We start from the raw sequence: 144,179 nt of genomic DNA, 5'->3' as shown, positions 1-144,179 counted from the left end.
AAGGGGTAACGAGACGAGGAACAGCTGGGTAACACAGGTGGATGCAGATTGCAGGATACACTGGGAAAACACACACAGGTGAGAGCAATGGGTAATCACAGGGACAAGTCACACTAGGAGAAACCAACACAAAACCTAACACAAGCAAGTGGGACCTGACACCATCAGGAACTGCAGGACAGCGGTGAAGCTGCTGGGGGAGGAAGGGGATCCTGAAATGGCAAAAACTTGGTACTGTTAACACGAATTAAAAAAAAAAAAAAAAAAAAAAAAAAAAACTGGAGACAGAATGATAGACGAGACTCAGGCGTCTCCGGCGTGATAAAGTCGAAATAACGTCGTAACCCAGAGACTACCTACAGTCAATACATTCTCATATTTCAACTGGATATCGATTAATCATTTGATCGTGGCAGCCCTTACGAACACACATGGAAACTACTACTAAATTTGGAAAGCATTAGCAACCAAGTTAAGCAATAAAACATATGATTGTCATCTTTTTACAAAAGGTTTCCAAAGGCATGCTGGGATTAATGAATGCTTATAACGGATGTCATTTAGTGTTATCCGGCAAATTATTTCACTTTTGAATGGATTAAAAGGTCCAATTTGGGCATAAATGGAGTTAATAACATAATTTGCCGGATGACACTTTATGACATAAGCATTCAGCAATGCCCATGATAGTGTCATGCCATAATTATTATGGTCTTATGACAGTCTTATGACGCTGCTATCAAATTAAGTGTTACCAAATACCATAACAAGCAATTAATGAAACAACTGGAACAGTAACTAAAAAAATAATTAGCTCAGAACATGAATTTTGATTGTCATTTACATCTGTAACTGCAATGCATGCTAGGAGGCATGTGTTGAATATTAACCCAAATAAATCAACAAAAGAGCTGCTCTGGACTGTAAACTGCAGGATTCAAATTGAAGGAAAAAAGTAGCGGCTTATAGTCCGAAAATTACAGTATATGGAATGATTCAAATGTGTTTGGCTGTTGTTTTATTCCTGTTTTACCCCAATTATAAAATTTAATGTGGTGTTCCAGTAGCGCTTAGAACGGATTAGGGCATTTACATGGAAAAAGTGTGTCTACCTACGGAATTTTCAGGTTACTAGACTACTTCCAGCACCAAATAATTTTGTAAGTAGACTGTAATGTGATAGATTTTGTTTTCCATTACAGAGGGGAAATGGGAGGAATCAATTAAGGAGTATCATGCTGTTTCACACATAACAACATATCATGGGAGAAGAACAGCTATCATCAGCAATCTGACTGGACGCCCGCTGAAATTTTAAGGATAAACATGTAGTCCAGTTTGAGAGGCTCCACTGATTTTTTTTTTTTTTTTTTAATCATTAAATGCCAGACCTCCCAATCCAAGTGGATTGGACATCTATTGCCATCAATGGCAGCAAATAAGATAAAAGGCAGAATTGTTGACACAGCTCTCGTACACCTTCACGAATGAAGTAGCAGAAACCCCTTGCTGGTTAGCTTTGCTCGGCATAATGACTGAAAACAGATGGAAGCGCTTGTCAAAAACCTCCTATAAAACAAATAAAGCTCACAAGAGTACACGCCAAAACGTAGTGATGGCGCACATCCTGACATTAAGCTCCCAAATACATTAAGCCCCCTTCATAATTTACAGCCATGTGAACTCACCAAAGATTGGCAGGCAATCAGTGAGCAATTAAGCCAATCAGGGCCGCGAACAAGCAAAAACAAACAGCGGGGAAGTGAGCGATGGTGAGACGTTGCTCAGCCCCACCTGACCCCATACACGGCGGACCCCCATGATAAATAAGCACAATCACACTCAGCACACTTCCTACATCTAATTCCTTAACAAACGCTTCCATTCTCTCTCTCACCAGCTTTCATTTTTCTCTCTCTCTCTCTCTCTCTCTCTCTCTCCATCAGACCCCCCTTTCAGTCCATCTGCCCGGGCAGGCGGGAGGCATCGTGGGAGTTTTAATTGCCTTGCATTTCCACGAAGCCAACTTCATTACATTACGTTCTGCAGCCTACACTGCATTCTTGTAACCTCCTGCAATGTGTTGTCTTGATTTACACACTGAACTGGAGGGCAGGCAGAGAGAATCCTGGAGCCAATGTGAACCAAAAGGTCAAATGGAGCATAAATGTCCATTGTCAGGGTGGGCACTATAGAATTTAAACTCTCATCCTTGCACTGCACAAAGCAATGATTAGGCAGAGCTCGAAAGTGGCAGTCAGAACATTTTAAAATCACGTAAAGGACAGTAGAAACTGCATACTATACTGAATCACTTCAAAAACTGTCATTTTAAGCAGCCATGTTGTCAGGTGAATGTCAAATTACACTCAATTTTGAGAAAATTCAACATGCAAATCAGTGTTGTTCTCGTCGGCGATGATAACGAAAATTTTGTCAACGAACAATTTTTTCTTGACGATGACGCCACCACGACGCGCTGAAAACCTGTCTTGGGAGACTAAAACATAACGAGATGAATGCCAGTTGTCGTCTGACGACACGAGAAAGAGATGAAAATCCGCTATAGTTTCCATCACAAATTCACAATGTGTGATATTTTCTTATTGTATGTGTAGTTAGCACAAATTTTGCAGTGTTTGGTAGTGTCACTCATGTGACGTGCTGCCCCTCCCCCACGACCTCCCAGACCCACACACACGCTTACTCACCGGCCGGTAAGAAAGACTGTGCCCATTCCAGGTTCCTTTTGTGAAACATATGTGTCAGGTGCTGGAATCGAAATTTAAAAAATCGAACGGTTCCGGGAGAACCTGAGTGTTAGTCCCGGATCTCATTGATGCTCGATGCCCAACCCTACCTTAGACACAACTTTATTTTTCTGTGTCGCCGCATGATTATAGTCCCTTTGTCTCACTGAGTAAATGTATTAATCAAATCAATCAATGGATTTGCCAAATTTTTCTCCAGCTAAATGTGTGGTAGACAGAGGTGATCAATTTTGGGCCAAAAAAACAGAAAGGTCATAAATCAGCACACACATCGGTACAATATCACTTACAGCTACAAATCAAGTCAGAAATCTTGGCGCAATTATTGAATCAGACCTAAAATTTCACAACCATTCCAAATTTCGTCACTAAATCTGCTTATTTCCACGTAAAAAATATTGCCATAATTAAGCGGCTTATGATTAAACAAGACATGGAAAAACTTAGGCATGCATTCATTTTCAGTAGATTGGACTACTGCAACGGTATATTTACAAGTCTTGATAAAAAATCAGTCAGGAAGCTGCAGCTAGTACGGAATGCTGCAGCCAGAGTCCTCACAAATACAAGGAAAATGGACCACATCACACCGGTTTTGAAATCGTTACACTGGCTTCCAGTGAGTCAAAGGATAAACTATAAAATACTACTGCTCGTCTACAAAACGCTTAATGGCCTTGGACCAAAATCCATGCTTGATTTGTTTGACCCCTATGAAGCATCGAGACCCCTAAGGTCGTCTGAAACCGGTCTGCTCTAAAATCAAAGAACAAGAACCAAGCAGGGCGAGGCAGCATTTAGTTACTATGCTCTTCACCTCTGGAACAAGTTACCTGAAGGTCTGAAGTGTGCTCAAACTGTTGGCTCCTTTAATTCAGAGCTAAAAATGTTTTTGTTTACCACAGAATATTCATAACTGTCTATGTATTTCAAATTTCAAGCCATTTGCTTTTTATTCATTTTCTACTTTATTTCTATTTCTGATTTCAATTATCATTTTTTAAAATTCTATCGATGATTTATATGTATAATTTTATTTCCTGTTTCACTTGTCTTTGTTTAAACTTTCTTTTGTTTTGTACAAATCATTTTATCTCTGCTCGTGGAACTTCTTGTGATGTAAAGCACTTTGAATTGCCTTGTGTTGAATTGTGCAATACAAATAAATTTGCCTTGCCTTGCCATGCCTTGGCTCTCCTTGCCTTGCCTTGTCTAGCCTAGGACAGATCATCTAATCATCAAGAATCTGAGTGTCAGGGCAAGCCGAGCCCTGCCCACTTCCCACAGGCACACAGAGACACTGAGCGTCTGATGGGCGGGAAAAGCCCAGCATTTATCTAATGATTCGTCTCGTTTCGCTGCAGGGGAACAATGCAATCTCAACTTTTTAAACGCTCAGCGTCCACACTGTTTAAAGCACTGTGAAACTGCGTCAATGGATGAAAAGAAAGTTGTGTTGTAACCAGTGATAAAAAGCTGATTCTGAACAAAAGTTGAGTATTGTATATTTCGTCAATGGCCTGTACACACAAAAGTATACAATTGATGACTTATTTCTTTGCATTTTAGGGGACGCTGAGCTCCAGTTGCAGTCTTAGCGCAATCACCTCTGCTTTGAAAATAACTCCAGTTATATATCAAATCATCTTTTCCCACTTCAATGAACGGAAATTCCATTTATCTATAAAAAGAGAAAAATGTAATGTGTGTTATACTAACTTATCGCGTGTTATTGACAGCGATAGACGTTCAATCCATTTGAACTGGAAGCAGTGGCAGCCAATGAGTAAAGAAAAATAGGACTCCAAAATATGGACAGTACAAGCACATACAATAAGGTCATGGCAGAATTTAAATTTCAGTTCAATGAACATAAGGGGTGGGCTGGGAGGGACGGAGTGGCACGGGAGTCCATGAAAGACCCACTTCATGGAACTTCGTGATGGAAGCTATCCAGCCAGCTACACAGAGAGGTCCACTAATAATATTCAGTAACTTTGGCCAGAACTTATTCAGAACTGTGGATTTACAGTTCCACAAAAATGAGAACTGTAACTTGACCAAAGTATGCATGAAGGACTTTTATTTCAAATTTTCTAAATTTTGGTACAGTAAAAATGCATAGTTTTGAGTATGTGAGTAGTCAGAGGGATCCACTACTAATATTCACCAACCTTGGCCAAAACCTATTCAAAATTGTAGATTTACATACCTGTCAAGTTGTACGGTTTTGACGTAATTTGTACAAGTGAGCACTGATTTTCAAATGTGCACGCCGTACGTTCAAAATCTGTACGTTTTTCATGCATTACGTTTTGATACCTCCGTTCGGATTTTGTCACTGTTTCGGCAACGAGACAATGTGCGTTACTATGCTTTACTATGTTGGTTTAATGACGCGAGGGAAGTTAGAGACACGGAGAGAGAAGTGGGAAGGAGGGAAGAGTGTTGTGACGCTGTTGCAAACGTGATGCTAGGCTAGGTGGCTCCATTATTTCCTGACTGTAGCCGACAGCTTACAATCTACACCCACTTGATGCTACAATAGATATCACATGCATATAGAACTACATGCGAAATGACAGACTCGGCGGCGTTCAGAAACAGCCGCCATTTTAAAGCAGTAGACTTCTCAGAAAGGCTCGCCTAGCGAACCTAAATACTTTTTACCGAAAATACTACTAAATCGGCAAAATCTTTACTTGTATCTATCTTTAAATGATGAAATGGTTTTCAAACTTTCACATGTCGAAAGTAGACAGAAGGGTACTAATGCAAAAACGGGAGCAATTTTATCAACTTTAACGGTTGATTCACAAAATTAAATGACTTCCAAACATAGCAAAGGTTACTATGTTCTTTTTGTTTTGTTTTTTAAAAAATGAAATAAAAGAGAAAGGTAACACCAGTTACTTTGCCAAGTAACTAATTACTCTTACATTCAGTTAACTGAGATACTAACTCAATTACTTTTGAGAGAAGTAATTTGTAACTAAATAATTACTTTTTTAAAGTAAGATTAACAACACTGGTCATAAAGATGAAGTCTGCAGAATGAAAAGTGACGAAAGCAGAGATTTTATTCTGCCAATTTGTTGCCGAACACAATTTTCCCGCAACTATTGCTGATCACTTCTCAGACCTAACAAAAGAAATGTTCCCTGACTCAAAGACTGCATCGGTAAGTTAATTTTATCAACTGACCTTTTTAATTTATAATTGGACACACTAACGAACTACCTTCAAGTCAAACTGAATTTTGAGCTGAAGTGCCAGGAAGTGCAGCCATCAAAAGACATGATAGAAATGGCCAAAAGTACTACATACAATTATAACAAAAGTCACTGTTAAATTTTAGTAATCATGATGTAGCTGAAGATATTGATTGTTCTTTGATTGCACCAGGTTATAAATTAGAATGTTACCAATAAATTCATATTATTTTAAAAATTGAGTTTTATTTTTGTTTCATTATGCACGCTATATACAACGTGAGATTAGCCACCAATTTGTAAGGGCATACTTCATTATTTATCAGATAACCAACGGCCTCAGGTTGACAGGTATGGATTTACAGTACCACAAAAATGAGACCTGTAACCTGATAAAATTATACATGTAGGACTCTTAATTCATCTTTCTAAATATTGGTACAGTTTTAATGCATAGTTTTGAGTATGGAAGTGGTCATAGAGGTTTACTACTAATATTCGCCATCCTTTCCCCATCTTATTCAAAATTGTGGATTTACAGTACCACGTAAATAAGAATTATAACCTGATTAAAGTTCACATGGAAGTATTTTATTCATTTTTCCAAATACTGATACAGTAAAAATGCATAGTTTTGACTGTATGAGTAGTCAGAGAGGTCTACTACTAATATTCACCAACCTTAGCCACTACCTATTAAGATTTTTGGATTTGCTGTGCCACAAAAATTAAACTGTAACCTACCATCTACTATAACAACCCGTTGCTCAGGGGAATCGCAAAATATAGCACTGACATGACAGAACTTGGAGATTAAGCGGTTTTATGATGTGGTGACTTTATTTAATTTGTAAATGATGACAATGGTTGCGTTATATATTTTAGAGTGTTCTAAAGAGTTGGAAAGAACGGCCCATCGGGGAAATCCCCGGTGACCCCGTATGCCAGTCCGCCCTTGATGAACATAATGCTGTTCTTCTGATGTGAAGATCTTGGTTACTGTAATTTGTGTCAGTAAGTACAGTATGAGTACTTCCCATGGGACTAGATCATGGGTTGTGAATTTTTTGACTATAAGAGAGCCAAACAAAGTCACTTATTTTTAATATGTGATTCCACGAGAGCCATACAGTGTGTTTTTATATGTGCAGTGGTTCTGGCTCTCTTGTTGTGCACTTTTATGAGCAGAACCCTCACGCATGTCATGAATCTACCAACTATGTACAGTCACGGTGCTACATGGAAGGTGTACCCACCGGACTTTGCGCATTTCACACTATTGGCGCTGTAAAGCAGGCTGGGAGACAGGCAATTTCTCTAGCAATGATGCACAGCCAAATGTCGGAAAGACTTGTGGGTCCATCTTTTGAGTGGAGGCGCGGTGGTAGCGGCAAGTTAACTTTTGTTCATTCGCCTCCTCCCTGTCAAAATGAGTTGGACGTCTTGCGCCGTCAATGGCAGCCAATGAATTAAATAAGTGCCTTATAAGAGTAAAAAAAGAAGGTTATTTAAAAAAATATATATGTATATCAGGGGTCGCGTTAACTGAATATTTTCCGTCGTTGACCAGTTTTTTAAAACGGTGACAGAAAAAACTGAAGTCCATCCGTCATTTTGACAGGTTGCAATTCACACCCCAGACCACAGGATGGCGAGTGAGCATATTAATTAGCTATTGTCTCTCTTGATGCATGACGTCGTTGGCCTCACTCGGAAAAATGTCCGAACTAGCATTCAGGTGTAGCAAACACGGAAACGTTAGGAAGCTTTGGAGAGCATTGTCTAAGGCTACGTTCATTCTACAGGTCTTAATGCACGAATCCAATTTTTTCGTGTTTTTCCGACTCGAATCAGGCATTAACTTGACGGTCTGAACAGGACAAGTCGCATAGAAGTGGACCATTTCAAATCCGATCTGGGTCATTTTTGTATGTGGTTCAAATCCGATCTTGGCCACATTTTTCCAGACTGTCGCGGCGGTCTGTACCGTCCAGTGTCCCAAATCCGATTTCAGCTGTGCGTTATCAGCGCCTAGCTTGCAGTGAACACGGCTTTTGGGGAAGGGCCGGGCTTGACAACAGTCATAAAAGAATAAAAATGGGTTGAGGATAAGCATGAGAATGATCGGTTTTCTCTCTGCTCTATGTGAGCTATATTTCAACATTTCCTACACGGCCGAGAGTCGGGAGAGGGGTCTGGCTGCAGCCCGTCTTGGAGAGTCGGGGCAAACTGCCCGTATGTGTGTGTGACACGCACGGACAGTGCGTGCATGCTATCGATCCATATAAACTGTGAATATAAGCCTAAACGGGAATTATTTATGTCTGTTATTTGTCTCCTCCTTTTGAAAAGCAAAATATGATATCCCTGGAATGACGGATGACTTGTCATTTGTTTTGATGCTTCTGCGCACCAGCGCGTGTCGGACTGCGAATTAGAGCGCATGCGTAATACTTGAATGGTCTCAATGGACAAAAGTAGTCTGAACGGCCACGCCAAAAAAACAGATATGACAAAAAAATCGGATTTGTGCATTAAGACCCGTAGTATGAACGTAGCCTAATTGAATGAGCAGGGACAAACAGCTTTGAGTCAGAAGTACGTGCGCTATTCTCAAACCTGAACGCACCCCGAGTCTTGGATGACAAATCAACAGAGCAGAGAGTAGACACAACATGGCTGGTAGTTTCTTCAATTTATTCAGAGTTGAGTAAGTAACACACCGCTTTTGACCAACACTGCTATTGAATAAGTCATTATTATCATTTAAAAAATTTAAGTGACGGGTAAAAATAGATTATGACCGGATTTTTATGACCCTGTCAGTCAAAATGACAGACAACGAAAAAGTCTAGCGCAACCTCTGATGTATATATATACGATTCTTCAAAAATATTCATCCAGTTAAGTTGGTTAAATACAAAATTTGAGTCATTTGCTATTACTGTATGTACAAACTGAACTTGCATTTAGATTATTTTTATAAACTACATATTTTCTATGAGGACACATAGCAGAGGAAGTGGGGAGATGTATATTTCTTCTACTCAAGGACTTAACTGCATTTAGTTAATGAGCAAATGAATAGAAGTCAACAACAAAAAGTTGTTCTGTAAATATAAATAATTGAGCTTTACTGCTGATCTTAATAGGGACATTAAAAGTGATAAGTTAAGCATATTTTAAATCATGGCACTCTATTTGAAAGTCCTATGAATTGGAACCTATACATAATCGTCAATATTTTACTTAGTTAAGGGTGCGGAATCTGTTGATTAGAAGAAAAAGTCATGTTGAGTCTTGTTTTCAACTGTTGGCCCAATGTAGTCCATAAAGGCATGCTTGGATGAGTTTCATATGGGAAAAAAAAGTCATCAAACGCCTTTGAGTACAATCAAGATTTGGAATCAGGTAAAAATTCCATCGTTCAAATAAAAATTCCATCACTTAAAAATGCTGTAAAAAGTCTAAACAGAAGAGTAGGAGCTTGCTAAAGGATGCAAGTATTTCTTCCTTCAGGTATATAGTCCAGGTGTCCCATCACCAGAGGTCATTTGTGACATACTACTGATTTACGGTTATTGTACCTAAGTACAGTATCTGTCAAGATAAATAGCTCTTGTCAAAGTCCTTTGTATTGTGTTAGAAATCTGCTCACATTTTTGCCAATGATCAAATTTGCTCTGTGAGCTTGAAAATCCTAAACTTTTGCAGTACAGTTGTACCTGTACATACGAATTTAATTCGTTCCAGGACCTGGTTTACAAGTCAAAATGGTCGTAATTAAATTCATTCGTTCCATAGCCCAAAAACTTATGCTAAATCCTTAATAATGTAACAAATCGGGTTCTATTATGGAAGTTGTGTTTTGCATGATGTTCCTGAATGCACCGTGTGACGACAGAGTGAGAGAGCAGTTTTCACTTTCTCTTTTCATGTTGTTGGCGTCGGCTACGGCAGACAGTAGCCGGGTTGTGTTGCACAAGTTCTGAAATAAATGATCAAAATCTGATAAAGTTGGTGACTTCCTTGCCGATCTTACAATAATAATAATAATAACAAATCAGAAATTTAAAAAAGGATGTCGGAGGAGACTGGACACATTGTCGAGCCAGTTCACTCACATACATACCACGCTCATATTTTTCATTAATTTCCTTCCTAATGTCAATGGTAGGCGTCATCTTTTTCCTTTTTTTTTCACCTGCCCTAACCTTCTTGGGACCTATGTTGATTTCTCCAACAAGAAAATCCGCCATGCGTCTCTCTTGCAGGAAAACAATGAAATTGCGATGCTGTCATAAACTGTCATCTTTCGAGCATGTCGTCATATGTCGAAACAAATTTTACGTCGGATGTTGAAAGGATCGTACAGTGGTACCTCTACTTACGAATGTTTCTACATACAGAATTTTCAGGTTAAGGGCAAAAATGGCTGATACTCGCAGCAACCAGAGTTTACTGAACGTAACATAGTTATTGCTGCTCTGCCATTGGCTATTGCCTGGCATCCTCCTGGCATCCAATTGGCTAAGAGGGACCTCTACTGTATGCGTATTACCCAGCGTCTTCATTTTCCCCTCGTGTTTCGACAGCTTTGCATGTGTTAATAAACTTTTATTCTTTACTCTATTCTTTGTTTTTTACATGATTAAAAACTCTTATTTTATTTTTACTGTGCAATAATCTAATTGTAACACATATTTGTTACATGTTTTGTTGCATTTTTATGCTTTATGAAATATCTACAGTATGTCTGAATTTTGGCAGTCTTGGTACAGATTAGGGCATTTGCATGGAAAAAGCGGCTCTACTCACAGAATTTTCAGGTTAAAAAACTACTTTCAGAACCCATTAATTTCGTAAGTAGCGGTACCACTGTATGTCGATGTGATCGTATGTCGAGGTACCACTGTACAGGTAATCCCAACACAAACCAGTTCCGTGCCTATGCTGGCAACGTAACCCGAATTACCGCGTAAATAGGAACCTTTTAAGTACTCCTAAATACCCCCTAAATCTCAAAATAACTATCCAAAGGACATACAGTGGTACCTCAACATACGATTGTCTCGACGCACGATCTTTTCGACATCCGACGTCAAATTTGACTCGCCATTTGTGTATACATCTGACGACATGCTCAAAATACGATTTTTAACAGCGCCGCAGTTTCTTTGTTATACCGGAAGACAGACGCACAGCTGATTTTCTTGTGTGAGAAATCAACACTGGATCCAAAAAGATTAGTCCAGGTGGATAAAAAAATGAAAAAGGTGAGGCTTACCATTCAAATGAAGATGTAAATGATAGCAAAATATAAGCATGGTGTGTGCATCCATGAATTGATTCGGCAATAGGGTCGTAGAATGTCGATCACAGCCAGCGGTCCTCCTCCGTTCACCAGTCTTTATAAGTTAAAGTGACAATTCTTATTGTGGTAACATCTTATTGTAGAAATCGCCAGCTTTGTCAGGTTTCTAATCATTTATTCCATCAACTTGTGCAACACTGACGCCATCATCAAAACAGAAAGCAAAATAGAACCGTGCTCTCTTGCTCAGCGTCACGTCAGCTGTGGTGGACAGCAAAAAAGTCCACCACTTTAGAACACAATTCGTTACATTGTTACAGGTATTATCATTATTATTACTATTTTTATATTATTATTTATATTATTATTCTTCATATTTTTTCATTCATTATTTGTTTTGCTCTTTGTAATTGCTATTTGCAATAGTAACAGCAGTATTTATTAGGGATTTAACGTAGGTTTTTGGGCTGTGGAACAAATTAATGGAATTATAATGTATTCCTATGGGAAAATTCTGCTAGACATACAACCATTTCAACTTACAAACAAGGTCCTGGAACGAATTAACTTCGTATGTAGAGGTACCACTGTATATTACTGTGCTATAATCTAATTGTAACATGTAATTGTTACATGTTTTAATGCATTATGAATAATTGATGTCGAATTTTAGGGGTCTTGGAATGAATTAGGGCATTTACACTGCTGGCCAAAAGTATTGGCACCCATGCAATTCTGTCATATAATGCTCAATTTCTCACAGAAAATTAATTAAGCAATTACAAATGCTTTGGTAATAATATCCTCATTTATTTTGCTTGCAATGAAAAAACACAAAAGAGAATGGGAAAAAAAAAAAATCATTATCATTTTACACAAAACTCCAAATACGGGGCAGACAAAAGTATGGGCACCCTTTGAAAAATCATGTGATGCTTCTCTAATTTGTGTTATTAACAGCACCTATTACTTACCTGTGGCACATAACAGGTGCGGACAATAACTAAATCGCAGTTGCAGCCAGTTAAAAGGGATTAAAGTTGACTACCTCTGTCCTGTGTCCTTGTGTGTGTCCATTGAGCATGGAGAAAAGAAAGAAGACCAAAGAACTGTCTGAGGACTTGAGAAGCAAAATTGTGTGAAAGCATGGGCAATCTCAAGGCTACAAGTCAGTCTCCAAAGACCTGAATGTTCCTGTGTCTACCATGCGCAGTGTCATCAATAAGTGTAAATCCCATGGCACTCTGTCTAACGTCCGTTGACCTGGATGGAAAAGAAAAATTGAAGAGAGATTTCAACTAAAGATTATGCAGATGGTGGATAAAGAACCTCGACTAACTAAGTTCAAGCTGTCCTGCAGTCCGAGGGTACAACAGTGTCAACCCGTAGTATCCGTTGGTGTCTGAATGAAAAGGCACTCTATGGTAGGATACCCAGGAAGACCCCACTTCTGACCCAGAGACATAAAAAAGCCAGGCTGGAGTTTGCCAAAACTTACCTGAGAAAGCCAAAAACGTTTTGGAAGAATGTTCTCGGGTCAGATGAGACAAAAGTAGAGCTTTTTGGGACAAGGCATCAACATAGAGTTTACAGAGAAAAAAACAAGGCCTTCAAAGAAAAGAACACGGTCCCCACAATCAAACAGGGTGGAAGTTCCCTGATGTTTTGGGGTTGCTTTGCTGCCTCTGGCACTAGAATGCTTGACCGTGTGCTTGGCATTATGAAGTCTGAAGACTACCAACAACATTTGGAGCATAATGTAGGGCCTCGTGTGAGAAAGCTGGGTCTCCCTCAGAAGCCACAGGTCTTCCAGCAGGACAATTATCAAAAACGCACTTCAGAAAGCACTAGAAAATGGTTTAAGAGAAAGCACTGGAGACTTCTAAAGTGGTCAGCAATTAGTTCAGAGCTGAATCCCATGGAAATCTCAGAAATAAGAATGGTCTAAAATTCAAGCAGAGCATTGTATGAAACTCATTGATGGATACCGGAAGCGGTTGTTCGCAGTTATTTTGTCTAAAAGTTGTTCTACCAAGTATTAGGCTGAGGGTGCCAATACTTTTGTCCGGCCCATTTTTGGAGTTTTGTGTAAAATAATAATGATTTCCATTCTCTTTGTGTTTTTTAATTGCAAGCAAAATAAATGAAGATATTACTACCAAAGCATTTGTAATTGCAATCATTTTCTGCGAGAAATTGAGCATTATCTGACAGAATTTGTCACGGGCGGGGCACACACGGCTGGACTCAAATCCAAGAGACAACGAAAGATGCAGTTCTCAATGACTTTTATTTCACTGGCATTTAACAAGCCAGCTTCAAGGTCCAAATGAAATCAAATTAACAACATAAAATCTTCGGCAATGTAGACTTGAAACAAAACATGACAAGAACAAAACTTACTGGAGATGGAGTCTTAGCTTCTTACAGATTCTCTAACAAGAAAAGCGCACTGGCACAAGACAAGGCAAAAGAGGGGAATTTAAAGCCTAGGGCTAATGATACACTGGGCACTCAGGTGATTAAGGGGAAGGCAAGACAAGACGGACAAAGGTAATACTGAGCAACAAAAGGGAACCCACCAAAATAAAACAGGATATGAAGTGACATGAATCAACGCCGCCTATGGCGGCGTGTAACAGTACCCCCCCCCCCCCCCCCCCCCCACTAGGTCCGGCTCCTGACGGACCAGGCTTTGACGAGGTGGCACGATCGAAGTCGTCAATGAGAGTCTTGTCCACGATGAAACTCGCCGGCACCCGTGATCTTTCCTCAGGGCCATACCCCTCCCAGTCCACCAAGAACTGCCGCCCTCTGCCGCGGTTCCGGGCAGCCAGGAGTTTTTTCACAGTGTAGACTGGACCGCCATCTACCATCCTTGGCGGTGGCGGAGGTTCGAACGGCGGCACCGGGGGCTCTCACACACCGGCTTGAGTCGGCTAACGTGGAAGGTCGGATGTACCCGAAGAGACCTGGGAAGGCGAAGGCGGACAGAGACCGGGTTAATGACCTTGGAGATGGGAAATGGGCCCACAAACCTCGGTGCAAGCTTCTTGGAGTCTGCTCGCAGTGGAAGATCCCTGGTAGAGAGCCACACACGCTGCCCTGGTCTGTAATCAGGTGCCAGACGCCGCCGGCGATCTGCTGCGGCCTTCATACGGGTGACACCCCGCAGCAAGACCTTGGACGCAGCGGCCCACACCTGTTGGCACATCCTGATCATTGCGTGCACCGACGGCACCCGCACCTCCCCCTCACAGCTGGGGAAAACTGGAGGCTGGAACCCTCGGACACAGTGGAAAGGCGACAGACCAGTGGCAGCTGTCGGGAGAGAGTTATGGGCGTACTCGACCCACAACAAGTGTTCACTCCAGGATGACGGGTTCTGCGATACCAGGCAGCGGAGACAGGTTTCCAGTTCCTGGTTGATTCGCTCAGTCTGACCATTTGACTCCGGGTGGTAGCCTGATGTTAGGCTGACTGAGGCTCCCAGGAGGGAACAGAACTCTTTTCAGAACTTGGAAGTGAATTTGGGACACCTGTCTGACACAATGTCCCTTGGGATGCCGTGAATACGCACCACCTGACAGAGAATCGCATGGGCTGTCTCCTTGGCCGTTGGTAACTTTGGCAAAGGCACAAAATGCACCATTATGGAGAACCGGTCTACAACAGTCATTACTACCGTGTTCCCTTTAGATGGTGGCAAACCAGTAACGAAGTCGATGGAGATGTGCGACCATGGCCTGCTAGGCACCGGAAGAGGTTGAAGTAGTCCGCAGGGGTGCTTGTTAGATGTTTTGTTGCGTGCGCACACGGTGCAAGCCGCGACATATTCCTTAATGTCACGCTGCAGCCCAGGCCACCAAAAACGCTGCTTAATGACATAAGCAGTTCTGTGGGATCCGGGGTGACAAGTAAGTAGCGAGGTGAGAGCCCAATGAATGACCTGCGACCTCATACCATTGGGTACATACACTCATCCAAGGGGGCAGCCCCTGGGTGCCGGGCTCACACCAAGTTCGCGTTTTACCTGGTCTTCTATAGGCCAAGACACCGCCTCAACCACACGGGAAGGTGGAAGGATAGGTTCAGGGTCCTTGGCCCGGGGTGTCGGGTCATGGAGGTGGGAGAGGGCATCCGCCTTCCCGTTCTTTGAGCCGGGTCTGTAAGACAAAACAAAGTTGAAACGACTGAAGAATAATGACCACCTGGCCTGCCTCGGATTGAGTCTCTTGGCTTTCCGTATGTACTCCAGGTTTTTGTGATCAATCCAAACGACGAAGGGAAGCGAAGCCCCCTCCAACCAATGCCTCCATTCCTCCAGTGCCACTTCGACCGCTAGTAGTTCCTTGTCACCTTTGTCGTAGTTTCTTTCAGCTGGCGTAATTTTCGAGACAGGAAGGCACACGGGTGGAAGCGGTTGTCCCGCTCAGACCTTTGGGAAAGGATTGCCCCAATGCCCACATCGACCTCCACCATGAATTGACGCCGGGATTGTAAGCACCAGGGCTGAGACAAAGGCCTCTTTCAAACGGCAGAAGGCCTCGGCGGCCTTAGGGACCCATTTGAAAGGCGCAGATGGAGATGTAAGGGCGTGCAAGGGAGCTGCTATGGTGCTGAAATTGCGGAGAAACTTTCTATAGAAATTTGCAAATCCTAGGAACTGCTGTACCTTTTTTCTGTTGATGGGCACAGGCCAATCCCGTACGGCGCTCACCTTGGAAGGATCCATTTCAATCCTGTCAGGTGCGATTATGTGACCGAGGAAACCAACTGTTTGAACATGGAATTCGCTTTTTTCAGCCTTAACATACAACTTGTTCTCCAACAGGGTTTGGAGAACCTGAGTAACATGGTGCACATGAGTTTCGAGAGTGGGGGAATAAATCAATATATCATCCAAATATACAAAAACAAAGCGGTTTAGATATGCATGTAGAACTGTGTTTATCATATTCTGAAAAACTGCTGGAGCATTTGCAAGTCCAAATGGCATTACCAAGTATTTAAAATGACCAGAAGGGGTGTTGAACCCAGTCTTCTACTCATCACCCTCCCGAATTCTGACCAGATGGTAGGCATTACGCAGGTCGAGTTTGGTAAAAAACCGTGCCCCTTGGAGGTGTTCAAAGGCGGTTGACAAAAATGGGAGAGGATGGCGGTTCTTTATTGTTATGGCATTTAGCGGACTATAGTCAATGCATGGACGCAGAGAACCGTCCTTCTTACCAACAAAGAAGAACCCTGCGCCCACTGGCGATGGCCGAACTATTCCAGATTTCAATGAGTCTTTGATATAAGTGTTCATAGCTTCTGTCTCTTTTTGTGAAATCGAGTACAAGCGGCCTTTAGGGATAGGTGAACCTGGAACAAGGTCTATAGGGCAGTCAAAGTCCCGGTGAGGCGGTAGCGACATAGCTTTTGTTTTACTGAACACGTCGCGCAGGTGATGGTAACATGATGGGACATTGTGCAAACACTCACTATCGCCTAGCCTGTTCAACATTTCAGGTCTTGGTTCAGGACTAACCAGGCACCCCTTCTCGCACTCTTTTCCCCACGCCGTAACCTTCACCAGTTCAAACTTGGACTGTGTTTCTTGAGCCATGGGAAACTGAGAACCAACGGATGCATTGGGGAACTGATTACATGGAATACCACCCTTTCTACATGATTGTCAATAGTCATGGTTAGTCATACCACCTGCTCCACGCTTCTACGCCAAAATAAAAGCATGCATCACAATATAAAAGTCAACAATATTAAAAAAAAAACAAAAAAAAAACTAATGAAAGTCAGGTACGTCGTAACCCAGGGACTACTTGTATAGTGTTTTCGGTTAAGGGTTAATTAAAGTTGTGGATTCTGAATCTACTCCATAAAGATTTGAGTTTTGAACGGCATTATGGGGTGAAAAAAAAACTTTTCCATATTTTAATTTTTTGAAATTGGTCTATACATACTTACATATTAGTATTGTACGATATGACAAAACACTGTATGTATTTAATGTATCTTATTTAACAAATGAAAGTTTAAGGATTTCAAGTTGGCTCTCGCATTCTTCATTTTTACTGAAAGCAGCGAAAAAAGTTTGGAAAATCCTTGGTCTAAATAGCGAACTTCTTATTTTTCTGTTCGCTGTGACTCAACATGTCAAAAAGCTTTCTCATCTCAGCAAGGCTTTTGTCTTCCTATCATACCATTGCTCCATATGTACCGGTACTATCAACACACTCAAATGTCCCCATTCATGAATTTTCTTTATGTTCCACCCACTGAATGTACAGTTCACAAGACAGTCTTAGCAGCCAGTGATTACATGTGCACCTCTTTCTCAAGTTCCCGCTCGGCCTTGCACAAATTTGCATGCCATTGATATCAGGAACAATACAGTATGTACTCGAACTTGTGCAATGAAATAAAGAGTGGTGAGAAAGCAATACGTCCGAAGGGGGAAGCTATTCTGAAATGTAATAGCAGTTGGGACAAGACAATAGGGGAAGAGAGAGAACGCGAGAGATGTAGAAAAGCACTGGCCGTAATGAGCGAGTGTCTCTGGAAGTGAATATGAAGGCAGATCAAGCACACCAACCTCTTCAGAGCATATTAACAAAACCTAATGGAAGAACTGGCTCCAAGAGGCCTCGCCATCCATTATCTGACTGTTGCCCCGTGCAACCAGATAGCCTTTCGCTTTTCCTTATGCAATATTCACTTCTTCTCCTTGTCTTATTTCCACTGGCATTGCTGTAATGAATCGCTAAATCAATGGGCCGCTTTATGTAAAAAGGACCCTCCTGCGGGCCCCAGGACACATATCAAGGTAAAAAGATGAGCAGAGATTTCTGTAAGTGAAAAGCGGTCATCATCTCAACCAGAAAAACATCATCCATCCTTGTTAGCTCATGACCGTAAATCACATCAATTCAGTAAAATGTGATTTTTCTGTTTATGGCGCTAAATCAATTAAACACAGAGAGACAGGTAGGAAAAGGAAGGCTTTATTCATCCATGAAGCAGTCTTCTGATCGATTTTGAACAGTGGTTAAATGTCACGCAAAGAGGAGTTCAGTGGAATGATGGAACCAAAGGAACTGGCATTAAACCTTCATTTATAACTCACAGTAATATTTATTTCAATTTTTAATCCTGTGATATGAAAATATTTAAACATGTTTTTCTCAAGTTTCCAGTTGAAGCATGTGCAGCAGTAGTATTTCCATGCTCAGTTGGCAAATATGGCTTCATGTCCTGAAAAGCATAACATACACAAGAACATATAACTGTGGCATGTGACATGCGTTGACATGTGTTGTTTTGAAAGTCAATATAATTTTTTTTTTTTTTTGCTGTTTCATTAACTAAATGACAGTAATTGATGGCGATAGATGTCCAATCTATTTGAATAAAGGGAATGGCAAAGCATGATCACTTCACAGGGTTGTATCCCATTTTAGAAATATGACATGTATTATTAAGATGTACAATATAGGGCGGAAAACACAGACAAGACTGAAAAAGCAGTTTCTGCTTTTGCACTCCTCTTTAAAAGAAGCTGCTGTATTTTAAGCCAAAACAACTGTTGCGTTTGATAGAACAACATGTCTATATGCTGCCATAGCAGATTCATGGCGCATTAAGCCCCCGAATTATTTTTAATTTGTCTGCGTTACCCTGGAAACCTTCTTTACATATGTCGCGGAACCGCTTTTGTTTCAACCCAGCCATAAAAACAAGGTAAGTATTTGTATTCATCATTTGAAATGTCTGTCGTTTTTAGCTTAGAATCATTAATTGATGGGTAATATTTAGTTAAAAAAAAAAAAAAAAAAAAAAAAAAAACGACTTAAAAAAATTATTCACTCGCATATTTTAAACTTCTAAACAAATTATGTCACAATGAAAAAAATGGCGTCTGTATAAAAGTCACGGATATCTACCTCATTACTATCGCTTAATTGTATTTTTTTTTTTTTGTTACTCTCGCATTTTCTCCGACATGTTAGATGATAAATAATCAATCCAAACAAAGAAAAATTGGAAAAAAAAAAAAAAAAAACTTTAAAAGGGTAAATATATGAAAAAGAAAATCTCAACCATTCCTTGATGTCTGCGATTTCGCGACCCTTGTTATATTACCATGTTTCACCCATAAAATCCCCCAAAAATCCAACTGTGGCCATTCACAGCTGTGTCTTGACACTCAGTGATACATGCTACATGGAGTTTTTGGATCGAAACAAGGTAAGTACACGATAATATCTCGTTAAAGTCATGGCATCTCTAATTCTGCTCTTGCGTGCTCTCACCTCCAGATAGGGTTTTGCTGTTTAATTAAAAAAAAAAATTTTTAAATGCCCTCCTGTTCAAAATTTGTCTTCCCCCAGAAAATTGAAATTTTAAGCTTTCCAATGATGTATCACACATGCATATCGGACAATTTTGAAAGTTGGCTAAATTGGGAGTCTCAAATGGAACTTCAAGTCACTTGAGTGTTTTCTGCCATAGACAAGTTTCCTGAGTAAAACATGAGCGGCACCATCTTGGAAGATGTCTGCTCCGAACTTCCGATTTAGACAAAACATCAAGAGTTGCGGTTGAAACGGCAACTTCTCTAAACTTTTTTTTAAAGGCTCCACCTAAAGGATGATAAGCTTGTTCTAATCATTGTTGATAAGAAACCCACCGAAGAACATACTTTCCCGGAACTTTGGTGGTGTTGTCTGAAACTTTATAATTACAATCATCGTAATATCAATAGCAAAGGCAGCAAGTCGATTCATGCGGGGGAGGGGGGTGCGTGTCATTGCATGTTATTGACTTTCCTATATATGATTTTAAAATATCTACAAAAGTTGCAAAGCAATAACGCAAACAACTAAAATGAATGAAATGAACAAAAAAGATGTTTTTATAACAGGTCAAAATTTGTGCAAAATGAGCAATATTCCTGATTTGTGTTACTATTGTAATTTTTCTCCTTGCCACTAGGGTCTGTCAAACGTTTCTTTCCACTAACCTAGAGTCAGCCCCAGTACACTTAAAATGACAGCTAATCATGACAAAGGGGTAGGTAGTTAGGAGGGCAAAACAGTTTTTGACCGTGGCTTAGAGCATTGTGCTCGAAAGGAATGTATCGTATTGGCCTGAATATAAGACGGGGGTTTTTGCATTGAAATAGGACTGAAAAAGTGGGAGTCATCTTATATTCGGGGTCTAGACATTATACCCATTCACGACGCTAGATGGCGCCAGATATCAATTAAGAGAATGCTGAACTAGAGGAGTAACGTTCTGCCATGACGGATCTGAGCTACTCTGAAGTTTAACCAGGTTGCATTATTTTATTGCAATGTTTTTCCTTATTCAGATTTGTTTCAAGACTACAGTTACAGTTAGACCTCACTTTGATGGTTAATGCAGTTATTGCAATTTTGTTGTTTTATCACAATAGATTGGTTTATTTGTATTTCAAAAAAGAGAAGCCATTCATTTACGAATGTGATTGCACTTTAGTTTATATATTTAAATGTTCAGATATTAAGATTTGAATGAGGCAAAATAACATGCTATTTCTCTCAAATATATTGTTATAATCGTTTGTTTCAGATGTACTGTAATTATTTTCTGTATAAAAATTAATTTGGTGTTCAAAAAGTATTTTTTCAAACTTGAGTCTTGAAAAGGAGGGGGTCGTCTTATAATCAGGGCCGTCTTATATTCGGGCCAATACAATTAAAATAATTTTGTTTGTTCCATTGTGGATACGTTTTTGAGTCTTTTGGTTTGTTAATTTTATTTGGATAAAGAGCATTTGAGTTAAGTTACAAGACGCCACCAAATAAACTATTGGATAAGAGAAATGGACTCGCTATGTATGCATCGCTTCTTCAACTGCACTGGGCGCTCATCACAAAATTATTTTTCGGACTGACCATGTGACTAGCACCTTAGACGGTCATTTGCTTTGCTTAGCCAAAAGCACCCGAGAACGGAAGAGGCAAGATGGATATACAGTACGTAATTTTTTCAAACCTAAGCTTTTAAAAGCGACAACAACTTCTGAGCAAGAACCAAGGATTGAAAATGTGGACCATGAACCGCCAGAGAGCACCACCAAAATGGTGAGCGGAGTTTCAATGCCCCCGTCAAAAATTGTGTGACCTGGCCGCGGGAGTGCGCACACACACATTAGTTATGAGTTATTCCACCAGTGGGCATACCATATTATATGGATGACGATCCTGGCGAAAAGTATAGCTGTCCTAAGCATATTATTATAAATATTCTTGTAAGTTAATTTTATTGCTGACACTGCGTTTCGGGGTCATCAACATGTTGTACCCCCCGCCTAAAAAGTCAGAATCCGCCTATGGTTATGGCCCCAAGTAACACTCTGAGTTCTCCGATATTAACGGGTTGCCGATAATGTCGGCCGATAAAAGCATTTTTAAATGATATCAGATCAACTTTTTCATTATCGGTTTTGCGCCAATATGCCTGATTGGCACTTTGCACTTGCACTTGAGTCAAAACACTGATTTTTGCCCTATTTTAATTTCAACAAAAACATATAGTGGAACAGTATGGGCACTTTTCCCCAGAACCCAGTCCTCTTGAATGTTTATTTGGAAAACCTTGAAGTTGTTACATATATCTTTATTAAAGCATCCAATGGGGCATCGCAATACATTTAGCCATAATATGTTAAATCAACGACCGCATATATCATTATCGGATTCTTGGAGTAGGACAATATCAGGATATCGGTTATCAGTTAAAAAATAATTATCAGACAACTATATAGTAGATTTTTTTCCTCATAGTATTTACCGTATTGGCCCGAATATAAGACGATGTTTTTTGCACTGAAATAAGATTGAAAAAGAGGAGGTCGTCTTATAACTGCGGTCTAAAAAAAAAAAAAAAAAAAAAAAAAAAAAAAACTGCGGCCTAGACATATACCCATTCACGACGCTTGATGGCGCCAGTCATCAATGAATCGAATGCTGAACGCGACTCGGGCGGCCAAAGGGAACCCCTGACACGAAGAAGAAAGTGGTAAGAAGGAAAAGAGAATAAAATACCGGTAATAGAAGAGATAACCGAAAATGGAGAAACTTCGCGACAATTTGGAGAAAAGTGGGTCGAAGATTGGCCAGGTTAACCGGTGTTTGGCCATTCCTTACTACGCGGCGAAACGTCCTACACAATGCTCAGGGCGCTTGCATATGCATTCACACGCATGCGCACATCGGTTGGAAGCGGCGAGTACTCACTATTTTTGTTTTTATTTAGTTATTTAGAACCTTTTCACAGCCTCAAAGATACTTTTTGCATGTATTACCCTCTCATACTTTTAACCATTGTGTTTTTTTGTGTTAGCTTTGAAGCAGTTGACCACATTAGTCACGTAGCGTATTTAAATCGTCCTTATTTGACATAACTACATTTAAGTATTTTCTGCAGGCATTTCTTTAGTACGTTATTCCTGTATGCATCTAAACAAAACAGGTTTAGAGCGCACGGTAGTAATTTAGGTGTCAAATTCGACTAATGTAGGACGTTTCGCCGATGTAGGACATTTTGGCAGAACACCGGCAGCTGAGGAGAAGTTATGACGCAAACTTCAAGTTGATGGTGATAAATGAGGCGGTGTCTTCAAACAACTGCAAAGCGGCTGTGAAATATGGTGTCACAGAGTGTAATGTACGGAGATGGAGAGCTCAAAAAGATCGCCTAAAAAATGCTCAGTCAGAGAAAAGCTTTCCGTGGTCGTTTCTGTATAAAAATTAATTTGGTGTTCAAAAAGTCTTTTTTCAAACTTAAGTCTTGAAAAAGAGGGGGTCGTCTTATAATCGGGGTCGTCTTATATTCGGGCCAATACGGTAAATCATCACATGCTAATAATGGCGATAGACGTCCAATTCATTTACACGGGGAAGATTCACTATGAAAGCTTTCAGTGCTATTGATAGCACTAAACGTCCAATCTATTTTGACTGGGAGGGACGAATGGCAGTCAATTAGTTAAATGAATGCCCTGTAAGGGTTAAAAGAAAATATTTATGCATCTAAGGAGTTAATATTTCTATTAGATATCACTGCTGTGCAACATTTTAACACATTTTAATGTAAGACAATACATAATATACTGTATATTTTGACGCAACATTTCCTGGAAAGTTTACATGTGTTTATTAAACATTCCACAATAGTTAGCATTTCTCCAGACCGGTTTGATGTTTGATTATTGCTTAAAAACATATCCTAAAAGTCTTATATAACAGCTATCAACAAATGTTGCAATCTGAACGTTGGCTAAATTGGCACATTTTTGAGTTGATGAAAGCGCCGAGGAAATTGGTTAATTTAACAATTTCTCCACTCAGTAGAGAAACAGAGAAAGCCAGAAGAAAAAAAAGGATTAGGTAACTAATCTCTCTCATGACACAAAATTATCCATGAAAAAAGATATGCTTTTGTTGCAGTAGCCCACTCATAAACAAGAGGATTAAATGGAGTAAGAATGTATTGCTTCTTGAATTACGTCTTGGGTATTGCGTGACACAAAGTCGTGTTTTAGCAAACTGCCACAATGGTCATAAAATGACAACATCTTTAGAGAATTTAAGAGGAAATAAAAAGGTGTGATGATACTTAAGTAGGAATGTTACTGAAATTGCTTCCCGGAGATTGCTAATATATAGTTACCCTGCATCTTTTAACCATGTGCACTGGCTCCTATTATTTTTCAAAAGTGCAGAATTGTTCCAATTGACAGTTTTGACATGGACCTCAAATTGGTTTTGTGCGTTGTTTGCTGCCTCCCCTCTCATCAACCAACATGGATTACTCATACAACAGGAAAGCATGACGCCAAGCTCCATTAAGTGGGATGGAAGGACATCATATCAGCATTAATCTTCCACTTAGCAGAGCAGCCTGAGGACAGACAGAGCAATGGAGAAGGAGAAAATGTGATTCTCAGCTCTTCCTAACCGGACTCGGGCTTTTGACTTTTATGACTTTCTTACTATGCGATAAAACATGGGAAGGTCTTGTCAGGTCACGAACAAATTCACTTTGGTGTTCCCGTGAACTGTGATTGAGCTCAGGCCAGATTGCTTGCACTCTGTGCAGCAAGCGGCAAGTATCATCGTTTTTACTTTTCCCCTTTACAATTTTCATAAAGTGATTTCTTTTACTTGGATAAAGCGACATCTCTGCCTTTAAAGGGATCCACATATAGAAAGAATTGTAGTCCTTAAAAGATAAACAAGAATATGAGTTAAAATAATTTGATATTGAACGCCTCATGATGTTTTTGTTTTTATACAATTTGTAAAATTAGTTTAACTGGTAGGTCGTCATTGTTGTTGACGTCGCAGTGTGGTGACGTTACATTGTTACGCTGCCGGGCTTCCAGAGTATGACTCTAGAGACATAAACATGTAATCTGTTCAACCCTTTCAATTTGAACCCGAGAGGAACATTAATGAGCATGACGGCACTGTTGATATTTCACAAAACGAGCACTAAAAGCAAAATGAACAGGAAAGACGGGATGAGACGAGACGAAAGTAGGACAAAACTGGTGTTCTGCCAAAATGTGCTACACCGGCGAAGTGTCTACAGGAGGCGAATTTGACACCCAAAGTACTACTGTGCGCTTTCAGCTTGTTTTGTTTAGATGCATACGGACAGAACATACTATAGATGCCTTAAGAAAATACTTAAAGTAATATCAAATAAGGGTGGTTTAAATATGCTACGTGACTAATGTGGTCAGCAGATCAAAGCACAATGCTTAAAAGTATGAGAGGGAAACACACGCAAAAAGTCTTTTGAGGCAATGAAAAGGTAATGAAACACTCAATAAAAACACAGATAGTAAGTGCTTGCTGCTTTTAACCGATGTGCGCATGTGTTGGCCGTCTCGCCGCATAGAAGTGAAGCGTCAAAGAATTGCAGTAAGCCGATAGTGTTCATGTAGTGCGGGGGTCGTCGATCCGTGTTTTAAGAGCCTCATGCAGTTCTTTAGCGCTGCCCCAGTGACTGCCTTGAGCATTTTCAAAAAATTTTTGAAAATGGAAAAAGATGGAGGAGGGAAAAATATATTTTTGTTTTGATATGGTTCCTGAAGGTAGGAGGACAAAAATGACATAAACATTCTTAATGTTTTCCAATGCTGCAAAAATGTGTAGAATAAATATCAGATTTCAACATTTTTGTCAACGAGGATTTGCGTCATAGCCTGCGACACACGTTTCTATCAGTAGGGCGGGATGCCAGGCAGGTGGCTACTGTAAACAAACTGGCACCCGAGTACCCAGTTGGGAGTGAGAGAAAAAGTGTGATTCCATTACTTCTGAAGAACTTAGAGGAGTTCCAAATTAGATTTAAGAAGTGGATTGCATCGCCAAACTCCACTACGGCTGCAGTAGAGTACAGTTTTGTTGCAACCCGGGAGATGATAAAGCGTGGCAAACCGTTCATAGATGGTGAGCACATGAAGGAGACATTCATCAACTTATCAGAACACTTATTTGCAGACTTCAAAACCAAAACCGAGATTATACAGAAAATCAAAGGCATGCCCAGATAAGGGACATGTTATGCACATTAAATTTTGTTGTTTCCTGAAACCTCAAAATGAAAATTACATCAAAAATCGGATTTCTTTATTGCATTTCTTTAATTTCATAAAAGCAATGAAACAATTTATTAATATTGTAATGAAGTTAAACTTGAGGTAACATCATACAACAGAGTAGTCACGTGGTGCGGTCAATGCACTACAGGGAAAATAAACATTCTATCATGAAGGCTCATTATGTATTTTTAGCCAACATAGTCATTTTGGTAGTAGGTTATTTATATACAGTTGTGGTCAAAAGTGTACATACACTTGTGAAGAACATAATGTCATGGCTCTCTTGAGTTTCCAGTTATTTCTACAACTCTGATTTTTCTCTGAAAGAGTGATTGGAACAGATACTTCTTTGTCACAAAAAACATTCATGAAGTTTGGTTCTTTTATGACTTTATTATGGGTGAACAGAAAAAAGTGATCAAATCTGCTGGGTCAAAAATATACATACAGGAGTGCTAATATTTGGTAACATGTCCCTTGGCCATTTTCACTTCAATTAGGCGCTTTTGGTAGCCATCCACAAGCTTCTGACAAGCTTCTGGTTGAATCTTTGACCACTCCTCTTGACAGAATTGGCGCAGTTCAGTTAAATTTGATGGCTTTCTGACATGGACTTGTTTCTGCAGCATTGTCCACAAGTTCTCAATGGGGTTTAAGTCAGGACTTTGGGAAGGCCATTCGAAAACCTTAATTCTAGCCTGATTTAGCCATTCCATTACCACTTTTGATGTGCGTTTGGGGTCATTGTCCTGTTGGAACACCCAACTGCGCCCAAGACCCAATCTTCAGGCTGATGACGTTAGGTTATCTTGAAGAATTTGAAGGTAATCCTCCTTCTTCATTATCCCATTTACTCTCTGTACAGCACCAGTTCCATTGGCAGCAAAACACACATAGCATAATACATACAGCATAATACTACCACCACCGTGCTTGACGGTAGGCATGGTGTACTTGGGGTTAAAGGCCTCACCTTTTCTCCTCCAAACATATTGCTGGGCATTGTGGCCAAACAGCTCGATTTTTGTTTCGTCTGACCACAGAACTTTCCTCCAGAAGGTCTTATCTTTGTTCATGTGATCAGCAGCAAACTTCAGTCGAGCCTTAAGGTGCCGCTTTTGGAGCAAGGGCTTCCTTCTTGCACGGCAGCCTCTCAGTCCATGGAGATGCAAAACATGCTTGACTATGGACACTGACACCTGTGTTCCAGCAGCTTCTAATTCTTGGCAGATCTGCATTTTGGTGATTCTCGGTTGAATCTTCACCCTCCTGACCAATTTTCTCTCAGCAGCAGGTGATAGCTTGCGTTTTCTTCCTGATCGTGGCAGTGACAAAACAGTGCCATGCACTTTATACTTACAAACAATTGTTTGTACTGTTGCTCCTGGGACGAGCAGCTGCTTTGAAATGGCTCCAAGTGACTTTCCTAACTTGTTCAAGTCAATGATTCGCTTTTTCAGATCCATGTATGTATATTTTTGACCCAGCAGATTTGATCACTTTTTCTGTTAACCCATAATAAAGTCATAAAAGAACCAAACTTCATGAATGTTTTTTGTGACAAAGAAGTATCTGTTCCAATCACTCTGTCGGAGAAAAATCAGAGTTGTAGAAATAACTGGAAACTCAAGAGAGCCATGACATTATGTTCTTCACAAGTGTATGTAAACTTTTGACCACAACTGTAGCTAATACAAATACATTCAGCATGTGTTGCCTTCACTATAAGGCTTATGTAAGGCTTTTTAATTTGTTGCGGTTCCAGACATATTTCTTTTTTGTTTTTTTGGTCCAATATGACTCTTTCAGCATTTTGGGTTGCCGACCCCTGGTCGAGTAACAGTGACAAACTACATCATCAACCCGAGCGCATAAAACATGGCACCCTCTGTAGGTCAAAACATGTACTAAATAAATAAATGACAATATTTTAAGTGTTTTTAATAACATATTTTGGTAAAAGACAACAATTGTGGTTTATAAGAGCCTATAAGTCTTTAAGTCCAAGGTTCCCTTTAAGGACAGAAGGCAATCATAGAATTTGTTTTATTTTGCAGGAAATAAAACAGGATTCTTTGCGTAGGCCTACAGATAAATTATAGCTGACATTTAATGATCCTCCAGGCAGAAACTCGCAAATTCCGTTAGAATATTGTACAGATGTGGAAGTTTTCATGTTACTGTGTTCTCATAGTTCTACAAACAGTAACATTGCAACTTTAACTCGTAAAAAACATCCTACCTCTATAATAGTCTACTCAAAACTAATGGAAGAGTACCGTACTGTTTGAACAAAAGCAAAGGCTGACATATCCTGCAATATTTTCCCTTGCACTGCAATGCCCTTGCATGTGAGCCAAAGTTGCTGAAGATGCACTTCTAGCCGTTTATTAAATCGGATAAAAAGTGAAAAAATAATCAATTAGATCACTCACAACCAATCACAGATGCTCACACGCAGGCTAACCTGTTCAGATCCTGATGTCACTTCTAAATCCACACAGCAGTGAAAAACACAATAATACTTTGTAAAACCAGTTAATTTCCTTACATCAAGGGCGTAGGTTTGCATAGGGACAGTAGGGACATAACGCTACCAACTTTTCAGGACACTCAAATTGTCCCTACCAACTTTTAAGCAACTTTGTTCGCATTGTATAATGACTTCAGTTATATATCGTAGTTAATTTAGATTGTCTTTCCATATAAGGATAGAACTGACCAGACCATTATTAAGTGAATTCTTTCATTACATTCAGACTTACATTTACCCCTTTTCACATGCTGAATTTGCTAGTCCATTTTTCCCCCATGACTCCCCACACACGCACTCACAGCCCTGACAGAAATACAACATGTCGAAAACATGCTGCCTCCTCCACCGAATTCGAAGAGGAGGGAAATTAGAAGTTTTTTGGGCCAGCAGGATCAGCCACTGTAAGTAATGTAAAAAGACGTCAATGTTGTGAACGTGGGGAACACACCACTAATTTTGCTGCTGAAAGTCTGACCTGCATCAGACATAGCATAACATTAAATTGTGTGAATTTGATAATCTGCAAAACTCAGCAGGAAGCTGCTTAGAGAGTAGTGTCCGCCGGTTTGTGTTTTCTACTTTCGACGTTAATTAAACTGTGAGAAATGTAGAGAACCAAAATTTACCCCCTTCTCCCCAATTTCACTTTTATTTTATTCATGTGGTCTTAAAGCAGCCCAAAGGAGCTTTCATTTTTTTGTTGAGTTTGGCTGTGCTTGTGGACAAAAGCGGTTGTGTTTTACCTGAAGGAAAACTCCATTTTTATTTATTTTCGGTACATATGAAAGTTAATATAAGACAATACAGATTTATTTTGCATCGATCATTTAGCCTATCAATTAATTAGATTCATATTAATGAGAAATGCAGTGGCGCCTCCAGAAATTTTTCATAGGGGTGGCCAGATGGGGCCACTTAAAATCTTGGGGTGGCACACCAAAATTAAAAGCCATAATTTCAGGTTTTCGTTATATTATTGCAGTAAAAAGGTCAGGGGAAAACTATCAGAAAGACTTAAGAACACGGCTACTGATATACTTTGGTGTATTGTGTAATATTTGATGTTACTAATGATTTAATGTGCATAGTCCATAACTGTCCAGTCAACATTTTGAGTTCCACAACAATTCTGTTTTATTGTGTTATGTATATATTAGGCATAAGGTGTACATTTAACAAAACAAAATAATTACTGGGGAAAAGCAGGTGCTGGCAGATTTGCCTTTGGGATGAAATGCATAACTGATGCTACAACAATCTAACCATATACTGGCAAGCGGGGTGGCCAGTGGGGTGGCCAACAAACTCATAGGGGTGCCACTGGAAATGTAGCCCCGTTCTATAATCTGTTTGGTTTTATTAATGTCCCGTCCTGAGCAAAAAGTATACATGGAGGTTATGCTGTTATATCGTCCCTACCAATGTTGAGACTAAAACTATGTTCTTGCCTTACATTATCATTTATTGAGATGTTATCGTTTTTTCTGTTTTTTGTTCAATACTCAGATGATGATCTTATGAAGTGTGCTGGAATCAATTAATTGAATAATTATTCTTACAACTAGGGGAAAAAAAGATTATCCTGTACTAGTAGTAAATGCAGAAAAATACAGAACGAGTTAAACTCGTTTATCATAGGCACCAAATGAACGGTCTGCAGTTGTCACTTTTACGGTGTACCAGCGCCCCTTAGCGGACAATTTTTGGAATTTACAGCCAGGATTGTTAAAGCTGTCCTAGATTATGCCTGACCGACGGTGGCAAATGTTTGTGTGTGTTTTTATATTTAGATGTATAATAAATGTGTATTTAAAAAGTATTTGTTATTTATAAAACACGAAATTTAAAAAATGTGGCTCTTTAATTAATGAGCATCTTGCCTGATTAAAATTGTCCGATTGAGTGAGTAGCAGCGAGCTGTCAGACACCTAGCAGGGACTGCGGACGCTAATATTTCATTCCCTTCTGTGAACCGATTGCAGTCGCCAAAATGTTCGAGGAAGCGAGCGAAGTGTTCGACAACATGTTTAAAGCTTCCTTTCCCCTCACTTTTATCGTATTTATCCCCGCGGTGCTTATTTTAGTGTCACCTCTCCCGGCCGAAGCCGCACATGAGTTCACTGTATATCGCATGCAGCAGTATGACCTGCAGGGACAACCCTACGGTAAGTCCCACTATGCTCAGCTACAATCTCAATGTCATTATAAAACACGAAAAAAAACACTGACTGGTAGCCAAATTCAGCCTTTTAGCTACAGTTAAATCTTTTATCGATTGGCGTTCAAATTATGACATGTAGTGGGTTAGCTTGAATTAGCTCGTGGCTAATTTTGCGTGCATTGCTAGTAAGGCTAGTAGCTGTTCTGGGTTTAAAGCAACAGCGAATGCATTTTTAAAATTTTTTTAATTTTAGCTTAAGAATGCTCCATCATATATTTTTGCATGCGAGTCCGAGTCACCCTATTTTGAGGATCTGCGGATATCGAGTACTCGATTACCTGGGAAATGTATTGAAGGGAATAAAGCATATCCAAATTTCATTTTTCTTTTTCTTTCGGGGACATCCCTAATTTATATTTTAAAATTCTTTGGTTAGGTGACATTGTGTGTTCAGTGTAGCCACAATAATGATAAATATACATTGTTTAATGACTGTCATTTTTGTCGAATCTGTCATATCTATTTATTGAATCTACACATCAAAACCATATGAATAATTAACTTCGTGGCTGCTATTGACATCCATAGATGTCTTTCTGTTTGAACTACAAGGGTTGGTTGTGTATAAAGCAAATTTTCTGAAAAATTGGACATTTTTTAACAGTGCAACTAGTGGTGTGACAAAATATCGAAATGGTGATATATCGTGATACGTAGTATCCCAAAAGGTTATCGATATACTCCTGTCAAGAATCGAGATATCGTTTTATCAAGCCGGATGTCGAAAAGATTGTGTGTTGAAGTGATCATGTGTCCAGGTACACTGTATTCTTATTTGCAATTGCTAGCTGTCAAAAGCTTGTTATTTTATCATTTAAACCATTAAGTTGATACATGGGAGTAAAAGTACTGATGAAAACAGAAGTTTTTTTTTAGCGCTGTTAACAGTTTTAGAAGATATTAGCGTCACTACATTTTATCTCATTTTTCACTAAGTGTTTGTAATTACATAGTTGTCAACGAATTTGATCGTCAAGGTCTTCATGACAAATCTTGACAGCCCTTGTCGTCATGCTGCTGTTTTTTCCTCATACAAGAACATTTTGTGCCAATAAGCAATGGAAGGGAGAAAAACTTGTGTGTGGTTTTCCTCAGGTACGAGAAATGCCATCCTAAACACAGAAGCGCGTACTGTGGAGGCAGAGGTGCTAAGTCGCCGATGTATCATCATGCGGCTGGCTGACTTTACCTACGACAAGTATCAGAAAGCCTTACGCCAATCGGCTGGGGCTGTGGTCATCATTCTGCCCCAAAACATGTCCACTATGCCCCAGGACATAGTACAGGTATTTATCTAGATGTACAGTATAACAGGACAGCTAAAACTTTGGCTCATTACAACATACACTGTCTGCAGTAATCTGTTGATTTCACTTCCCTGTTCTTTTTTGCCCTCACAATTCTAGCACGCCTCAGCTTTAAGCCTTAGACTACTCAATAGCTGCCATTGGCTGTGTTCTTTAGTTGTCCATTTCATTTTGACTGGGAAAATGGAGTGGGCCTCTGGCGCCGTCAACGGCTCTGAAAGATGAGCATTCCACAAGTGTTTACACTAGTGCTGCAATGATTAATCGATTAACTAGAGTAATTTGATTAGAAAAAGCGCTGCGAGTCAAATTTTGCTGCTTTGAGGATTCGTTCAATTAGAATGGTATTGTAAGGTTAGGGTTTGTTTTGAACGTTTTTGCATTTAGTTTTATTTATTGGGTTGATGCACTGCCCTCCACTGGCAACAGTGAATATGGCATAACTCATTTAACATCTCTGAATCCAGCTGCTCCCTGTTAAGACCAACATACTGTAAGGTAAGTTTTTGTTTGAGCAAACATGCTTTTTTTTATGCATTCATAATTTAGTTTGTAGGTATATTTAGCGGTTTTTATGTGGGAATATATGTTTGAACGATTTTAAAGAGCATTGTTAAAAAATTTTTTTAGCATTTTATAACATTTAAGCCAGCGGACTTTTGCTATGGAACTTAGCTACTTGTTCTTTTGTTGTACTTAAAACCTCATTTTATTTATTTTTTAAGCTAAGCTCAGGTATTTTAATTTATTTTTAAATGAAAGAGCTATTCTGCATAGTTTGAAGAAACACTCAGGGCTTTTATTTTGTATTCGCATTTAATGCTCTTTTGAAAGTGCAATCTCAGCAAGCCATTGTTTTAGATCTCCTAAAGTTTATTCTGCAACGCATTAAATGTTCCTAATCCGATTACTCGGTTATTCAAACTAACTCGTTGATAGATTAATCGATTACCAGTACTTAAATAATTGCTGCAGCCCTAGTCAACACCAGTTACAGAATTGAAGATGCCTGATTATTTTAATTCCAATTCATCTGTATGTTGCCTGGATTTATATTTGAACTACGCCATCGTGTTAATAATGCATGGAATGCATAATTGTGTCACCACCATTTTCACCAGTCACTTTCAACATGCCATCTTACTTTGACTTCATTCCGATAATCAGTGTTGGTTGTGTTTGTTCAAAATTATTGAACAAGACACAAAAAGATGTGTTAAAAAAAAAAAAAAAAAAGTCCTCTTTTACGTGGAAAAAAGTGCTAGTCCGTCAAGTGTAATGCTATCCTGGTTGACTTTTAAAATTGTTCCGCTAATGAGCTTTTCACAGCAGATCCTATTCAAGTGCTTTCATAATACCATCTGACCGCTCTGTCTGGAGGCTTTTTCTCACTCTGAACCTGTTGACAAAGACTTTGCTGTTAACTGTTTTTCCAGTCATTCCATGTCAACTAGGGCTGTCCAAAACGACTATTTTTTTTTTTTTTTTACTGATCTAGCAATTAAATTTTTGTTGACGCTTATTAATTCACACACAAAAAAAAAATGGAACAGCTCAATTCTTTATTAAAGTACAAATAAACACATGAATAACAATAATCACTAATAAACAATGAGGTCAAATGCTGATAGCATTAACTTGTGCAAAAGAATGGAATGAAAACAGATTCAGAACACTGTGACTTCACCTTTCAAACATAATTCAAAACAATTCTTTAAAAAAAAAAAAACTACATATTAAAAATATGTAGCATTAATATTATAGTATAATACTGTATGTATATGGCAGAAAACACTCAGGTGACTTTTAAGTTCCGCTCTGAGCCAGATTTCAAAATTGTCCTATATGTATTTGTGATAAATCATTGGAAAGCTTAAAATCTCAATTTTCTGGGGGAAGAAAAATTTTGAACAGGAGGGCATTTTCAAAAATTAATTTTTAAGCCACTAAACCCTAACTCGAGGTGAGAGCATAATTACGACAGTAACAAAAAAAATACAATTAAGCGTTAGTTATTAGGTAGCTATCCGTGACCTCTTTAAAGACGCTATTTTTGTCATTGTGACGTAATTTTTTCAAAAGGTTCATATGCGAGTGAATAATTTTTAAAAATCGTTTAATTTTTTTAAATATTAGACATCAATTAATGACTCTAAACCAAAAATAATAGACATTTTGGATAAAAAATATAATTACTTGCCTTCTTTTTATGGCTGGGTTGAAACAAAAGGAGTTGCGCGGTGTCTGTAAACAGGGGTCACCAGGGTAAAACGGACAAATTAAAAATAGTCCTGGGGCATAATGTGCCATGAAACTACTATGGCAGCATATAGACATACTGTATTGTTCTAACACAACAGTTCTTTTGGCTTAAAATACAGCAGTTGATTTTAAAGAGGGGTGCAAGAGCAGAAACTTCTTTTTCAGCCTTGTCTGTGTTTTCCGCCATATACACAATACGTTATAATATAAAGTAAATAAGATTAGGACAGTCAAGCAGGCCACTGTTTCCATTTTTTTTTTTTTTTTTTTTTTTAATGTTTTTTCCCCAAGCAGGAGAATCCATCATTCTAACAAATAGAATCTGCGCGTTGTGAGACGTACAGCTTTCGGGAGCAGCAGCAGAGTAGATAAATAAATGTCACGTGTCACTGGAGTGAAGTATGTGAAAATAACTTGATGATGCACGTTGATATGTCGTTAGTTAGTTACATGGACTTGCGATCTGCCTGCTTGTTGACTCCTGTCGTCTTCCAAAATTGCAACTGGGTGACGCCACTTCGGCTGTTAATTCACGTGTGTTGCCATGGTATGCAAGCTTGGTACTTGGTAGCAGAGACTGCACAAGACAGTTTACCCTCCTGTGTTTTGTTGTAACAAGTCCATGCTTTGTCTACTCTGGTGCGCACTTCCCCCACTTGCGCTAGCGTCCTTCTCAACTTTCATGCGCAAATATTTTTTTTAACCCTTCATTAACTGTCGACGCATTTACGTCATGGATGACGTCGACAATCGGGACAGCTCTAATATCGATATAGTCAAAAATGTTGCTTTAGTTTTGACTAATTTAACTGTCACTTAAGAGTTTTTTGTCTATTGAGAGCATTTTTTCCTTTTTTTGCCACCTTATGAAATTGTGGTTTTGTCTTTTTTTGGCAGCAATTCATGGAGCTGGAGCCAGAGATGTTGTCCACAGAGACCATCGTGCCGGTCTACTTTGCAATGGAGGATCAGGAACTGCTGTCCATTTACACCCAAACCCTGACTTCCTCGTCTTCCCAGGGAGCCTTGTCGGCAGCTGAAGGTAAACGCTTATAGAATCGAGCACATCAAGACATTTTGTCTAGACTCCGCTCCTGAGCTTATAAATGACACTGCAGTCAATTTAATATATTCACAAGCCTTTTAACTTATTGTTGTTTTGTAGTGTTGCTACACACAGCCACAGCCAATGGCTTCCAGATGGTCACTAGTGGTGCTCAGAGCAAAGCCATGAGTGATTGGGCCATCACCAGTCTGGAGGTGAGTAACTGAACTGACATAAAAAAAAAAAACAATTAAAAAAAAATTTAATAATCGTGTTATCTCTCAGGGCCGCCTGACCGGTGTCGGAGGAGAGGACCTGCCCACAATCGTGGTGGTGGCTCATTACGACTCCTTCGGAGTCGCTCCGGTACGACCGTCAGTTTGAAAATGAGAAATATTGAAATAGAATAATACTGTAACTCATCCGGTTTGTTCCGCATATGCAGTGGCTGTCGTATGGCGCCGACTCAAATGGAAGCGGCGTGTCTATGTTACTGGAGCTGGCCCGGCTCTTCTCGAAACTCTACACCTACAAGAGGACGCATGCCGGGTGAGCACATGTTCATTCTCTGAAGTGGCGCAATTAAGATATTGAGAAAACACTTTAAAAAAAAAAAAAGAAAAAAAAAGAAAGAAAACACAACTTTGTGCGTTAAAACACAAAATAAGTGAACAAAAAATATAGGGGTGGAAGTCACAGTATTTGAATTGTTATGAACGGGACATTAAGAAGGGTTTTTGTCTCAATGACTAAAGAGAAAAAACTTTGAGTCACGGTACTGAAACAAAAATAAAATTATTTCAATTCCAAACTATTTCCCCTTTTATTTGCTAGCCAGAGAGTTTATCTAGAACAACAAATGAAAAAAAATTAATTTAACCTCAAAACATTATGGGCAGGACGCTACGTTGCACTTTTTTATTTCAATGGGCTATTTGACAGGGTTTGATGAAGTAAATAGCATTTCACACAATTGCAAATAACATTTTTAAGTAGAACTAACAAATACATTTGGTGTATACTGTACATAGAAAAGTTTTATTAGTAAACAATGATGAGAAATCAATACACAAATCAATAATATCCGTGGGAAAAGTTTCTAGTTTTTCCAATGTGGTAATCAATTTCTCAATATTGTCAGATCGCTTCAAGAGCACCTTACTAGTGATAAAAAAATTGCCACCAGTCAAACAGATTATGGATTTTAGAGATAATTGAGATTTACAGCACCAAGTGACTAGCATCCTACATTAGCAATGAAAAGCTCTAGTAGAGTAGAGCTATTTACAAGTACAAACTAATTACTACATGAATGAGCTATCAAGCCTGTCACGATATGCAATAATGTCAATTTATTGTATGGTAAATTAAAAAAATTCCTGGCTGTGATTTATCGCTGCATGCATGAGTGCGTGCACACATTTGTGCATGCATATGTTTGTGTGTGCTGTGTGAGCTCTGCACACGTGCATGTTGGTTGCATATGAGACTCCAGTTCCTTTGATGTTTATTGGTCATCAACACGCCATGGAGTTCAGACATACAAAATAAGAAACACATCTATGATAAACATTGTAAAACGGTAGCATTGCTACATTGAGGCTAATGGGAAAAAAGACAATGTGTACTAACCACTTGCTATAAAACATTGGCAGTCTTCTCCAAAACGCAAAATTGCGGTTAAAAGGTGACACTTCAAACATGAAAATTCGCTGGTTTACAGCATATGCAAACGATGCAAAAACAAAAAAAAAGAAAAAAATCCATTTATTGACACCACATGCAGAACGAAAAGTGCACTTTTTTCCTTAATTTATAGAATTTGAATTGGTGACCTTTTACAGTATTTTTCAACCTTTTTTGAGCCAAGGCTCACTTTTTTTCCTTATAAATTTCCCAAGGCACACCACCAGCAAAAAAAATATAAAAATGACATTTTGTAGCTTATAATACCAATATACTAGTTCTTCAAAAAAATTAGCATATTGTGATAAAGTTCTATTATTTTCTCTAATGTACTGATAAGGGATGTCCCGATCCAGGTTTTTGCACTTCCGATCCGATACCGATATTGTTTTGCATTTCCGATCCGATACCAATACTGGCCGATACCAACCTATCTGAGCATGTGTTAAAGTTTAAAGTTATTTAGCCTCCTTACTTAGTTGTCAGACTCATGTTGAAAAAGGTTTTAGTACCCTTGATAACAACTAGCCAGCTGAATTAGGTGAGTTTGAATAACACACAACGGTTGGTAACAAGAAACTGACCTGTTTATTCAGTGACAAACACAAAACATTATAAATAACAAACAGAAATGGCATAGTCAGTCAGTAAAACATGCAAATAATATTGTAAACTGTCTTAAAAAAGCAAAACACACCAACAACCTCAGTGGAAAATCCCACAAATCCCCCAAGCTATTAGATGCTTTTAATGTTTCGTGCATTAGTTACAAAAATTGTATAAAAAGCCTCTCAGGTTTACATAAACGACTATTTCGGTATCAAGTTAACATTTTAAAACAGTAAATAAAATACTCAAGTCCCCATTCTGTATCAGCAGCTTTAAACTACATTCAATTCATTTAATTTTGCGAATCAACTGTTAAAGTTGTTAAAATTGCTCCTGTTATTCCATAATTTCCCTTCTGTCTACTTTCGACATGTGAAAGTTTTAAAACTGTTTTGAAGATAGATTCAAGTCAAGATTTTGCCGATTTAGGAGTATTTTTGATAAAAAGTTAATTAGGTTCGCTTGGAAGGTTCACAACAGCCTACTAGGGAAGTCTTCTGCTTTAAGATGGCGGCTGTTTACTAACGCATCTGGTTTTCAATACTTCAATGTTGCTAACGCAGTCGAGTCTGTCGTGTAGTGTCTGGTTCTATATACATACAGTGGGGAGAACAAGTATTTGATACACTGCCGATTTTGCTGTATTTCCCACTTGCAAGCCATGTAGAGGTCTATAATTTGTATCATAAGTTCTCTTCAACTGTGAGGGACGGAATCTAATACAAAAATCCAGAAAATCACATTGTATAATTTTTAAATAATAAATTTGTATTTAACTGCATGAAATAAGTATTTGATAAATAAACCAACTAGTAAATATTTCGGCTCTTAGTTCTTTTTTAAGAACCCCTCCTGTTCTCCACTCATTACCGGAAGTAACTGCACCTGTTTGAACTTGTTACCTGTATAAAAGACACCTGTTCACATGCTCAAACAAACAAACTCCAACCTCTCCACAATGGCCAAGACCAAAGAGATGTATAAGGACATCAGGGATAAAATAATAGACCTGCACAAGGCTGGGATGGGCTACAGGAAAATAAGCAAGCAGCTTGGTGAGAAGGTAACAACTGTTGGAGCGATTATTAGAAAATGGAAGAAGTTCAAGTTGACGTTCAATCTGCCTCGTTCTGGGGCTCCATGCAAGATCTCACCTCATGGGGCATCACTGATCATGAGGAAGGTGAGGGATCAGCCCAGAACTACACGGCAGGACCTGGTCAATGACCTGAAGAGAGCTGGAACCAAAGTCTCGAAGAAAACCATTGGAAACATATTACGCCATCATGGAATAAAATCCTACAGCGCACGCAAGGTCCCACTGCTGAAGCCAGTGCATGTCCAGACACGTCTGAAGTTTGCCACTGACCATCTGGATGATCTAGAGGAGCAATGGGAGAAGGTCATGTGGTCGGATGAGACCAAAATTGAACTTTAAACTCGGCTTGTCGTGTTTGGAGGAAAAAGAAGGATGAGTACAACCCCAAGAACACCATCCCAACCGTGAAACATGGAGGAGGAAACATCATTTTTTGGGGCTGCTTCTCTGCCAAGGGTACAGGACGACTGCACCGTATTGAGGGGAGGATGGATGGGGCTATGTATCGCCAGATCTTGGCTGACAACCTCCTTCCTTCAGTGAGAGCCCTGAAGATGGGTCGTGGCTGGGTCTTCCAGCATGACAACAATCCAAAGCACACAGCCAAGGCAACTAAAGAGTGGCTCCATAAGAAGCATCTTAAGGTCCTGGAGTGGCCTAGCCAGTCACCAGATCTGAACCCGATAGAAAATCTATGGAGGGAGCTGAAAGTCCGTGTTGCCCGGCAGAAGCCCCGAAACCTGAAGGCTCTGGAGGAGATCTGCATGGCGGAGTGGGCCAAAATCCCTGCTGCAGTGTGTGCAAACCTTGTCAAGGACTACAGGAAAGGTTTGGTATCTGTAATAGCAAACAAAGGTTTCTGTACCAAATATTAAGTTTGATTTTTGTGATGTATCAAATACTTATTTCATGCAATTAAATGCAAATTTATTATTTAAAAATCATACAACGTGATTTTCTGGATTTTTGTATTAAATTCCGTCCCTCACAGTTGAAGAGAACTTATGATACAAATTACAGACCTCTACATGCTTTGCAAGTGGGAAAACCAGCAAAATCGGCAGTGTATCAAATACTTGTTCTCCCCACTGTATGATATCTATTATCTCCAGTAAAACGACGTTGACGTAGTTTGTTGCGGCTGTCAGCAGAATTCAGGTATTTGTGTGTTTTTTATCCAGCGGCATGAGTTGAGCTAAAGCCGTGAGTTGAGCATTGGCATTACCCGGGTCTAAGACAAGTTATGTTTACTTTCGGGACGCAATGCGGTCAGTTTCTCATTGCATCCCGAAGACCGCGCTGTGTATAAGTTCCGCTTTACATGACATATTTCAATAATCGGAATTTGGATGTTTGTGAATCGTTCTCGAATCTTCAGCGGCCGAATTGCGTGTTGGATGGTTTTACTCACATGAGATAATGGCTCGTCATCCAGAATGAATTCTTCGGCAATGACTCTTGTTATTCCCTGGGCTTTGGGACTGTCGAGTGCCAGTTTGTCACGCGGAGCAAAAGTTTCTGCCAGTGTTAGTTGCGTAGGACCTTTCTTTTTGTCTTCGGTTTTCTTAACATACTCCTCATATTGTTTGTGGTTGTATTTTGCTAAATGCTTGATTAGGTTGGTTGCATTAAAACTTCTTACAGCTTTACCACTACGCTTGACTTTATTGTGGCATATGTTGCTCTCTGCCTCTTCGTCTTTGTCGTCCTTTAAGGTGAAATGATCACACACAGCTGACATTTTTACCGATAAAGTCTCTCGGTAAATTGGGAGACGGTAATGTAAATGTAGTGTGTTGAAGGTGTGCCGTAAAATACGGACCGGATTTTAGGGAAACCGATGCAAAAACTGGAATGATTATGTAAATCGGTGCGCTGGAAAACCCGGACCGGACTGTTAAAAAAAAAAAAAAAAAAGGATCGGAATTTTTCCCGTGTTCCGATCCGATACCGATGCGCATTTTTTTGCCCATATCAGCGTCCAATCCGATCCAAATATTGGATCGGGACATCTCTAGTACTGATAAACATTAGACTTTCATATATTTTAGATTCATTACACACAACTGAAGTAGTTCAAGCCTTTTATTGTTTTAATATTGATCAGTTTGGCAAAAAAAAAAGTCAAGAAAAAACAACAATCTTAAAAAAATTAGCATATTTCATCTGACCAATACAAAAAAGTGTTTTTTAATACAAAAAAAGTCAACCTTCAATTAATTAAATCAGCTATGCACTCAACTCAATACTTGGTCGGGAATCCTTATGCAGAAACGACTCCTTCAATGCGGCGTGGCATGGAGGCAATCAGCCTGTGGCACTGCTGAGGTGTTATGGAGGCCCAGGATGCTTTGATAGCGGCCTTAAGCTCATCCACAGTGTTTGGTCTGGTGTCTCTCAACTTCCTCTTCACAATATCCCACAGATTCTTTATGGGGTTCAGGTCAGGAGAGTTGGCAGGCCAATTGAGCACAGTAATGCCATGGTCAGTAAACCATTTACCAGTGGTTTTGGCACTGTGAGCAGGTGCCAGGTCGTGCTGAAAAATGAAATCTTCATCTCCATAAAGCTTTTCAGCAGATAGAAGCATGAAGTGCTCCAAAATCTCCTGATAGCTAGCTGCATTGACCCTGCCCTTGATAAAACACAGTAGACCAACATCAGTAGCTGACATGACACCCCGGACCATCACTGACTGTGGGTACTTGACACTGGACTTCAGGCATTTTGGCATTTCCTTCTCCCCAGTCTTCCCACCAAACTCTGGCACCTTGATTTCCGAATGACATGCAAAATTTGCTTTCATCTGAAAAAAGTACTATGGACCACTGAGCAACAGTCCAGTTCTGCTTCTCTGTAGCCCAGGTCAGGCGCTTCTGCCGCTGTTTGACACTCACCTGTGCACGGTGGCTCTGGATGTTTGTACTCCAGACTCAGTCCACTGTTTCTGCAGGTCCCCCAAGGTCTGGAATCGGCCCTTCTCCACAATCTTTCTCAGGGTGCGGTCACCTCTTCTGGTTGTGCAGCGTTTCCTGCAACACTTTTTCCTTCCCACAGACATCCCACTGAGATGCCTTGATACAGCACTCTGGGAAAAGCCTATTTGCTCAGAAATTTCTTTCTGTGTCTTAGCCTCTTGCTTGAGGGTGTCAATGATGGCCTTCTGGACAGCAGTCAGGTCGGCAGTCTTGTCCATGATTGCGGTTTTGAATAATGAACCAGGCTGGGAGTTTTTAAAAGCCTTAGGAATCTTTCGCAGGGGTTTTGAGTTAATTCGTTGATTCAGATGATTAGGTTAGTAGCTTCTTTGGAGTACCTTTTCATGATATGCAAATTTTTTGAGATAGGGATTTTCTTGACTTTTTTGCCAAAATCATCAATATTAAAACAATAAAAGGCTTGAATTACTTCAGTCGTGTGTAATGAATCTAAAATATATGAAATTCTAATATTTATGAGTACATTACAAAAAATTATTAACTATCATAATATGCTAATTTTTTGAGAAGGCCTAGTAAAGTAATTTACTGAATCAAAATCAAACTCACACAAAGAAGTAGCCACTTTATAGTCATACTATTACTCACTCTCAGTGACATCTGGGCCTGTTTTACTGGAATAGCTATCATCGCATACCCAGTAAAACTTTGGTAAATTCCAATGAAAGATATCTTTTGCTACATTGCTGCATGCCAGTGACTTTCATCAAGGAAACAACTTTTTTCTCTTTTAAACCGCTACTCATACTCTGAATTTTGTCGAGTGTCCAGTTCTGAATTGGCATCTTTCATTTTGGAAAAACCTTTCCGTCGTTTTGCTCGCGGCTAATGCTACTGTCACTTCCTCCTGACACATCAGTAAACAAAGAAATTAGCCACCTGTTGCCACCTGCTGATAAGGAAAAGTATTACATGATTATCTACCATTGGACAGCGCAGACACTCGGCAACAGCACATTTGTGGGTCCATTTTCAAAAAACAGTTTTAGAGCAATTAGGTGAAAGTGGATGATTTTCCAGCTACGGCGCAGTAGTGTGCCGCGGCACAGTGGTTGAAAAACATTGATTTATTAGGATGTATTGTCACTACATTATTGGTTGAATTGGTTAAAATTGACAATAATATTGCATATCGGCAATAATTTATGAGAAAAGATGTCTCCAACTAAAATTCATCATGACTGGCCTTGTTGCTACTACTATTCTACAGCTATTCGACTGGATTCTACTCCAGTAGTTAATGATATACCCATCTGAAAAGATATTTTCTCAGATGTTCTCCTTTATGGCCTCTTTTGCTTTTGAATACGGTGAGTTACGAAATTGGATCATACATTCTCAGGAGCTATGGCTATCCTAGCTCAGGATGCCACACTTGGGGGGGGGAAAAAAGATTCTGAAATGATTTTTTAATCCGCAATGTTACCAATTCCCTGACAACATTTGAATTTTATTTATAATCCCTACTGACAGGAAAATTAATTTAACCTTCTCCGATGCATTAAAAAAATAAGAAAAAATGTAAGTACATTTTATTTTTTTGTAATTAGTAAATATTTCATGATTTTTTTTTTTTTTTTTTTTTTTTTTCCCAGAAACAGCAAAATATGCAGTTTTTGTTTATGCATCACACCATACCTCATCAATACGCACTGACATCAAATTTCATGATTCTCTTCCAATAATTAAATGACTTGGAGCAAAAAAAAAAAAAAAAAAAAAAACTGTCTGGCTGTAATGTTTTTTTTTCCTCTTATTTCTTCATTAATGGCCTCATTTGCATATGAGAATTGTGTGTCATGAATAGGCATGTGCCGATAACCGGTTTCAAGGTATACCGTGGTATGAAAACGTCACTGTTTCAAAACCGATTTTGTTGTTGTTGTCGTCATACTGTCCCTAAGGTATTAGCTATTTTTTATGTAGCATAAATGCAGGGAAATATTCCTCGCTTGCAGCTGTAATGCTCAAACCTTTCCCACTGGTTGTTGCTCCGTGTCAGTGAGTCAGCTGTGCTACACGATGGCTGGAGGAGGTAAAACTCCTGAACCTTTTCCCCCCATCAAAGAAAACGAAATCGCTGGTATAGGAATACTTCGGCTACAGAAAAGTTACAGGCAGCCGCGGCTTAGAGGAGGAGGGCCAACCGACTTGTCAAACATGTTGACGGAGGGTGGCTGCTGAGGAGGCAATACCTGATATGATTTTGCATTTATACAAAATTAAAGGTTAGTAAACACTATCATGAACGTTTCCTACCAGTTAACTCCAATGTGTTTAGTGTGTCTAGCGGTGGTAAAAAATGTTGTTGTTTTTCTCTCTGGCAACTGTGTTGAGAAGGAGAGTCATACACACTCGTGCTTTTTATGGAAAATAATTCAATTATTTTTGTTCTGATGATAACAATGTTAAGTTGTGCCTGTGGGTTTACGCTCAACTAGAGGATTTGTTTTAACTTAACATTTTACTTATGTTCCAATTTGCTAATATGTTTTAAAGAATGAAAATCGTGTTCAATGGAATTTTTTTTTAACCCAGATATCTCAAAGTAACACATTTTAGAGCTGTAATTGCAATACCGTGAAACTGTGATAATTTTGCTTAAGGTTATCTTACCGTCAGAATCTCATACCGGCACATGCCTAGTCATGAATTTTGAATCACATTTTATGGAGATGTAGGGATCCCAGATCTTTTATTTATTTATTTTTTTAAACCCACGTCACCAATACCATGACTTTTCCCAACATTTTTTTTCCCAAGTTGATATAATCTAATAATTTTATGTACAACCTGTGTTCAGATACAACCTGCTGTTTTTTATATCTGGTGGAGGGAAGTTTAACTACCAGGGCACCAAACGCTGGCTAGAAGACAATCTGGACCACACAGGTACACTTGAGGTCTTTTCATTCTTTAACTTTGAATATGTTACTAACACATCCACTCTCGATTTGCTCTTCTTACATAGATTCGAGTCTTCTACAGGACAACGTGGCCTTCGTGTTGTGTCTGGACACTTTGGGCAACGGAGATGCTTTGCACCTGCATGTGTCCAAACCTCCGAAAGAGGGAACTCCTCAGTTTGCTTTGCTCAGAGAGCTGGAGAAGGTATGTCTTCAACACTCACACATTTTATTACTGTATGTTTTAGTAGCAAACATCTTAATAATTTTCCTCCCAGGTGGCTGCCAGCCAATACCCGGGGTTGAAGTTCTCAATGGTCCACAAGAAAATCAACCTGGCCGACGACATGCTGGCGTGGGAGCACGAACGCTTTGGGATCCGCCGCCTGCCGGCCTTCACGCTCTCGCACCTGCCCTCGCACCGCCTGGCTCGGCGCTCCAGCATCATGGACGTGCGGTCAGTGTCTTCCTCCCCTCGCTACGGAGCGGGAGAGCCCCCTGCTGGGTGGGTTCACTACTACAGGAGAACACATTATTTCATTTAAGTTACAGCTTGACTTGATCTTTTAGAGCTCCTTTTAAATTTATTTGCCGCCATTGACAGCGCTTAGACGTCCAATGCATTTAGACTGGGAGAGGCTGGCAGCAAATGAGCTGTGCGACCCCCCCACCCCACTCCGAATGGATCAGACAAGCACTGTCAATGGCATTGAAAGATGAGCATTCGCAGCCAATACTTACCAGATCGATTGAACTTTGTTTATCGTAAGGCAGGCAAAGAATTAAAATACCATGAAATGAACCCTTTTAATACACAATTTTTTTTTTTTTAACCCTTACAGTGCACTCACTGGACTCATTTGGCTGCCATTGACGACTCTAGATATCCATTCAATTTCGACAGGGATGGGAGAATGAACATACGCTCCCATTCAAAATGGATTGGACATCTAGTGTCGTCAATGGCACTTTATATATAGCACAACCAGTCTTCTTGGTTTAAATGAATTGGATGTCTCATCGCCATCAATGGTGAATACTGGTTAAATATTATAGAGGGGGGGGGAATGCTTTAAAGTGTTACTTGGAGTCCTAATAAGTGTTTATTTCTGTTTTTATTCATTTTACCGGTAATTGTATTATATTAGTTTTTATTAACATTGTATTAATTTATAATCATAAAAATATTCATGCCATATAAAGGGTTATATTGCCACTGTCCTTAAAAGCGTTTAGGAATTGCCTTGAGTGTTATTGAAGGCTACAATCAGAATGTATTTGTTTTCATTTTAGTTCATAAGGAAGGAACACACACCCACATACAAAGTTCCATTTATATACAAGTTTACATTATAAATTTCTATTTGTAAAGATCATATATAAATAATATGAGAACAAATACACTAATTATTATACAAAAAAATAATAATAATTGACATGTGGCATCCACATGTGCGGACATCAGATTTTGGGTCACACTTGTATACCAAATGTCAATATTGTGGCCTATAATGTGACCCAACATCTGATGTCCACCTATGTGGATGCCAGATCCATACGGGGTTAAGTTCCGCTAAAAACCATTAGTTGATTTAAATCTTAATTCACGTTCTCACAGTTGCTTTGAATGTTTAATTCCAAAGTACTTTACCATGATTGCTTTACCATGATTGATTGTGGATAACATGGGGAATTTCTTCAAGTTATTACCGTGAAACGTCATGTGTCAGCATCTTGAATTACTCCCCCACTAGGCCTCAACGACATATCGTTTGAATACTGTCATCGCGATTCACAGATGCACAATACTCTCAGCACAACGACGTGCAATATATACACAGTAGTATGAAAAAGTATCTGAACCTTTTGGAATTTCACCATCAAATGTGATCTGATCTTTGTCAAAATCGCACAAATGAAAATACAGTGTCTGCTTTAACTAAAACCATAGGTTTTCATATTTTAATGAGAATAGCATGCAAACAATGACAGAAGTTTTGTCTTCGAATACAGCAGTTTCTTTAAAGAGGAGTGCAAGAGCAGAAACTGCTTTTTCAGTCAGTTAATGGTATTTTTTTTCTCAGCACAAAGTTATCTATATGAACTGTCATTATTATACTGTACTATAACATATTACATTAACACATTAAGCCAAAGAAATACAGAAAACAACAACATTGAATTATGGCGAGAGAAAAAAAATCAGCAGGAATGAAACATTATTTTTCCAAAGAACATGAGTGCACTGCCCTCTAGTGGAGAAAACATGTTTCTATTATGAAACTATAAGAATCATATTTCCAGTTTTCCGTGGTCAATAAGTGCCAAATAAAACCTGGGAGAGAGATTGAAATCTGTGCTTTCGATTTATGTTAACGGCAGGGCTCTTGGTCAAATACTTAGTTTCTTATGGTGCTTTGAAGACGCCATGTGATTGAAGAAGCCGGCGTGATCATAGAACGGCATGCTTGAGACTGATTGATAAAATGGAGTCGTGATTATTGTTGCGACGCCTCATTGGTGAAACTGGTTGAGCCACTGTTGGCGTCTCTGACAAAAATAAAAGTAAGTAGCGGAGTTAGAGTAGCGTTTCATCACAAATTTACTCAAGTAAAAAGTATGGCTTAGTAGAACTACTCTTTAGAAACGCATTTTTCTCAAAAAGTTACTCAAATAAATGTAACGGAGTAAATGTAACCCATCGTTGCCAATATTGTCAGGCCTTTCCCAAACAGCTATTTAAGTTATTTGGTGAAAGTTCATCTACTTTAATGTCGCATTATCGCAAACCACACCAAAAATCGCAATGATAGTATTTTTCCAATATCGTTCAGGCCTACCATGTACGTATACTCCCTGTCGCTCCTTTTTTTCCTTCATACTCATGTGGTGTGTATAATGTGTGTTGCAGGCCACACGTAGACATTGAGAAACTGAGCAGAAACACAAAGGTCCTAGCTGAGGCTCTGGCCCGAGTCGTCTATAACCTCACAGAAAAGGTGAGGACGCTGTCAAATGGAGAATCAGAATCATTGCTTGTAACAGGTTTATAATCTTTTGAGGGGTTTCCCCTAAAGTTATTTCTTATTCTGTTTTGACTCATTTGTTCTCAAAATTAATTTAAATGAGATTTTAGTGTGGATTTATTAGTTTTTCTTCCGTGCTCTCCCAGGGAGCCCCCAGTGACCTGCACATCTTCACTGAACAAATGGTGAGTAGGCCACTTCTCTCCCGGGTGACGGCAATTCTTTGCGAATAAACTACAGTATAACCGAAATGACCCATTTGTATTTAAATGTTTGAATGACTTTGTTTGAGATATGTATGGAATAGGTGTTTAGCCTAGCTTTTAGTGTTCTAGTCCATGACGTGTTTTGCGTCCAGCAGGTACAAGAGGAGCACCTATCCGCTATGGTTGACTGGCTCACAGCACAGCCACGAGCCGCCCAGCTGGTGGACAAGGACAGTAGCGTGGTGTCCACGCTGGAGTACCACCTGGGACGCTACCTCAAGGATGTCAAAAAGCACTACGTCAAAGCAGACAAGAGGTAAACGACACCATCGGCAACACGCGTATTAGACCCAGTCTCATTAGCAGTGTTGTTAATCTTACTGAAAAAAAGTAATTATAGTTACAAATTACTTCTCCCAAAAAGTAATTGCGTTAGTAACTCAATTACCTGAATGTAAGAGTAATTAGTTACTTGGCAAAGTAATTGGTGATAATTACTTTTTTTTTTTTCCTCAAAAAAAAAAAAAAAAAATGTACCCTTTACCCTGAATCAACTGTTAAAAGTTGTTAAAATTGCTCCCATTATTGCATTAGTTCCCTTCTCTCTACTTTTGACATATGAAAGTTTTAAAACTGTTTCATCGTTTAAAGATAGATTCAAGTCAAGATTTTGCCGATTTAGAAGTATTTTAGATAAAAAGTTACTTAGGTTCGCTGGGAAGGTTCTCTACAACAGAGCCGTCCTAAAAAGTCTACTGCTTTAAGATGGCGGCTGTCTACTAACGCATTTAGTGCCATGTCTGTCATTTTGCATCTAGTTATAGCTATATACAGTACATGTGATATCTACCATGTCTACCATATCTACCATAACATGCGGGCGTAGTTTGTAGGCTATCGGCTACAACATGTATTATTGGAGCTACCTAGCATCGCGTTTGCTCGGCGTCACAACTTTCTGGCCTCCTCCCCAGTCCTGCTCTGCTCTGTCGTCTCAGTGAGTCCGTCTCCCTCAGACTTTTCGACCAATATAGTAACGCATAGTAACGCATGCCTTTCCGTCCTCAGTAACGGTAACGGCGTTGCCAAGATGAGAAAAGTAATTAATTAGATTACCCACTACTGAAAAAAATAACGCCGTTATTAACAACACTGCTCATTAGTCACCCCTTTAGGGACAGTGGTCATAACAATGGACAGCTTCAAAAGTTGACACTTAAGACCTTTAACTTTTGATAGGGCAAGTGACTATTTTTGGTCATTTAAAAAAAATATAACCAATTATTTTGATGTTTTTATCCTTTAAAAAAAATATATATTATTTTAAAAAATTAATTAAGGTAGTTTTAGTAACAAGCAAGTTCTGTTCCTGTGCTGGTGACGTAACTTGAATTTCCGCGTAAGGAAGAATTAACCCTTAAATACCCCCAAATCTCAAAATAACTGCCCAAAAATATGTATTATACGTCATTGTACAGTCCCCGCCAAGACGTTGTAGCGAAGTCCTAGCTAGACAGCGAACTCCGAAATGACGATGTCAGCGGTCTGTGTAGTTTGCTGACTTTATTCAGCTGCTGATGACATCAACGCTAGCGGAATTAAACTAAAATAAAAAGGAAGTTAACTCAGTTTCATCTTGAATAACAACAATTCAAATTTGCGTTTATAACTACCTGCTGATACAGCAATAACAATCTACACAAACAATTAGCATGTATCAGTTAGCATCCGCACATCATCAAAAACAATCACAAACTCGCCCCAAGTATTCAACCAAAATTGGAAACTCATAATGACCAGTACAAAAGGTGTTGTATAGAGGTGTTGCTCTTCCTTGTGTGTGCACGTGCACTCTTCTTCGTGTGCGCAAATGTGTTCTTCTTGTGTACATGCGCTCTTACTTGCGTGTGGAAGTACTACCTGCTCTCTGCTTTCTGCGCCAAAATAAAAGCATGCATCACAAAACAAAAGTCAACATAATTAAAAAAAAAAAAAAAAAAGACTGGCGACAAAACAGCGGACGAGACTCCGTTGTCGTAAAGTCGAAATTACTTAAATCGGGTACGTCGTAATCCATGGGACTACTTGTATGTGCAATTATTTTTATACTATTTTTTCACGAATGATGTTGTGACGTCCGCCATTTTGTCTCCAGTCTTTTTTTTTTTAAGTCGCGTAAACAGTACCTTATTTTACCTCGCAGTCTATTATTTTTTACTTTATTAATATGACTGTTCTGCCCTTTGGCAAAATGTGCATTTGATTATAATATTGACCTTCATTTTGTGATGCATGCTATAATTTTGGCGTACACGAAGAAGAGCTCACACACGAGGAAGAGCGCATTTGTTCCCACCAAGAAGTCGTGCAGCCAAGCGAGAGAGAGATGGGGAAAGATTACGGCTTAGCTTGCTGTCTAGGTAGGATTTAGCTCCACTGTCTTGGCGAGGACAGTACAATGATGTAAATACATGTTTTTGAATTATTTTAAGATTTAGGGGTACTTTAGGGGTTAATTCCGATTTACGCGGAAATTCAGTTTACGTTGCCCGTTTTTGTAACCCGGAGACTACCTGTATGGTAGTTTTTATATTTATGATATAAATATATGAATGAATGCAATGTTAATAAATCTAAATTAATGCAATTAAAATAAAAACAGAAATCTGCACTGGTTAGGGGCTCAAGTAACACTGAATTCTTTTCCCCCCCCATAGTGTTTAACTGATTGCATGCCATTGACAGTGATAGACATCCAATACATTTAAAAGAAGATTGAAAAGAAGAAGACTGGCTATGCATGCTTGTGTTTCTGTGCAAATGACAGCGCTAAAAGTTAAATCTGTAGGGGAATGGGAGGGGCGAAATAGATTGGATGTCTAGCACTGCCACTGTGTTAAATAGGGGCTCTGTAGGGTTAACAAAAATTCTTTAAGAAATTGTGCATAAAAGGGTTAAAATAAAATGCATTATTATTCCCCCCAAATTAATCTCATTTATTACATTACACCTGGATATGAGAAATTAAGGTAACACTTTCCTGTTAACTTTAGTAGCTCACAAATATAACAGCCTTGCCTTTGTCTTTTCAGGGATCCCGAGTTTGTGTTTTACGACCAGCTCAAGCAGACCATGAACGCTTACAGGTGATTATTTTTGAAGTTGAAATCAAACCGCAGAAATAGCAAGATTTAATTCAATCACAATAGAAATGTGACCCTGCACAGTAAAAAGAGTCTCAGTCGGTCAGCCCCGAAAAATTGATTTCCAAAATTAAGGAGAAAATGGACTTGGAAAATGGCACTCATATTTATTTTTGCTTTCTTTATTCGTCAGCAACCTGCATGTTAGTGAGGCTTGAAAAGCACACAAAAAATTGGCACATCAACTCAGAACATTCTGAGGAACCATTGTATGTTTCTGCCATGAAATAATGACACAAATGCATTTCATTTCACTATTAAATATTCATTCTGAAAGTGATTTATTGAACCTCATCATCAACAAGAAGTCTTGAGTGTATGTTTACTAGGGGTGTAACGGTACACAAAAATCTCGGTTTGGTACGTACCTCGGTTTTGAAGTTACGGTTCGGTTCATTTTCGGTACAGTAAGAAAACAAAATGCAAAATATAAATGTGCTAGATGTTTATTACACACCTTTGTGCTTTCAACAATAGGAACATTAGCCTATACAAAGCTAGAATTCTGCTCAAAAAGTAGCGGGTATTTAAAGATAATCCAACAACAATTTGCCTTTCAGACCCCGCACATTGGTCAGCTTTCTGTCTGAAAGAAAGAAGAAAAAAGAAGTCCTGTGCTAAAGAGAAAAGCAATTCCAATGACAAAGATTTTAACATGTATTTTACAAATGAAATGCCTCAATGATTGAATGAATGAATTTATTTTCAAAAGCTTTATAGGTGGATTTTCTCAAGTTAAGCGCCACACAGAAATTAATAAATTTAATTGTGTAAGCAGGATCTGTGTATTATTCTTATTATTTAATTACAGATGTTTTAGCTCATTTCAATTTATTTTATTTAAATGGGCTATTATTTATTATGTTTTTATATTTTACAAATGTGATGTAGTATTCATTTATATTGTATATTTTACGTTGTATAACTTTAGTTCCTATGTGAATATTTGTTCCTACTTGTTTTGTTGTGGTAGGAGGGTTTTGTATTGAACACGGGGCAGTGTTGGTTATTATTATAGCAGAGAAAGACGGCAGTAAATCAACAAAGACAAGTCAACTGTGCCCGATCTACCACTCGAGATCTGATGGACTCAAAAAGTGGGTTACGATTGCATATTAGTTTGAAAATTGACCGGCTCCACCGTATTTTTACACGAGTGACTTCCGGTCTGCCCGATTCTAGCTACCGGTAGTAGTATTGACGCAGGAGGATCGATTCTCATGTCAAATAATAAACTCTGCCGTTCTTTTCGCGTGCGTCATGTTGAGCCGCTTCTGGGACGCGTCTAACACGCGGCCGCACTGCGACTGGTGTGTTCACTGCGTTCTCGCGGCGGCCACGTTGTCGCGCCGTTGACGTTTCTGGGTTATACTGTCGTACCGTGTTGGTCCTCATTATAGTAGAGAGGACGGAGTAAGTATAATCTACACAAAGAAACTGTAACCCGATCGACTCTCAGCCTCGAAAAGTTAGGGTTATATTATGTCAGAAACTCGTTCGGTACGCCTCCGTTCCGAACCGAGCACCCCGTACCGAAACGGTTCAGTACAAATACATGTACCGTTACACCCTTAATGTTTACAGTTTGGATTTGACTTTTTTTTCCCCTGATCAGGCAAATTGATGCGCTTTAAGTCTTTTCCGTTACAAACAAAACAATGTTAATTAAGTTATACTTTATTGTAAGTTGATCTATATTACTTTTTTCTTTAATTTTAATAAGGACACAATTTTATGCATAGGTGTACTTGTAATGATTTTATAGACATATTATTTACAGTGGCAGCAGAGAGTTGGGGGGGGGTTACGTCTTCCTGAGGGGAGGGGGCGTGTAACAAAATTATTGAGAAGCACTGCACTAGAGTGCACTACATTTTTAATTGAGACTAATCAATTAATGTCACTTTGTTTTTGAATAGAGTCAAGCCTGCTATCTTTGACCTCCTGCTGGCCGTCTGCATCGCCGCCTACCTGGGCGCCATGTATCTAGCTGTCCAAGTAAGTCACATCTGTTATTTCATCTGTAAAAATTAGTGATTAAAAATGTTCACATTTTTTCCCCCCCTCCTCTTCCCTAGAACTTTGGCATTTTATACAGCGTAGCACGGAGAGTCACCCAACCCAAAGTGAAGGCCCACTAAAGGCAACAGCGCGACCCTTAACACCCACAAACTTTGTTTTCGACACTCTCAGGGTGCTTTTCAAAGCTGCCCCAATCATTCCCATCACCCTCTGCTACATGCCTATGATGTCATTTCCTGTCGTCGCTGCCAACTTGAAAACTGCATGCTGTCTGAAGTGTTAAGACACTCCCCCCCGCCTCCACTAACGCACTGATGTCAGGGGGGATGCAAATCTGTCTTACTGTATAAGTACTTAGTTTGTTTTTTTACCTTTCCAAAACAATTGTGATGGACATCCAAAGCACTTGAACTGGGAGGGAAACCAAATTCAAATGGATTGGACGTCTATCACTGTCAATGACTTCATAGCTTGAATGTTTTGCTCATGCTCATTACAGTATATGTGGCCACATGACTTGGTCGTAGTCTGAATACGGGCAAAATGTTAATGAATGAGAAGTACCCAAAAGTCCACACTAAGGTAGTTTCGTATTTGGCAAATATTTAAAAAATAATAAGAACACCTGCCGGACAGACGTTTAGTGAACCATTAAAGTTAATGTGAAGTAAAGTAGTATGCAGGTAACCTTTCACGTTAAATGAAGATATCCACTCCACGTTGTTTTTAATTGTCAGTCAAAATTGGATCTGTAGAAGTATTTCTAATAGTGTGTGTATTGCTTAGTTTCTTATTCTGACCCTTCCAATGTCAAATCTTTGAAAAGGTAAAAAGCCACAAGTCCATTTTCTTGTCTAATCACAGCCTTGTGTGCAAGAGTGCATCTCCAACTTGATAATTACTTTTTTTGTTGTTGTTATCACCACTGTGTGTTACAATGACCTTTTACTGATTGTGGCTAACCTGTAAGTTCACGTGTTACGTAAAGTGGGCACAAATACACACGGAGGTTTGTCTTAAAGTGCACCAGTGACTATAGTGAAAAGAAAAATCTGAAAAATATTTTGATTTTAAACTGTGATCTGTAGGCGAGCTTTTTCTTTTTATGTTTGTGTGCATTACTTGCATGATGTGTTTTTTTTCTCCAACTCTAAAGTCGCACATTTGTGACCGTTAATTTATTGAACAGTTTTGCACCTGAAAAATCTTTGGGGGGAATAAAAATGTGATTAAAAATATAAATGATGAATTAACACACATTTGGCCTTTTTTTTCTTACACCTTTTTCAGGAAATTCCGAACTCTATCAAAGTTAATATATGGATAGGTATTCATAGTTTGAAAAAAAATAATAAATACTGAGTTAATGTTTTAACCAGTGCTGTTTTTGTCAACAATGACGATAACGAAAAAAATTCATCAACGAACACTTTTTTTTTTTTTTTTTTTTTTTTTTTATGACTCTGACAAGACAATTACAGACAAAAAACATCTGTGATTAGAGGTGGGTAGTAACGCGTTACATGTACTCCTTTACATTTACTTGAGTAACTTTTTGAGAAAAATGTACTTCTAAGAGTAGTTTTACTAAGCCATACGTTTTACATTTACTTGAGAAGATTTGTGAAGAAACGCTACCTATACTCCACTACTTTCGGCTACACTAGTCGTTCCATTTTTCCCTCTTTATTCTACACAATATTTTTTTCCCCCTTCCAGCGATGCCAACAGTAGCTGTACCAGTTTCACCAACTCCGTGATACCAATCAGACTCAAGCTTGCCGTTCTATGATCACGCTGACCTGTTCTTTCACATAGTCTTTAACTCATTTGCTCCCAAAAACGTATAAATACGTTATATTTTTAATTGTTTCAGTGTCCCAAAAACGTATTTACACGTCTTTTACGTTTTTTTTAACGAGACATCTCTAGGTTCTGATTCAACTTAGCTCCAAAGCACAAAGCTGAAAATCCATTTTAAAGCAATAAAACTGTCCACTGGAGGGCAGTAGCGCAGTTGGTAAGACGACCCCCAACCCGATTCAATGGAACGAACGGCCGGCCACATGGCCGGGGCGCCAGCGGAAGACTGCCGAATGGACGTCCAGGATGCCAGGCAGCGGACGACCGAGCAGAATGACCGGGACCACCAGTGCAGCGGACGATGCCGTTTAGTCCGTGCTGGAAAGACTAAAAAAAAATCCATCTTTATGAGACAGGCGGCGATGAGGGAAAAGTTTACCCCGGCCGTCGTGGCCACAACACCGTCATCTCTCAGTTATGTGTAAATAGTTACTTTGCTATCAAAAGCTATATTTGTCTAGTTGTTTGTTATTTTGTAAAAGGAAAACATTATTCAGATGTTTGGGATGTCACTAAAGTAAAAATTCGCTGTGTTAAAGTCAAAGTTATTTTTGAATTTTATGCGTTTACAAAAAGCTCAATTTCTCTGTTTTTTCATCGGAAACTGGAAAATTGCTCAAACAGCCGTTTTCTAATGCTGATTTCTAAAGAATGGGAAAAGATATGAACTAACTTTTTTTTCCTGCTGAAAGAAGAGTCTAATCTTTCTTTTGGTGGGTTACATGTTTATATAGCAATAGAACCGAATTTTCTGAGGCTGTTGCAAAATCAGTCAAAATCCAGTAAAACGGCCGGGAAGGGAGGTGCACCGGTGAAAATGGCTGGGAGTGAATGAGTTAAAGTATTTCACATAGAGCGCTGCCCTCAACATGACTCGAAAGCGCAGATTTTAACCTCTCTCCCAGTTTTTATTTGGCACCGACTGACCACGGAAAACCGGAGATATATGAACCTTTTAATTTCATAATAGGAACTATTCAAACAAGGAACTTTTTTCTCTACTTGAGGACAATCCTGTTCTTTGGACAAATGATGCTTCATTTCTGTAATTCTTTTTCCTCTTCAAATTCAATGACTTTTATTTATTTTACTTATTGTGGTAATGAGTTATTGTACAGTATAATTATAGCAGTTCATATAGATAACTGTGATGAGAAAAAAAAAAACCCTTGTTTAAAAAAAAAAAACGTAAGCAGTTAGTGTTACTAATTAAGTATTCTTTTCAAATACTTGTACTTGAGTACATTTTTTTGGATGACTTACTTTTACTTGAGTAATATTATAAGTAACGCTACTCTAAATTGGGTAAAGGTTTTGGCTACTCTGCCCACCTCTGGCCTTAAGAGACTAAAACATAATACACTTTGACACAAAAGTAGTCTATGTGCAGCTTATATAATAGGATTAATTTATTTTCCCCCCTCAAAATAACTCAAAATATAGCCATTAATATCTAAACCCCTGGCAACAAAAGTGAGTACACCGCATGGGAACTACGTACATCCCTAAATGTCCAAATTGAGTACTGCTGGTCATTTGTCCTCCAAAATGTCATGTGACTCGTAACAGGAGTGCTGTCAGCATTGCTGCAGAGATTGAAGAGGTGGTGGTGGGGGGGGGTCAGCCTGTTAATGCTCAGACCATACGCCGCACTCTACATCAAATTGGTCTTCTGAAGAAGGTACACAAGAAAGCCCGCAAACAGTTTGCTGAAGACATGTCAACAAAGCACATGGATTACTGGAACCATGTGCTGAAATGCGAGGGGTGTACTCACTTTTGTGATACACTGTATCAGGGGTGTGACGGTACCCACTGGGGACTGTTCAGTACGTACGTAGTAACGACCCATCTTCAGCTTTCGGGCAGAGGGCAACAGATTTTGATTTAAAATGTCCTGGTATTTCAAAGCATTCATGATGCCATGCACCCTAACAAGGTTCCCAGGGCCTTTGGAAGCGAAACAGTCCCACAGCATCACTGACCCACCCCCATACTTCACAGTGGGTATGAGGTGCTTTTCAGCATGCGCATCTTTCGTGGCACGCCAGACCCACTTAGAGTGTTTGTTGCCAAAAAGCTCAATCTTGCTCTCATCTGACCAAACCACGCAGTCCCAGGCTTCAACTGGGACCGTGAATGCTTTGAAATACCAGGACATTTTAAATCAAAATCCGTTGCCCTCTGCCTGAAAGCTGAAGATGGGTCGCCACTGGGTCTTTCAGCAAGACAGTGACCCTAAACATATGGCTAAATCTACACAGAAATGGTTCACCAGACACAAAATCAAGCTCCTCCCATGGCCATCTCAGTCCCCAGACCTTGTTTTGTTGGCAAAAGGGGGTTGTACAAAGTATTAACACCAGGGGTGCTAATAATTGTGACACACATTATTTGATGTCAAATAATTTTTTCTTTATGTGGGATTTTTTCCCCACTGAATAAATGCATTTGTATTGAAGGTTGGATTTTTCTCTTTTTTTCCATTAAGGACCCATATTATTTGAATTTTAAAAAAAAAAATTTAAAAAAATTAGAAGCTAAAAAACACATCTTAACCACGGGTGCCAATAATTATGGAGGGCACTGTATGACTAATAAGTATTATCGTTCATATGACTAATACGAAAATTACAAGGGCTACCAAACACAACACTGCAGGGTTTCAAGATAGAATTTCCAAATGAAACTTTTTGAGCCTGCGTTCATGACATTGACTCATTAGTCCATCTGACTGATGTTCTTTGCAAAAATAATGACAACCCACATCTTTTTTTTTTCCAACTTGACACCTTTTTATTTGAGGGGGGAGGGAACAATCTGGATATTCTATAAAAGAGCAAATGGTTGCATTGTGGGCAATTAAATTTTACAGGGTTTTTTTACATTTTTTTTTTTATCAGTTGTCCAAAAATGAATGATTTAAAATACAATGTTTCATCCCAACAACAAGAACAACAAATGAAGTCTAAAAATACCCCCAATTCACCCTTCCCTTTTCTAGTACTGATTTAACTAATCAATATTAAAAACGTTAATAAATTACAGTGCAATTAAGATTTATATTTTTCTTCAATGAAAAGAACAACACCTTGCATGGCTTTCCCCCTAACATGCAGCCTTTCCGCCTCATGATTAGACATTAGGAGTGGACATTTTGGCACAATCAGAACTTTCATTTCCAACCATTGGAGTCGCAATGAAGTCAAACAAAAGATACAAAGATCACTGCTTCTCAAGTACCAAATGCATTCGCCTTTACCTTTAATCCATTTATTTATTTATTTTGGTGCCACTAATCCTGACTTGGTGACACACTATCAAAGTCAGCTATGTGACTCGCTACACTAAAAAGCCTTAAGTAGCTTTGACTCCGCGACTATTGTACTTTCACATTATCTTTCATATAAATTTGTCTGTGGCTTTCAAGTAGTTATGTCACTTCCTGGGCCATTTCCTCAAAGGGGGTGTATACTGTATGTTACTAAACTAGTTGAATAATTACATGCACAAAACAGAGAAGGAAAAAAAAACTTGTAATAATACTGCCACAAGATGCTTCACTGATTTCCAACAAAGCAGCCTGAGATACTGACGCCGTATCGAACACAGGATAGGAGAAGTGAGAAAATAATGAGGTGACGTGGTGCTTGGAGACAGCGGATAGAGAAAGTCAACATTCGAACTTGTCTAGTTTTTAGCAGTTAAAAAAAAAAAAAAAAACGACAGCAGAAAATGTTACTTTGCCACTTGGCATCCCACATATTCTGATGCATTTGGAATGTTCTGTATGAAAGAAACTTGAAATTGGAAGGGGGAAAACTTAAAATTTGGAATTAAGGTTTTCAAGTTAAAAATTTAAGCCTCAGTTCAGTTCTCAAATTCATATTTCAAATTAGGGCTGGCATTAAGTCAGGGTTTTAAACAATCTTTCAAGTCATTAGGCTTAAGGCTGAAGGTTTTGAATGAATTTTTCAGATTAGAATTTAAAACCGAAGGGTAATGAGGTTAAAAAGATTAAAAGACATAAAAGGGCAATTGACCTTTTTTTTTGTTTTGTTAAAAATCATAATAATATGAACTTTTGATGTACAAGTGAGGCCTACGTGACCCAAAATTTGATGTCTAAATTCTAATTACAGTGGTACCTCTACTTACGAACGTCTCTACATACAGAATTTTCAGGTTAAGACTAGTCGTGTACAGGTATGATAACAGTCTCCAGACCTCAATCCAATAAAAAAATCTCTGGATGGAGCTGAAACTTCAGCGACAGCCCCCGAAACATGACAGATCTAGAGATTTGTGTGGAGGAGTGAACCAAAATCCCTGTTTCCATACGTTAAAACCTGGTGAAGAACTAAAGAAAGTGTCTGACCTCTAATTGCAAACAAAGGCTACTGCACTAAATATTAGCACTGATTTTCATAGAGGTACGAATACTTATGAACCCCAGTAAATTACAAATAAATTATTGAAAAATCATATAATGTGAATTTCGATTTTTTTTTTTAGGTTATGTCTCTATAAGTGGAAATGTATCTATGATTGAAATTTCAGACGACGAGCTATTTTCTAAGTGGGTGAACTTGCAAAATCACAAGGGGTGCAAATACTTCTACTCCTCACTGTATGTCTAAATTTTGGGGGGCTTGTAACTGATTAGGACATTTACATGGAAAATCCGTCTCTACTTACAGAATTTTCGAGTTACGAAACTACTTCCAGAACCAATTAATTTCGTAAGTAGAGGTACCACTCTACAGCATTAAAAAAAGTTTTTTTTGTTTTTTAAATATTTGTACAAATAAATAAAATTAAAAATTAATCAAATGTAGTCCAAACAAAATTAATCAAATTCACAATAAAAACAAATACACTGGCTATGGTCCCTAATAACACTCAGAAGTTTATTTTATTATATCTTTTATCCTTTGTACTTAACTCAATGCCTGCCATTGACAACAACAGACATCCAATTCATTTAAACCCTTCAGACTGGCTGTGAACGCTCATGTTTCTAAGTGTCCTATAAACTTTAGGGGTAAAGATTTCACAATAGTTTCACATTGACAAAAGTAATGCCGTATACTTCCTCTATCCACTGTGCATGCATTGTGTATGTGTGCGGCTTAAAAGTGGAATCTCACATCTTGCAGCAGATCACGTAGCGTCAGCATGAGATATAACATGACATTTGACAGCCAGCACGCGCGGACGCGTAAACCGGCCTTCCCTACGCAAAGGAAGAAAAGACGCTCTTTCAGCACCTGTCCGTGCAGAAGAACAAGTCCACTCTCCCTGGTCCCTCTTTCATGTGATTACATCAGACTGTCCGACACTTGACAGGAGAGGATAACAAAATACAATTTAAACAATAAAAGAATAAGAACAGTGTACTCAGAAAAGAAAGAAATTATACAGCAGCAGTCCTGATACAAATTAACAATACCCTGAACTAAAACACTTGTCACAAAAAATTGGGGATATTCGACTTTCGGTGGAATTTAGGGAGGAATCTATTCTTCAATTCAGACTTCTTCATAAGTCATTTCCTGATTCTGTTAGAACTGGAATTTAAACCTGATACGAACAACTGAGAAAGATGACGTTCTCAGAGGGAAGCAGCTACCGAAAAAGTCCCGGTCGGCAATTCAGTTAGGTTTTCCATAGCCACAAATGGCCCTTATGACTGTGTAACCATAGAAATGAAGAATTTTCTTGTCATAATATTACAGGGTTGTTTCCTTTTGAGGCCTACTAACTAAAACAAACATGTTTGCAGTGAATTTGGATTTCTAACCCCTAGTATATTGACTACAAAGCAATAAAATATTATTACCAAAAGAAACAAAAAATTATTTTCTAGGGATCCCTCGTTTTTCGCGTTTAATGGAGACCAGAACCCGCCGCGATAAGTGAAAAACCGCAAAGTAGCGCCCCCCCACCCCTACTTTTTTAATGTTATTCGCTGGCACCCTCCCAGTTCAAATGGATTGGATGTCTACTAGCGACAAACTCATTGGACGAGTTTAGCGACTTACACATGAATACATACCGTTTTTTTCTTGAAGTTTTTAAGAATACATTCAAAAATATGATCATCCCGTCAGTCCTTCCCCGTTGCAATCAATCGAAACTCAAAAAATTCCACCGAAGTTCCGAAACCACCACAAAGTTTTGTTGTTTAGCGTATATAGGAATGATAGGAAACAACAAGGTAAACAGGCGACAAAGTGTGCGACCCGCTCCAGCACTACAAGCATGCTGAGTTTTCAAAACAAGTACCCGAAATTGATCGACAAGGTAATCTGAGGAAGTACCGAATCTGAACAGGAGTCAAGGGATGGGCATCTTTTTTTTTTTTCTTTTTAAACTTGTGCAAATAGCATGCATCTGTAGGAACGCTCGCTCCATTCCAAATAAAAATGACGTAGCGAAAAGATCTCGTTTTGTTTCTTATAAAAATCCATAGCACGTTCCCAAAATCATTCCTACGTCATGCGATCCTGAATACGTGTGCATACTTTGATTTTTTTTTTTTTCTTCATTATATTACGGTAATTCAGATTCTTAACAGTTCTTCAGATGGGCCCTTTACACATTCACACACACAAAAGAAACGATTTCAAAACCCGAGTCAATCACTTCTGGCTAATTGCCGTCATTAAAGCAGCGTCAGCTTGTTGGCCTTCATGTCAGTGCAGCACACATGACACACACACACGGACGGGGAGGGGGTTCACAAGTAAAATTGAGGTGAAGTGTTGTAAAAAGAACAAGCTGCATTCACTCGCTTGACGTATTTCAACACATACGCACTCGTGCGGCAGGGAGGCCACCGCGGACCCCGTGTGATGAGAGTTTAATTAATAAGCGAGGGATCTCGGATGATTGGGGGAAAAGTGGAGGGAAAAAAAAACGACCACCTCGACAGTTCTTTGCTCACTGCTTCCGAGAGATAACATTCACAGTGCTCGAGTAAAAACAACATGAAATACTTCCAAATGTTTTATGGGTGTGTGTTCGGGGAGGGCGGCGGTGGTCTTCTGCTCCTCTTCTGCCAGGTGGGAGCAACCCAGAGACGTTTATAGATGCTTCTCCTTGGCGATGCCGTTTTGCACGTGCTTCCTGGGGGGAGAACAAGAGAGGAGATCAGATGAAGGGGCGTCACCTTGACATATGATTTCGTGTTGCTCTGGAATGAACTGATACGTGTGCCATCAGGAACTGAATCTGAAACGCAAAGCTCGAATATAAAATACCTAACTTGAATAGTTGAAATTAGATTGTCCGATAATGACTTTTTAACCGATATTCCGATATTTGCTAACTCCAAAAATCCGATACCGATATCAAACAGATACCGATGTATGCGGTCGTGGACTTTCGGACTATAAGCCACTACTTTTTCCCTCATTTTGAATCCTGCGGCTAGTCCAGTACGGCTTATTTGTTGATTTATTTGGGTTAATACTAGTGTTGCACCGATACCATTTTTTGGCCCCGATACCGATACCTGGCTGTGCAGTATTGGCCGATACCGATACCATACCGATACCACCCCGATTATATATATATATATATATATATTTTTTTTTTTTCTTGTTTTTTTTTTTTTTTTCCAAAGAGCTACATAATTGGATGTGAAATCATTGCTATCAAGGCTTTGTCAGGCTGTTGCTTACCTTTGCAAAATAGGAAAAAGTACACTAAACCCTAGTAGACAATAGTTGAATCCTTCCGCTCTCAAAGGCCAAAATATTTCTAAATTTGTGAAATTAATAAAACATGTATAATACTAGCCCAACAGTAAGAAAGTAAAAATAAATTCATAATAATAAACTCTGAATGAACTGAATAAACTTTTTTAAACCTCTCAAAGTCCAAACAGTGCAACTTTCATGAAATTATTGTCACATTCTGCTGCTGGTTAGATTGTGTTTTGTTGCTGGGCGTGGGGGCGTGGCACTTGAATCCAATGCAGGCTCATCAACGCAGCATTTAAGCACGGGTGATCTCAGAGAAGGCTGCCGAGATATTTGCCTTGTTGATCGCTATTTGACATCTGTCACAATAATCTCGCTACATTTGCTTGTTATGCCCCTGCATTGGGTTTTTCTGTTAGTGTGCTGCTCTCGTTTGTAACCGCTGCCTATCGTCTTAGTTTGTCCGTCGACCTGCTGTCACGGACTCCTTTTGTTATTTCTACTGTCCCGCGATCGCGTGTTATTTTTTGTTTGCAATCATTAAACCCTTTTATGTATCCCCCGCTTGTTGTCTGCTTCGAGGTTCAACCTTGTTTCCGCATTTGCGGACGCTAACAACTATAAGTAATAATAATTGACCACAGCATCCCGTCTCTCCTTTTTTTCGGGAGGTGGGAGTCCCTTATTTCTATTTCTGAAAGGTGGCAACAATACTTTGGAAACACTTCCCAAATTACTGCGGCATTTCTTTCAGTAAAAGACAATAAAAGTAAAGTAGACGAAGTGAACTGACCAGAGATTGTTGCTCCGGTCCAGCGGCCTTCTTCCTCTGGATAGCAGTCCTGCTCTTGCAGGCTCAAACTCGTTGTGTTCGTTCACGTTTCGTCTTCAAATGTTTTATCAAGTTCGAGGTATTGAAACTGGCCGATTTAACTCCACATCTCCAAACTTTCAGGCCGCAAATCTTGCATGCAGCCATTGATTTTAATCGACGGGATTTCTATTTGGAAATAGTTCCCGACCGCCGCGGCGCCGCCATATTTCCTGGTTTGTTTTTCGTCCATATGAAAAAGCCCCCTTTTGATTGGTCAGGAGTGGCTATTGGCCCACTCTCATTGGTCTGGAGCAGGCCAATAGCGATAGCTGCTTGGTGTTCACGTGTCATCACACAACACAGAGACAGAGTGTAGTGAGCGCCAGGAGGAGAAAAAGGCTGTGGTCAAATGTTATAATAATGGACCAATAAATGGTATCGGCGCCGTCTTTGTTGGTACTCGCCGATACCGATACCACCATTTCGGGCCGGATCGGCGCCCCCTGCCGATACTAGTATCGGTATCGGTGCATCTTTAGTTAATACATAACACTTAATTTGACCGCGGCGTCATAAGACTGCCATAAGACCGTCATAATTATGACATGACATTATCACTGGTATTAATTAGCGGTGCAACGGTTTGCTGTTCAAAGCCAAACCGTACGGTTCGCCCTGTACGGTTCAATACGCCTTTATGAACCGCGCCTTTTCGGTTTTGCAATTAATGTATTCCAAACGCTTGTGGAATGAATTGATCGAGCTCTGTGTGCCTATGTGTGACGTGAAGCACCGCTGTGGAGAAATTCCTGCCCCGCAAGTAAATGTCGGATCGCTGTCAAGCACCTGTGTAATAGAAGCCAAGTAACACCCTCTCTCACTTACGTGCGAAGTGAAAGTGAAACAAGAAAGAAAACAAATAGCTATGGCGAGCGGAGGAGTGGAGAGACCGAATTTTGAGGAAGCACTGGCTTCTTTCAAATCTGCGGTGTGGCAACATTTTGGTTTCCCCGTGGACTACAATGCGGAGGGAGAGAAAATATTGAAAAAAAAATATATAATAATTGCAAGCATTGCTCAGCGCTTGTTCCCCATGCTAATGGCAACACTTTTATAACATGACTCCGGCACCTCAGCCGGCATCACCCACAAATATCACTTTCTCAGGGCAGAACAACCCCGAAGATGACACCAGTGAAAACACACGGCGGGCTTCGTTAATTTATTTGCAACGCTTCACCCGCGTTAATTGTTCCCTCGCGGACATACTGTATTCCTCCAACAACGTAATCCCCGACATTCATGAAATGGCACGCAAAGCCATCGAAGATGATTTCGTTTAAGCACAGTTTCGCCCTGACCACTGATAGTTGGACGTCCCTTGCTACAGAGTGCTACTACCTAACTGTGATGGTCCACTATAATTCATACCTGTCAAGTTGTACGGTCTCGTCGTAATTTGTACAAGTAAGCACAGATTTTTAAATGTGTAAGCCGTACGTTACGTTCAAAATCTGCACGTTTTTCGTGCATTACGGGTTTTTTTCATCCGTTCAGATTTGGTCACCGTTTCTGCAACGAGACAATGTTCGTTAACACGTTGGTTGAATGACGCGAGAAAAGTCAGAGACACGGAGAGGGAAGAGTGTTTGTTGAGACGCTGTAGCAAACGTGATGTTAGGCTAGGTGGCTCCAATATTTCCTGACTGTAGCCGACAGCATACAATCTACGCCTAGATATCTCATGCATATAGAACTACATGCGAAATGACAGACTCGGTAGCGTTAGTAAACAACCGCCATTTTAGAGCAGTAAACGTCTCAGAAAGGCTCTTTTGTAGTCAACTTTCCGAGCAAACCTAAGCAACTTTTTATCTAAAATACTCCTAAATCGGCAAAATCTTGACTTGAGTCTATCTTTAAAGGATGAAACAGTTTTAAAATTTTCACATGTCGAAAGTAGACAGAAGGGAACTAATGCAAAAACGGGAGAAATTTTATCAACTTTAACTTAACGGTTGATTCACAACATTAAATGACCTCCAAACATAGCAAAGGTTACTATGTTTTTGGGGGGGGGTTTTTATGAAAAAAAAAAAACCAAAAACATGAAAGGTATCACCAGTTACTTTGCCAAGTAACTTTTTTACAACTGTGTGTGTATTTCAGTAGTCAGTCACTACACTAGCCAAAGAGCTAAGAGGCATTTTAACATTTTAAGTGTTTATTTCATTTTTTTAAAAAGCAAAATAAAGGCAGTTTAAAAAAAAAAAAAAAAAAAAAACGCAAACCAAACCGAAACCGTGATCCCAAAACCGAGGTTTGGGCTAACTGAACCGTTGCACCCCTAGTATTAATTAATGCTTGTGACAGATGTCATCCTGCAAATTACGTCACTAACTCCATTTATGCCCAGCTCGGATCTTTAACATCTATTCAAAAGTGAGATAATTTGCCGGATGACACAAAATGCTGTCTGTCATAAGCATTCATTAATGCTTATGGCAGGGTCGGGGCATGTCTTATGGTGCCTCTGTCAAATAAAGAGTTACCAAATTCCATAGTTAGCAAGTAAGGAAACAACTAGAACAGTCACTGAAGAAATAATTAGCACAGAATAATTTTGATTTTTATTTACATCTGTAGCACTGCAATGCATGCTAGGAGGCATGTTGGACGACAACAGTGTTGACAGCAAGTGGCAACAGAGTTTGACTGTCAAAGGGGCAGTAAAGGCCACATGAAGATTATTGAAGCAATGAAGCTTTGCAGCCAATTGGTTCAAAGCTCCTTGGTGGTTCATTTGGTCTTATGACAGTCTGAAACTCACCGCTGTTCCAGCGATAGAGTCTGGCGACTGTCCCGCTGATCAAATTCCCAGTGCAGAGCAAGCCACAGCAAACAGACAGCGGAGTGGACCAGTCAGCTACAGGCGGACGTGACGTTGGTAAAGCGACAAGAAACTGTAGCCCGAGCGGAGAAGTTCATTCAACAAGGCTAGCGCGAGACAGACTGTTGTCAATGACTAGTGTCAATGTGTTTTTGGTCATTTAAAACTGAATTTACCGCAGAGTGGAACATATTCTCAGCTCTCTCGTTCGCCATCTGTGTTGTTGTGGAGACGCTTTCCGACGCGCAAGAGTGATGTTGCTCGTTCAGAACACGTCACGCAAATAAACGAATCTCAATGCACGGCTTGAGAGGCCAATAAGGAGCTGGGTCCCAAACTCCATAGCTGGAACAGCGGTGAGTCTGGAGTTCCAGGCTATTGTCATGTCATAATTATGATGGTCTTATGACAGTCTTAAGGCACCACTCTCAAATAAAGAGTTACCAAATACCATAACTATCAATTAATGAGATAACTGGAACAGTAACTGAAGAAATCATTGGCACAGAACATGAATTTTTATTGTTATTTACATCTGTAGCACTGCAATACATACTAGGAGGCATGTTGGATGACAACAGTGTTGAATGCAGGTGGCAGCAGAGGAGTAATGGCCAAATGAAGTTTATTGAAGCTTTGCAGCCAATTGGTTCAAAGCTCCATGGTGGTTCATTTGGTCTTATGATGCCGCTGTCAAATTTAGTGTTACCAGTCAATATCTTTTGGTTTAAATACCCTATAATACAGTAAGCGGCAGCTTATAGTCCAGTGCGGTTTATCTATGAACAAATGCCATTTTCGTGTCAGATTTGGTGGGTGGCAACTTATAGTCTGGTGCGCCTTATAGTGCGAAAATTACTGTATTGTGATGCCCAACTGGATGCTTTAATAGAGATAAATGTAACAACTTCAAGGTTTTCAAAATAAACATTTTAAAAACAACTTCAACTGAAATTATGGAAAATGTGCCTATATCGCGCAACTATATCGTTGAAAACAAAATAGTGCAAATATCAGTTTTTTTTTAATCAAGTGCAAGCACAAAGTGCCAATAAGGCACCTATTCTGTTCTCAATGTGTGTGTGGGTACACAAATGGACAAATAATGAACAAATCAAGCTCGACAGAAAATTCAGACCCTGGAGTAAAGTTGAATTGGCTTTACTGTGGTCATCTTTCCCCCTGACAAGAGCAGTGATCTTTTTTGTAAAACTAAAAACAACAAAACATTGCGTCAAACTCAAAACTGTAAAATGAAATTAAGTCACAAATAAAGCAAAGTATACAATATGTGTCAATTGGAATAGCAACTAGTGGTACAGTGATCCCTCTTTTTCGCGGTTAATGAGGACCAGAACCTGTGGCGATAAGTGAAAAACCGCGAAGTAGTGCCCCCCCCCCAATTTTTTGTGTGTGCGTATATTCAATGTATTTATTCAGATTTATTATTGGAAAGAGGTACATATAAGACAATTTTTACACCTTTTTCCCCCAAAGTAAAATGAAAACTTCTGTATATAAATTTTAAGAAATGTTTTTTAAGCACTCTTAAATGTATTAATTTTTAAGTTTTAAACATGTTACTGTCCCACAGAATTATTTTTAAACAAGAAAATAAGTGGAAGCCCAATCCATTTAAAAAAAAAAAAATGCTTGTCTTTATTGCTTGTTTAAATGCTTTATTGAGTGAGTCCACTCAAATCCGTTCAAGCTGCTCACTTACACACAATAAGTTGCCACAGCAATTGTTTAACAAGTTAAACGATGATTGACGCTTTGAGTGGCGCTATGAAGTTCAAGTCTCTGGCAAGATCAGAGCTTTGATGAGGTAGAATATAACTTGCATGCGATGCTTATATAAGGCACAAACAATGTGGTGAGATTGCAAGAACTGCTATGGTACACTAGCTGCAGATGTTAGCTCGTCCATCCAGCTCTCTTCGCAATGAGCTTGCGTCGAAGATGATTACGTCAGCAGAACATGCTGGGATTATCAAACGAAAATAAACCTAAGCGCAAGCAGGGGGCGACAAAATACCAGAAACACAGGCAGGAAATAAGAGGACATGACAGCACTGGCATATAAATAGTGGCCCAAAACCGATAATGAAAAACCTATGTTGATAATATCGGATATAATTTTAAAATGCTTTTATCGGCCGATATTATCCGGTAGTCGATAATATCGGACAACTGTAGTTGAAAAATAAAACTTAATACCTTAAAATCTTAACATAGTTTGGAAAAGAATTGTTTGATTTGAATTATTAGATTGAAAACTGAATAATTTGAAAATTGTAAATCACCTTCATGAAAAATTTAACTCGGTTTGAAAAATTTGAAAAAAGTTGAAAAATTCAGATTAAATTTTTATGTGACCAAGGAAAAGCAATCGATCACAGACAACAAATAAGCCAATCAGCACATTCGTTTTTGATCATGTGACAAGTATTTCGTCACATGAGTGACATGACCAAACACTGCTACGATGTGTGGCTAACTACACATACAATAAGAAAATGTCACACATTGTGAACTTATGACGGAAACTAATTTTCATCTCGTTCTCGTCTTGTCAGACGAAAATTGACATACATCTCGTTTATTTTTTAGTCTCCCAAGACTGCTGTCGACGAAATATTTTCGTCATCGTCATCGTTGATGAAAACAACACTGTAAAGGACATGTGATTTGGATTTCGTCATGTCTCAAAGGTGCAACTGGGGCAGTGTTATCATGAGCTGCAGATTTGGCTCTGATGTCACAGCTTTGCTCCCCTACATCGAAAAATGAACTGCTTTTAACAAAATGGAATGCTTTTAAAAGCTTTTTGTAAATGTTATTTCTTTATTTTTTTGTTGAAAATTTTTCCAAATCACTATTTCTTGCCAATGTAGCGAAGCTGAGCCAATCAAATGCAAGTTCCCAGATTGTCCGCCCTTCCCCAAGTTTTTCAGTATTTCCTGGTGTGTTTCGTCACATTGACATATAAAAACACATCTTCCACTTTTCTTTATTATTGTACTTAATAGTGCTTTAATATATAAATGTACAATAGCCTTCTTTATTTTATAAACTTAGTTTGACCTGAAAGACAAAGAAATGACATTGAACAAATATTTTCTGCATAACTTGGATGTAAAATTGGAAATTTTGAATATAGCCTAATTTTAGCAAAACTAAACCTTTACCTTTTTAGTGGCACTTGAACATTTAGTTTGGACCCAAGCAACACAAATAAAACTATTTTTTCTGTAACATGGTGTAATGTTTACCATATGCACCTGTGCTCGTGGAGGTAGGGTGGGCAGGCTATACATGACTTTACAAAATTGCTGTGCTTGTAAATGGTGTCTTTTGTTTTTTTTATGTTGAAACATTATTTTCTTAGTTCTCAAGGCTCTATGAAATTTGCGATTTGCATACTTAAAGCAACACTAGGTAACTTTTCAACCTTTATAAAATATTTTCATAACATTTGTCAAGCTATGTTGACTGACAACTGACACCTCTTTTATATCTTGAGGAGTTCTGTAATGCTTTCACCGGCACTAATTAACTTTGAAGAGGGTGGGAGGAACTATGCCACACACACACAAAAAAAAACTACAAATATGCTGACCACTTTACGGCATACGTCACTTCCCCATTCATTATAAAGACAGAAGTCGATACTGCATAGATGGCAGCGCAACAAGAGACAAAAAGTTATGTCTGAGGAGGGAAAAAAAAGCAGGCTACAAGTGTATACAGAACAAACATCGGCCCAACTTTCACTTGCTGGCGTGACGCCCCCCCTCCAACCGAAAGCGTCAGCGGGTGGGGGTTTAGCCACACTAAGCCACAGGTTGCTAGCTGTCATATGCTATTGTTTAGCCACAACTGAATTTGCTACCTTATTACTACTCATCCTTCACACAGCCGCTGGAAACAGAAATGTTGTTTAACCCATCTGCAGGCGACCGCTAGATTGATTTTTGATTGATTGATAATTTTACGACACTGCGGGTGTGCGCTGGTCTTCATGGGAAACGCAGCGCTGGTCCTCATGGGAAACGCAGCCTTCCTTAAGGCAAAACACTACCGCTTTTGTCCACCGGCGTCGCTAAAATCGACCAAAACTGAAAAGTCACATAGTGTTGATTTAAATACTTTGAGCAACCGCCTATTACAAGTACTGTAATTTCCCAAATATAACGAGCACTTTTTTTCCCCCAAAATCAAATTGTAAAAGCATGGTGCGCATTATAAACGGGTACATGGATGGAGACAGAAATATATATATATATATATTACCAGGGGTGCACATAATTTTTTTTGCCCAGGTTCTCAGAGGAGGACCTGGAGATGTGACTTGGTCCTCATTGAGCTTGAGAGCCGACCCGCCTGATGCGATAAATTTATGACAAGCTTTACTTAGAGCCAATTAACTTTAATTAATTATATTAACAATTAATGCTTGATTAACGTCAACTGGCACAACAAAATTGCCATTACTTTGAAGTGAAATGTAAAGGAATAAACAAAAGCACCAATTCAAAATAAAGGGCATTATGCGGCTCCCACATTAACTCCATGCCTTTTTAAAAGTGGGATGTCCTCCTCATAAGACCTCATTGAACGTGCATGTTTAGCTTTGTAAAATGCGAGCAAAAACACGTTTTGTCAGTGCATGTCGCTGTTCATTACTTTTATTCCACGACTTGTCCATAGGGCGAGTAGGGTCATGTCTGACATCGATAGTTTGCTTAATTGCCACATGCTCTCTGTTTTTTTCGTGCTTTTCAAAGTTTGGATGGCTGAAATTCTTTGACCCTTCATAAAATGCGTTGCTCTTATCGGCGACATTGGGATTCTCACGGCACATTTTGTACCGCATTTCCGTGCGAGCATCATTTGCTTCTAGCCATGGTGCCTCCTGTAGCCACTTTTCAGCAAAAGTCCTTTTTTCGGTAGCTCCGGTGACGTCTCTGTCGTCTGTCTGTCTTTTGACGGGGGTGGGGGAACACGGAAGTAATTACTCAGTGTGGCCTGCCTCTTCGACATTTTGAGAAGTTATTTTCTCGTGTCCGCCACAAATACAGTGGTCAGCCATCGGTACGCAAAAGCGTATGGAAGCCGTTGAGGGCCAGCGCGTTTGTCTACGTCCAGTACGCATGCGCGCATGCGGACCACTAATGTGCACCCCTGTATATTACATATATATATATATATATATATGTATATAAACCGATTTTTTTTTTTTTTTGACGCGGCCACGTTGTGTTGAAGAAACGTATGCGGCGACCCGTTGCCGACCGTAACGGTACGTGATGTCACCATTTTGTTTCGGTAATACATCACTCTAATCGGCCGAATTATTTCATCTGTGTTAAATTCTTTTTTCACTCTTCATAAAGCACAGAATTTAGTTTCTTGAACTCATTTGAGTCAACATTTATTGCAGCTCCGCAACTCGGACCATAACAAACGTAAGCACACAGACTTCCTGTGTTCGTCAACTATATCTGTCCCTCGGGAAACTCGAACCCAAATAACAACAGATCCTATTGTTACTGTCGTGTTGACAGCGATGAGCTCTCACGGATTTCCGACTTCCGTTCTAACTTTCATTTTACCGTATCAATCCATGGAAGAAACATGTATTCATCATGATGAAACGAGCAAGTTATACAGCAGCCTTTAAAAGAAAAGTCACATCTGTTTTGTTTTCTCCTAGATTCTGGTAAGTTGGACAAGTTGTCAAATCATATTATTACCGTATATATTGTCAGTTTATGGTAATGTTTTGAACTACCAATGTGCTATACTTGTGCTGTGTTTCACCAGTCAGTAAAATGACATTTCTTTATCTGTACACAAGCTCTGTTTTCTTGTATTCTTCTATTTATTGGTGCAAAAATTAGGATGTGCGTTATAAACAGGTACAATAATTTTCCCTAGATTTTACAAGTAAATTTGGGGTGTGCATTATACACGGGTGCGCCTTATATTCGGGAAATTACGGTAGGTCATTTGTACGACTTTTAAAGCAACATTCAACCTGCGGAAAACAACCTATGCTAACAAAAAAGTACAGTCCTAAAACAAAGGTAAATAATTGTATGAATACCACTTTTAGGTCAGAAATAAAAAACAATCTGTAAGCCAAACTGTTCACAACCCACTTTTTGGTTTAAAAAAAACCCAGTTGAGAATCACTGTGTTATTTATGGGTGCGCAACAGCCTCGGGGCAATAAGCACGAGGAGCCTCTTTTTAAAACCACTCCAACAAAAGCGGCCACTGTAGCTCGGCATGGCAGCTCGCAATACTTTTCTTTCGAGTTCAGGGGTCAAAAGTAAAAGATAATGTGGAGTCAAGGTCATTTCAGATAACACTGGGATTGGCCGACTTAGCATTTTCTTGTTTAAAGCTCAGAGTTATCATGCACAGATTGCATGACACATCACACGTCTTTATGAGTCTACAATTGATCATTAGTGGAGATTTGCCCAGATTATATTATCATCATTGCTGTGGAACACACAAGTGCAAAATAAAAGATTCCCTGACTTCTTAGGAGTTGGCCCATCTGCCTCACGGCTTTGAGGTTCAGTGGGTTTTCCATGTTCTCTCATTTTAACTTTAACTTTATCTGATGTCTGCAAATTGGATGTTTTTTCCCTGCCGATATGTCAAAAATCCCCTCACCCCTCGTCAGAGTTGTGATGTCCAGCATCATCATCGGGGTGATCATCGCCGTGATTTCTAGCCGCCGCCAGAGGCTTTTTGAGCAGGCCCCCTGCTGCTTTGGCGCCTTCCTCCTCTTCGTACTCTCTGACATCGTTCACCTCCTTCATCTTCAGAACTTTCACTACGAATAGGACGATGAACTGGGAAACACACACATCCAATCCTCGTTAATGACTATTACATTTTTTTGCCTAGAATGTGAGTCCAGTATTTTCTAGACCACCCATTTATAAGAACATTTACATATACACTGCAAATTTAAACATGTCTTAATCAGATTATTTTTCTTAAATCTAGTAAAATAATTTTCTCCCATCTTGTTTTGAGTGTTTAAGACTAGTTAACAGATGAAATTATTTCACTCACTTGAAGTAAATAATACCATTTGTTCTTATTAAACCCATACATCTAAAAGTTGGTTATTTTTCACCTAAATCAAGAAAAAATGCTTTCAGATAATGTTTTGGACAATTTCTATCCTTAAAATAAGAACATTTCTGACAAACAAGCTTTTTTTAAAAAAAATAAATAAATAAATATATGAATTTATTCCTTAAAATATGACTGATTTTCAGCTTGTTATTTTTCTTATTTCAAGAAATCTGAGCGTAAAATTTACTTGAATCACATTGTAAATATTTCTAGTAGATTTACACTGAAAAACACGGTAATTTAAATAGTTTTAAGGAAGTGGGTTTTGGTAGGGTAAAAGCACTTTTGCAGCCTTTTCTCCTGCTTTAAACCAGTTAGCTCCCCCCAAAGGAAGAAGTAAATGTTTCGGAGCCCCCAACTTTCTGCCGCCACTGTGAATAGTATCATTTGTCTACAAAATTAGTATAAGCACACCTCTGCATAACATTGTTTCCTTGTTAACATTAAAGAAAAAAATATAGATCAACTTACAATAAAGCACAACTTTATTAACATTGTTTTTGTTTGTAACAGAAAAGACTTAAAGCGCATCAATTTGCCTGAATTAAAAAAAAAAAAAAAAAAAAACACTCAATGCACATTTTTTGACTATTGGATGCTGAAAAATAAATGTAATAAAATGAATAATGATAATAAATTCAAATTTATGGGCAAAATTAACTCCGAGCAAAATATGCCAAACAAAAATTAATATAACAAAAACGAGTGTCATTGGTCAGAGGGAGTTTTTATTTTTGTAGCACTTGTACAGTCCAGCATGACCGAGACCATTTCTAATGCTGCACGCAGTATCAGCTCCTCTGCTATTGTATGTTTTTTGTTTTGTTTTGTTTTGTTTTTTTGCATTGAGCAACTTGGTATGCCACTAGGCCTGCACAATATATCGTCTGAACATCGCCATCGCAATGTGCACATGCACAATAGTCCCATGGCAGGATGTGCAATTACTTTTTGGATTTTTTTTTAGTGTAAACTTTTGTTTTTCTTTATTAAAGCAGCAATTATCCAGTGACATGGCTTCCTAAATCCCTTGTATATACACCAATCTTCATGATTCACAGGTAAGACCCCATAGCCTAGATCAAAGGTGGGCAAACTATTCCACAAAGGGCCGCTATGGGTGCGGGTTTTTGCTGCACCCCATCAAGAGGACACCTTTTCACCAATCTGGTGTGTTATAAGTCCAATCAGTTGATTGCAGTCAGGTGCTTCTTGTTTCCATTTCAACCTCACTGGTTAAAAGCTCTGTGCTGGATCAGTTGGAACAAAGACCAGGACCCACTGCGGCCCTCGAGGACCGGTTTGCCCACCCCTAGCCTAGATTAAATGGTATTTTATGAATACTAGGGTTGTCCCGATCGCATATATTTGCAAAAAAAACTTTTTTTTTTTTTTTTGCTTTGACGTTCACGCTGCCGAGAACAGCCTCTCACTTACACAATGAATGAGTTGCCGCAGCACACTTCAGACTGTGTACTAAGCTTAAAGATGATTAACACATTTGTGATTGTAGAGCCTCTGGCTAGATCAAAGCTACAAACCTGTCAATCATCGTTAACTTTAAGTACCAAACATTGATTTCACTCCATGTTTTTCACAAAAATAAAATTTAAATAAAATTTCTGTAATCCTGAATTAAAGACTGAGAATAAATGAGAGGATGTTAACTGCTTTCGCTTTTCAAAAAATATTTAAATTAAGTAAAAAAGGAGTAAACAATTTTTTTGTTTAAAAATTAAATAAGGAATATTTTTTTTCAATCAAAGAATATATAAATATCTTTTTCTTTTTTATTCACAAATGTCAATTAAAAAAAAAATTTAAAATAGAAAACATATAAGAGAATATTATGTCTTCATAGATTTCTCAATTCATTTGCTTATCGGTTAGTTGTCACTAATCATGGCAGCCTGACTTGGCAGAAAAAAATAACCCTCTGAATGAAACTGAGAAAAGATTACCACCCCTGTTGTACGTATTGTTGTGTTTGTTTGAGATATGTGCTTTAAGGGGGCGGGGCCTGGTACATATACAGTATTTTTAAAAAAAACAACAACAATAACATTACATTTATGTGACCTCTTACCAGGAACCAGTAGATGTTCATGAGCAACAGTACAAGGAGCAGAGTGTTGAAGAAGAAGTAGAAGGGAATGTTGGGGACTGACACGCAGGTGGCATAGAGTACTTTTAGGGGGAACCAGTACAGGCGAAACCAGAACCTGAAAGGCGGGGAGATCATCATTTACATGTCAGCATCTTTTCAGTTCTCATTACAAATAGTGAGAGAATCTATCTATTTAGGCACTTTGACTAATTGGGTCATATTTCTAGATCTCACGACAATCGATATACCTACCAGGTAATGCTGAAGCTGACCGAGCCCATATTGGCGAGCACGTCATTAAGCAGGAAGTAGCCTCCTCCTCTGGACTTCAGGTAGACGTTGAGCTTGGTGAACTCCAGCTGGATGTCATTGATGTCATGGAGGAACAACACCAAGATGCCCACGTTGTGGTACCTGCCAGACATTGCAACAGCTAGTAGAGCACAACTGGAACTGCATGTAAACATGTTTGATCAGAGCAGAAAAGCATACCTGAAAGCATAGGAGAAACAAATGAGTGCCAGGGTGATGATGTGATGCACCACCATGACAGCAGAGTCCTTCCTCCACGCGTCCATGTAGACGGTGGCATAGATGGAGTGACCGTAGAAGCTGCCCTGGATCAGGTAGGCGATGGCGATGTCTATAGGCACTGGCATTCCGCTCTTCCAGTCTGGAAACAAGACACGGAAACGTTACTGGATGTTCGTGACATTCACCTGGAAGAAAAACTAAACTGACTAACCAGAGCCTGAGCATGATGTGAAATGGCGCTTTAGTAAGAATGTTGTTAACTGTTTTTCCTTTAATTATTAGCATTGCACCGATACTGATACTAGTATAAATAAATAATGTGCCGGTGCTGAGCAATATGTACTGTTTGAGATCTAGCTTCCAACCATTGGTCGCCCTACCCAAATTGTCCGCCAGCTACACGCGCTGTCGTTTAAAAATAAAAAAGGAGCACAGATGATGATAGACTTCTAATCATGTGGCGTCCAATCATCCTTCTGCTGTGAATTTCAATGACTTGATCATAATGGCAGCCGTTGAGGTAAAAAATGAATTTTGTTCTTCTGTCTTAGATTCACCCTCCCACCAATGAGTTTATCACTAGTTAGCATCCAATCCATTTGAAACGGGAGGGTGGCAAACCTCCCGGTTTGGACGTCTGGCGCTGTCAATGGCAGACAATGAGTTCCGCAGTGTCTAACGAAGCCATAATAGAAATAACTTTACAGTCAAGTGTGTATGCAGTCATTTAGTATTAAAGAAAAAAAAACACTTTTTTTTTTTTTTTCAAAAAAACATAATATCGATACGGTATCAGCATTGGTCAATATCACAAAGCGTTGTCAGAATCTGTATTTTGCAGCCAAAAAAATGGTATCGGTGCAACACTAGTAAATTACGATATATATTTTTTGTACACTGCTTCAAGCACCCACGGCCAGAATGAGGACAAGTGAATTGGATGGATGGATGTAGACTTTTTGTTTTCCCTCGGACTGCCGACAGATATTACTGTCATGTAATCTTTGTGCCCCGAGTGAGTGATTTCAATCATATCCACGTGATAAAAAGGGATTTAGGTGAAATCCTGGCAACCAGCTCTGAACGCTGTGGTGGCAGTTGTCACACCAGCTCAACATCTGCCAACTACATTGGACACAAGGAGAGGTAATACGATCACCGCACTTCAACCACAATGCTGTAAAAAACCACCCCAACAATAGAGATTGTAGAGGAAATCCCATATACGTATCCCATTGTTTTGTTGAAAAAAAAAAAAAAAATCAATTGCTTTATTAAGTCAAATTAATAACAAAATTCAAAATGCCGAACAATAACTCACGAGAATAACCCCTTTTACACAATGACAGAACATACATAGTAAGTCCCACCCTTCAAATTTTAAATAATCCACTATGCAAAGCTCTGTTCTTCTGGCCAACACGCAACCTAGCAAAAGCAATACTAATAATCCTACTATGTTTGTCACCCCAAAAAATGTATTATTATTAGGGCTGTCAAAATTATCGCGTTAACGGGCGTTAATTAATTTTTTAAATTAATCACGTTAAAATATTTGACGCAATTAACGCAGATGTCCCGCTCAGACAGATTTAAATGACTGTTCAGTGAAAAGCTCACTTGTTGTTATGGAGTTTTGCCGCCCTCTGCTGGCGCTTGGGTGAATGACCATCTCGCATATTGCCTCAAACAGATTATACAATGAGGCCGTTTATGGACATTAAGAGTGAAGAGAATGCCACCGGCCGATTGGGGGCAGCGCCATTCCATACTCATGTTATTTCTTCAAAACGTGGGAGAATTAGTAGTTGTGAGACGTTTATGCTGTATTCACAATGCAACGCAAATTGCTATTTGTGCTCCACACATATTTCGGTAAGTTTTCTTTCTTTTAGTGGCAATTATGTGTCTCTTGTTGTATTTTGGGTAAGATATGTACAGATATATTTAATACAGTAAAGGCGAGTGGACACAGGCGTTCTTTGGACCGCGCCGTTTATTGGCAACTCCTTCACAACAAACATACAGTGGGGAGAACAAGTATCGTTTAGTGAAAGCACAACAAAAATAATATTCCTATCTCTCCCAAAAAAAAAAAAAAATTCACAAAAAGAAAAGCACTTCAGTCTATAGTAATGAGGCCCTATTCTTAAACAACAATGCAAAATGAACTGGCATTCCATATCAAAATCGCTATGCAAAATACACATAAAACTTTGGTCACTCTATTTTTATTATTGTTATTTTTATTCTTCTTATTATTATATTAACTCTAATTTTGATTGAAAATTTTACAAATTTTATTAAAACGAAAACATGAAGAGGGGTTTTAATATAAAATTACTATAACTTGTAACTATAACATTTATCGTTTAAGAGCTACAAGTCTTTCTATCCGTGGATCACTTTAATAGAAAAAATGTTAATGCCATTTGTGGATTTATTGTTACAATAAACAAATACAGTACTTATGTACAGTATGTTGTTTGTATATATCCGTCGTGTGTCTTATCTTTCCATTCCAACAATAATTTACAGAAAAATATGGCATATTTTAGAGATGGTTTGAATTGCGATTAATTGCGATTAATTACGATTAATTAATTTTTAAGCTGTAATTAACTCGATTAAAAATTTTAATCGTTTGACAGCCCTAGAAAATATACATCGCAGTGAGATCTGGTCACTGTGACGTCCATTCAACAGGACCTTGTTGACCATTCAACCTCACATTCAAAGCTTTTGGCCAATTTACAGTCTTAAATGCATCTAGGATGCATGTTTTTAAAATGTCAGAGGAAAACAGAGTACTTAAAACCCACACAATCACTTGGAGAGCTCCACAAACGAAGGTCAGAGCCAAGACACCAACGGCAAACCTCAAAACACTGAGAAAAAGGATAGCAAGCTTTCTGCTGTCTCATACACACAAACGTCTGCCGTTTCTTATCTTCCCAACCTGTCGGCTGGCCGGCCGCCCACAGGCCTCTTCTGCACAGGCCATGTGCCCAACCGGCACTGCTTACGGGCATGGGATAGAAATAACGCTATTGCTGCCGGGAAACAGCAGTTTCTCTACTTTTTGACACTGCTCAAATACTGTCTTGACTTCCCTACCTCCAGCAGTTACGCAAGAGACGGGCTCAGTAACATCGCTATTAAATATGCATTTTCTCAGTGCAACTCTATACTGAATTTGACACTTCACTCGTCAGTACACCTTCACAATCTAATGAGATCCAATTGAAGAGATCTAGGAACAATCCTTTCATTCACTTTAATTTAGATTTTGATTTGAAAAAAAATTGAATATTCCCATTAAAGTTCTGAAGATATGGGGAAAAAATGGTCAAAGTGTCAATCACTGGATTGTGCGGATATATCCAACAGCAGACTTACTGTAGAAGACAGAGGGCGGGTCGTTGAAAAAGGGGTAGGAGGTGAAGAAGAGCAAGTACGTGGTGTAGCACCACAACATTGTGTAGAAGACCAGCTTCCACGCACTCTCCGGCATCTTGGCGGCATCTTTGGGCAGCAATCTGCACCACTGTGCCAGTGGCTGCGGAGACACAAAGAAACAATATGTGAACATTTTTCTTCTGCATGTGCTACTAGGGGTGGAAACCTCTTGGTACCTCACAGTACGATACGATTTGCGATAAAAGCTCACGATAACAATGATCTCACGATATAGCGATACAAGAATTATGAATTCATTGGTCAGGAAATCATTCATTTGAACTGGGAGGGTGGCAGCAAATTAACCCCCTCCCATTTCAAACGGGTCCCTCCCACTTCTATGGCGGTCAGTGGCATCCAATGCCAGGCAAAGAGGTAATTTTGGGTTCCAGAACAGGAAGTGACCCAGGAATGATTAGGCAGTGACTCAAACTCAACAGGACCTGTAATTGTCCCGAAAATCGGAAACAGTGACTGTGAACGCTCTGGTTTCGGACGAACGAATGGTCTTTCTTTCGCCCTTCCAAGTGTTAATGAATTGGGCGTCAAGCACCATGAATTGCAGACATAGAGTTAACCGAGACGCCATATGGTGGAATATCTTGGTAGTAACTTGTTTTAAAAAAAAAAAAAAAAAATTAAATAACATTGATACCTTTTTAAAAGGATATCTCGATTCTTGGCATGAGCGTATCGATAACCTTTTAGGATGCAAAGTATCACAATATATCACCATTTCGATATTTTGTCACACCCCTATGTGCTACTTCCTAAAACATAAAAATCAAATGGATTACATATTTTTCCCCCAACTTGCACGGCTTTGCACCAAAATGGCACTGGATGGTTAAAAATCCTTGACAAAAAAATATGTATATATAGACCAACATTAAAACAGTAATCATCCTCAAAAGTGAGGTAGAGGTTAAATCCTAAAAGCACACTTAAAATTGTTGTAATTTGCTGTAATGTTATTCAATTTGAACATTATCACTGTTTAAAAAAATACAATAACATACGTACTGTATATAAATATACAATGCTGGCCAAAAGTATTGGCACCCCTGCAGTTCTGTCAGATAATGCTCAATTTCTCCCAGAAAATGATTGCAATTACAAATGCTTTGGTAGTGATATCTTATTTTACTTGCAATGAAAAACCCTCAAAGAGAATGAAAGAAAAATTAAATCATTATCATTTTACACAAAACTCCAAAAATGGGCCGGACAAAATTATTGGCACCCTCAGCCTAATACTTTGTAGCACAACCTTTAGACAAAATAACTGCGAAAAACCGCTTCCGGTATCCATCAATGAGTTTCTTACGACACTCTGCTGGAATTTTATATCATTCTTCTTTGGCCAACTGCTCCAGGTCTCTGGGATTTGAAGGGTGCCTTCTCCAAACTACCATTTTCAGATGTCTCCACAGGTGTTCTATGGGATTCAGGTGTGGACTTATTGCTGACCACTTCAGAAGTCGCCAGTGCTTTCTCTCAAACCGTTTTCTAGTGCTGTTTGAAGTGTCTTTTGGGTCATTGTCCAGCTCGAACACCCATGACTTCCAAAGGAGACCCAGCTTTCTCACACTGAGCCATACATTATCCTGCAAAATTTGTTGGTAGTCTTCAGACTTCATAATGTCATGCACACGGTCAAGCAGTCCAGTCCCAGAGGCAGCAAAGCAACCCCAAAACATCCCCCATGTTTGACTGCGGGGACCGTGTTCTTTTCTTTGAAGACCTCGTTTTTTTTTTTCCTGTAAACCCTATGTTGATGCCTTTTCCTAAAAAGCTCTTCTTTTGTTTCATCTGACCAGACAACATTCTTCCAAAACGTTTTTGGCTTTCTCAGGTAAGTTTTGGCAAACTCCAGCCTTCAGTCTTCTGGGTATCTTACCATAGAGTCCCTTTTCATTCAGATGCTGACGGATAGTACGGGTTGACACTGTTGTACCCTCGGACTGTAGGACACCTTGAACATGTTTGGATGTTAGTTGAGGTTCTTTATCCACCATCTGCACAACCTTTCGGAGAAATCTCTCATCAATTTTTCTTTTCCGTCCACATCTAGGGAGGTTAGCCACAGTGCCATGGGCTTTACACTTGCACTTGTGATTTAGTCATTGCCACCACCTGTTATGTGCCACAGGTAAGTAACTGGTGCTGTTAATTACACAAATTAGAAAAGCATCACATGATTTTTCAAAGGGTGCCAACACTTTTGTCCGGCCCATTTTTGGAGTTTTGTGTAAAATGATAATGATTTTTTTCTTTCTCTTTTGTGTTTTTTCATTGCAAGCAAAATAAATGAAAATATCACTACGAAAGCATTTGTAATTGCAATCATTTTCCGGGAGAAATTGAGCATTATATGACATAATTGCAGGGGTGCCAATACTTTTGGCCAGCACTGTATTATATATACATAGAAGTTAGATACAGCTGTACTGTACTTGTAGAATAAACAAAGTACTGTAGTGTTCCCTCTGAACAACAATATAAACATGTGGTTTACTTGCACACACATTTCTTCATAGAAGCAGAACAAGAGCAAGAGGAGGCGAGGCCTGCTGACGCCCTGATACGACCCAATAAGAAGGCACCACCTCCTTAGTGGTGGGGACAGTGACCAGTTTCCTCCTCTGCCGACATTGAAGCCTGCTTTGCACATACTTTAGCTTTCTCCAGAATAAAATAATGATATGAAACGACATCTCACAGCCCTTGCAGATTATGACAGACAGGTAGAGCGCCATAAGAGTGCAAGTGAAACAGCATAAGGAGAGTGTTTATATAGCGTCTCAGCTTTGTGACAGCCTCATAAACAACATTCACACACAAACACGTCACTTCGGATTCATCGTGTACAAGTAGAGCCTGAAGGAAAAGAAAGGATAGATAGCTATAGCGATCCAGCCCGTCTGAATCAGTTGTTAGCCAACAGTCACCAGGACACGATCTGATAAGGCTCTGATTACGCTGCAACTTCACAACATCATTAGGAAGTTTGGCTACGGCTAAATGTAAATCATGTGTCCTCTGAAGGTCACAATCAAAGGAATGCTGCAATAACAAGTATTACATTACTATCAGGTCTATAAATATCTAGGCATGGCAACAATTCTCAAGGAAGATAAGAATTGCGCACTTGTCCTAATATTTATGGACCTGACTCTAACACAATGAATGGTTATTTGTCAATTTGAAGTTTTGTCACAATTTGTCAAAATATTTATGATGTTGTGATTTGTGTTGTACCATTACTTGTATCTAAGAGTTAATATGGCCCACCTGGCAATTGTGTGACCCTTAAGTCTGAAGTAAGACAGGAAAATAAGCAGACATGCCCACGCTCATCCAAACCATGCAACAGCAACGCCCTTTGTGTTGTGCAGTCTCGACAAATATGAGTCAATACAGAAAAAAAATAGCACACAGCGACCACATGACTCATTGATATGCGTGCTCAAAATCAAGTGGACACAAGACTCTCAGCACATTGTGTTGCTTTCTCGCACATCTGTCAGCCCCCTCCTTCAGAACAACCCCACCATTCCTTCCCCCTTTAGTCTGCCCCCCGCCTGCGACATATATTTATAGAAGCCAGCTGTCAGCGTGCCCCCTCAGTCTTGTTCGGCATTGCTCGAACCCCCCGCTTGTCTGACACAAAACATGGGCCCACACAAGCTCTCCGAGCCAGAAAAACATTGAACACTGATATTGCAAACACTACACCTGCTTATGCATCTTATATTAGACTAAAAATAAATAAATAAACCAACTTTCACTCCAAACTCTCTTACACAATGTACACCCTAATAATACGGTCCACCACATTTCTGGATCCGTCAATAAAGACAATAACACAAGGCTTAAAAGTAGTTTCAGCTTCAAACAAGTAGCATGTGCTTAAAATAGTTTGAGGAAGTCCCACATAGTCATTGAGTATAGGTTTGGCCAAAGTCCCATCTTGTAGTGTAATTTATTACAGAAGATGAAGGACACTGAGATAATCTACTGGACCTGTGGCAGATAAGTGGCCTTCACCTAACCTTTGAGTGTTCACCCTTTTTCTGAATTCCCCTCTGAAAATGTGAAGGAGAAAATTATAATGAAGAAGCCACTTCATGAAATAAGTATCTCGGAGGGATATTCAAAGATGATTGCGTAGTGCGTTTGGATTTAATGTTGCACTGTTGTTTTTGGCAGCCATTTGAATTTTAGTCTTAATCTTTTGGACGATAATACTTACCGTATTAGTCTTAGTCATATTTTAGTCATCTCAAAAATTGTCAAATTTTTTTAAAAAAGACTTTTTTTCCCTTGCGGTATCGGATCGGGACTCGTTATCGTCAAATTCTCAAAATCAGGTTACTCTGACTCGGGTGTAAAAATATGGACTTTTTTTTTCTCTCAAGATCAGGTGACTTTAAAAATATGAGATCAGTACACCCCTAATTTTTAATGGTCAAAAGATGCAGAGATTGGATTGAAATCAGATCGGTATGGGCAAAACATACAGTGGGGCAAATAAGTATTTAGTCAACCACTAATTGTGCAAGTTCTCCCACTTGAAAATATTAGAGAGGCCTGTAATTGTCAACATCGGTAAACCTCAACCATGAGAGACAGAATGTGGCAAAAAACCCAGAAAATCACATTGTTTGATTTTTAAAGGATTTATTTGCAAATCATGGTGAAAATAAGTATTTGGTCAATACCAAAAGTTCATCTCAATACTTTGTTATGTACCCTTTGTTGGCAATAACGGAGGCCAAACGTTTTTTGTAACTCTTCATAAGCTTTTCACACACTGTTGCTGGTATTTTGGCTCATTCCTCCATGCAGATCTCCTCTAGAGCAGTAATGTTTTGGGGCTGTCGTTGGGCAACACGGACTTTCAACTCCCTCCACAGATTTTCTAGGGGGTTGAGATCTGGAGACTGGCTAGGCCACTCCAGGACCTCGAAATGCTTCTTACAAAGCCACTCCTTTGTTGTCCTGGCTGTGTGTTTGGGATCATTGTCAAGCTGAAAGACCCAACCACGTCTCATCTTCAATGCCCTTGCTGATGGAAGGCGATTTTCACTCAAAATCTCTCAATACATGGCCCCATTCATTCTTTCCTTTATACAGATCAGTCGTCCTGGTCCCTTTGCAGAAAAACAGCCCCAAAGCATGATGTTTCCACCCTCATGCTTCACAGTGGGTATGGTGCAACTCAATATTCTTTTTCCTCCAAACAAAAAAAAAAGTTCTATTTTGGTTTCATCTGACCATAACACATTCTCCCAGTCCTCTTCTGGACCATCCAAATGCTCTCTAGCGAACGGGCCTGGACGTGTACTTTCTTCAGCAGGAGGACACGCCTGACAGTGCAGGATTTAAGTCCCTGGCAGCGCACTGTGTTACTGATAGTAGCCTTTGTTAATATGGTCCCAGCTCAATGTAGGTCATTCACTAGGTCCCCCCGTGTGGTTCTGGGATTTTTGCTCACCGTTCTTGGTATCATTTTGACGCCACGGGGTGAGGAAGGAGTTGAAAGTCCGTGTTGCCCAACGACAGCCCCAAAACATCACTGCTCTAGAGGAGATCTGCATGGAGGAATGGGCCAAAATACCAGCAACAGTGTGTGAAAAGCTTGTGAAGAGTTACAGAAAACATTTGGCCTCAGTTATTGCCAACAAAGGGTACATAACAAAGTATTGAGATGAACTTTTGGTATTGACCAAATACTTATTTTCCACCATGATTTGCAAATAAATTCTTTAAAAATCAAACAATGTGATTTTCTGTTTTTTTTTTTCCACATTCTGGCTCTCATGGTTGAAGTTTACCCATGTTGACAATTACAGGCCTCGCTAATATTTTCAAGTGGGAGAACTTGCACAATTAGTGGTGGATTAAATACTTATTTGCCCCACTGTATCATAGATCAGATGGGAATTTAAACAATGTGTATCGGGAGAGATTTAGCTGTTAGTGTTGGTTAGGTTCTTGGCTTGTTAAACTTATTGGCTGCTATGGATAACAATAGATGTCAGCCAACGCGTTAAAAGAGATAAAAGCAAACAGACACGAAACTGGAAAAAAACAAACTTAGTGTGAGAAGACCTAATGATTAGTGGTTCCTTTGGATTACTCTTCCACTTCTTCCTCATTCTTTGTCATTTCCTTTCGTTCCCTGCTGACATGCAGCTGCTCCAATTACTGAACCCTCCATGTTTCAAAGTTCTACCCCTGCCCCCTCCTCTCAGGAAGTAAGTGATGAGAGACGATAGAGGTTGAATGGACTTCATTGGCCTGTTGTATAAGCAGATAAACTGGGCCAGTGAGTCAGTACGCTGGCTCATGTGGTTCTGCTCAGAATGGTCCACTTTCATCCCATTGGAATCTTCCAGCTGGATTTCTTCCAATTCAATATGACGTCACTCAGACAAGTCTCTGTATCGTTGACACACGCATGCATTACGCATATATAATCTGATAATCAAATATTTCTAATATGTGATCTTCATGAGACTAGATTTTGAGTTTTTGTTTCCTGTTCTTTTTGTGTCTGTTTTGTTTCCTTTGTATGCCGCAATCAAAAAGGTTTGACCTGAATTTGCCCCTGACTGTCATCACGCATCCAAAAGGCAAACAAAGATAAGCAAATAAGAAAGTGATGAAAGTAACTGCATTGGCAGATTGAAATTGCATATGTACCACATTGAGCTTCTGTTGCCTGAGTGCTTGTCACATTCCGGCTTATTTAATGAGCTAATGAAATTGGATGGAAACAAAAAACATTTTATAGCAATATTTTTACACAAAAACACCCTTTAAAAGCCATTGCTTTATTTGCATTATCAAAGTGACTCTGCCTTTTGTCTTTTGTTTTTTGAATGACAGGAGGTGTGGTCTGCAGAATAAAACATGCATTGAAGGGCAGTTCTGTTAGCCAGTGGACACGCTAAAAAGAACAGTAGAACATATTTTCATTGGTTCTTTGCGACGAATGAGGAAAATCCCAATTCCTTAAAAACAAGACGTTATACATACTTAGACATTCAGTTCACATTGAATAAAGTGACAGATGGGCGCGCCTTGGAGGGGGAAGACCATTTAACAGAGTGGATGGACAGATAATGACTGTGGAAAAAGACGTTGGCACTATTCCTGAGAGGGTCCATAAAAATAATGACAGGTCAGCACCACAACCCCTCCTTCATCTTATTCTTTAGGGTGCAAATAAAGGTAAGTTCTAAAAAGAAATACAGTATAATAATAAGGAATCATGGTGTGATAATAAAAAAAAAATCAGTCTGGTCATCCTTTGCTTCTCTACCCTCAATTGCATCCACTCAGTCACCCACTACACTCTCTGGTTCACTTAAGTTAAATTATCCACATCTTGTGTGCTCATTGAAGCCAGTTGTAGCGCTCCACAGAGCATCTCAAGATGGGCCAGATGCAATTTTTTACTAGCCTAAATGAAAGAGAATTAAGCCTTGCTTGAGAGATTTTACGGTGATCAGCATGTCGGTGCAGAAATGCAGGGTAATAATAGAAGAGGAAACATTAGGTAAACAAATGTTACATGTGGAGGTGTCATGTGGTTTCATTTACCGTAGTTTTCAAACTATAAATTGCTCTGGAGTATTAGTCGCACCAGCCCAAAAAAGGGACTGGATATAAACCATATTCTTGGAGGTAATTTTATTTTTATCAGGGACCATGAACAAACATAATATATATATATTTTTAGAAAAAAAAATAAAATGGAAAATAACAAACTAAATAGATTTAGGTAACATATTAACTGTTATTCAGATAACCTAAACAACACAACATAACATTTTTACCCAACTCTTGATTTATTCCAAATCACTACCACATCCGGATAAATATTCATTTTCAATATCACTTCTGTACAAGTGCGCCAAGTTGAAGTTGAGGGCATGCATGAAGCACCATTTTCATGGCTGTTAGTGTAAAAAAAAGTATTTGATACACTGCCAATGGGTTTTCCATTGGCTGTGTATCAAATACTTGTTCTCCCCACTGTATTAGTGCTGTCAAATTTATCGCGTTAACGGGCGGTAATTAATTTTTTAAATTAATCACATTAAAATATTTGATGCATTTAACGCATGCGCGGAATGACCTGCTCATGTATTGCCTCAAACAGATTAAATGACGCCGTTTTTTTGCACATTGAGAGCTAAGAGGCAGAGGAAGGCGAGTGGACACAGGGGTTCATTGGACCGCGCCGTTTATTGGCATAGGCTTCGGCAACTCCTTCACAACAAACATAAGTATCATTTAGTGAAAGTACAACAAAAATAATATTCCTATCGCTAAAAAAAAATAATGTTCACAAGAAAATGGCATTCCCAATCAAAATAGCTATGCAATATACACATAAAACTTACTCAGACTTTGGTTAAACTCTTCTCAAACATTTCGTTTAGCTCAACAAATACATTGGATGGCAATATTTAGTCACAATATACAAACTATCAGAGATCTCGTACGCTGTGAAGCCAGCACTCAAATGACCGTGAAGTATAATGGATGGGAACTACGGCGTCAGTCGAGGGACAAAACACACTCATTGGCTTGATTTCTAAGTAATTTAAAACTCACCATTGACACCTTGTGGTGTATTTCAATCACTACCTTACGTAGTTAAAGACACTGTGGAAGAACGTCAGGGAGCCCATTTGACATCACCGCTCGGCGACGTCTACAATGGCGAGCTACTAGTTTATTTTTTGATTGAAAATTTTACAAATTTTATTAAAACAAAAACATTAGGAGGGGTTTTAATAAATTTTAGGGCTGTCAAAATTATCGCATTAACGGGCGGTAATTAATTTTTTTAATTAATCACGTTAAAATATTTGACGCATTTAACGCACATTCCCCACTCAAACAGATTAAAATGACAGCAGTGTAATTTCCCCTTGTTACTTGTGTTTTGTCGCCCTCTGCTGGCGCTTGGGTGTGACTGATTTTATGGGTTTCAGCACCATGAATTAGCATTGTGTAATTATTGACATCAACAATTGCGAGCTACTAGTTTATTTTTTGACTGAAAATTTTACAAATTTTATTAAAACGAAAGCATTAAGAGGGGTTTTAATATAAAATTTCTATAACTTGTACTAACATTTCTCTTTTAAGAACTACAAGTCTTTCTATCCATGGATCGCTTTAACAGAATGTTAATAATGTTAATGACATCTTGTTGATTTATTGTTATAATAAACAAATACAGTACTTATGCTAAATGTATGTATTCGTCTTGTGTCTTATCTTTCCATTCCAACAATAATTTACAGAAAAATATGGCATATTTTATAGATGGTTTAAAATGTGATTAATTACGATTAATTCATTTTTAAGCTGTAATTAACTCGAACAAAAATTTTAATCGTTTGACAGCCCTAATAAATTTTCATTAAAACAAAAACATTAAAAAACAAAAACATTAAGAGCTGGTTTTAATATAAAATTACTATAATTTGTACTAACATTTATCTTTTAAGAACTACAAGTCTTTCTATTCGTGGACCCCTTTAACAGAAAGAATGTCAATAATGTTATTGCCATCTTGTGGATTTATTGTTGTAATAAACAAATACAGTACTTATGTACCGTATGTTGAATGTATATAACCGTCTTATGTCTTATCTTTCCATTCCAACAATAACTTACAAAAAATATGGCATATTTTAGAGATGGTTTGAATTGCAATTAATTACGATTAATTAATTTTTAAGCTGTTATTAACTCAATGAATGAGAATGAGAATGTTTTCTTTTGGACATGAGAAAATAAAAGTAATAAACAAACAAACAAAACAAAAACAAAAATAGACAAACCAATTATAATACTTGAGATAACAGCAAAAAATATTTAGGACAATAATAATAATAAATATTAGAATTTATTCATTGTGTCCAAAAAGGAGTAGGATGAAGCATTTGCTTATTAAAACCTACCCCCCCCTTTCTATTCCTCAATAATATCAGTCCACCTTATTTAATTAGGCCTCATATCAACAAAGAAATAATGCAACCATATACATAAGATGCAAGACAAAATAAAAATAAAATGAAATAAAAAGTACCAGCCAATAACAGATATGTGAAAACCCCCTATATTAAAACCCTTCCTCTTCCCTATACCCAGTGAAAAATTTTAATCGTTTGACAGCCCTAATATATATACAGTACAGTAATGTGAAAAAAAAATAGGACACCCCATTTAATATTCAGTTCTGTATCAAGAAATGTTCACATATCAATGTCTGATCTTGTCTTCCTTTCTCCCTGGAAAAGGAAGTTATTTAATTGTAGGTAAACAACAAAAAATAACATTGTTTCACTCATTAAACCAAATGTATCAACAAAAATGCATATTTTAACTGAGGAAAATGTTTGTTACCCCGTTTGGCTGAAACAACTTCAATGAGACGCTTTTTGTAGCCATCTGCCAGTCTTTGACATCGGTCAAAAGAAAGTTTGCCCCACTCCTCAACGCAGAATATTTTCAGCTGTGAGATGTTTGAGGGGTTTCCTGCATGTACAGCCCGTTTCAAGTCACCCCACAGCGTCTCAATGGGATTAAGATCTGGGCTTTGACTCAGCCATTCCAGGACTCCTCATTTCTTCCTTTTCAACCAGTCCTTGGTGGATTTACTGGTATGTTTTGGGACTGGGTCATTGTCATGTTGCAGTGTCCAGTTTCGCTTCAGCTTTAATTTTTTCACAGATGATCTCACATGGTCCTCAAGCACCCTCTGATACACTAAAGAATTCATGATGGATTCTATGATGGTGAGCTGGCCAGGTCCTGCTGAAGCAAAGCATCCCCAAACCATGACACTTCCACTTCCATGCTTCAAAGTTGGTATGAGGTTATTTTCCTGGAATGCTGTACTGGGTTTATGTCAAACATGTCCTCTGTTCGGGTGTCCAAATAATTCAATTTTAGATTAATCTGTCCAAAGAACTTTATTCCAGAAGTCCTGGTCTTTGTCTACATTCACTCTGGCATACTGCAGTCTGGCCTTCATGTTCTTCTTGGAGAGCAAAGGTTTCCTCCTTGCACACCTCACAGGAAGGGTAAACTTGTGAAGTCTCTTTCTGATTGTAGAGGCATGCACGTTCACATAAACAGTAGCAAGAGCCTGCTGTAGGTCCCATGATGACATTTTAGGGTATTTGGACACTACTTTTAGCATCTTGCGGTCTGCTCTTGGGGTGAACTTGCTTGGACGGCCAGACCTGGGCATGTTGGCAGTTGTTTTGCATGTCCTCCACTGGTAGACTATTTTTCGGACAGTGGAATGGCTGATTTCATATTCTTTTGAGATCTTTTGAAATCCCTTACCAGACTCATAAGTGTCTACAATCTTTTTTCTGAAGGCCTCAGATAGCTCCTTTGATCTCACCATGGTGTTTTCTCTCTCTTCAACAGTCAGTCACTGTTGAAAGTATTCTGCATTGAGGAGTGGGGCAAACTTTCTTCAGACCGATGTCAAAGACTAGTAGATGGCTACAAAAAGCGTGGCACTTAAGTTACTTCAGCTAAACGGGGTAACACTAGCTATTAGGTGGCAGGGTGTCCCAACCTTTTCCTCAGTTAGAATATGCATTTTTGTTGCTATATTTGGTTTAATGAGTAAAACAATGTTAATTTTTGTTGTTTACCTGCAATTAAATTATTTTCTTTTCCAGTGATAAGAAAAACAAGATCACACAAGTATATGTGAGCATTTCTTAATAAAGAACTGAATATTTAAAGGGGTGTCCTAATTTTTTCACATAACTATATGTACTGTATATATAGTAGGGGTGTAACGGTATGCAAAAATCTCGGTTCGGTACGTACCTCGGTTTTGAGGTCACGGTTCGGTTCATTTTCGGTACAGTAAAAAAACAAAATGCAAAATATAAATGTGCTAGTTGTTTGTTACACACTTTTGTGCTTTGAACAATAGGAACCGTAACCTATACAAAGCTAGAATTCTGCTCAAAAAGTAGCGGGTATTGAAAGATAATAATCCAACAACAATTTGCCTTTCAGACCCCACGTATTGGTCAGCTTAAAAAGAAGTCCTGTGCTTAAGAGAAAAGCAATCCCAATGACAAAGATTTTAACATGTATTTTACAAATGAAATGCCTCAATGATTTTTTTTCCCCTTATGAACGGTTTTCAAAAGCTTTATTGGTGGATTTTCTCAAGTTAAAGCGCCACACAGAAATAAATATAATTGTGTAAGCAGGATCTGTGTATTATTTTTATTATTTTATTACAGGTGCTTTAGCTCATTTCAATTTATTTTATTTAAATGGGCTATTATTTATTTTATTATGTGTTTGTATTTTACAAATGTGATGTAGTATTCATTTATATTGTATATCTTATGTTGTATAACTTTAGTTCCTATGTGAATACGAGTTCCTACTTGTTTTGTTGTGGTAGGAGGATTTTGTGTTGAACACGGGGCCGTGATGGTTATTATTACAGCAGAGAAGACAACTGTAACTCAACAAAGACAAGTCAACTGTGCCCCGATCTACCACTCAAGAGATCTGACGGACTCAAAAAGTGGGTTACGATTGCATATTAATTTGAAAATCGACTGGATCCACCGTATTTTTACACAAGTGACTTCCGGTCTGCCCGGTCTGCTAGCTAGTAGCATTGACGCAAGAGGGCCGCGTCTCTCGTCAAATAATAAACTCTGCCGTTCTTTTGCCGCTTCTGGGACGCGTCTAACACGCGGCCGCACTGCGACTGGTAAGCATTGGCTGATTGACTTTAACGGCCACGTTTCACTGCGTTCTCGCGGCGGCCACGTTGTCGCGCCGTTGACGTTTTGTCCTACCGTGTTGGTCCTCATTATAGTAGAGAAGACGGAGTAAATATAATTTACACAAAGAAACTGTAACCCGATCGACTCACAGCCTCGAAAAGTAAGGGTTACATTACGTCAGAAACTCATTCGGTACGCGTCCGTTCCGAGCCGAACACCAAGTACCGAAACGGTTCAATACGAATACATGTACCGTTACACTCTTTATATATATATATATATATATATATATATATATATTCATTTCCAGTGGGGAGAACAAGTATTTGATACACTGCCAATGGGTTTTCAGTATTATATGTGGAACCTGAGCATAAGTCACCAGGCTCAGCCAAACAATAAAATAAAATAAATAATTATTTTTGTCCTCTTTTTTTAAATCAAAATATGATCACCCTAGATTGACCTTGAGCCAGCATTTGTTTTGATGCTCCTGCACATGCGGATCAGTTTCCTCAGCGCATCTCGGACTGCGAATTCGTGCGCATGCGTGATACTTGAACTGGCTCAATGGACATAGGCAGTCTGAACGGGCACGCCAAAAAACAGATATGACAAAAAAATTGGAATTGTGCATTAAGACCTGTGGTATGAACCTACCCTTAGAGTCAAGAAAATTTTCAGACTCTAAGCCACATTTATGGAAAGCTGAGCCTGCTGAAATGGAGAAATGCACACTAAGTTGCAAGGACTACAAAAAATAAGACTACTTTAGACGTATGATCTCAGTATTGTGGACACTTTCCATTCCGTCAAGCAGAAAAGAGCCGTCCTTTTCATCCGACAGTAATGGGGACATCTAAATGAAGCTGGCCTAATGCCGGACCACACGTATTGCCTCACTGCCAAGATCTGTCCAGACAAAAAAAACTCACATTTTTCAGAGAGGCCAGTCCAACACTATCAGAATACTGATGTTCAATCACTATCTTTTTCTAAATACCTTTCAAGTGTATCCTGTTATTCAGTTGCAGCCCTTTTGCCACAGTAAAATCTCGTGATGAATACCAGACAAAACGGGCCACACAAATATCACAGGTTAAAAAAATATTTACAGGACAGATATTCAATGTCAGAGCAGGGTGTTTTTTTTTTAACGTACTGTATAAAAAAACCGTCATGCCTTTGGAAATATCTTAAGACTCATATATGACTCACTTCTTGAATCAATTTCCTCTCAAATTCCTCAATCCTATGTAATGCCACAACTATGCCAAATTACACAATCTGGATTTCACAACACATGTTGTGAGACAAACATTCGCTAGCTTCAACTCCTACAATTTAAATTGGAAATAGCACATTCAATTTTGACAGCAGACTGTAGTGTTCTTGTAATTTTCACCCTTAATCAATTATAGTCCATTTTACTTTATGACCTCATGACTAATAACTTCAATAAAAGAATACTGGTATTCACCAGGGGTGCTTGAGTTGTCCAGTCATGTGCCCTTTATTCATTTGATCACAACAAAATTAAAAATGTATCTCTTAAATGGTATTACACATGCAGAAGGAACAATCTGTTCACTCTAATGCAATTGAAAACCTCATTTATAGCAGCATGAAAGAGACTTCATTCTCAACTAATTGTTAAACGACTCACGCTCGCTGGCCTCTTAGGAGACATATGGCTGTCATTTATAATGCAGTATTAGTGCCACAGATAGCGTGGAGCGAAAAGAAAGTTCATACAATGAGTGAGTATGTTCAACAGACAATGGGCTCGGTCAAGAGATGAACAAAGCTTTAAGAACAAACTTCAAAGTAGGCTCAATTTTGTACATTCTGGATCCATTTTGTTCCTTTTTTCTTCTTTTTAAAGACCAATGAATCGTAGCAAAGTTAGTGAAGCATGTTTGGCACACAGAGCAGCAGTTTGGAGTTCATTACAAAAACACTCATGTTAGGTTAATTAAAGACTGAATTGTCTTTTGTTTTGTATGTCAGTGATTAAGGTGGTCTATAGACAGGGGTGCACATATTTTTTTTGCCCAGGTTCTCAGAGGAGGACCTTGAGATGTGACTTGGTCCTCATTGAGCTTGACAGCCGACCCGCCTGATGCGATAAAATTATGACAAGCTTTACTTGGAGCCAATTACCTTTAATTAATTATATTAACGATTAATGCTTGATTAACATCAACTAGCACAACAAAATTGCCATTACTTTGAAGTGAAATGTATAGAAATAAACATAAAAGCACTAATTCAAAATAAAGGGCATTATGCGGCTTCCACATTAACTCCAAGCCTTTGTAAAAGTGGGATGCCCTCCTCCTCATAAGAGCTCATTGAACGTGCATGTTTAGCTTTGTGAAATGCGAGCAAAAACTCAGTTTGTCAGTGCATGGCGCTGTTCTTCATTAACTATATTCCGCCACTTCTCCATAGGGCGAGTGGGGTCCTGTCTGACATCGATAGTTTGCTTAATTGCCACATGCTCTGTTTTTTCCATGCTTTTCTAAGTTTGGATGGCTGAAATTCTTTGACCCTACATAAAATGCGCTGATCTTATCAGCGACATTGGGATTCTCACGGCAAATTTTGTACCACATTTCCATGCGAGTATCATTTGCTTCTAGCCATGGTACCTCCTGCAGCCACTTTTCAGCAAAAGTCCTTTTTTTTCGGTAGCTCCGGTGATGTCTCTGTCGTCTGTCTGTCTTTTGACGGGGTAGGGGGAACACAGAAATAATTACTCAGAGGGGCCTGCCTCTTTGACATTTTGAGAAGTGATTTTCTCATGTCCGCCGTAAATACAGTGGTCAGCCATCGGTACGCAAAAGCGTATGGAAGTCGTTGAGGGCCAGCGCATTTGTCTACGTCCAGTAAGCATGCGCGCATGCGTACCACTTATGTGCACCCCTGTCTATAGATGAAGAATCCATCCATCCATCCATTATCTTCCGCTTAGTCCGGGGGTCGGGTCGCGGGGGAAGCAGCTTTAGCAGGGAAGCCTAGACTTCCCTCTCCCCAGCCACTTCAGCCAGCTCCTCCGGCGGGATTCCAAGGCGTTCCCAGGCCAGCCGAGCGACATAGTCTCTCCAGCGGGTCGACCCCGGGGCCTCCCGCCGGTGGGACATGCCCGGAACACCAGGGAGGCGTCCAGGAGGCATCTGAACCAGATGTCCGAGCCACCTCAACTGGCTCCTCTCAACGCGGAGGAGTATCGGCTCGACACCAAGCCCCTCCCGGATGACCGAGCTTCTCACCCTATCTCTTAGGGAGAGCCCGGACACCCTGCGTAGGAAACTCATTTCGGCCACTTGTATCCGGGATCTTGTTCTTTCGGTCACGACCCACAGTTCGTGACCGTAGGTGAGGGTAGGAACGTAGATCGACCAGTAAATCGAGAGCTTCACCTTTTGGCTCAGCTCCTTCTTCACCACAATGGACCGGTGCAGAGTCCGCATCACTGCAGACGCTGCACCGATCCGCCTGTCAATCTCCCGCTCCCTCCTACCCTCACTCGTGAACAAGACCCCAAGATACTTAAACTCCTCCACTTGGGGCAGGATGGATCTCATCCCTGACCCGGAGAGGGCATGCCACCCTGAGGACCATGGTCTCGGATTTGGAGGTGCTGATCTTCATCCCAACCGCTTCACACTCTGCTGCGAACCGCCCCAGTGAGAGTTGGAGGTCATGGCTTGATGAAGCCAACAGCACCACATCATCTGCAAAAAGCAGAGATGCAATGCTGAGGCCACCAAACCGGACCCGCTTAACGCTTCGGCTGAGCCTAGAAATTCTGTCCATAAAAATTATGAACAGAATCGGTGACAAAGGGCAGCCTTGGCGGAGTCCAATCCTCACTGGGAACGAATTTGACTTACTGCCGGCAATGCGGACCAGACTCTGACACCGGTCGTACAGGGACCAAACAGCCCTTACCAAGGGGCTGGGCACCCCGTACTCCCGGAGCACCCTCCACAGGACTCCCCTAGGCACACGGTCAAATGCCTTCTCCAAAACCACAAAATACATGTAGACTGGTTGGGCGAACTCCCATGCACCCTCGAGGACCCTGCCGAGGGTGTAGAGCTGGTCCACTGTTCCACGGCCGGGATGAAAACCACACTGCTCCTCCTGAATCCTAGATTCGACTTCTCGACGGACCCTCCTCTCCAGCACCCCTGAATAGACTTTACCGGGGAGGCTGAGGAGTGTGATCCCTCTATAATTGGAACACACCCTCCGGTCCCCCTTTTTAAAAAGGGGGACCACCACCCCGGTCTGCCAATCCAGAGGCACTGTCCCCGATGTCCACGCAATGTTGTAGAGGCGTGTCAGCCATGACAGCCCTACAACATCCAGAGACTTTAGGAACTCCGGGCGGATCTCATCTACCCCCGGGGCCTTGCCAGCGAGGAGCTTACCAACCGCCTCAGTGACTTCAACCCAGAGATCGAAGAGCCCACCTCAGAGTCCCCAGACTCTGCTTCCTCAAAGGAAGGCGTGTTGGTGGAATTGAGGAGGACTTCGAAGTATTCTCCCCACCGACTCACGACGTCCCGAGTCGAGGTCAGCAGTACACCATCTTCACTATACACAGTGTTAATGGTGCACTGCTTTCCCCTCCTCAGACGCCGGATGGTGGACCAGAATTTCCTCGAAGCCGTCCGGAAGTCGTTTTCCATGGCCTCGCCCAACTCCTCCCATGTCCGAGTTTTTGCCTCGGCGCCCGCCGAAGCCGCAGTCCGCTTGGCCAGCCGGTACCTGTCAGCTGCCTCCGGAGTCCCACAGGCCAAAAAGGCCCGATATGCCTCCTTCTTCAGCTTGACGGCATCCCTTACCGCAGGTGTCCACCAGCGGGTTCGGGGATTGCCGCCACGACAGGCACCAACCACCTTACGGCCACAGCTCCGATCGGCCGCCTCAACAATGGAGGTGCGGAACATGGCCCACTCGGACTCAATGTCCCCCACCTCCCCCGGGACAAGGGAGAAGTTCTGCCGGAGGTGGGTGTTGAAACTCTTTCTGACAGGGGATTCCGCCAGACGTTCCCAGCAGACCCTCACAATACGTTTGGGCCTGCCAGGTCTGGCCAGCAACTTCCCCCGCCATCGGAGCCAACACACCACTAGGTGGTGATCACTTGACAGCTCCGCCCCTCTCTTCACCCGAGTGTCCAAAACATGTGGCCGCAAGTCCGATGACATGATTACAAAGTTGATCAATGAACTGCGGCCTAGGGTGTCCTTGTGCCAAGTGCACATATGGACACCCCTATGTTTGAACATGGTGTTTGTTATGGACAAACCGTGACGAGCACAGAAGTCCAATAACAGAACACCACTCGGGTTCTGATCGGGGGGGCCGTTCCTCCCGCTGGTTTGATCTAATCTAATTAATTTCTTTTTTAATCTGGCATAAAAGTCATTTCAGGTGATTACATTCTTGTAGCAGATCAAAAGATTTACTAGTATATACAACAACAAACATGAGTTTTGAAGTGAGTTGTTTTTAACAAAGTTGCACTGATGCAGTCTAAACTATACATACATTGTGCTATATTTGAGTCTTGTTGAGTGTGCTCCTTACACCTATTGTTAGAACCAGGAGGTTACTTTAATCTTTTTATTAGGCAGCCACCCTCCGCAAACATGTTTTACATGTCGGTTGGCCCTCTTCCTATAAGCCGCGGCCGTCTGTAACTTTTCTGTAGCTAAAGTATTGCCATACCAGCGATTTCGTTTTGTTAAATGGGGGAAAAAAAGTTCAGGAGTTTGACCTCCTCCAGCCATCGTGTAGCATTGCTGACTCACTGACACTGAGCAACAACCGATGGGGGATGGTTGAGCCTTGCAAATGCAAGCGAGGGACTTCTCCCTGCATTTTTGGGACATAAAAAATAGCTAATACCTTAGGGACGATATGCCGAAAATTTTTCGTGGTTTTAAAAATGTGACGTTTTCATACCATGGTATACCTTGAAACCGGTAATCGGCACGTCTAGTCGGAAGAGAAATACAAAACCGCAAAGATGATTTTTTTTTCTTTCTGGTTATAATCCAAAAATATACATAGTTTAGGGCTCCGACGAATAATCTATTAACTCAAGTAATTCGATTAGAAAAAAAAGCTGGGTTAAATTTTGCTGCTTTGAGGGTTCATTTAATTAGAGTGACACTGTGATGATTTGTATTAAATTTGAAAGTGTTGCATTTAGTTTTATTGATATGAGTGGATACTCGTCTACCATGGCTGAATCCAGCTGCCTTCTGTTAGGACCAACATAAGGTTGTAAGTTTTTGTCCGCGCTAATATAATTGTTTATGCATTCGTAATTTAGTTTAGAGGTATATTTAGCTTGCCTGGCACGGCCAGACTGTTCTCCCTGTATTTTTCAAACACTGAGAGAAAAGTCTGGGAACCAGCCCATTAACGGCCTCTCGAGCAGGTACAAAATCAATCGACAAATCAGATTCGTTTATTTGCGTGACGTGTTCTTAACGAGCAACGTCACTCTTGCGCGTCGGAAGTCGTCTCCACAACAACACAGATGGTGAACAGGAGAGCCGAGAATATGTTCCAATCCACGGTAAAAATCAGTTTTAAATTACCAAAAACACATCGACACTAGTCATTGACAACAGTCTGTCTCGCGCTAGCCATGTTGAATAAACTCCTCTCTCCTCGTATGTTTACTTCCGCGCGCAAGTCCCTCGTCCTGCCCGCGTCGTTTTACTAATGTCACGTCTGCCCGTCGCTGATTGGTCCACTCCGCTGTCTGTTTGCTGTGACTTGCTCCGCCCTGGAAATTGTATCCGCTGAATGGTGGCCAGACTCAATAGCTGGAACAGCGGTGAGTCTGGTGTACCAGGCAAATATTTAGCAGTTTTAGTGGGAATATGTGTTTGAACGATTTGTTCAGAGCATTGTTAAAACAAAGTTATCACTTTATAGCATTTAAGCTAGCGGACTTTTGCTATGCAAGTTAGCCAATTGTGTTTTGTGTTACCTCATTCATCAATTTTTTTATATGGTTTGAGGCTAAGCTCAAGTATTTTATTTTTAAATGCGTTTATTGTTCATGAAAGTGCAATCCTGCATAGTTAGAAAAAATACTCAGGAATTTTATTTTGTATTCGCATTTAGTGCTCTATACAAAGGGTAATCTTAGCAAGCCAAAATAAATATTCCAAGCATAAACACTTGTTTGTTTTACATATCTAAAAATGTATTCTGCAACACATTAAATGTTCGTAATCTGATTACTCGATTATTCAAACTAATTGATAGATTAATCGATTACCTAAATAATCGATACTTGTATAGCGCTTTTCCACCTGCCACTAATCGATAGCTGCAGCCAATAATAGAGTTGTATAAGGGAAACATCTTATCTTGGTTGTAATTTGGGTTGGTTTTCATGTTTTATGGTGTGATTGGTCTGTAGACTGACTTTCCGATAAGGCAACAGGGTTTCAACCACCAGGAGTTTTTATTCTATGGACACTTTCATTACTGTACTGGTCCTTTTCTTATCAAACTGATTTTTTTCAGTATTGTATGTTAAATGATGAGTGACACCCATAAAACACTTCAGAGGCTGTTCCAATCACAGACAGGCCATTCATGAGAGTCTAAATGGATGGCTGTTAGCGTCCGAGCAGGTTGGGTCCCTGGTGAGTGCTAATGCTATTAACACTGCTTAGGAGGGAGGTCACATGACACTACAGCTGCACGCAAATGGATGTGTGTGTGCGTGTGTGTGCGTGCGCGCGTGCGTGTGGGTGTGTGCAAATCACGTGTGTGCCTAACGCTTCTCTATTAGCCCTAGAAGATTTACGCGGGCTGATGATAATACAGTCACTGCCACGCTGCTGACAGTCTTAAGCCTCTCTTACACAAAGATTGAACAAAATTGCCCTGCCAGTCCACTGTCATGGTGTCTTACTTTCATGTCGGAGAGTGAATTAAAACTGAGGCGCTGCAGAGGCAAGTGGGAAAAATTTGAATGAGGTGCTAAGTCACTGCAAGTGAATTTCATGAAAATATAGAAAGAGTAAATAACATTAAACTACTACTAAAACGTGTGATTGGCCCTGATTTCCTATCAAGTCATCCGATCAGGACAACCCTCACGTAAATGTAATGTGTGTCTCTCCCTAAAGTTGTCCAAGTTAGAGGTCAAGTGAGCTTGCTTCAAGTTGTTTATCTGTGCTCCCAAATGAAGTTTACTGTAATTCTGAGGCCAACTTTCTTTGTGTAAAGAAAATCTGCAATCTTAAAGCTAACATGTAATGTAAGCCACAGACATGCTGAAAATAAATAGCATAGATTTAATGTTTTTTTTTTAAAAACTGCTCGTTCCACACACAGCAAGGCTGACAAAGAGTGGATAAAGCGTTACTCACAGGCATGTCGTTTCTGCTCTGTGGGAATAACAGCTATTACTGGAACTCATTTGGTGATCTTTTCTGCATCTTCTCCTTGCTATTAATTACTCTTTATCCTGTAAAACGCATAAAAATATCTTTAAAATCTGCGATACAGCAAGGGCATGAATGCTGAACTGTAATATAGTGGGGTAAAATTGTTAAACGCTTTTCAAAATTGATATTATATTTTTTTAGTAGCAGAGGTGGGTAGTAATGCGTTACTTTAGTTCAGTAACTTTTGAGAAAAATCTACTCCTAGGAGTAGTTTTACTAAGCCATAATTTTTACTTTTACTTGAGTGGAAGAAGAAAAAACTACTCTTACGCCGCTACTTTGGGCTACACAAGAGTTGTTACATTTTTTCTCTTTATTCTACATATTAGATTTTTTTTTCCCAGCGATGCCAAGAGTAGCTCTTCTAATTTAACCAATGAGACATCGCAACAATAATCACATGACTCCATTTCACCAATGACGTGGCGTCTTTAAAACACCATAAAAAATGAAGCATTTGACATAGAGCGCTGCCCTCAACATGATTCGAAAGCGCGGATTTAAACCTCTCTCCCAGTTTTAATTTTACACCGACTGACCACGGAAAAAGGAGAAATTATCCTTTTAATTTCATAATAGCAACTATGAATGAACTATTCACTATTCAAACTAGGAACCATTTTCTCCACAGGAGGGCACTCTTACTTGAGTAAAATTTTTTGCTACTCTGGCTACTCTTTCAATGGTGTGAACAGCACTCATTTTTTTTGTCCCTAATAGGGAACTGTAAGACTGATGGATTAGGTAACTGAAGAACATTTGTGCTGACTTTTGATGACAGTTGAGGAGTAGAATATCACATTTTTTCCAACATGCTGTAATACAATTCAGTTCTTTGTGCACATTGTGCACATCTTATTTTCAATCAACACATTGTTTAGTATCTTATAAAAAAGAACATTTTGATCCATCTGAAATTGGCGTAATAATCCATTTTGTGGGTCAGAAATTCTACTGAGACTATGGATTGTTGACGAACCCCATCCTGAAGTGACTGGGGCGAAATTGGGTTAACTACAACCAACATATAAAATAATTGTTCTAATTCGTTTCGTGCCTCAACGATTAATCGATTGAATCGAGTAATTCGGTTATAAAAATGCTTCGAATTAAATTCTGCTGCTTCAATGATTCCATAATTAGAGTGGAGTTGTAATGGTTTGTTTTGAAAGCGTTGCATTTTGTTTTATTGATTTGGGTGGATATATTGCCCTCTAGTGGCAACAGTGAATATGACATAACTCACCTAACATAGGTGAATTCAGCTGCTCCCTGTTAAGACCAACATAATGTACGTTTTTGTTTGTTTATGCATTCGTAATTTAGTTTAGAGGTATATTAAGCTGCCTTTTGTGGGAATGTGTTCGAACGAATTGTTAAGAGCGTTGAAAAAAAAAAATGAAAAAAAAAGTTAGCATTTCATAGCATTTAAGTAAGCAGACTTTTGCTATGTAAGTTCGCTAGTTGTTCTTAGATCCTTATTTATTTTTGTTATACCATTTGAGGCTAGGCTAAGGAGTTTCAATTTTGTTTTAAATGCATTTATTGCTCTTGTGAAATGAAAGTGCGACTCTGCATAGTTTAAAGAAACACTCAGGTTATCAACTTTGTATCTATAGCTCTTTTGAAAGTAAAATTTTGGCAAGTCAAAATAAATGTTATTGTAAGCATAATTTTTTTTCTTTGTTTTAAATCTCTTAAAATTTATTCTGCAATGCATAAAATGTTTGTAATACGATAACTCGTATTCTATATTCTTATTCAAACTAATTAATCAATAGATTAATCCATTACCAAAATAATCAATAGCAGCAGCCCTAAATTTGTCACAAAGCATTTCATGCTGTAACTAACGAAATCTATTGTAAATATTGGTCCCGCCATCTATGTAGAATATATTCGAAGATTACAAATATTTTTTTAAGGGTGAAAAAGGACAGAGTTACTGCTGTAAAATGCCCATCCCAATGATGGTGATCAACTTTTTTTTGTAGTTTTCTACTTACATTAAATACATGCACATAAGTAATGGTGTTATACTTGTATAGCGCTTTTCCACCTGTCAAGGTGCTCAAAGCGCTTTACACTACATTGCCATCTACCTACTGGTGACGCAGCACCAGGAGCAATGTGGGGTTCAGTATCTTGCTCAAGGATACTTAGGCAAGTTCATCAGGGCAGAGAATTGAACCCACAACGTCTGGGGTGGGGGACAACTACTCTACCACTGAGCCACACCACCAAAGTTGAAGTCTTCAGGCACCGCCACTGCTTAATGCAGCTTAATACACGCTAATAGAGTGACCCAAATTGAAAACAAGTGTGTTCAGGCCTCATAAAAGCCTGCACTCTTAGTGTGTATGAGGGTAAATAAGGCCAGTAGAGGAGGAAAATCAGCAAGTGGCTGGCCACAGGAACTCTGGAGCGGTCATGGCCGCACGGCACATTCCAGCTGCCCAAACGAGGACCGGACCATCACAGTCAGCAAACAGTGTTGATTCATGATGCTGCATTGTGGAGGGAAAATATGGCTGCTTTGTGAGTCACCACATTGGCAAGCGTGCAACCACTCGCCTTGTTTCTTCTAATAAAATCTTTAGACACCTGCTGACTGGATTGGATTCACAAAATAGCATTGCAGATTTCATAGCACATGTTGTGCAGTATGTAGAAGAAAGAAAACATCATTTGTATTTCTACTAAAAGGTGCAATATTTCATCACTTTTTCTCTGAAGAGGGAACAATCTGGCATTTGAGCGAGCAATGCGTCGCTTGCTCACTGTTTGCTGTTAAGTGCTGAGTAGGTGGTGCTCAGTAAGTGGGCTTTAAGAGCTTTTTTTTTCCTATGGCGTGAGCTGTTTGTTGTTGTTGATGTGCATTGCAAGCTAGAGTGACAATGCAGGTACTAATAGCATAAAGATATTTTTTAAAAGACCGAATTTTAAGGAACATTATTTGAAAATAGAGCTAAGTTTTATGATTTTATTACCATGGTTGATTAAACTAACTGAAACTTATCCGTTTATCAAATCAAATTTCTGCACTGAAATACCATGAACTTGTGTCATGTGCTTCAAAGACAAATAGCAGTATTGTATACCAAGACATAACAAAGGATGGTTGGCCATAAGTTGCTGTTGACAGCAGCATCCTGCAATGGTTCTCTTCTTCTATTCGAGTGTTTGTCTGTTTGTTATTAGCATAGAACAGCCGTTACTGTCCATAGAGGGCATAAAAAAAAAAAGAAAAAGAAAAGAAAAATAAAAGCATATATGTACGCGTAGCTGAGGTCCCCCTGAACATTTTGAGTCATTGGAAGTAAAAAAAAATCAGAAATGACAAAGTTATAACACCGCAAAGGCGTGGACATAAAATGTTCAAAATACCTCGAGTGTAACTTTTTATATAAAATTGCCATTATCAAAAAATAGGGACCTTCAAAAAAATAATGTGACGACTCATTGACTTATTCAAAGCTCTAATTAGGCCATATGAAATATTCCACTTTGAATATTTTTTTTATGATATATACAGCATAGTTAATTTTGCTATTAGCATAGAACAGCTGTTCCTGTCCATAGAGGGCATCAAAAAAAAAAACTATATATGTACGCGTAGCTAAGGTCCCCCTGAACATTTTGAGTCATTGGAAGTAAAAAAAAAAAAAAAAATCAGAAATGACAAAGTTATAACACCGCAAAGGCGTGGACATAAAATGGTCAAAATACCTCGAGTTTAACTTTTTATATAAAATTGCCATTATCAAAAAATAGGGACCTTCAAAAAAATAATGTAACGACTCATTGACTTATTCAAAGCTCTAATTAGGCCATATGAAATATTCCACTTTGAAATTTTTTTTTATGATATATACAGCATAGTTAATTTTGCTATTAGCATAGAACAGCTCTTACTGTCCATAGAGGGCATCAAAAAAAAAAAATATATATATATATATATATATATATATATATATATGTACGCGTAGCTAAGGTCCCCCTGAACATTTTGAGTCATTGGAAGTAAAAAAAAAAATCGGAAATGACAAAGTTATAACACCACAAAGGCGTGGACATATAATGGTCAAAATACCTCGAGTGTATATAAAATTATTTCTAACCCCAAGGGTTAAGAAAAATGCATAAGCAACTCTTGCATGACAGTACGAATTGCTCCATTCCATTTTCATTTCACTTGAGCAGCGACATTTCTGAAGATCACTCATGACTCAACAACGCGAATGGACTACAAAAGTACAGTACTCTTTAAATAGTTGCAATGTATTACTGTAGTAAACTGTTACTGAATGGCAATATAACGTAATTTTCGGACTATAAGCCCCTACTTTTTTCCCTCGTTTTGAATCCTGCGTGTTACAGTCCAGTGTGGCTTATTTGTTGATTTATTTGGGTTAATAGGTAACACTTTATTTGACAGCGGCGTCATAAGACTGCCATGATATCATCATAATTATTACATGACACTGGCATGGGCATTAATCAATGCTTATGGCAAGTGTCATTAAGTGTCATCCGGCATACTATGTCACTAACTCCATTTTTGTCCAGCTCGGAACCTTTACATCCATTCAAAAGTGAGATCATTTGTCGGATGACACCAAATGACACCTGTCATAAGCATTCATAAAGGCTAATGGCAGTGTCATGTCATAATTAAGATGGTCTTATGATAGTCTTATGGTGCCACTGTCAAATAAAGTGTTACCAAATACCATAACTAGCAATTAATGAAACAATTGGAGCAGTAACTGAAGAAACACTTTTACTGTTTATTGTCTCCTTCCAAGGGAGCAGTGATGGCCAAATGAAATTTCTTGAACCAATTAAGCTGTGCAGGAAATTGTTTCGTAGCTTCACTGTGGTTCGTTTGGTCTTATGATGCCGCTGAAAAATACAGTGTTACCGGTTAATATCTTTTGGTGTAGATATCCCATAATACAGTGATGACAGCTGCGGCTTATTGTCCAGTGCCACTTATCCATGAACAAATGCAGTTTTCTTGTCATATTTGGTGGGTGGCGCCTTATAGTCAGGTGCGCTTTACAGTCTGAAAATTATGGTACTGTAAATAATACGATTGGCTTTCGCTCGTGCCCACAATCAGCTAGGATTGGCTCAAATATACGAGTGAATATCTGCATTCACATTTTCGTCATCGGACTTCAATAACAAAAATTACATTTTATTTCTATTGCTTTGAAAATATTCTAATTAGAAGATGTGCATCAAATAAGTGGTTTAGCTGAACAATCCATCCATTTTCTTCAATGCTTGTCCTCATCGGGGTCACAAGTGAACTAGAGCCTATGCCTTCTGGCTGAGTGCAAGAGGTAAGGAATTGGCTGTCAGTCACTATAATAGGGGATAAGATTTTTTTCCATTAAGCTAATAACAAGATAAACATGTTAACATTTTAGTGAACAAGAGACAAAAACACTTTCAGAATTATTAGGGATACGATTTAATAAAACAATTTAAATACACTTGGTGGCTTAAAGAAGTCTGCTTGTTTGTCCTTCAACAAAGTCACATATACTGTACACACAAGAAGTGCTAAGTTATCAGCTTCATGCCACTGGTGTCCCCACCCCCCAACCACAAAGATCTTGCTTTGTCTAAGAGCAAAGTAATATCAGTGAGACTGTAAAAGCTTATACTAAATGCAAAGGCCCTTACAGTGTATCACAAAAGTGAGTACACCCCTCGCATTTCTGCGGATATTTAAGTGTATCTTTTCATGGGACAACTCTGACAAAATGACACTGACACAAAGAAAAGTAGTCTGTGTGCAGCTTATATAATAGAGTTAATTAATTTTCCCCTCAAAATAACTCATAATATAGCCATTAATATCTAAACCAGCGGTGGCCAACCCTGGTTCTCGAGAGCCGCAATCCAGCTTGTTTTCCATGTCTGCCTCCTTTAACACATCTGAATCAAATGATCAGCTCATCAGCAAGCTCCGCAGTTGCCTGATAACAATCCTGATTATTTGATTCAGGTGTGTTGGAGGAGGGAGACATGGAAAACAAGCTGGATTGCGGCTCTCGAGGACCAGGGTTGGCCACCCCTGATATAAACCCCTGGCAACAATAGTGAGTACACCCCTACGAAACTACGTACATCCATAAATGTCCAAATTGAGTACTGGTTGTCATTTTCCATCCAAAATGTCATGCGACTTGTTACAGGAGTGTTGTCAGCATTGCTGCAGAGATTGAAGAGGTGGGGGGTCAGCCTGTTAGTGCTCAGACCATAAGCCGCACTCTACATCAAATTGGTGTGCATGGCTGTCACTCCAGGAGAAAGCCTCTTTTGAAAACGGTACAAGAAAGCCCCGTCTGTCTCATCAGACCATAAGACATGGTTCCAGTAATCCATGTGCTTTGTTGACATGTCTTCAGCAAACTGTTTGCGGGCTTTCTTGTGTACCGTCTTCAGAAGAGGCTTCCTCCTATGGTGACAGCCATGCACACTAATTTGACCTAGAGTGCGGCGTATGGTCTGAGCACTAACAGGTTGACCCCCCACCTCTTCAATCTCTGCAGCAATGCTGACAGCACTCCTGTAACGAGTCATATGACATTTTCGAGGGAAAATGACAAGCAGTACTCAATTTGGACATTTGGGGATGTACGTACTTTCTATGGGGTGTACTCATTTTTGTTGCCAGGGGTTTAGATATTAATGGCTATATTTTGAGTTATTTTGAGGGGGAAATAAATTAACTCTATAAGTTGCACACAGACTACTTTTCATTGTGTCAAACTGTCATTTTGTCAGTGTTTTCCCATTAAAAGATATAATTAAACATCTGCAGAAATGCGAGAAATACCTTTGTGATACACTGTATTTTTCTAACACATACACACAGGACAAGTGAAAGCAGTGAGACAAGAAGAGCAAAAAACGACACCCAATGTCACAACATAGGACAAGGATCACATGCCACGTGCCATTTAGGTGATGGAATTAGATTACAGTATCAATGGCAACACATGCAACCAACCATATCTGAACTTCATTCAAGGGGTCGGAATTCCAAGACGTCCACCTGAGTGAGCACATTTGGGCATATGGACAAGCGCTTTCACTGACCATAATTCAAGTGTCAGGTTTCTCCTTGTGGGTCCAATGCAATAACAATGAGGTAGAGGAGGAAGGTGATCATGTAACTTGTGGCAGGGGAAACTTGTTCAACACCCAACCACTTTCACTTTCAGGTCCACAGAGGCATATTCGTTGCTCCTCGGCTTTGCTCAGGGAGATAAGCCCTGTGACACTGCTGCACTCGTTATTCTGACGCCACTGTGCAAGACAGACATACATAAATGGCCACTACTTGTGTTAAGAATGTGCTGACCATGATGAAAGTTGAATGGTGCTCAAGTGCTTCTAGGACCCCCCAACATGCTTTATGCGCACCCCTGGGTATGCACACTATTGTGTTAATGATTGGTCGCTCTCTGCTGACTCAGCAAACTTACTTCCGGTCTCTGTTCCTTCCTTTCTGCACTCTCTCTTCCCTCTTTGGCTGTAATTCCATGTGATCAACAAACATCCTCTCTCAAGCTGTAGTTTAAAAGTAAAATTCCATTCACACCAGAGTAGTTAGTCAGCTATTGAAGGTTGAATGTGATTGGTGAATTCTGAACATGATCACATCAAGCAGTTTTACTTTCCTTATCGAAATGATTCACATTCTTTACAACTTAGGTTTAATTCATGGAGGAAAATGTGTTGAAATGATTTATTTTGGTCTAATTTCCACAAAATCGTTAAGTAAACAATGGTGACTTTTTATATGCATTGTATATGGACAACAAATACTTTTACATTTTCACATGTGAACAGTCATGCTCTCACATGACTCCTGATGGGCTTTTCAACAAAAAACACAATGAATCTTGTGTGCACATGGATAGAACTGTGTCTTATCAGCTTAGATAAGAAATAGAAATAACTAAAGCATGAAGAGGTCGCATAAGAGTATAGAAAACTACCTGTATGCAATTCGAACTCTGTGACACCAGACGGAAGGGGGCTTAGCAGATTATTGTATTTACTTTGTTTACTGTCTAGAACAACAAACAGCAAGCCATCCATAAAAACGCAAAGCTTAAGGGCTGTCCAAGTTTGGGCCTGAGAGACTTGTGCTTACAGTAATACTGAATCATTTATAGATTTACTTCTATTAATATTTGATCATGTACTAGAAGCCATGAGAAGGAAAATTTGTCTGCAGGATAATAATGGTACCCCACTTGCCCCATGTCATAGTGATACAATTTAGTGAGGTTAGCTGTCTAACTCTGCCACATTGATGATACATGTGGTCTACATATAACTAAAAGGTGCTTTCATGCCAATAGTTTGCCTACACTAATCCTAGCGAGTTGGTTCAATCTGCTTCTGTTTCTTTACACATTGCATATGAAAGGCAAAGTGAACCAATAAATGCTTGACAGCAAACAACGTGACACTGCTCTCTTGTCTTATTGGAAAGCAGAAGGTGCAAGATTGTAAACAGGAAGAAGGTGTGGCATTTGAAGATATGTGTGTAAATCGGCCCTTAAGAACACATGATGCCAATTGCCTTTTGTTGATATCATTATTGATTATCAGTACAATTCGCATGGATACAGTACTGTAGTGTATACCAGCAAATATGACCAGTGCTAGGAAGTTTAGATTAAATAAATACTTTGCCACTTTTACTATCTGTATATGGACTGTAGTGTACCTAAGTATAGATTTTTTCTGAATACTTACTTTAAGTCTCAAGTTTTAAATAGCTGTTTGTTACTTTACATCTTTTTTCAACCTTGATGTTAATTGATTATAACCTGTACTTTACCGTAGTATTTTCCACTTTGTTTTTTTAAATTTTTTTTTTTATTGCTTACCTCTGTTTCTAATCTAATCAACCAGTTGAAGTATGGCCATGCCAAAACATCTTGGTTCGTCTGTCAAAGTAGCAACATGACACTTGGCCATCTTTATGGAATTTTATGAAAACTCAGTAATGGTGACTTTACAAAAATACCTCTAAAATTCTCTTCATCAATTAAATTGGCAAAAAAATATTAAGTTTATGACCTTCTCCATTGCCCACATTGCCCTTTCAATTAAAAATGAACATCCATGGGTTTGTAGTCATGAAGACCTTTAAACGGTTAATTGATTGACTGTAAATTTCCCCCACTGTCAATCATGGAAATTCAGTCCGATAGCTACCCCTTCGAGAAACACTAGAGTGCTATCATTGTACTCCTACTCTTTGAGATCCCATTACTGTTGTCTTTGCAAGATGACAACTGCACATTTAATATTGCAGTGAATTCATTACCTGTTTTGTCCACTGACATCCACACTTTTAACTCCAATTAAGTGTGTTTGCACAGAGACTGCATGCAATGTTATTAATTCTTGCCAAAAGACAGTTCATCTACATCCTTCCAAATAATCAGTTCATTGAAATTGTTTACTGACATGGCAAAAACCACGTATTTAATCATTACTGACACGTTAATAAAAGCACTGTGAATTAATAAGCGTTCAATGCAACAAGAAGCCTGTTTGTCCAGCCAAGCTTCAATTAAGTGCGGTTGGAGTCATCTGGCAATCCACCGCAGATTTCAGTACTTGTGCTGCCTTAGCCTAGCATGCACAAGCTAGCATAGAGCCAATTCTGCATATTAGACATGCACTACATAATGAAAAGAACAATGACTGAGTCTGTCTGACATTGTTGTCCGTCCTTGATGGAGACAGAAAATGTAAAACAGGCCTGGCTTAATACATAAAGCCCTGAGGAAGAGTACAGCATCATTCCTACAGCATCCAACACATGTGCACACTCCATTCCCCACTCGTATGGATGGCAGAATAATAAACCAGAGGCCACAATGAGAAGAGCCTCTCTGCTAGGTAAAAGCAGCAGGATGGAGGCACTCAGGATGGAATGGGTGAAGGAAAGAGAAGCAGTCTTAGAGCCTTTTTGTCTAAGTGCATATTGTTAAGCCCCTAATTAATGAAAAGGGCTTCTATTCTATTGCAACGCTAGTCTGAACCGTATCCAAATATACAGCAAAACTTCACAGTTTAAAAGTAGTCAGTACCAAATCTTGGTCACAAAGTCATTGTGAAATTAAGGGTGTTCTTAATTCTAATGCAACCTTATTACTTCCTTGGAAGTCGCGTTCAGGCTTTTACAGGGTTTTCTGTGAAAGTGGATCTATTTATTTACAAGATTCTTTATCCAATAGGATTGAAACTTCTATCTATAATATGCCCTGGGATCTGTTGCAAATGTAATATTTTGAATAAATTTGAAACTTGCAATTTAGTGTAGTGTTGGCCACAGCAGCTAATAAACTAATCAGATTTCAAATTTGCCTACAAGTGACAACTTCGGCATCCTTTCATCATCTGACTGGTCGGTCAGTGCGAACCTTGTTGACTAGCAAACCTAGCACATAGCCTTTTGCACAGATCATTTAGTGATCTTTATATCTAGTTTCTAACGACGAGAATGATGGTTTAGGGGGCAGATTAAGTAAGATAAGATTAGTCTCAAATAAAAAAAGTACTAAAACCCACTCTAACCCGAACCCCCAAGCCCCTCAATGGATTAAACTTGCTCAACTTCCTATAGCTAACATCATGTCCTTGCGTTTGGTTGGACAGGAAACAAGATTATATCAACAAGGCCTCTGCTGGGTACAGCCATATATGTCGTGTGTGTTTAAGATGTTAAAAGCTAACTGTGTTGCAGTTAATTGCACATAAAAACACTTTTTTAGGTATCTGAATTTAAAACAGTACCACACCATTAGTTATACCACAAGTGTTGAGTGCAGTGTGCGTTCGAAATGACAGAACATGTATTGCTCCCCTAATGCTGACATCTCAAACCAAAATCTACAAAAAAAAAAAAGGTTTTAATTTCTGAGTGACATGTACCTCAATCACACTGTCAAGGCGATGTTATTAGATATCGTCCTCAGTTTCAAGACAATAAATTTGACAGCTCAAATGTAAACATTCTTCACTTGCATCTACGTAATTATTTCTATACATCATTCAGTGATTCCGTTTATTTAGATTTTTGATGGTTAACTCCAATAAGAAACACAATTAGGATTAAGACTTTGAAATTACCGCCCTCTGTAAGCAATGCTGTCCATTTTATTTGAGCATATAAAAAGGCATTTACAATTTCTTTCTTGATCTTACAACTGCTGGTGTCTTCATTTGTAGTTTGTTTTTATAGTGTCCAATGATGCTAATCTGCAGATAAAGTCAAGCAACTGTGAAAATGTCTCACCTGTTGATAGAGCTGTGACAAAGCTACAATGAAAACTTGCCATCTAGGAGAAGAACCATCTCAGTTTAACTCAAAACCGTGAAATCTTACTGCTCAACACGAAGATTCACATATAAAAGTTTTTTACCTTTGTATAATGAACTGTATATAACTGTTTATTTTAGATGTTTAACTATTATTTTATTGAGATTCCGTAATGAGAGAAATATTTGTGAGCTTTTACTTCTTTGTAGTTTTGATGTACCTCAGAAAATTTTAACATCATTTTGGGCCAATCAGAAGAAAGATATTTGGAGCAATGAAAAGCTGCTGAAAAGTGTGTACATTTCTTTGCACTCAAGATTTGGTGAGGCCTATTTTTGCATGAATTGCTGCATCAATGCACCGTGGCAACCTGAGGAGCTCTGTAGGTGTATTATAAGCGCAAGTTCCTTTAATAGCTGCTTCCAGGTCTTTTTCACTCTCCTCTTGAAAACAGCCCAAAGATTTCCAATGTGGTTCAGGTCAGGGAGTTTGCTAGCCAATCAAGCACTTGTTAAAATCACCTTCTGAGATCTTTCAGACTGTGGGGAAAGGCCATGTCCTGATGGAAAATAAAATCAGCAACTCCATTTTGCTTTTTAACAGAGGAAAGCATGTTGTGTTCTAGAATTTCCTGTGAGATGGCTACATTAAATGCTGACTATAAAATAAACAAACACCAGCAGAAGAAATCATCACTGCCTGTAGAAGCCTCACTCTGGACTTCAAGCAACATGGATGCTGCACCTATGTAGTCATTCTCATACACTGGGATCTCGATTTGATGCTCAATTCACTCTGTGAGTTTTGACAATCCTCTCAACAGTAGGGGTGGGGACCGCTTGGTACCTCATGATACGATACGCGATAAAAAGCTCACGATAACGATATCATGATATGGCGATTATAGATACATTGGTCAGGAAATCATTCTAGGATATTCTACAAAAAAACTAATACACAGAAAAACAAGCTATCTTCATCCTTCTGTTGTAAATTGATCACTAGTAGACGTCCGATCCATTTGAACTGGGATGGTGGCAGCGAATGAACGCCTCCCACTTCAAATGGACTACTCCCACTTCATTGGCCGTCAGTGGCAGCCAATGCAGGCAATGAGGTAATTTTGGGCCATTTCAAGTCATTAGCTGTTGATTTTCAGTCACTTCCTGTTGATTTTGGGGCAATTCAGGGTCACTTCCTCTTGAGTTTGGGTTACAGAACAGGAACTTTCCATCCACTCATTCACAAAGAGCTTTCTGAGCAAATACCAGAGAGTCAGTTTAAATAATCAGGGAATCTTTGCAAGTGTTTTTATTTAATTACTGTAGGTGATTTGGGTGTGACACCATTGTTTAGGGCTCTGAATTTTAGGTTTTTGTGTAATCAAGACCAACATGAGAATTACAAGAATTGAAGAGTTCATGTATTTCAAACTATATTATCTTAAATGATTCAGTATAATCAGGGGTGCACATATTTTTTTTAGGGCTGTCAAAATTATAGCGTTAACGCGCGGTAATTTAATTTTTTTAATTAATCACGTTAAAATATTTGACGCAATTAACGCACATGACAGTATTCTGCCTTTTGGTAAGTTTTACAGCAAGGTTTTTTGTGCTGTCTAACAGCGAACTCTTGTGGTCGCTTTGCGACATGGTTTATTGCTTTCTTGCCAGTTCATTATGGCTGCACGACGTCTCGGGCTGACGCCTACGTTGTAATGTTGTGCTTATATGATCCTTGGACAAGATTTGTCCGTAAGTATGGTTGTTGTAAAGAATGTACATATTATGTTAGTATGCGAAATGTTATATTTTTTGTATGAGACGCTTTTTGTTTATGTTTAGTGAACCTGTATAGCGTGCTAAGCTAACGTTATTGCTAATGCAATGCTTGTGTACTTTTTTTTTGTAGTTTTACGACGAGGACAATGGTTTGAGGCCATTTAATTAATAAATCAGATGAAAAAGGAAGAAGTCTGATCATTAAGGCGTCGTTCACTAGCTGTCTAGCTTTGGAAAAAGTAGACGCTTCGGAGTGAGGACAGCATAGACAGATTTAAATGACAGTAGAGTGAAATGCCCACTACAGTCCTTATGTACCGTATGTTGAATGTATATATCCATCTTGTGTCTTATCTTTCCATTTCAACAATTTATTTTACAGAATATATATATAATTTACAGAAAAATATGGCATATTTTATAGATCGTTTGAATTGCGATTAATTGCGATTAATTACGATTAATTAATTTTTAAGCTGTAATTAACTCGATTAAAAAATTTAATCGTTTGACAGCCCTAATTTTTTTGCCTAGGTTCTCAGAGGAGGACCTGGAGATGTGACTTGGTACTCATTGAGCTTGAGAGCCAACACGCCTGATGCAATAAAATTATGACAAGCTTTACTTAGAGCCAATTACCTTTAATTAATTATATTAACAATTAATGCTTGATTATCAACTGGCACAACAAAATTGCCATTACTTTGAAGTGAAATGTAAAGAAATAAACATAAAAGCACTAATTCAAAATAAAGGGCATTATGCAGCTCCCACATTAACTCCAAGCCTTTGTAAAAGTGGGATGTCCTCCTCATAAGAGCCCATTGAACATGCATGTTTAGCTTTGTGAAATGCGAGCAAAAACACGTTTGTCAGTGCATGGCGCTGTTCTTAACTTTATTCCGCCACTTGTCCATAGGGCGAGTGGGGTCCTGTCCGACATCAATAGTTTGCTTAATTGCCACATGCTCTGTTTTTTTCGTGCTTTTTAAAGTTTGGATGGCTGAAATTGACCCTACATAAAATGCGCTGCTCTTATCAGCGACATTGGGATTCTCACGGCAAATTTTGGACCACATTTCCGCGCAAGCATCATTTGCTTCTAGCCATGGTACCTCCTGCAGCCACTTTTCAGCAAAAGTCCTTTTTTTCGGTTGCTCAGGTGATGTCTCTGCCGTCTGTCTGTCTTTGACGGGGGTGGGGGAACACGGAAATAATTACTCAGTGGGGCCTGCCTCTTTGACATTTTGAGAACTGATTTTCTCGTGTCTGCCACAAATACAGTGGTCAGCCATCGGTACGCAAAAGCGTATGGAAGCCGTTGAGGGCCAGCGCGTTTGTCTACGTCCGGTACGCATGCGTGCATGCGGACCACTTATGTGCACCCCTGAGTATAATGTAATTGTTATTTAATTGTAATAAGCATTTCAAGATATTCTCATTATATTAGATGCACCTGCATCTAAATGTTATGTTTATGTTGTTTTTCTGCAATTTTGTTTATAATTCTTTCACTTTCTGTGTCATCACATTTATGATCATTAATAAATCTTCGACTTTTAAAGCATGAAAACTCACTTCACTTCGGGTTTTTAATCTGAGGCTTTGAGGGGGGGGGCATCGATTCTAGTGTGATCCAGCACGAGCAGGACACAGCCAAAATATGTAAAATCCTGAGCCTTATCACCTTTAATGCAAACTTTGACATACCAACATCTGTAAATAACTTTTATTACTCTATACTATAATACTCTTTAATTCATTTGTTTTAGCATGTTTAATCAATTTAATGCTGAAGAATTTTAAAGAGACCCATTTTTTTCTATGCAGTTTTTCTCTACAAAGCCCTCTGGGAAGCCCTCGTGGAAAATAGTTTGGACAGGACATTAATAAGGCCAAACTGATTGGGTGAATGGGGGGTCAGGGCTACTTTTCTCACAAATATCAACCTAATTAATTGATAGGCTAAATGATCAATGCAAAATAAGTCTGTATTGACTTATGCTAACTTTCATATGTATTGGTTCAGGTGATAAACCGTTCTATTCAAACCTTTGTTTTTAAAAACTACTAAAGAAACATTTTGAAAACGTAAATGTCTGGATTTTATTAGCAAATTTAAATTTCAATATTTGAACATAACTTAAGTTACATTAACATACACAATAAATACAATTTTTTTAATAATCTGTTAACTATCCAGGAATGCAAAAAAATAAACATTTGTCTTAACACCACTCAACATTCTCTGTCTGAATAAATTAATTAAATATAACTGAAAAAAACCTCTTAGTCAGAGAATGACGAAAATAAATAAAAATGGAGCCTTCCTTCAGATAAAACACTACTGCTTTAGTCTACAAGCACAGCCAAACTCAACAGAAAATGAAAGCTCCTTTGGGCTGCTTTCAGGCCACATAAATAAAACATAAATGACGATTGGGGAGAAGTGAGTAAACCTCGGTTCACTACATTTCTCACAGTTTAAGGAGAAAACACATACAGGAGGGCACCTCTCTAATTAGCTTCCTACTCGAGTTTTTCAGGTTAGCACATTCACACAATTTAATGTTAAGCTAACTCTGATGCAGGTCAGATTTTCAGTAGCAAAATTTGTGGTGTGTTCCCCACCTCCACAATATTGACGTTTTTTTACATTACTTACAGTGGCTGCTGGAGCTTCTAGCTGAAAAAAACTTCTAATATCCCTCCTCTTTGAAGGGGACAGAGGAGGCGGCATGTTATCAACATGTTGTATAAGTAATCAACCAATCAAACATGCGTTTGAGGGGAAAAATGGACTGGCACATTTAGCAAGTGAAAAGGGGTAAATTTAAGTCTGAACATAGTGAAAATAATTCACTTAATAATGGTAGGGTCAATTCTATCCTTACGGCATATGGGAAGACAATATGTAGACAGCAATATGTCTATAAATTCCCACTAACATAAAGAATACAAGATACCAGCTTAAGAATTATTTCACAAATGATTTCACATATACTGTATATTCATGAGAAGATTTTATGAATATACAAGTATAAACTAAGTATAACATCACCTACACAATTGCACCGTCTATAATGCTTTTTTCCCCCCACCTTATCAAGTGAACCCAGAACTGTGTTCGTTGTGTTAAATATGCATTGACAAGGCTTGGTTTTGAGGTGTACACTTCCTATTAACATCATCTTGTGACTGTGGGAGACACATTTCTCTCACAGTTGTTGTGTAAGGTACAGTAAAACTCCATCCTTTTTTGCATTTCTGAAAGACGGGGACTAGGTCTCCCTGCTGCTTACACCTGCTGTGTCTGTTGTGCCTTTTGGGAATAATTAATACCCAAATTAAGGATGTCACGGAATGGGTGTGAAGTGGGGAGGGGATCGTGCGTCTGTGTGTGTCTCACCTACCTTGAACAGACATTCTGTCAATCCCCGCCTGATCTGCGTCCACAAAAAGGCGCAAAAAAAGAACAGGGCGATCTCGGTCCAGGTAATGTACGCGTGATCCAGAAGAGTCCGTGTGGTGAGCTCCAGACCGCAATCGCTACAGTCTCTCCACGATTTCAGCATGACGCTGGAGGCTCGGCTGATGAGCTCCAAGTATCCCGGCATGGGCTCCACATCCCCCGTCTGAGCGCCCATCGTAGCGCGGCGCTTCGGGGTAGAAAAAAACACGCCAGCCAAAAAAATAAAAAAGCAATGGGGAAAAGGGGAGAGAATACTCCAAATGTTGGATACTGAGATCCCTTGAGTCCAGGCCGTGTGGCTAATCCGCTAACAAGCTTGCTAGCTGATTTAAAATAAAATTTAAAAAAATAAAATAAAAATAAAAAAAACCTTGATGTGACACCCCGCTGTCTGTGTAGGGTGGCCTTATTCTTTGTTGTCCATATTCTCACGGAATGGGCCCGCTCATTCCTCACCCGAGATGATTTCTTATCGGCTCTCAGCAGACACACCGGCGACAATCATAGCAAAAACGTGACCATGTTAAAGTCAATTATCGGGAGCCACGGGCGACAGCGTTCAGGTTTCCTCTCACCACCACCATCATCGTTGTCATCATCGTACCGCTGCGCACGCGGGCTGCTCACCGGCACAAGCGTGGCGTTTCGCTGGTTAGCTGTCAAGCTAACTTCCAATCATTCCTGAAGAAAATGACTGGCATTGGCAGAGGCTCCGAGCCCGCTAAATCGTTAGAAGAAAAGCTCCCGGACGCGGACTAAAGTACAAATAGGGTCCATAAAGCGCGGAGTTGTGTCCGCCAGATAGCACGCGACTATTGTGACGTTACGCCGCAGCTACGTCACGGCTCATCCCTTGACCGTTACTCGGTGTATATGATGAATCAAACGGAAGTTTAAAAGACAAACAACGGCACGCGCGGGACAAACCAACACGGGTGAGGGAGCAAACCCCGTCTTAACAGTCGACAGCCGAGCTGAAACCTGAAGTGTTTCCACGTCTGAAGTCCGACAACCACGTTTATGCAAAAAAAAGGAGGGAATAAATTCGAAGGGGGAGGCAGAGGCTCGTGACGTAAACGGGAACCGCTATCTACAAGCGGAGTCGTCTATTTGAAACACAGTGAACCATAAGTAAACTATAAGCGGGTCGCACCACCACCATCCGAAACATAAGACGAAAAAAAAAGTAAAAATAATACTCACGTTTTTAGCTTTTATTAGAACTACAAAGGAATGTTACCGCCCACAAATGACCAAAATAAGAAATGTGTCAAGTTGCCATATAAGGTGCACAGCACGCCAAAAATGATGCTTTTAGGCAAGTCTGTCTTGGTGGTGAATGTGGCAAATATGTGGATCCCTCGTTTCTCGCATTTAATGGGGACCAGAACGCGCTGTGATAAGTGAAAAACCGCAACGTTTTTTTGTGTGTGTGTTCAATGTAATTATTCATATTTAGCATTGAAAAGATATATATGGCGGAAAACAGTAAGGTGACTTGAAGTTCCGCTGAGACCCCCAATTTGGCCAAATTTCAAAATTGTCCTTTATGCATGTGTGATACATCATTGGAAAGCTTAAAATCTCAATTTTCTGAGGGAAGAAAAGTTTTGAACAGGAGGGCATATTAAAAAAAAAAAAACATTTAAATTAGGGCTGTCAAAATTATCGCGTTAACGCGCGTTAATTAATTTTTTTAATTAATCACGTTAAAATATTTGACGCAATTAACGCACTAGGCCCGCTCAGACAGATTTAAATGTCAGTACAGTGAAAGGCCAACTTGTTAATTGTTTTATGGAGTTTTTCCGCCCTCTGCTGGCGCTTGGGTTTGACTTGCATATGTTATCTGGCGTAATGTCGCCCTCTGCTGGCGATTCAGTGCAGCTGATTATTTGGGTTTCGGCGCGCTTTTCTGACGTTATATGTCGACGCGAACTCACACTAATAGACAGTGCTATTCAGACCAGCTAACGTCCGCATCCAGTATTCAGTGGCAGTTCTCATAGCCCCATCACACTGTTTGTGTCTAATACATGCATCGCTTGTGAGTTATATTCCTCCTTTGTTTATATTCATGAGCATTAGATAGTTATTGATGATGTGTATTTGAATTTGTTCACATATATGGTGAAATGCAGTTACATTGTTAGATGCTTGTGAGCTAATTGGCTAGTGCTACTGCTCAAATGGACACGTGTGTGTACATTTTGTTATTTTGTGATTTATACAGGTTATTGACACATTGCCTTGTTATTTTCAGTTTTACAAAAATACAAGAAACGTGCTCCTGTCAAAAAGAGATGACTTCAGTAAAGCCCATGCAACTTCTGATTTCTTTTTGGAACTTATGTTCGCTATCTGTCAATTTGTGTACTCACACACATTGAGGACAGAATAGGGCTACTAGTTTATTTTTTGATTGAAAATTTTACAAATTTTATTAAAACGAAAACATTAAGAGGCGTTTTAATATAACATTTCTATAACTTGTACTAATATTCATCTTTTAAGAACTACAAGTCTTTCTATCCATGGATCACTTTAACAGAATGTTAATAATCTTAATGCCATCTTGTTGATTTATTGTTATAATTAACAAATACAGTCCTTATGTACCGTATGTTGAATGTATATATCCATCTTGTCTATCTTTCCATTCCAACAATAATTTACAGAAAAATATGGCATATTTTATAGATGGTTTGAATTGCGATTAATTGCAATTAATTACGATTAATTAGTTTTTAAGCTGTAATTAACTCGATTAAAAATTTTAATCGTTTGACAGCCCTAATTTAAATAGTAAAACCCTAAATGGAGGTGAGAGTACGCGAGACCATAATTAAAGACACCATTAATTAACGAGATGTTGGTTCGTACTTACATCTTTTCAATCCAAAAACTCCATGTAGCATGGATCACCGAGTGTCAAGACACAGCTGTGAATGGCCACAGCCAGATTTTGGGGGGATTTTATGGTTGAAACATGGTAATATAACAAGGGTCGCCATGCAGAAATCGCAGACATCAAGGAGTGGTCGAGATTTTCATTTTCATATATTTACCCTTTTAAACATTTTTTTTTTCAGTTTTTCTTTGTTTGGATCAATTATTTATCATCTAAAATATTGGGGAAAATGAGACAGTAATGAAAAAAATACAATTAAGTGATAGTTATGAGGTAGATATCCGTGACTTATTTACAGACGCTAATTTTTTTCATTGTAATGTAATTTGTTTAAAAGTTTAAAATATGCGAGTGAATTATTTAACCCTATAATGCCTGACCCCAGAAATAATCAACAGAAACTTCAAGAATTTTTAAATTTGAAAGCTATATGTAGTCTTTAAACATTAAAAAAAAATTTCAATAATTAAAATAATAATATAGAAATGTGTATTCTAGTTAAATATATGATATATCAAGCATTACATACAGTTCTTGTGGTAAAACAAAAATAACTAAATCGAGATCGAACGCAATAAGATTTTTAAGTTGTTGTTTTTTTTTCACTGCAATGAGGTCCAATTTGATACATTTATCAAATTAGGGTTAAAGTTTTTTTTTTTAACTAAATATTACACACCAATTAATGATTCTAAGCTAAAAGTGACATTTCGAACATTAAATACGATTACTTACCCTCTTTTTATGGCTAGGTTGAAACAAAAGCGGTTGCACGACGTCTGTAAACGGGGGTTTCCAGGGTAAAACGGAAAAATTTTAAATTGTTTGGGGACTTAATGCGCCATGAATCTGCTATGGCAGCATATAGACATATTGTTCTATCAAACACAACAGTTATTTTGGGTTAAAATACAGCAGTTTATTTTAAAGAGGGGTGCAAGAGCAGAAATTACTTTTTCTTTTTTTTTTTTTTTGTGGCGGAAAACACAGACAAGGCTGAAAAAGCAGTTTACAGTCGTCACACAACCACTTTTGTTTCAACCCAGCTATAAAAAGAATTATATTTATCATTCAAAATGTAATTTTTAGTTTCTAATCATTAATTAAAGTAATTTTTCTTTAAAAAAAAAAAAAAAAAACGAATTAAAAAAATTATTCACTCGCATATTTTAAACTTTTAAACAAATTAGTTCACAATGAAAAAATTAGCGTCTGTAAATAAGTCACGGATATCTACCTCATAATTATCGCTTAGTTGTATTTTTTTTCTTGTTACTTTCGCATTTTCCCCCGATGTTAGATGATAATCGATCCAAAAAAAAAAAATTGAAAATTGAAAAAAAAAAAAAATAATTCATAGGGTGAATATATGAAAATCTCGACCAGTCCTTCATGCCTGCGATTTCTGCATTGCGACCGTTGTTATATTACCATGTTTCAACAATGAAATCCCAAAAAATTGCGGCTGTGGCTTTTAACAGCTGTCTTGACACTCGATGATACATGCTACATACATGGAGTTTGTGGATCGAAACAAGGTAATTACGCAATAATATCTCGTTAAAAACATGGCGTATTTAATTATGCGCTCTCATGCTCTCACCTCCAGTTAGGGTTTCGCTGTTTAAAAAAAAAACGTTTTAAAATGTCCTCCTGTTGAAAATTTTTCTTTCCCCAGAAAAATTTAGATTTTAAGCTTTCCAATGATGTATCACACGTGCATATCGGAGAAGTTTGAAATTTGGCCAAATTGGGGGGTCTCAGAGCGGAAGTTGGAGTCACCTGAGTGTTTTCCGCCATATATATATATATATATATATATATATTAGGGCTGTCAAACGATTAAAATTTTTAATCGAGTTAATTACAGCTTAAAAATTAATTAATCGTAATCAATCGCAAATAATCGCAATTCAAACCATCTATAAAATAAGCCATATTTTTCTGTAAATTATTGTTGGAATGGAAAGATAGAAAGACACAAGATGGATATATACATTCAACTTACGGTACATAAGGACTATTTGTTTATTATAACAATAAATCAACAAGATGGCATTAACATTATTAACATTCTGTTAAAGCGATCCATGGATAGAAAGACTTGTAGTTCTTAAAAGAAAAATGTTAGTACAAGTTATAGAAATTTTATATTAAAACCCCTCTTAATGTTTTCGTTTTAATAAAATTTGTAAAATTTTCTATCAAAAAATAAACTAGTAGCCCGCCATCGTTGATGTCAATAATTACTTACACAATGCTCATGGTTGCTGAAGCCTATAAAATCAGTCGCACCCAAGCGCCAGCAGAGGGCAGCAAAACTCCATAAAACACAACAAGTGAGCGTTTCACTGTGTACTGTCATTTAAATCTCTCTGAGCGGGGCATCTGCGTTAATTGCATCAAATATTTTAAAGTGATCAATTTAAAAAATTAAATAACGCCCGTTAACGCGATAATTTCGACAGCCCCAACATATATATATATATATATATATATACACTGTATATGAAGACGTTTTTTCACTTTTTTTCCCCAAAGTATCATTTTTAAAAAAAAGTGCAATAATTATGATAAATTTTAAACATGTTACTGTCCCAGCGAATTATTTTTAAACAACAATAAAGTAATGAAGTAGAAAAATGCTTGGCTTATTTCAATGCTTCTTATACCTCCCTTGGGCTGTGACTCTTAGAGTGACATGTGGAAATTACAAACTGCTCAATACAACTTTTACTACGTATCATTTAATGCCACGAACACAACACGTCTGGTTGCCTCGAATGTCGCCACACACACACTCATTCCAACACGCGCCTCATTATCCCCCCGCTCGCGCGTGCGCACAGATCCTGTCTGTTCCAAGGCAGCACTCGCAACATTTCATTGAGTCTACTCAAATCCTCTCACACACATTGAGTTGCCACAGCAACTGTTTAACAAGTTAAACGATGATTGACGCATGCGGCGCTTTTGAAGTGCGTGACTGGCGAGATCAAACATCTGTCACCTTTTATAAGGAACTCCAATGCAGTGCCGCAGTGCCTGACAAACAGAGCAAGGAGAGGGAAGGGAGGGAGGGAGCGAGAGTTAGACTATTCGATTGGCTCAGACAGCTCATCTGTATTTTTTTTCTTCACTTGAAAAAAAAAATCCGCGATGAATTGAGGGCGCCGAAATTTGAAGCACGAAGTAGTGAGAGATCACAGTATATGGATATACACAATGTTTATTGATGCGGTTTGCACTGGTATTGGACTGTACAGCTTCCAAAGGGGTGAGCTGTATCCAATATTTTGTAACTTTTGTGTAACTAGATAAACCAAAAAAGCTCTCATGATGCTGTGAAATTCATAGGATTATTCCTATTGCAATAATCTATGCACGTCTGTACCAAACCTTTAGTTTAAAAAAAAAAAAAAAAATCAGATGATATGCCGTTTCAACTGTTACATACACCCAACAAACACAGCATCAAACACCTAAGGACAGACAGTTAACCTCTCCCGAGCTGACTGGGTACAGTATTTTTCAGACTATAAGGCACACATCCAATGAGCGAGTCTTGGATTATAAAGATCACCGTCATTTTTGGGGGAAAATAAAGGATTTTCAATGCACCTTATAGTCTGAAAAAATATGGTACTTAGCTTCTGGCTGGTGAGACCTAACAAGTTATATATCCACCAGACAGAAAGCATAGTAGGAAAGACCCTAAAATAGTGAACCCTATGTATTATTGCGTGCCGAAAGAAATTGCTCAAGATCACATTTTCTACAGATAATAAATATCCATGCCAGTAACATAGTGATAGGCAAAATTATCAAATGTTCTAGTTTTAAATGCTTGTTTCATAGATGTTTAGAAAACATAACACTGGTAAGGTTCAAGGACAACCAGGTTCTAGGTACATAAACCGACAGTACCATGGCTTTCATACCTGTATCCTTATTTATGACATATTTTCATGTAGGTGTTACCCTGCCGCTGCTGTCGCCACCTTGTCTAGTCTTGTGTGGGTTCTAGAGAAAATGATCTAATTTTGTGTGATTGTTAAAGCTTGATAGTTTGAGCAATTTAAAATGTTTTATTGGAGTTGCCATAGTGGTGAGATATTTTGTCCTCATCCAGGATCAACGTAGCTCTAGCTTCATAGGCCAAATCCATTCATTTACAATAATTTTACAATTGGCATACTCAAATTACTGCAGTTAGTTTAACAGAGTAGCAATGTAATCCTTGAGGGGGAAAAATCTGACTTTTAAAGTTCATGTCTGTCCGAGTCGGTGCGGTAATTGCAAAAGATGCAATAATCTGTCCCATTTCTCTGTCAAAAGTTTATTTGTCCATCAGTGAGAAATTTCATGCGAGACCCTGATATAAGAACAGCTTGTGGAAAAGTCAGTATTTTGTATTCTTCAACCATTACATAGTAACAATTTTGTGCTTTTCCTGTATGGTCTGCTATAGTCTTTCATGTTTGTTTGCATAGGGGTTCTAAAGTGTGGATTACTTTGTATCAGTTGAGTCTGAAGCCTCTGGTTTATTTGTGAAATTTTGACTGGTGAGAAATGAGGTCACAGAAACATATCAAATGTGTGGGCGCAAAACTGCACCTCTTCCAGTAGTGATGTGGTATGTGCCGGTTATGGCTTTGACAATTGCCCTAGTCCCAGTCATCTTTCAATAGGATCTTGTCAGGCAGAATCATGACACAACACTTTCCCTCCTTGGCATTAGGGTGATATAAGATGGCACTAACAAACTTTTTCTGAAACAAATCCATGATAAGGTTTAGTGAAGTCAAGTGGAGGCCACAGGTAATCTAAGTTTTACAATGACATGTTCAACTCCTGGCGTCCAGCCAAACGTGGCCTTCAAATTAGTTGAACAAGCAGTTAGAATAAGGCCGCACAAAGGTGCCACTAGGCCTGCATAAGAGGGAATGAAATTTCTGCGATAGTTTGTCAACCCAAGGAAAGACATCATGTTTGACTGTGGACAGTTTGGAATAGTGCAAATGCTATATTCAGCAGTCATGGAAATTCCAAAATAGGACACCTGCCTCCCTAAAAAAGCAACTGCTTTTATGACATTTTGTTCGGTTTGAGAGACTAACTTTAGTTCTAAGACATTTAGTTTGAAACAAAAAACTATTCCATTCTCGCAGAAACTTGTTAAGCTAGTTACAAAGCTATTATAATCTATGCTACTCCTTAAAATGTGCAACAAGGGGAGTCAATCGAGAGCCCGGCGAGTAGGCAGAGTCCTTTCAGCAACGGAGCAGAGTGAAGTGGCTACCGGCCGTCTAAAACAGTGACTGGCATCAAGGGTGTGTAGGTCGTGAAAAATAATGACAAAAAGAGGAACTGGTTGTGTGATAAAAGTTTTTTTACTAAACCGCAGCAAATTTAACTATATTTCTATACTGTCGGTTGATTAAACTCCAAACTACTCACGCACGGACTGAAATGTAAGGGGCATTCAAAGTAAAGCAACTTCCGAACCAGCATGAATAGCAGCTATGAAACAAATTTATTTTAATTTCCTTCATTTAACTATTATATTTTAGACAGCGTGCTGAAAAATATGGTGTGGCCAACACTTCCAAGTCTTTTCAAGGACTTTTTGCAAAATTTAAGCATTTTTCAAACCATGAAAACACGACAATAAGAATTTTCCAGGATTTCAAGGACCAGTACGAACACCGATTTTTAATTTTTCTCAAATCACGTAGGAGTCTACAGTCATCTTATCCTTGTATTATTAGCGGGTATAGCAGTAGATTGTTGGGACACTCCGCGCGTATGTTCTGACAATGAAAGCGCCTCTGCTGCCATCTATTCTAATTCAGCAAAATTTTACCAGTGGCCACACGTGCCAGCCACAATACTTGAAAAGGGACTGATGTAGCGTGGCGCAAAGTGAGGTCTTTAACACACATACATAAACACACAGTCCTGAATCCATTACGACACAACTGCAAACTACAACTACGATAAAAATATGTTAAATTAATACCTCTCTGAAAGTAACGTTATCATCTTTGGAAGTATTTGATCATTAAGTACATCTAGAATGAATACAGGAAGTTCCATCCATCAGGTGTTGTAGATTTCATTTCAACACAATGTCGTCATATACAATATCAAAAGGAAACCAGGTATGCACAGTTAAGATTGGAAGAAAAGTAGAAAGTTAACTTGAGGGCCATTATGCGGTGACGGTGGGAGCATACTGCATTGCAAGTCTGTCGAACTCATTCTCCTGTAGGGAAAGGAGAAAAAAAGGGAAAAGTCAAGCAACAGCTGTGCATAGCATGATTTGTTTGGTAACGTCTGGATAATCCTCGTGTTTATGTACATTTGCGCAATTATGTGTGACAGAGGCTAAAGGCCAAGAGTACCCTTTTGAAGGGCTCCCAGATCACTTGCAGCACTTCCACCGAAACAACAGAAAAGGTTAAACAAAGTCATTGGCACACATAATGCCAATTGGGTAAAATTTGAGCATTTTCACAATCCAAGTGCTGATCATCCAAGGACATCATGACATACAAATGTACAAGATAGTAACTACACAACTCTTGAGTCATTTCATAAGTCACCTTGGAAAAATAATCTTTGAGGAACGGATGGGCCCGGTGTGCATCTTTGAGTTGAGAGAGGTACCGATTGGTCACCTGGGGGGAAATTGGATAAGGTAAAAGACTACACAACAAAATCCAATAGAATTTGTGCCGTCAAACACCCTAACTACTGTATATTTTGGTGTGTAGAGGGCTATTACTGTAATAAAACTGATCGCTGTGGCTTTTCATTTGCAGTGACGTACTGTAGAATTGCACTGCTTCACGCTCACACTCAAATATTTAAGTACCTCATATAAATTTGTAAGTCAAAAGAGAAAACACACCAACAGTATCAATGAAAATAACATCCCTGGAATTGGCCCCAAACGATTGTGCAAGTGTTCATAATGATGTGTCCGCATAAAGTTGCACAAAGCTTTAGCCTTGTAACAGATGTAATCAGCAGTTATCTGCATATAGTGATGGCTCGGACTCAATGGTCAGCACTCCATTGCCTTACTATCATGTTTTTATCTTGTGAACATTTGTAAGAGTACAAAACATTGACGCAGCACTAAATTCAAAGATATAATTATTGACGCCTTTTGTGGTAGGATGAAAATACCATCATGGAAATACAGAGATACAAACCAGTGGATGACAACCATAGTTTGGGGGGGGGGGGGGGGGGGGGGGGATCACTTGCTTCACCAGGTATTAAACTTTTACTCCAATTTACTGTTCAGAGTCTTTCACAAGGACATTTCGACAGAGAGGCCGGAACTCAAACAATTGAACCATTCTTTTACCTAGGCAAAAGCTGCGCCACTACATGTTGATTATGACATCATGTAGTAACCAAATAGGAAGGATTCCAATGCGAGTTGGTGCAACTGACAAAATGCGTGGTTGTAAAAAGAAGTGCCTGGCTCACAGTTTAAGGTCCGAAGTCTAACCTCAGGGGCTTTTCCGAGGTGCTGAGTCAGCACTACCAAGTTGATCAGCGTCTCAGGGTGGCTGCTGTCCTGTAAATGCAGATTAACAAGAAAGAAAGCCACAACATAAGATTAGTATTCCATAAGTATAAACGTCACTGGATTTTACCCAGTTTAATACGACATAATATTGCAAAAGGTTAACCACAAGGGTAATAATAACTTTACCACCGCCGGCATAAGCTAATCATGGCAACATAAAACTGGAGTATTATTTATGACCTTATAACACCGTTACTATGAGAGCCCATTAACAAAGGTCTCATCTATGGTTTACAATCAAAGTTAACTTGACATCAAATGTCAACCATTACAATTAACATTTGTTAACCTGTCCAGGCACTGGGATCAGGTAGCTTTGGCGCCCTCTGTTGACCGTACGAATACATATGGCGGAAAACAGACGACTGAAAAAGCAGTTTCTGCTATTGCACTCCTCTTTAAAAGAAACTGCTGTATTTTAAGCCATAACAATTGTTGTGTTTGATAGAACAGTATGTCTATATGCTGCCATAGCAGATTCATGGCGCATTAAGCCCCCGAACTATTTTTAATTTGCCCGTTTTACCCTAGAAACCACAGTTTACTGACGTTGTGCAACCGTTTTTGTTTCAACCCAATCATGAAAACAAGGTAAGTAAAATATATTTATTATTCAAAATGTCTGTCACTTTTAGCTTAGAATCATTAATTGATGTCTAATATTTCGTTTTGGAAAAAAAAACTAAAAAATTATTCACTCGCATGTTTGAAACTTTTAAACAAATGACGTCACAATGAAAAAAATGGCGTCTGTAAAAAAGTCACTGATATCTACCTAATAACTATCGCTAAATTGAATTTTTTTTCTTCCGCCAGAAAATTGAGATTTTAAGCTTTCCAATGATGTATCATACATGCATATCAGACAATTCTGAAATTTGGCCAAATTGGGGGTCTCACAGCGGAACTTCAAGTCACCTGGGTGTTTTACACCATATATTAAAGTACACGGTGTATCAATCAAAACACAATGCAGAAAAGGTGTGGAACCTTTTCAGTATTCACTAGTGTTTGCAAGATGAGTATTGGTTGAGCCTATATATTTGCTCTTTCACACTACCCCTAAGGCTTTAAAAATCATCAATATCAAAATGTAATTCGATTTATTGCCTGTTGCTTTCCTATTAAAAAAAAAAAGTCGCTAGGAGAGTTGGTAAGTGGCAATCCATTTAGTACTTGCACTGGACAAAATGAGCTCCGAACATGGCGAGAGGCTTACAAGAGTAGAGTAGCAAGTAGTCAGTGTGCTGTATTTCTTCAAACTTCATTTATTTTGCCAGATATGTTTCATAGACACATGGTAACATTTCTGCTCTAAATTGTGAAATCTGTAAATTATTGCCGTTGCTAAATTTAGTAAAGATTATCATAAAAGTGAGCTTTATCTGATTTGGCCAAGTGAAAATATATGAGTTACCATTGCATAAAAAGGTTTCCATCTAACCTTGTCAAGTGCCTCCTGTAGCACTCCCTCGGCCTCCTCCCACTTGTTCTGAGCCATGTAGCAGGTTGCCTGCCCATTGAGAAGCAGCAAAGTTGAGGAGTACTTGTCTGACATCTCCTGGAAAATGTAGTAGGCGTCTTGCAGCTTCTCTCCGCCCTTGGGACAAGACCAGAAGGCAATTACTAGTAGGCCCGGAAAAGTGGGACAGCCAACGAAAAGCCGAAAATCAGTGAAGCTCAAACTAAGCATCTCGATATCTGCTCACCACAGCTAAATTAACCCATGCGGTGGCTAGCTGGGTTAGCGTGGCATCCTCATCCTGCTCTTGCATCTTCTTCAGCTCCTTCCTGCCACAGAATACAAACGCTGTGAGAAGTTATTATATAGATGTAATTTTCATTGATTCTGTTGGTTGGTGGTTTACTATTTGGACTTTGGTATTTTTATGGAGGTAACTTAACAAGCTGAAACCACTATTATGAAAAATATATAATGGAAAAGCTGGCCTGCTGATGGACCACCTCATTTGAAGCTCAAGTTTGGCTTTGATTTCCCTTTGCTTTTTTTGAGGCTTGAGTAGCGAACAATAAACACCTGAATCGAAAGCAGTAAGATTCCAGCATAAAAAGACAAGTATAAATGACCTACACATGAAAGACAGTTCCTCATTTTTTTAAGCACACTGATCATGGAGAAAATAATGTTTAACACAGAAAATGAGACCACTTACAGCCGCAGCCATTTTGTGGCATCAGTTATGCACAGGTGGGCGAGGTGCATCTAATGATGGGTATTAATGACATCACTAGTATTGCGGAGAATCTAGGAGACTCACATAAATGTTCTCTCAACTACGATAAATAAGAATCATGAAAGTCTTTTTTTTTTCAATTATTAAACAAGATTACTTTGACTAGGCTGCACATGATAAAGGTGTTGCCTTTCCCTTCAAGTCATCACTCATAGTCAAAGTTATATTTACAGTGGTTAAATGATTTCACACCTGCTTGACAATTAATGTGTGTGGTATTTTGAGTCATTAATCGGCACTTTAGTTAACAAAAACCAGAGTGTTGTGTCCTTTTTACAATTCAAAAAAGGCAGTAGTTAATTTTCAATGTATGTGAGGACGTTTTCAAAATCCACCCAAATTTCGGTTGAACTTCATCCCAGATAAAATGTATTTAATATTACAACATTTAAAAAAGATTAAATATGTGGTTTAAAGGTATTTTAAGGAACTATATTTTTTCAAAAATAATAATATGACCAGGATCTTTTGCAGGCCATCTAAAAACAGAACTGACATGAACATGAAATTCGTCTATTATTCATAGCTTTGCATCTGCCTGTTTTATCATCTATTACCTTGCCAGGTCAACACGATCCAGACTCAGCAGCACCTGAATTGTCATGGCCATGCTGAAAAATAAAGCAGTTATATCGATGACATCAATTGATATTCTTAGGTTAGCCTTTTACTTAAAACATCACAAAGCTTATATGTATGAAATACTTAAAAAGCCCTTCTTACCATTCCAGGCTTTCCCCTTGATGCAGAGTCCTAAGTGCAGCATCAGTGTTTGTTGCATGGTAGTATATGGAAGCTGCCATGAGGAGGAATGTGGTGTTGGCAGCATCTACGCTCTTTGCCATTTTCTTGTCGAGATCATCCACAATTGCATCCCTGTGTAGAACTACATTACTAAAGAACGATACATTTTCAAAATACGATGTGTATCCATTACTCTACCATACTAATATACTGTTACCTGCAAATTTTCTTAACATACAATTATTCTTTCAGGGAAAAAAATCATTTCAATTGACAGTTAATAGAATATAATGACACCCTTACAACTTTAACCCTTTAACCCCATACTCATTGGGTAAAGGTGGACTTTTTTAAGGTTGACTGACAACTGTTTTGTGTGTCATAATTATTGCTGAGTTTAAGGGTTACAAATACATACTAGTATATAGATAATATAGTCATGTGAAAGAATCTGGACAGTCGATTAAATATTCAGTTCATTATTAGGAAATGTTCACATATCAATGTCTGAGCTTGATTTTTCTCTCTCTCCGGAAAAGAAAGTGATTTAATTGCAGGGAAACAAAAAAAATTAACATTGTTTTACTCATTAAACCAAATATAGTATATCAACAAAAATGCATATTCTAACTGAGGAAAAAGTTAGGACACCCTACCACCTAATAGCTAAAGCTAGTGCCTCCTTTGGCTGAAATATCTTCAGTGACAGTCAGTCTTTGACATCGGTCTGAAGAGAGTTTGTCCCACTCCTCAACGCAGAATATTTTCAGCTGTGAGATGTTTAAGGGGTTTCATACATGTACAGCCCGTTTCAACTCACCCTACAGCATCTCAATGGAATAAAGATCTGGGTTTTGACTCGGCCATTCCAGGACTCTCCATTTCTTCCGTTTCAGCCAGTCCTCGGTGGATTTACCGTATTGGCCCGAATATAAGACGGCCCTTATTATAAGACGACCCTCTCTTTTTCAAGACTCAAGTCTGAAAAAAGACTTTTTGAACACCAAATTCTTTTTCTATACAGAAAATAATTACAGTACATCTGAAACAAATGATTATAACAATATATATGAGAGAAAAAGCATGTTATTTTGTCTCAATCAAATCTTAATATCTGAACATTTAAATATAAAAACTAAAGTGTAATCACATTCGTAAATGAATGGCTTCCGGTTTTTCAAATGTAAACCAATCTATTGTGATAAAACAAAATTGCAATAACTGCATTAACCATCAAAGTGAAGTCTAACTAACTGTAGTCTTGATACAAATCTGAATGGAAAACATTGCAACAAAATAATGCCAACTGGTTAAACTTGAGAGTAGCTGAGATCTGTCATGACTAGGCATGTGCCGGTATGAGATTTTGACGGTACGATAACCGTGAGCAAAAATACCGCGGTATCACGGTATTGCAATTATAGCTCCCAAAAATTTTGAGATGTATGGGTTAAAAAAAAAAAAAAAAAAAACTTTTTTCCATTAAACAGGATTTTTTTTTTCAGACCATAGTTGCAAATTGGAACATGAATATATTGTTAAAATAAATAAATTATCAATAAAAAAATATTTGAAATAAAATTAAAATAACTTATAGACTATACTCACAGCCACAGCTCAAGTTGCACAAGATTACAGCAAGAACAAAATAATTTCTATAAAGTAAAAACACTTCTGAATAAAATTTTTTAAAATTTATACTGCATGACTTTTTTTTGAGGGTGGAAAAGCTTAAGTGAAGTTTCGCCATTTTCAGCCACTGTGCCAACTCTAGTCTACATGATGTCATGCCTTTGTGTTAAAAAGAACATAAGGAATTCATAAGTTAGGTAAAAATGTATAAGTTAGTTAAAATGTCAATATTGTTGTGGAAAGGTTTCATCTAAAAAAAATTTTTTTTTAAAACCACATTGGGAGTGAGACCTCACCTTGATCCAGCGAACGTGGATTTGTGCTTAGGGCAAGATCATCGTTCGCAATTAGCGATCTTTGATGCTATCACTTTTTCCCCTTCATTCAAGCGAATCAAGCTTGTTTTCTCACTCTGCGGCTGTAACACTCAACGAGGTTGCTCTCCCAGCTGAGCCTAGGCTAACATTCATCTTTGTAAGCTTTTCCTTAGTTTGTATATTGAATTTGAAAGGAAAATGTGTGTTTTGTTTTTGGCGAACTTTTTCCATGGTGCTAATCTGTGGAAGCTACTCACATGGAAAAATCTAATTGTACAACATTTTAAATGTATTCATTTTGTATATTAAACTTACCACGATTTGAGAGCTCAATAAATTGAAGAACAGTACGCCTTATGTTTGGAGTAATTGTTTTTAGGTTAGCTGGCTATGTAGCTGATAGCGTCACTCTCACATACAGCAACAAACGGGAGGGGGTGGGCGCTGCTGCGCCAAGCCGCTTCTGGCTGCGTTTTTGACACAAGAAAAATAGCGAATACCGTCCTACGGTCTGACGGAAAATTTTAGTGGTTTTGAAACCGTGAAACCGGTAACCGGCACATGCCTAGTCATGACCGAACATCGCTTCAAAGATATCTGGCGCCATCTAGCCTCATGAATGGGTATAAAGTCTAGACCGTGAATATAAGACGACCCCCACTTTTTCAGTCTTATTTCAATACAAAAAACACTGTCTTATATTCGGGCCAATGCGGGACTAGTATGTTTTTGGTCACTGTCATGTTGCAGGGTCCAGTTTCACTTCAGCTTTAATTTTTTTACAGATCATATCACGTGTTCCTCAAGCACCCCGATACATGATAGAATTCATGGTGGATTCTATGATGGTGAGCTGGCTAGGTTCTGCTGTAGCAAAGCATCCCGAAATCATGACACTTCCACCTCCATGCTTCATAGTTGGTATTAGGTTATTTTCCTGGAATACTGTATTGGCGTCCTCTGTTCTGATGTCCAAATATTTCAATTTTAGATTCAAGTAATTCAATTTTAGATTCATCTGTCCAAAAACATTATTCCAGAAGTCCTGGTCTTTGTCTACATTCACTCTGGCAAACTTCAGCCTGGCCTTCATGTTCTTCTTGGAGAGCAAAGGTTTCTTCCTTTCACATCTGCCATGAAGGTTAAACTTGTGAAGTCTCTTTCTGATTGTAGAGGCATGCACTTTCACACCAGTCGTAGCAAGAGCCTGCTGTAGGACCCATGATGACATTTCAGGGTTTCTGGAGACTTCTTTTAGCATCGTGCGGGCTGCTCTCGGGTTGAACTTGCTTGGACGGCCAGACCTGGGCATGTTAGCAGTTGTTTTAATGTCCTCCACTTGTAGACTATTTTCGGGACAGTGGAATGGCTGATTTTATATTCTTTTGAGATCTTTCTTTTGAAATCCCTTACCAAACTCATAAGCGTCTACAATCTTCTTTCTGAAGGCCTCAGACAGCTCCTTTGATCTCACCATGTTTTTTTTAAACTCACTTCAAAAGTCAGGAGCACACCAAACTAAATGTACAAACAAAATAAATGCCTCCTTCAAAACACTGGGTAATGATGTTCTAATCATGTGCACTTGATGTGATACCAATGTGTGTGATTTTAGCCTACCTGGGGGTGTCCTACCGGTAATTTTTTCCTCAACAGAAATTGCACTTATTTAAAATTATGTACATCTTACAGAAAGCTATTAAAAAATATATTTTCTTTCAGTTTTGTTTAGTTCCATTACTTGAATCTCTTAAGATTGTTAAAATTGATATCAAATATCCACATGACTAAATATGTTAGAAAACACACAGGCTTCTTTAGGGTGTCCTAATTTCACATGACTGTATATATATATATATATATATATATATATATATATATATATATATACACTCACCGGCCACTTTATTAGGTACACCATGCTAGTAACCCTTCAGAACTGCCTCAATTCTTCGTGGCATAGATTCAACAAGGTGCTGGAAGCATTCCTCAGAGAGTTTGGTCCATATTGACATGATGGCATCACACAGTTGGTGCAGATTTGTCGGCTGCACATCCATGATGCGAATCTCCCGTTCCACCACATCCCAAAGATGCTCTATTGGATTGCGATCTGGTGACTGTAGAGGCCATTTGTGTACAGTGAACTCATTGTCATGTTCAAGAAACCAGTCAGGTGATTCCAGCTTTATGACACGGGGCATTATCCTGCTGAAAGTAGCCATCAGAAGTTGGGTACATTGTGGTCATCAAGGGATGGACATGGTCAGCAACAATACTCAGGTAGGCTGTGGCGTTCCAACGATGCTCAATTGGTACTAAGGGGCCAAAAGAGTGCCAAGAAAATGTTCCCCACACCATTACACCACCACCACCAGCCTGAACCATTGATACAAGGCAGGATGGATCCATGCTTTCATGTTGTTGACGCCAAATTCTGGCCCTACCATCCGAATGTCGCAGCAGAAATCGAGACTCATCAGACCAGGCAACGTTTTTCCAATCTTCTATTGTAATTTCGATGAGCTTGTGCAAATTGTAGCCTCAGTTTCCTGTTCTTAGCTGAAAGGAGTGGCACCTGGCGTGGTCTTCTGCTGCTGTAGCCCATCTGCCTCAAAGTTCGACGTACTGTGCGTTCAGAGATGCTCTTCTGCCTACCTTGGTTGTAACGGGTGATTATTCGAGTCACTATTGCCTTTCTATCAGCTCGAATCAGTCTGGCCATTCTCCTCTGACCTCTGGCATCAACAAGGCATTTCCGCCCACAGAACTGCCGCTCACTGAATATTTATTCTTTTTCGGACCATTCTCTGTAAACCCTAGAGATGGTTGTGTGTGAAAATCCCAGTAGATCAGCAGTTTCTGAAATACTCAGACCAGCCCTTCTGGCACCAACAACTAGAGGTTAGATCTTGTGCCCGAACCCGAATCCGACATTCGGGTCAGGTCGGGCCCAAAATGTTAAGCATTCACGTTCGGGTCGGGTCGGCGTGCCGGACTGATAAATTTTATATATATATATATATATAATTTAAAAATAGAGAGCAGGCTCTTTGTATTGCGCTTTTGCTTGTGCACGCACGCACATGAACGCCGTGGCGCCGCCCGCTTTTTCTTCTTGTCCTCCCGCTGTAGCACTTGCGCACAGCCGAGCCACCGACCTCTTTTTCATTTTCTTCTGTTCTGGCGCCTTGCGCGTGTACACAACTCCACAACTTCTCATCCTCGTGGTACTTCTTTTTCAATATGGAGCAGCGAGAAGTTAAAAACAAACTGAAGACGGGGGAATGGAAGAGGCAAGAATGCACCGGTAGGAGTGAGGTGTGGAAAGAATTTCAATTGATCGTGGAAGATACAACAAAAAACTGTCGGCTTCGTCGAATGCAACAAATATATACCCAAAAGTTTCCAAGTTGGCAAGAAAAAGTGTTGTGCATCCCTACAAGCAGCAGCAGCAGCTGCGAGAGTTTTCAGCGCTGCAGGCCGCACAATAGATCAGCGGAGAATGTCACTGAAACCTGCCAGTGGACGCAATCTTATTCCTGCACGACGACGACCAAAAAAATATAAACACTGTAAGCAAGCCATAATATCCTGCTGTTCAAATCGCCATTTTTAGTCCGAGTCGGTCTAGTTATTTCCCTTATTTCACAGGAATAAAGAGCAGGACATGAGGCCGCAAGTTGCAGACTGCGGTCAAGGCCAGACCGCATTTTAAAAGCTTTTATTTCATTTGTATTTTTTTAATAATTTATTTTTGGTATCGTTGTCATTACAATAAAGAATGTTATTTCAAAGCATTTGTAGTTTTTTTTTTTTTTTTTTTTTTTTTTTTTGCTTCTGTTCCCTCTCCTTGTCAGAGAGGCGCGTCCATGTGAGAACAATATCCCACACACTCAGAAATATATTTAACAAACTTTCCTAGTGTTATTTCGTTGTGTAAATGCTTTTATAATTCTCATAAAATTATGTAGACTATTTAGATATTGAGTAAACTTGCATTTTTTTTTCTGACAACTGTGAATTCGTTACGAAAGACACTTATTTATGCACACAAAGGCAACACAAATGTGATCCTTTTGAATCTTCTCCTCTGTGTGTCTGCAAAACCGCATTTTTTTTTAAATATTAAACTTTCCCAGCATTATTTCGTTGAGTAAATGTTTTTATAATGATATAAAAATACTAAGACTATTTAAACATTAAGAAAACTTCCGTTTTTTCTGCCATCTCGAAGAAATGAAATAAATTGCTGCGTTTTTTTTTTTCTTCGCGTAACTCCAACAAATTAAAAAAAATCGGGTTTTTTCAGGCTCGGGCCTCAAATCTAGTTATTTGATCGGGTTCGGGCCGTGTCGGGCATCAATACCAGCGGGCGTGTCGGGTCGGGCTGGATTTTTTAGGCCCGAACTAGGCTCTACCAACAACCATGCCACGTTCAAAGTCACTCAATTCACCTTTCTTCCCCATACTGATGCTCGGTTTGAACTGCAGGAGATTGCCTTAAACCATGTCTACATGCCTGAATGCACTGAGTTGCCGCCATGTGATTGGCTGATTAGAAATTAAGTGTTAACGAGCATTTGGACAGGTGTACCTAATAAAGTGGCCGGTGAGTATATATTCACTATTTTACACTGCTAGTCTACTGCAAAACCTGTTTTGACCTTTGTATGTAGAAAGAACGAAAACACAGACGAGCATACCTGCTGTTTCTACTGAATTATCAAACTATTTAGTCTTAGTTTTTTTCTGTTGAATGTTAAGCGTAACAAGATGGACAGATATTATGAAGCTTCAAAACGTTTTGTTGAACATGTTTGGTTGTCAATGGGACATTAATTTTACAAATTTTGACCCAAAAAATTGGGAATTTTTTTGTTGTTGTTTTTTTTTTGTTCTTTTTGGTCCAAAATGATAATTGGTCAGTGACGAAAACAACAGTTTGGACATGAGGTTTATGGTGTCCTGAAAAAAGGGAACCAACCGGGCCATTTTTGGGGGGAAATATAAAGGCAACATCAAATGTATGCAAATTCGGACAAAATGGGCTCAGGTGTTATTAAATGGTTAATGAATATTAGCAGCCTTGAACTGTATGTCTTTATTGCCTGTTACGTACTTTGAAGTACCAGTAACAACAAACATTTTAGACTACAGGTGTCAAACCGATTCCAAAAAGGGCCAAGTGGGTGCAGGTTTGCTTTCCAACCAATGAAGAGGACACCTTTTCACCAATTTGATTATTACATGTGTAATTAGTTAAACTTTGTCAGGTGTTGCTTGTTTCAGCAGGAAGTTCATTGGTTAAATTCTCTGCGCGTTATCGGTTGGAACAAAATCCAGCACCCACTTGGCCCTATCTGGAGTCGGTTTGACACCTGTGTTTTAGACGTACTGTTTACCTTTTGATTTCACTTGACAGGTACTCTGCAAACATCCGGACGGCTTGGAGCTCAGGTGCAGAGTTGGCCTTAATGTCATCCATCACGACTGCATACTTCCTCTATAATATACAACGTTAAAGTCAAATTTGATCCAATGAATTTGCACATCGATAATGCCATAACATTTAACGAAATGCAGTTTACCTGGGCAACGTATGCTCTGTACAAGAACGTGTCTCTTTCAATCTCCTTTTCCGGTGTTGAGGTCTTTACAAAAGACAATAAAGGAAAGTTGTACATTTATTTTTTACAGTTCAATGGCCAAACTAAGCTAGCATGCATTTTAGTAACCGTTGGGTTAAATTTGGTTCAATTAGGGGGCAGAAGGTGGTGCTTAAATTCATTCAAATTTACACATATCGTGACCTACCTTCACCTTTTGGGCTTCGTTGATACATTGTTGATAACTGCCGATGTAAAAGGCATTTTTCACATCGAATAACTCGTCGACATCAGTCTGCTGCGCCGCCATGTTGAAGACAACGACGCTTCCTGACACGTCGCACAATAACGTCACTTCCTACTTTGGGAACGGCGCCTTGGCTTGTGGGGAATGTAGTATAAATAATTAAAACATTTTCAAGGGATCTTTGGATAAGTTCAAGTTTAAAATCTTAATTGCAATAAATCGAAAAACTAATGGCGACTATATAAACAAAAATGCGTTCTTGTTTTAGCTAGATTAATTTTTAACAATAATGTAATCCACCAATAGGGGGCGACCAACATCAATTTTAACAATAGCATTTCTTACCTAGACGTTGGTGATTGTCATCAACGTGGACGCAGCTCAAGTGGTGACGTTCTGTGATTAGTGGAGCATGATTTGGAAAAGGTCGTGGCAGCTGTCACTTACGCACCTGTCGGCGCATGTAATACTATATATAGCAACAAAAAAAACATGTACACACAAGATTAATCAATTTTACTTTTTTGTAAAATGTCTTTTCTAGGGAGATAGGTTTTTACATTTTAATCCCCAGATTTGGGAAAAAAATATATAATTTTACTTTTCATATAGTTTATATCAGAAGATGTCATCATTGATTACATGAATTGCTTTTTATTACAGATTTGCTATTACAGTGCTGGCCTAAAATATTGGTACCCCTGCAATTTTGTCAGATAATGCTCAATTTCTCCCACAAAATGATTGCAATTACAAATGCTTTGGTAGTAATATCTTCATTTATTTTGCTTGCAATGAAAAAACACAAAAGATCATGCAAAATATATATATATAAATCATTATCATTTTACACAAAATTCCAAAAATGGGCCGGACATAAACATTGGCACCCTCTGAAAAATCATGTGATGCTTCTCTAATTTGTGTAATTAGCAGCACCTGTTACTTACCTGTGGCACATAACAGGTGGTGGCAGTAACTAAATCACACTTGCAGCCAGTTAAAATGGATTAAAGTTGACTCAACCTCTGTTCTGTGTCCTTGTGTGTACCACGTTGCGCATGGATAAAAGAAAGAAGACCAAAGAACTGTCGGAGAACTTGAGAAGCAAAATTGTGAGGAAGCATGGGCAATCTCAAGGCCACTAGTCCATCTCCAAAGACCTAAATGCTCCTGTGTCTACCGTGTGCAGTGTCATCAATAAGTGTAAAGCCCATGGCACTGTGGCTAACCCCCCTAGATGTGGACAGAAAAGAAAAATTGACGAGAGATTTCAACGAAAGATTGTGCGGATGGTGGATAAAGAACCTCGACTAAAATCCAAACAAGTTCAAGCTGCCCTGCAGTCCGAGGGTACAACAGTGTCAGATTATGACACAACATATAAGCTAAATTATACCAAGCACACAATGGCACACATCAAAGAACATTTAGTAAGAACAATTTAGTAAGCAACACAAAGTTAGGATAGCAACGGACTAGCGCAACATTGAAAAATGATAATGGCAGTGGGAAATATGTATTTACTCTTTTCTGAAGCATTAAGTGTTCTCTATACAAAGATAAATCATTATCATTAAAATATGAAGGTAACTAGATTTTTCTTTTTAAAAAAATGTGTATTATATATGACTAGTTTATGATTTCATGTCATCAAAATTTGCTACATTTATTTCTCCTAAGTCATCGTCATCTGATGTCGCAGACGGAAGAAATTCAGCATCTGGCAGGCCTCATAGGATCTCTTCAGTTGTCATCGCTGGACACCGCATCACTTGGGTCATCATATGACTCGACCCACTCTCTCTTGATTTTGGGAAACTGGGTGGCGACTGACTTGCAACGCTTTTTTCATCGTGTTGAGGGTTTCCGATGCTTAATTTTTTATGTTTGGCTTCCTGGAGAAAAAAAAAATCACAGCAGCATGAAAATATTGGATGAATCCTAATTTTAATTTAATAATAATTTCTTGGTGATCAAATAATAATGCCGCGGTCAAAGCAGCATCTATTTGATGCTATTGTTCCCTCTTAAAATAGGCAGACCTTGATGTTGAAGTACAATAATTATTGTTTTATTGAGATGTATTTGATACATCAGGGCCTGGCAGGTGGACTTTATATTTACCCTGTGACAGGCCAAAAAACAACGAGACAAGGACCTATTTGGTGCTGGGGACATTTGAATTTACATAATACCTATTGATATAGTAATAAAATCACATGAGTAGACCTGTGCGCAAACCTATCTTCTTATGACAGGGCAACAGCAACAACACCAAAAAATGTTGCGCTTCTACAAACAGGCAGTAGGAGTCCCCCTCGTTTATCAACAGAAGTGCATCAAATTTTAGAATCAGAAAGGTAAGGGTCTACTTACGTCTTTGTAAAACCAAGGTTGCTTTGTTGTAGGTTTTCAAAGCTGTCGTGGCTGAAATGATGAAAACAATGAGCCGATTGGGGACCTGTATGCATGCTCACAAAAACGGTCCAAACCTTTGCAGGAGAAGTTTTTTTGGACCACTCATAGAGTCTCGAGTCTTCCTGTGAGCAATTCATCGCTACACATCGAGATGGCATGACGAATCCCGCGAGTAAAACCCAGAAAATGTTTGCAATATATGGCAAGGATAGCGTGTTGCTATATTTCCGTGTTCAGAGTGGTGGCCAGGCTCCCTGGAAGTTACGTCATCAGGTAGCGGTCGGCAGGGCGGCGGGTCCCTCGTTGCTATGGTGTTGCTATGGCCATAACTCAAAAACTACGCAGTCAATTATTTATTTATTTTTTTAATGTGACTTTTTGAGACAGCGAATGATGCATTTAATACAATTCAACTGAGTAAAACACTCAAGAGCGAAATCCTTAAAGCTCTTCAGTTGCCCTTTAAACAGTCAACAAAATGTGTCAATGTTGTTCACAATTTATGGTTTTATTTTTTCAATGTAATTCATGCCCCTGTCAGTGCTTCAGCCTCCTCAAGTTTGGCTCTCACGTCTGGGATCTCCTGACGGCACAGTCATACTCTTGGAAGGGTAATTACTTGACTGTTTACAGCAACACCTGGAAAATAAAATCATTTAGTCATTTATTTTGAAAAATCAATAACATATCATTCATTTAGCCACATTTGGGCTAGCTTTACCATATTTAGATCGGTAGGAGCTGTCCCATTACCTAATATCCAGTTTTAGCTTGCCTGGCTCTGCCAGACTATTCTCCACTGAGAGAAATAGCTCTGTCAATAGCTGGAACAGCGGTGAGTCTGGTGTACCAGGCAAAGTTTTAGCTATGTGGAGAGCATGGGAAAATATACAACCATGTAATCGCATTCTCTCAAATAAAAAAAATCACGATGCTGGACTTAGGCTTACCACTCACTCTCCCGTTCGTGAAGTGTCGAGCTGTCAATTGGTGTCATGACGACATCTGCTGTGTCAAGTAAATCGCCGTCATCTGACGCCTCAGGTTCAAACATGTAGGGATTAATTATAGTTCATCTTTCCTGGGAGCCTTTGCCATCGGTAGCGTCACGAAAGAGCGATCCTGAATAGTTACCTTTGGTTGAAATATCACTGACATCGTTGTTGCTGCTATGCTAGCTGTGGATAGTCTTCTCTGTTGCGTCGGGGAATCTACGTCACACTTCCGGGTTTGCGGAGGGACCATTAAGTGAGTGCAAAAAAACTAAAAAACAAAAACCGCAAATAATCCTTGCAATTACGTGTTTATAAGGTCATGGTTGTTTTGACGAACTCGTCTAAAGTTTATATTCGTAAAATTACACCAAAATCCGGAAAGGTCTTCAGTTGACCTTTAAGTATGAAACTTAAAAATTCTTTAGGCCTTGGTTAATGAAAAAAATCATGTTTAAACACAAAAATGACACAACTTGCTGGGGCAACCATTTTGTGATGTCAGTTATACCCACGCACACATATACTGATAGACTTGAGCACAAATGCGTGTGATAAATGATAATGGGTAGTAATGAAGAACGGTGGAATTAGTACTAGTATTGGCATTGATAAAATGTCTGCCCCAGAGCCATTTGGAAATACTAGCTTATGTTTTTCCACTATTAAAACTCCAAAAATAAAATATAATAAATAAATAAAATGAAACTATGGTTTATTTTTTTGTTTTCAATTTATTTAAAAAAAAAATCTTTCTCCTGGGATAGAAATGATAAAGGTATAGTCTTTTCCATTAACTCTTTCAGTAGCATTTATGATGATAGAAGTCCAACTATATGCCTCTTTTCATCCTTCAGCTGTGAACTTAAATGAGTTTATCACTAGTAGACGTCCAATCCATTTGAAGTGGGAGGGTGTCAGCTAATGAACGAAGAGTCCACCCCTGCTCCATATGAATGGTCCTCTCAAGCAGTCAACGGCAGACAATGAGTTAAACTGGAGCAAACTGTATTTCTGTATATTTTTATAAAATACAATATTACAGAATGCTATTATTGTTATTTAAAAAAAACACCCACACACAAATTACACTTCTTTTTGCTTGTTATTTTTGTGTGTGAGACAGGGATCGATTAACCCTTTCATACAAGAATTATGACTTTCTTTTTTTACAGGGCACTCATTTAGCTCATTAGCTGCCATTGCCAAAACAATTTAAGTCAGGTGTTTGCCCAATTACTGATGAGATGAGTGTTTTAAAGCTGCCCTGCCCACTGTAAAACACACACCTGGTAAGAATTGTCTTGATGAGAAGCATTATGTGATGTGCATAATGGCTCGGTCAAAAGAGCTGTCTGAAGACCTGCCATCAAGGATTGTTGATTTGTATAAAGCTAGGAAAGGACACAAAACCATCTCTAAAAGTCTGGGTGTTAATTAATCGACAGTCAGCGAAGTTGTCTACAAAAGGAGAGAGTTTGGCGCTGTTGCTTCTCTCCCAAGGACATAGGCGAAGTTTGATTTTTGGGGCGGGGGGGCACAACATGTTGATGACACCGAAATGCAGTGTCAGCAATGAAATTAATTTACATGAATATTTATAAAAATAGTTGAAAATGGGTGTTTTTTTTGTTTCCCATCATTCTTGAGGGACTTCTAAATCAGGCTGCTTAGGACAGCTATACTTTTGGCCAAGAGCGTCGTCCATTGAATTTAATACTCCCGGCGGTGTTGTGCCAATGTATTTACCCTCGTCAAAAATTGTACCCCACTGCGCTGCACGGATTTGCTTGATTTCCATGTTTTGGTGGTGTAGTTATCTACAAGGTTTTAAAACATGGCCCATCCATTTAAAAAAAAAA

At 39.0% G+C, this 144,179-nt stretch overlaps 3 protein-coding genes across 7 annotated transcripts; 1 reads left to right on the top strand and 2 right to left on the bottom strand.

Annotated features, from left to right (window-relative positions):
• The first annotated feature begins 30,385 nt into the window (after window positions 1-30,385).
• Window positions 30,386-54,376, top strand: ncln (nicalin). Of its 4 annotated transcripts, none has more exons than XM_057840584.1 (15): window positions 30,386-30,660; window positions 31,812-32,002; window positions 35,183-35,327; window positions 35,451-35,545; window positions 35,616-35,696; window positions 35,776-35,879; window positions 44,527-44,615; window positions 44,695-44,834; window positions 44,908-45,134; window positions 47,541-47,628; window positions 47,802-47,840; window positions 48,017-48,177; window positions 50,954-51,007; window positions 52,984-53,062; window positions 53,143-54,376. In XM_057840584.1, exons 1-15 carry the CDS (start codon window positions 30,486-30,488, stop codon window positions 53,203-53,205), a joined length of 1,731 nt encoding a protein of 576 aa, XP_057696567.1. In that variant the 5' UTR covers window positions 30,386-30,485; the 3' UTR covers window positions 53,206-54,376. The 4 variants fall into 4 exon arrangements, with proteins under 4 accessions (XP_057696567.1, XP_057696566.1, XP_057696569.1 ...); XM_057840583.1 differs by having other exon boundaries at window positions 48,014-48,177; XM_057840586.1 differs by having other exon boundaries at window positions 44,908-45,086; window positions 53,143-54,374.
• A 3,293-nt stretch (window positions 54,377-57,669) lies between these two features.
• Window positions 57,670-118,722, bottom strand: cers1 (ceramide synthase 1). Its single transcript, XM_057840587.1, has 7 exons — window positions 117,522-118,722; window positions 79,569-79,728; window positions 76,128-76,308; window positions 75,888-76,049; window positions 75,615-75,750; window positions 73,055-73,236; window positions 57,670-62,080 (listed from the first exon to the last, which is right to left on the bottom strand). The coding sequence occupies exons 1-7, from the start codon at window positions 117,753-117,755 to the stop codon at window positions 62,038-62,040; spliced, it is 1,098 nt and encodes a 365-aa protein (XP_057696570.1). The 5' UTR covers window positions 117,756-118,722; the 3' UTR covers window positions 57,670-62,037.
• Window positions 118,723-126,178: 7,456 nt separating this feature from the next.
• cope (COPI coat complex subunit epsilon) lies at window positions 126,179-139,038 on the bottom strand. 2 transcript variants are annotated; one of them, XM_057841971.1, is made up of 10 exons: window positions 138,872-139,038; window positions 138,640-138,702; window positions 138,454-138,554; window positions 131,079-131,231; window positions 130,913-130,966; window positions 129,810-129,891; window positions 129,545-129,700; window positions 128,020-128,088; window positions 127,100-127,174; window positions 126,179-126,759 (listed from the first exon to the last, which is right to left on the bottom strand). In XM_057841971.1, exons 1-10 carry the CDS (start codon window positions 138,965-138,967, stop codon window positions 126,706-126,708), a joined length of 903 nt encoding a protein of 300 aa, XP_057697954.1. In that variant the 5' UTR covers window positions 138,968-139,038; the 3' UTR covers window positions 126,179-126,705. The 2 variants fall into 2 exon arrangements, with proteins under 2 accessions (XP_057697954.1, XP_057697953.1); XM_057841970.1 differs by having other exon boundaries at window positions 138,866-139,033.
• Between the last annotated feature and the right edge of the window lie 5,141 nt (window positions 139,039-144,179).

This window comes from Corythoichthys intestinalis, chromosome 7 (assembly GCF_030265065.1).
Source record: "Corythoichthys intestinalis isolate RoL2023-P3 chromosome 7, ASM3026506v1, whole genome shotgun sequence".
Classification (NCBI taxonomy): domain Eukaryota; kingdom Metazoa; phylum Chordata; class Actinopteri; order Syngnathiformes; family Syngnathidae; genus Corythoichthys; species Corythoichthys intestinalis.
This window is presented reverse-complemented; position numbering and strand designations above follow the sequence as displayed.

Coding starts and splice junctions, on each gene's coding strand:
- cers1 (XM_057840587.1), bottom strand. CDS start 117,755: ATGGGCGCTCAGACGGGGGATGTGGAGCCCATGCCGGGATACTTGGAG. Junction 79,729..117,521: donor TGACAGAATGTCTGTTCAAG/GTAGGTGAGACA, acceptor GTGTCTCCGCAG/CCACTGGCACAGTGGTGCAG. Junction 73,237..75,614: donor TGAACATCTACTGGTTCCTG/GTAAGAGGTCAC, acceptor TGTGTTTCCCAG/TTCATCGTCCTATTCGTAGT.
- cope (XM_057841970.1), bottom strand. CDS start 138,967: ATGGCGGCGCAGCAGACTGATGTCGACGAGTTATTCGATGTGAAAAAT. Junction 138,555..138,639: donor ACAGAGCATACGTTGCCCAG/GTAAACTGCATT, acceptor TGTATATTATAG/AGGAAGTATGCAGTCGTGAT. Junction 126,760..127,099: donor TCAAAGATTATTTTTCCAAG/GTGACTTATGAA, acceptor CTTTCCCTACAG/GAGAATGAGTTCGACAGACT.
- ncln (XM_057840583.1), top strand. CDS start 30,486: ATGTTCGAGGAAGCGAGCGAAGTGTTCGACAACATGTTTAAAGCTTCC. Junction 44,616..44,694: donor AGACAATCTGGACCACACAG/GTACACTTGAGG, acceptor CTTCTTACATAG/ATTCGAGTCTTCTACAGGAC. Junction 44,835..44,907: donor TGCTCAGAGAGCTGGAGAAG/GTATGTCTTCAA, acceptor TTTTCCTCCCAG/GTGGCTGCCAGCCAATACCC.